At 38.0% G+C, this 143584-nt stretch overlaps 9 protein-coding genes across 12 annotated transcripts in view; 7 read left to right on the top strand and 2 right to left on the bottom strand.

Annotated features, from left to right (window-relative positions):
• Positions 1 to 1138, top strand: part of LOC140938549 (acyl-coenzyme A synthetase ACSM3, mitochondrial-like) — a 29841-nt gene extending 28703 nt beyond the window's left edge. Inside the window, exon 14 of the mRNA XM_073388036.1 lies at positions 64 to 1138. Coding sequence (XP_073244137.1) covers positions 64 to 144 — 81 coding nt within the window. The 3' untranslated portion in view covers positions 145 to 1138. The remainder of the gene's footprint in view (positions 1 to 63) is intronic.
• Positions 1139 to 4415: 3277 nt separating this feature from the next.
• Positions 4416 to 33922, top strand: LOC140938543 (histone-lysine N-methyltransferase EHMT2-like). 4 transcript variants are annotated; one of them, XM_073388027.1, is made up of 26 exons: positions 4416 to 4492; positions 9755 to 10187; positions 12970 to 13563; positions 14128 to 14192; positions 14793 to 14817; positions 14972 to 15005; positions 16228 to 16418; positions 16884 to 16953; positions 17594 to 17679; positions 18251 to 18357; positions 19349 to 19396; positions 20363 to 20437; positions 20831 to 20932; positions 21497 to 21601; positions 22822 to 22937; positions 23833 to 23871; positions 25181 to 25244; positions 26229 to 26323; positions 26476 to 26524; positions 26995 to 27087; positions 27184 to 27270; positions 28554 to 28704; positions 29203 to 29333; positions 29612 to 29734; positions 30174 to 30238; positions 31997 to 33922. In XM_073388027.1, the coding sequence occupies exons 2-26, from the start codon at positions 9767 to 9769 to the stop codon at positions 32091 to 32093; spliced, it is 3033 nt and encodes a 1010-aa protein (XP_073244128.1). In that variant the 5' UTR covers positions 4416 to 4492; positions 9755 to 9766; the 3' UTR covers positions 32094 to 33922. The 4 variants fall into 4 exon arrangements, with proteins under 4 accessions (XP_073244128.1, XP_073244130.1, XP_073244129.1 ...); XM_073388029.1 differs by lacking the exon at positions 4416 to 4492 and adding an exon at positions 6418 to 6544 and having other exon boundaries at positions 9755 to 9926; XM_073388028.1 differs by lacking the exon at positions 4416 to 4492 and adding an exon at positions 6418 to 6544 and having other exon boundaries at positions 9755 to 10028.
• Positions 33923 to 39112: 5190 nt separating this feature from the next.
• Positions 39113 to 40245, top strand: LOC140939018 (galanin receptor type 1-like). The gene has a single exon (XM_073388577.1). It carries the CDS (start codon positions 39307 to 39309, stop codon positions 40222 to 40224), a length of 918 nt encoding a protein of 305 aa, XP_073244678.1. The 5' UTR covers positions 39113 to 39306; the 3' UTR covers positions 40225 to 40245.
• A 10416-nt stretch (positions 40246 to 50661) lies between these two features.
• Positions 50662 to 73195, top strand: LOC140938417 (uncharacterized). The gene is made up of 33 exons (XM_073387903.1): positions 50662 to 50878; positions 51824 to 51898; positions 53246 to 53379; positions 53611 to 53649; positions 53971 to 54480; positions 54894 to 55271; positions 55444 to 55494; positions 56251 to 56664; positions 56836 to 56898; positions 57378 to 57653; positions 58128 to 58296; positions 58527 to 58732; positions 59200 to 59286; positions 59844 to 59938; positions 60336 to 60539; positions 61196 to 61264; positions 61450 to 61561; positions 61897 to 62058; positions 62274 to 62331; positions 63062 to 63179; positions 63688 to 63731; positions 64276 to 64405; positions 65097 to 65206; positions 65302 to 65404; positions 65764 to 65914; positions 66543 to 66612; positions 66789 to 66855; positions 67461 to 67546; positions 68470 to 68596; positions 68679 to 68720; positions 70022 to 70099; positions 70706 to 70804; positions 72895 to 73195. The coding sequence occupies exons 1-33, from the start codon at positions 50694 to 50696 to the stop codon at positions 72976 to 72978; spliced, it is 4596 nt and encodes a 1531-aa protein (XP_073244004.1). The 5' UTR covers positions 50662 to 50693; the 3' UTR covers positions 72979 to 73195.
• Positions 73196 to 75434: 2239 nt separating this feature from the next.
• Positions 75435 to 83699, top strand: LOC140938534 (BLOC-1-related complex subunit 7-like). Its single transcript, XM_073388017.1, has 6 exons — positions 75435 to 75597; positions 78360 to 78422; positions 79364 to 79407; positions 80094 to 80114; positions 80661 to 80708; positions 83613 to 83699. Exons 1-6 carry the CDS (start codon positions 75466 to 75468, stop codon positions 83614 to 83616), a joined length of 312 nt encoding a protein of 103 aa, XP_073244118.1. The 5' UTR covers positions 75435 to 75465; the 3' UTR covers positions 83617 to 83699.
• LOC140938533 (neuronal calcium sensor 1-like) lies at positions 83685 to 90132 on the bottom strand. Its single transcript, XM_073388016.1, has 8 exons — positions 89982 to 90132; positions 89758 to 89782; positions 89619 to 89667; positions 89321 to 89410; positions 87405 to 87483; positions 86474 to 86562; positions 85301 to 85378; positions 83685 to 83823 (listed from the first exon to the last, which is right to left on the bottom strand). The coding sequence occupies exons 1-8, from the start codon at positions 90043 to 90045 to the stop codon at positions 83725 to 83727; spliced, it is 573 nt and encodes a 190-aa protein (XP_073244117.1). The 5' UTR covers positions 90046 to 90132; the 3' UTR covers positions 83685 to 83724.
• Positions 90133 to 94172: 4040 nt separating this feature from the next.
• On the bottom strand, positions 94173 to 103455 carry LOC140938532 (neuronal calcium sensor 1-like). The gene is made up of 8 exons (XM_073388015.1): positions 103298 to 103455; positions 103122 to 103146; positions 102884 to 102932; positions 100840 to 100929; positions 99568 to 99646; positions 99011 to 99099; positions 98515 to 98592; positions 94173 to 96003 (listed from the first exon to the last, which is right to left on the bottom strand). The coding sequence occupies exons 1-8, from the start codon at positions 103359 to 103361 to the stop codon at positions 95884 to 95886; spliced, it is 594 nt and encodes a 197-aa protein (XP_073244116.1). The 5' UTR covers positions 103362 to 103455; the 3' UTR covers positions 94173 to 95883.
• A 23741-nt stretch (positions 103456 to 127196) lies between these two features.
• LOC140939094 (collagen triple helix repeat-containing protein 1-like) lies at positions 127197 to 130812 on the top strand. Its single transcript, XM_073388654.1, has 3 exons — positions 127197 to 127321; positions 127845 to 128159; positions 130402 to 130812. The coding sequence occupies exons 1-3, from the start codon at positions 127238 to 127240 to the stop codon at positions 130753 to 130755; spliced, it is 753 nt and encodes a 250-aa protein (XP_073244755.1). The 5' UTR covers positions 127197 to 127237; the 3' UTR covers positions 130756 to 130812.
• Positions 130813 to 135779: 4967 nt separating this feature from the next.
• LOC140938416 (uncharacterized) lies at positions 135780 to 143408 on the top strand. Its single transcript, XM_073387902.1, has 9 exons — positions 135780 to 135832; positions 137612 to 137750; positions 138533 to 138865; positions 139900 to 140251; positions 140803 to 140822; positions 141549 to 141675; positions 142332 to 142345; positions 142495 to 142827; positions 143055 to 143408. The coding sequence occupies exons 2-9, from the start codon at positions 137667 to 137669 to the stop codon at positions 143406 to 143408; spliced, it is 1617 nt and encodes a 538-aa protein (XP_073244003.1). The 5' UTR covers positions 135780 to 135832; positions 137612 to 137666.
• The last annotated feature ends 176 nt before the right edge of the window (positions 143409 to 143584 follow it).

The raw sequence follows: 143584 nt of genomic DNA, 5'->3' as shown, positions 1-143584 counted from the left end.
TTATTTTCAGTAATATTTTTATTGTTTATCACTCCCATTGAAGTTTTTAAATTGCTTTTGCAGATTGAGTTTGTGGAGACTTTACCCAAGACAGTCAGCGGTAAGATTAGAAGAGTGGAATTAAGAGAAAAGGAGTGGTCTTAGATTGCCTGATGAATACATACACATCTACTTCTGTTAGAATCATTGACATGTCACGCCACGCAAAGCACGGAAAGAGTTTGAATAGTAACCAGACGAACATAGGCGCAGCTTATTACAGGGCAACGTTACCATGGTTACAAGATATGGACAAACCCAAAGATCTATAGTCCTTGCAACAGTGGCACTATATGTTTGCTACAATGGAAACGTTACTAAAATGTACATAACACAGTAAAAACCGCCAAGTAAGAACCTAGTTTTTAAGAATCTGTTAGGCTAACATTTGCCAGTTAGACCCCCTGTTTACCGCAAAAGACTGGAATGTGAAACAGAATTTTATTGTCAAAATTAAGTACTTGTAGGTTACGTTCTGAATGAGACTTAAAATTCACGTGATCAGTGTTTTAATATTTCTTATCTTGGCCATTTTTACATAATTACTAACTTGCCATGAATATTTTAAGTAAGCAATAGGCAAAAAACAACTAATTCTATTGAATACAATAAGAACCTGAAAAAACTTAATTTGTGCAAATTTCCATTTATGTAAAAACCTGTTTAGGGTAACTTGGGAAAATACAGGTTTTTATTCGTGGGTTTTGCTTTCTTACGGGATAGTTAGTATGCCAGGATGCTTTCTACATCTACATCTACATTTATTAAGTTGATAAAATCTTGTAAGACATCACATAAACTAATTATTTATTATTTATCATTGTTAATATTTTAATTTTGTCACATTTTTATGCAACAACAGGATCGTTCAGTCAAGATAATAATATGATAATAATATGATATTACGATAGTTTTCCGACAATTTTTTACTTTGGTTGATATACCACGAGGTTTTGGTTTATACACATGTAAGTATATAATTTTAGTTACTTATTGTATTTATTTAATCGTCAATTTTAAAACGTAGAGCTACTCTGTAGGCTCCGAAGAGACCATTGTTTAAAACATCATTGTTATTCATCATCATAGTCATTTACCATTATTATTATTATTATTATTATTATCATTATATTGTTATTATTATCATTTTGCAATTATTGGATGAGGCCGTGTAAGACTCGAAGAATTGTGCATTGCTGTTATTCAAATTATATCTAGCCACTAACATACTTAGTCTTCACTTACTCCTTGGCCGTTTTCGGCATTAAACGGGTATTTTTACAGCAGATTTTCTTCATATAGCAGATGTCGTGATCCTTCGAGTGGTATTTTACTCTTGCGGTCATGTTTTTGAGGTAGTAGGTCGACTAATTCTTAAATTTACTTACTTGTGTACTTATTGGTGCCACTCTTGCAAGAGAAAAAGTACTTATCATAATCTGACCATTTTATGCCGCAGGAATTCCCTTGCTCTTGTTAGTACACAATTATGTTCAAGCTCATTGATAATACATGAAAAGAAAACCAAAGATCGAAATCACGAATACAATCGAATCTTAATTACGATAAACGATTGAGAACGTCAGCTTTTAATTACGATAACAATTATAGTTCCCTTGAAAAGCCGAAATCTTTCTTATTCCTTTCTGATCATTTATAGGTGATGTTATTTGAATGTATAAACCTTCTAATTAGAATGACATTTTCACTCTTCGATATATAGTATTTTATTAATCTTTATTATATAGACGCGAGTGTTTTACTGGAAAATATACCACTCGTAAAATTCATAAAAACTACATCCGGGACCCGAGTGGTTTATTTTCCATAATCTCACACGTGAGTTTATCGATGACGTAATTTCAGTGATTTCCCTCCGAAATTTGTAGGCGTCTTGCGTCTTTTGAATTTTACTTACACAGTTTTCAAAGTTTTGCGTATAGTTTGTCATTGTAGAGCCCTATTCCGTTCAGTGTTATTACTCAAGATTATTGTAAGCAACGTCTTATACTGCTGTAATGTAAATTTGAGTCATCACAATTACTAATCTATTATTTTATCGATGTCTTTTTGTCTATATAATAAAAAGAACATTACACGGCGGCTTAAAGATATGAATTTTATTTTCTCGTGGCAAAAACAATATTTTACTCACTCGCTGCGCTCGTTCGTAAAATATTGTTTTGCCACTCGAAAATAAAATTCATATCTTCGCGCCACCGTGTAATATCCTCTATATATGTTCATTTCAGTTAGTTTATTAAAAATAAGGAATCTCCGTATTCTTTATAAACTGATCGAGTTACCCAGATATCACCGTTCATGTTTGTACTTATTATTTATAATTTTATTTTGATGACCTGTGTAATTGACTTGAGTAAATGAATAAATTTGCTTCTTATGTTTACATATTTAACTATTGGCTGCCCGACGAAGAAAGGAAATAAAAATTAGTCGTACAAATTAGCAATGGACACTGATTTTGTTTCATTTCGTCGTCGATTTTTACTGCTCTTTATTTGTATTCAGGGTCTGCTATGACGTAGAGAAGTCAGAGAAAATCTTTCTAGCAAGTTATTGTCTCAAGAAAAACTGTAGTGCGCGTGCACACTTAATTACTTTTAGTCTCATACAAACTTATATGGTTCTATGCAGATATTTCGAGTTTCTCATACAATTCTTACATAGGAACAAAACAAAGGAGAAGGTACAGAATACGGAAACAAAAGTTGCAGCCCACGAGAGAATATCTTTTACCTTGTTGTCGCGCGAGCTGGCTTTAAAAACGTCTTCTTACTGTGACGCCATTACCCGTACGTCACTTTTTCCGTTGTGGTTATATGAGTGAATGCGTGAAATGGGGGTTTTGTGAAAGAAGAAGAAAACAACTTGATTCTGAGCGGGAGAATCATCTTCAAAACAATTTCATTAACCCTTCTGGCAGGTTTTGCATGCTCACATGATGGAAACATCTCATAGCTGTTTAAAAGTAAGGTAAGGTTATCGCTGTTCGGGTGTATAAAAATGGTGTTCTCTGTTTATAAATTTTACTATATAAAGACTCGGGCTCTGATATTTCATGCAGTGTTGTTTGCTTGGCTTTGGCTTTGTCTTGTTTGTTTGCTTTGTATATCCAATTACTCACGTTCTTAACTTAAAGGACCTTAAAGTTAAATCATATCTGAAGGCTAGGAACGTTTCATCGTCGTAACTTTAAGCTCATGATTCAATGCGATTGTTCTTTTGGGTCATCTGACTCCCGCTGTCTTTCGCACAAATATTGTTCCGATTTCAAGTCTCTCGTAAGCGACGTCTTTATTTCAGACAAAGGTTTTTTAACTTTCATTCAAAACATATGGGTGAGATTTTTTGAGAATTTTATTTCTTTATGCTTATGTAAACACTTGCGTTGCCATAGCAGTCTCAAAGCAAGCTCTGCACGAAGCGCACTGAGAAATTCCGGATTGTGCACCACTTCTGCTACCGAGGGAAGCGCTAAAAGTACAAATTTGAATCACGTACACAAACTTTCGTTATTTTTATGTTAATGTAACCATGGATAATAGAAAGACTGGATGCCTTTCTATTATCCATGCTGTGACTATTACTCATGTATTACTGGCTTGCGCGTGCAAGGCGCCATGTTAGTTGGCAAGGACAAAAGCGACTCCCTCCCCTCCCTTATAACATTCCGGTGAAAAAGAGAAAACACGTATGGCATGTCACCCAACATGGCCGCCTTGTCACGTGGTTGCAATCAGAATATTGTAGCGTTTTCCGGCCGAGCTAGTCCGCCATTTTGATCCGTTCAACCTGATGACGTATCATTACAAAAACATTTTTTTCATTAAGCGTTTGTTTTATTTGAATTATCTGATTATTTTGATGTCAATAAACGGTTAGTTAGTTTAGTTTGGACTTGATTACTTGGTTATTCCCCTCGTGTTTATCACAGAGAGCAAAATTCGCCAGTCATGAATGATTAGTTGCTCAAAATGTGCTGTCTTAAATAAGTAGTCCTAGGTATAATAATCTCACAAACATTACAGCACACTGAAGCGTCTTCTTTACGAATACATTAGAATCAATTCATAATTTTGTCAGGTGCTGTACTCTGGCGTGACATACCTCTATCACATGACTGACATGTCACACTCCGAACTAGCAGCCATTTGACTCTTTCTCTGTATTTGACTTTAATATAAATGTTATGGAAAATGATACGAAAGCTCAGAGTAAAATTAAAATATTCTTGTGAGGGGGATAGGATCTGAGAAAAAAAAATTCATTACACAAAATTTAAGTCAAAAAAGATTCAGTGAGACTGGGAGTGTGGGAGTGACCGCGGATCAGTTGGGGTTACAGCGGTTGCAGCCCGTGTGTAGCGGGCGCGGCGCCATCTTTTTCGCGCGTTAAACAACCACATGAAGAAATCTTGTCCTCGAACGGAGAGGTAAGCTTAGTTCCGGCCTTTTGTGGCTTTATTGTGTTATGATCAAGGGATTCTATTAACAGAAGAGGTGTTTTTGCCTCGTTATTGACGCTTGATTTTGAAAATCCCTCGCACATTCGCTTAGCTCATTGTGTATTCGTTGACATGTAAACTGCATGCATTCATCGCGCGGATGCACTTTCGTTTTCTTGTCAAGAAACCATTGAGCTATAAACTGGCATAGTAGATCCTTAAATGCTTTAACTGCTGTGAATCAATTCCCTTCTTCTCGTAGAAGATCGCCTGATTATTTTGGTACTTTTTGAAATAATTACAACCTGACTTTGACTGACTTCGATTAATCGGTTTTACGTAAGGTTTCATGATGGAGGCCGATCTCAGCCGGGTTTACAAGTTATTTGTTGGCAAAACTTTACGAAAGTGTCCATTTTAGTGTGACTTAAACATTCCGATTGTTGAATAGTATACAGTAGTATTAGTGACTCCTTTTTTCGAGATGTATCTTTCCAACGAAGATGTCAAACACCAAAGAAACAAGGTTTTGTGGGAGAAGAATTGTTGAGAAAACAATATATTTTTTATCAGGAGAATGATATGTTACCACTGAGTTTGTCCTACATACCCACAGCTGTATCTGTAAACAGTGGCCCATTGTTTTCTGTTACAGTTGCATAAATTAATAAATTAACATAATTGATTACAGCCCTTACGATTTTATATACTTCCATTATACTATCTTTGTTTAACAAGTAGATTCCATGTTGCCATGTGTCTGTTCAGTAATAGATCATAGATGATGTCAAAATGTGGTAAAAACAAAGAAGTGGCACACAAGCTGTAATCGAGTGTGTCACTGATGTTTTTATCACATTTTGACGTCTTCTGTGATCTATTACTGAACAGACCCACAGCAACATGGAATCTTTTGTTTTATACAATGACCAAAAAAGTGTTAAGACCAATACACATAAGCTTACCTGCTTTGTACGCTTGACTGTTCGAGGATTTGTGCTGATTTAGGTTTTTTTAAAGCTCCAACCTCTACTTTTCGTCTTGGCTTCTTCTTTTCTTCTTTATCTTACTTGTATACAGTTTCTTTGAAAAGTTTTTCAACATCTTCACTTTCTCAAAGCAGAATGATGGCAAAAACATTTTGCAAAACAGGGAGTCTCGTATAGTGATGACACATGATGGCAACTGTTGTGAAGATTTCTTGCAGTTAAGGCATTTTCAAGTTGTCAAGAACTCTTTTTGTCTCTGTTTCCTCACTTTGGTCTTTGTTAGTTGCCCCTGCTAAAGCTTTTACTAGTCTTTCCCTTGTTTAATCTGAAATTATCTCACAAACATTTTCAAAATTGAGTGCCATGTTGAACAAAACAAAGAAAACAAGTTTCTCATGACATCATCCTATTTATCTGTACTCTAATAGATCATGGGCAACGACCAATCACAGCATGTGTAGCACTCATATCATACATAAAGTGTTATAGAACATTTAATATTTTACATTTATTGTAAATAATATTATCGGTTTAACTGTTAATTAACAAACTACATTTCCCTTTAAAACTGTGGCCACACTTTGTAGGTCTTCATCACAGTAGAAACACCAATATGACTAATAATAGGGAAATATACAACTTATGCAATTGAAAAAAGAAGGCCTTTTATAAATTTTTGTCATTAATTTCTCCATCTTTGTATCTACCAGTAATATGTCTATACTAGTCTGTTTACATTTATTAGAATTTGTGTAAACTTATGGGTGTACTTACAGCTGAAAATATTTTTTTGACAGTGGCAGGTCATGTTGACCAGCCCAACAAATTTTTACCTCGGTAATGGCTGGTTTTTGACTGGTATATATTATTTTAAAGTAATAGCTTATAGACCCTCCACATTTTTTGTTTTTTAAGGTTTTATGGATTTAATGAGACTGAAAAGAGTGCCTTAACATTTATTCTTGGCAAGTTTGAAAGTACAGGGTTCATACAGCAATTATTTCTAGACCTGGGAAAAGTCTGGAAAATGGAGATAAAGTCTGGAAAAATGGTAAAAAGTCCTGATTTTCTTTTTCAAAGCTACAACAAGTGCTTTATAATGGAAATTTTTTTCATTGTGGTCAAATGTTATTCAATGTCACCCATACATTTGCAGTGGACCAGGAAAAAAGCTTTGTTCCTTTTTTTTTTACGGTCTCTTTTGATCACCTATTTGATAACCTTGAGTCTGAAAAAAAAAATTAAAAAAATCTGAAAAAATTCTTGAATTCTGGATCCAAAAATCTGTACGAAAGCCAAAAGAACTATGTCTTAAGTGAGTGAAGGTGTTGCTCCTAAAATTTTACAGACATTAGGGGTAAGTTTGTACCCCCCAGCATACAAACGTGTGTAAAATGTTGGGATGCTGAGGGGTGATATCTTTGTTCTTTTTCTACAAATCACTCTCAAACTAAGCAGTTTCACTTTTTTAGGCTCTCTTTTCAGCAGCCTCGGCATATTTTCGCCAACTGGTTCATGTCAAGAGTTGGAAAAACCGTGGAGGGGTCTTTTAAGACAAAATATGGCCTTTTATGGTAAAAAGACCTGTTGCATTACAAAATGGTGAAAAAAGAAACACTGTTCACCTAACATTCAGAGCATTTCATGATTATTCTTTCCTCTTTTTCTTTCTTTTTTTTTTATAAACCACGTCTGAGTGTTGTGATTCCTGGCCTGCCTTTGACTATTAATTATTTTTAGCATACTTTGAAAGTTAAAGAATAAATTCCAGTGATCTAAATAATTTTTGAGGACATTTTCTTGGTGAAGAAGTAGTTAAAACTGTGTGGATACACTAATGAAGATTAAGTGGGGAAACAAAAACCCTTGTTTTGTTAGCTGAGTGGTAGTTTGTACAGGAAACTGCAAGCTATGAAAGCAACTGGCAAGTATTATTAGGTCTTGGAAAGAGTGTAAGAGGATAGAACACATAGTTACATGGCTAGCCTGATGTTGTACATATGTACTTGTATGTTTTGTCCGTGCCCAGTGCTCCAGATAAGAGATAGGTCTCCGGTCAATGACCCGAAAAAGAAGGCTTTCTGAACTGACAGATGACACATGTACATGTATAAGTGTTAAGTTAAATATAAGGAAAAAATATCAGCACATGGTTTTGGTGACCCCCTAGATGGTCGACATGACCCCCCACTTGAAAGAATTAACTGGAATGCTGCCTCCCAAGGGACTCATCAGAGGCTTTCTAGCATGCTTAGCTCCTCAAACATAGTGTTTGAATTCCCATTAGCGTCAAAATGATAGCGGTAGTCTGGCCTTATAATCTCATAAGGATTCCCAACATGATTGTGATGTATGCCAATTAATTACTTTGCATATTAAATACATGGGTTCAGAGATGCCAACCTCTGGAGACCTAAAATCGGGAGACTGTCTTTTTTTCACTCCCCCCCGGAATTTCAATGAAACCATCCCCCCCCCCGAAAAATTGACCCAGCCCCCAATGGGAGTGACTTAGGACATTATATGACGTCTTACATGATGTACATACTGTCAAAATTCGAAATCACCGTTTTGATACTAGAGATAATCTTTGCCAATGACTAAATACATGCAAAAATGCCCCAGAAACCGTACTGCAAATAAGGCAAATTCAACTTTTGAGCTAAAAATGGGCTAAATCTCAAACTAAGTCTGTTTTATTTGTTACTAAGTATTCAATTTTTATAGTGGACGTAAAAAGCAGGAGATTTATGCACCAAAGCGGGAGAGCGGGAGACGAGGCAAAAAAGCATAAGTCTCCTGCCAAAAGCGGGAGAGTTGGCATCACTGTGGGTTAGTCTGACATACAAACAATAGTGCTGTAATTTATGCTTGGAGCTTCTTAAACATACAACAGTTGCTTCTAATGATATTAATATTTTTTGCTTACGTGCTGTCAATGAATAACTTGATGGGGAATATTTGTGTTGTTTTGTTTGTTCAACCTTTCTGTATTGTTTTTGTGGGTTATACATACAATGTTCTCAAGCCCAAAAGTGCACTTTTTACAATAACTAAACAGAAATTTTTATGTAATTTATTGTTCAAGAACTTATCTCTATAAGAGTGGCCCAGTGATGGAGAATTTTTTCTTTGTCATGTGCACTGGCAATTTTCTGACAAAAATCTCCAGAAGTAGAAGTTCAGAAAATTGTGGTTGATTTGGTAATTTGTAACTTTGGCTGAGGCCCACAGAGGTGCATACTTACAGTGTTTGCAAAAACGATAAGTGTTAAAAGTCCCTTTTAGTTAATTTTAAAAGCAGACAAGTTTAAAAAATTAATGTACTTTTGCACAAGGCAAATGAGCATTGAATTTTTCAAATTTATATTTCTAGCCTTTTTTTTAATAGCAATTGGAAGTCTTATTTCACAGTAGTTATTAGTAATTCTACATTTTGTGTAATGTGAGGATCTTTTAATAAACAAATGGTTATTATCTTATTTTAGTGCATGACAGAAAATTTTTATCCTCAATTCAGTTGAGGACGGCGCTTTCCACTTGTTAGAACTGACTGGCCAGATCATTCTTGTCGTAATGAGAATCTAAGTTTTAATCATTACTATCCAGCCAGATCAGTCAAATCTTTAATAGCATGCACAAAGGAGATGGTGTTTCAGCAAAAACCCTTTAGAAATTTATAAGCCGATTTCATTTGCTAACTGACTCGTCCGGCAATGGTCCAGCCGGCCAGTTGTGACAAATAGAAAGAGCTGTAGATTTCAGGGTGAAGTAGTGATTAATTTGTGTGGATCACAGAAGGTAGAAAATGAAAGGTTCAATGTCTCAAGCAAGTACTTACCTTGATATAAATCAGATACAGTTATCATGAATTGCATGAGATTGATGTGATATATATTCTGCCTGACTTTTTGTTTTCTGAATTCCAAGGTTTATAGCCTTAGAAAACACCCAACATCTCGAAATAACCACCACTGGTTTGCCAGCGAAATGACATCTTGAGAAACAAGCGTAGAAATTCCATACTGACAATGCGTCACTACCCAGATCTGGGTAGTGCCTCTGTTCGGCTGAAGCAAATTTCCCACAGGGCATGACCAATCAGAAGCACTACCCAAATCACGAGTATGGAGTATCTGTGCTCATTTCTGAGACATCAGTTTGTGGGAAAACCAGTAGTGGCGTCACAAAATGTTGGCTGTTTTCTCAGGCTATGGTTTGAAGCAAGTGGAAAACTGTTAATTATTTATACTTCATGCAGGTTTTGAAAACAATGGATTTTCATGGTCATCGTCGTTACCATCCTTACACCCCTCCCGTAGGTGCACATCGTGGGAGAAACCAACCGTTGCCAAATGGACAAACTGGGGCATGGAATGGTCGGTATTCAAGTGTGCACAGAGGATTAGGATCTCAGCGTTCACTAACCAGAGGCATGTTCCATCACCCACCAGAGCATAGTTCAGTCAGTACTAATAAAACACCCTTTTATCCGAGATACCCGGGGCCACAGCCAAGACTTTCATGGTTCCAAGGTAGATCAATGCATTATGGGGTACCACGCCCACCAACCAACTATTACTCTGAACAAAGAGAGAGAAATTTTAGATGGCCCTCTTATAGAGCAGCAAGATATGGGCCCTACCCCAGGCTGCACCCCAAGCATATGGGAATAGCCAGTTCCTACTCCACAGGTCTTGTATGAACATATAGTGATGGCAGGGCAGAAGGGCACAGATATCTCAATTATTTATCATTTATTTTGTTTCGTTTTGATTTTACCATTCTTATCATTGCGATTAATTTTTAACTGGCTAATTATAGAACTCCACATTCCTCACCTGATTATGTTTCTTTAGTTACATGTATTTGCACCTAATTGGATTTTGATCATTGCGCAAAAAGTGCATGTAAATAATGTGATAACCAGTACTTTGTTTAGATTTTAGTCCTTGTTATTTTTTTGTGTTGAGACTGTGCCTTTTTAGCCCTGTCATTATGTTGAAATTATTATTGCAAGATTGTGTTTATTACACAGTTATGAAGATAGGAGGACAAAATCTCCCACAATTGGAGCACAGGCAGCCCAGTATAAAGTAATGTGTGTTGTAAATAAAACTTGTGGAATTCTTTCAGTGTTGCATCCTTTGTAATGTATGCATAATGTAATAGTGTGTTAACGTTTGTATAAGAAACAGGCAGCATAGTATGTTGGGCTAGTTAATTTTAATTCTGGTGATTTAATTCAGTATAATTATTGCACTGAATACAGTTGTAAAGTGATACAGACAGTAGTAATTTACTAGAGTTAATGTAGTTCATATATAGAACAGAAGTCAAACCAATGATAAATTAATTTTCATTGTCTTGACTTATACCCTTCAAGGCGAGGTGTAGCTATGGAAAATCTCAGGACCATTATAATTTAATGTAATAATCTTAATTTATTAATTAAACTTATTATCGCCATTAAATTGAGAAAACAGAAGCCCTGAAGTAAATTATAACAGCCGCTATTAAAAACAAATAAATATTTAAAAATTAAATTATAAGTAGACTGATGGAACTGGATTAAGTCTTGAACTTTTATTGCTACTCAGAGTTTCATGCTTCTTGTGAAACAATCATCAGGCAGCTGCCCGAAGTAAGGGTTACAATCAAAGATATAGAGAAAACAGAGCAATAAATACCAGGTGTGGTGCACGGCATATGGTGCATGGCACCTCATACCATTAATTAAGTGATGCCTACAAAGGTCATGTCAAATTTGTGACAAAATATAATAATCAAATTAGGGCAGTTTTTAGTAGAAATTTCCTTGTGTGTCTACAACTTTAGATTAGGTCATTTCTATTGTTCAGGGTAGACACTTCTGGTTTACAAATTATAAAGTATTTCTCCCACAAGCACAAATTACATTTCTTGGAGACACTTGAATACGCTTTTGCTTGTGTGGAGTTAAAAAATTTTGACAATCTTTATTGTAAACAGCGAAATTGTCCTTGTCTTCGAAACTATGAATTGTTCAATTGAACTACGAATGAAGAATCATTGTGGAGAGTCGGTAGGTTTTTCATTTAGAGCCGCTTTGTAGTGTTCTCCCTAAATTTTAGCTCAGCAGGTAAGGGACCATTCATGGCCAGTAAGGCAGAAGTTATGCACCAGAGGCACACTTTCCTTGGGGATGGGGGGTAGTGGAGTGAGGGACATGGCCCCACCCTCGCTGGGAAATTAATCTAGGAACTAAGTTCTCTGAAACGTCATTCCCTCATTTAAGACCTATTTTATGCAAATCGGCTGTTGTTATCTAAAGACAACAATTTAAAACGTTTGACTCCAATAATTTTACTCTGTCTTCAATGTTTTCTTTCCTAAATGCATGGCCCATAAAAAGAAAGGCTGTGTATACTTTAGTACTTTTTGATATATCTTTTTCCATTTTCCTTGTGAGAATTGGATCAGATCACAACCCCCTTTTTTTTTGAAAATCTACTTTTTAAGTCTCGCTTGCATAAGCAGTGAGACTCATAATCTGCAACGCTTGAACTTATACCACTGATGACATTCTATATCTTGTAACCATAACAACACACCAAATTTCAAGTGATGGTGTCTGTTGTTTTAAACGCTGTTATTTAAATTGTAAAATGACATTTAAAATTTGAACAATAACAATGTAATGAAGCAAATAACAAGGAAAAAAACCTAAATATTAGTAAATAATATTTTAGTAGGTTTGAATGTTCAGATTTTATTGTCATGAAAATACAATTGCACTTTAGGGGAATATGTGGGAGTTAAAATAAATAATTAAATAAATGAGTAAATAAATAAATAGCAAATTATTCTCCAAAGGAAACAACTGTAAAAGTTGTTTTTTTTTTTGCATAATCATTTGGGATGTCACAAAGGGCTGAATCTGGGGATATATTTTCCGCTGGCTACGGTCAGGGTGACCCTGGCCTCTTACATAGGAAAGAAAACAAAAAGAGAACTAAAAGAACTTACCAGCTTTTCATTTGGTGGTCTACTAATTGCATATACCCAGCTGTTTGAAATCTTAGTAATAGCTCTGAATTATTGCAGCTCTTCTGCATTTCCGTAGACTGTGTACATTAACAATAATAATTATTAGAGAACCCCTCAGTCTGAGCTTAAAATGATAAGCAGATGAACTTCCTTTTCAGTATTGAAATCTAAAATGGCTAATGAATATCCAGTCACCTTTAAATAAGAAAAAGATAAGAATTAAGATTCAAAACATCCAGTTATAATGTATCTTGCTGCTTTATAACAAAATAATATTATTATTATGGCTAACTGCGCATGTAACTCTGGCTAGCATAGTTGGTGTAAAGTAACTAAAGTGCATGTAATGGATATTAAGGAAATACTTGTTTTATTTTCATCTTTAAAAGTTGTTTTTTATCCTTGGAACTTTGTTTGCCTGAAAAATTATTTATTAATATCTTGTAGGTCAGACAAACGAACAAGGAAATACTACTTCAGAAAGTCCACACAAGATAAAGCCAGGAACGCGTTTGATCTCTTCATGTTCTCAACAAACAAATGTTAGTACAGCACAGGAGCAGAAAAACTTGAACTCTTCTGTAACTGGTGAGGCAGTATCTTTGGATAAAAAACGTGCTACTTCAGATGGCAAAACCCCCTCTGTTGCTAAGGTTGTACCATTCAGTCATCAGCCTTCTGTAAGTGCCGTCAAATGTTCAGCAAGTACTTGTTGTTCTTCAGTAACATCCACTGTTTCTGCTGCTACAAATACTCAGATCCAGCAGACAGTTGCACATGAACAGAATAGTATGCTGCCGACTTCTGTTGACATTTCGGAGTCTCAATGCCCTGCTCCAGATGGTGGTATTATGACCGTCTTTGCACATTTTGAAGATGGTCAGGTGCGTCCTATTATGAGAACAATTTGTAGCTGCCAGCTACGTAAACGAGCTTTAAAGTATGCTGATAAAGGAAAAACTAAAACTGACTCCATTGTTCTTGATTCTGATGAGGAAGATGAGAAGAATAGTGTGGCTGCTGGTTCTGTTGGTGATCAAGGTATTTGTAACACAGTATTTACAGCTGTCTTAGTTGGGGCCTGGTCACTACGATAGATTTTGTGCTAGGCCAGGTTTTTTAACAAGGAAGACTGTTACATTCCTCTGCACCAGCAAAATAATAGGATCTCTTGGCAACCTGTAGGTTGACTTTTTGAAAATGAACATCATTACAGAGGCTTGTTCGAAACTGTATGTGCAGAGGCATTTAAGTTAAAAAAATTATTTAATAATGTGGTACAGAACCATTAAGGCATTTTCTAGTTAGCAAGACAATGTGAAGCCGTTTTGGCCTATTAACCATGTGCACTGCACCAAAAGTAGCATTCAGCCCTGTCGTATTAACTTTGCAGTTCTATGCTGTAAACTCTGGAGGGCATCAGAGTTAACTTTTCAACACCCCTGCAGGGTCACATCACAGTAGGCAAAAAAGGGGTAAAATCATCGTCTTGTAGAGGAGTACAGCTGCAGCCATGGGATTAGAAATTTGCCTAAAAACACCCAATTTCCTTGATTTACAGCAAGAGTTCTCATGTAAGCTGAATATTTACTGTTTTATTGGTAGAAGCAGGGAAACCTCTGTCAAGTTCAACTTCTGCTGGTGATAAATTAAGTGGCGGAGGGGAAGGCGTAAGTGATAGACCAAAGAGATTCTCTTTTAGTTACATAATGGACGTTGTGAATGTACATGTACATACAGTAAGAGGGCCCCATAGATGTAGATACTATTCTAGATACTGGTTAAATACCTTGTTTTGGAAATTTACAGGGCATTAAGGAGAATACTAGATTTTAGGAAATCGTAATGTAAATGGTTAACATGCTCTAAATCTGTATTTTTCATTCAAAATGATAACAACCTTTATTCCTTATCTTTTATAGTTTGCTAATTGGTGAATGATATTTTAAATTAATTTTAATATGTACTGCCTAGAAAGTTTTCAAAATTTTTAATTCTTAAAAGTAACTGACTGGGAGTTATTTGTAAGTGACATGATCTGCAGCTTTTTAGTGGCTTCTTGATTTGTTTATTCCTTTTAGTCAGTACTTTGATTCAGCTCACTAAATTCTTTCCTTCTAATGGAGAAATTTGGACTCTAAAAGATTTCTTTTAAGGTGAAACCTTGCCCAATTAGTTTTTCTACCCTCCATTGTTGTTGCAGGTTTACTGATAAATGAACAACTGTACGTTCTTTTTATGTCTTGAAATGTTTTCTTTTTGTATTACAGAATATTCAAGACACACCCAGGAAAAGTATGAATACAATTTTTGAATTTTTGGTTTTGATTTCATCAAGTACTTTTTACTTTTATTTACTTTAATTCTTCATGGACAGCTACATTCCCTCTTGGATGCTGGCTGACTTATTTATTAATTTTTTTACTATGCTTTACTTAATTTTTGTTAGGAGCAAAAATGAGCATAGAAAACCCAGAAAAGAGGTGAGAATTAAAAGACAAGGTACTTAAGGTTAGCAGTATGAATTTGGCATCACCCTTTATTTTATTTATTATTATTTTGCCACATTGCAATTAAATACTTGAACAATTTAATTCAGGTGGACGAGTTAAGGGAGCCCATGGAAGTCAGTAAGGCTTATGAAAAGGACCACCTTGAAAATATATGACTAAATTATGAAATACAATACTGGCATTGGCAAGACAATTTAACTAAAGGCATCAATTTCTTTTTAACATAGAAAATAATCATTTAGTAGGATACAAAATAGATAAGAATTAAAGCGCAAATGCAAAAATGAAAAAGAAAAAGTGGAAAAAAGAATCCAAAGTGCAGAAAAAAAAAGTGAACAAAGTAAAGAAGTACACATGAGCATTAAGAGAAGTAAAGACAGTATACATATACCAGGAAAAAGGACTTTAGTTTAAAAGTGAACACAGCAATACTAGAGGCATTCTGAATTTCACAGCTAAGGAAATTAAATTTATTATCAGATACAAATAAGTTGTATCTTAATCAAAATCCTTTGTGATTAATTTGTGGAGAATGGTAACTCATTAAAAGGAAATACTGAATGAATTATTAGTATAGTACAGTAGTATAGTATAGTTTATCTTTATTGTGCCTTTCCCCCTCCAAAGGGAGGTAGTGGTCCTAGTTACAATGAAGGTTTTATATTCACTACTACAACAAATTATCTTAAAATATGTGAACAGAAACAACAAAATTATACAATATACACTATTACAATAATAATTATACTATTAGTTAATTAATTAATTATTTTTGGTTTAAGATCTGTATTCTTTTTATTTTGAAACATTAGATGGGCATATTTGGCTATAACTTGAGAAATATTGTCATTATCTAATCTTAGTTATATCGTGATCTGTTCATCAAAATAAAGTTTCTAAGATTATCGTATTCTATACAATGCATTAAGAAGTGTTTTTCGTCTTCTGTACAGTGTCTTTGATCCATCAAACAAATTATGATAATTCTGAATTTTTGTTGTTCAAATGGGAATCCAAATAATGATTATAGATTAATAATAGTAACAATAACAATAATAATACAAGTAATAATAATAATTCTAGATTTTTGGGAAACTGTAAAATACTAAATCACTGTTAGGCTCTTGTGCTGGATTACTATTTAAATTTTGTAGTGGTTTTATAAATAGTTTTTTTAATCTGTTTATGAAAGATCCTCTCCTGATGAGAGCAGCTCTCAAACTATGATAGAAATGGATGTTTCAAGTAGTGTTATATGCTCTGAGTCAGTGGCAGACTCAGTAGCAAGGATTGTGGATGGCTTGCGACACAGTGTTGGCGAGGGAAACAGTAGTTGTGCCTCTTCAGATTCCCTGTCTTCATTATCATTTGCAAGTATTACAGGTATGGTAATATGTGGGGAAAAATAATTTTAGTCAGAGGCTGAAAAACAAAAAATTTGCTTTTGCTGATGACAACAGCAATAAACACCAATTTTAATTGATTAAAGCAGGAAAAATTGAAAGATTTCCTCTGTCCACATTAAGTAAAAAACTTATTGAGGAGGGAGAGGAATAAGAAAGGAAATTAGAAGAAGTTGAGAATTACATTACAGTAACAAACTGCAGATGTAAAGCTCTGAAAATGCTGTATTATTGTTCTTGTCTGGTTGAGTACAGTCCAAGCTCTGTTAAGTGGACACCCTCAGGAGAGTTCAAATGAGGCTTTGAAGTCAAGGTGGCGATTAGTAAGGCAGTCAGTGTTTGTCTGTAGTAATAGAGTTTAAATTGCTATATTGCCATTTTTGAGTTATTTTTCATTTGTGGTATAAATGGCCAGGCTAATAATTTAAATTTTTTTAATTTACAGAGGATGCCCCACTCCTTGCTAATCCCCAGATTCTGCGACGAATTTTGGATGAATGTAATGGGATAGATAAGTATGTGTTGGTCACTCTGCATTACAAGTCTGTGACCTTTGATTTTTACAAATTAAGTGACCATCTGGTGTTGATGTTGGTTAAAAAAGTGCTTTTTCCATAAACAATACACATTACAAAATTTGCTCTTAAAGCATAAAGTGTTCATCTAGAGAACCTATTCGTATGGCTTGCAGTTATTTTACAAAGGAATCTTTGATAATGGAACAATACAATAAGTAAACTTAGAATGCAAATAGTCGTACAGCACCAACAATACAAAAAAAAAAACAAAAAAAAAAAACCTCAACATACTGAAATACACTAACGTTAAGTTGAAAATCCGTATATGAGATTCCATTCAAAATCCAAGTCGTTTTTTTTCTTATCACAAGCACAGTATCATTTTACCTAATAGTGTGCAGGGCAGGAAAACTTGAAAAGGACAGCAAATAAAGTTTCTTTAAAACGTGTTTAGAGGGCTTTCTGAGACGCTGCTGAAATAGTCATCATGGCTTTAAATACATGTATGTCAGTCAAAGGCTTTATATAGTAAAAAAGGACTGTCGTGCATGGATTTAGGTACAGAAGTGGTACATATTAGTGTTTTTTGTTTTATTTTCATTTGACATTATAGTGCGATATTCGCTTTTTCTTCCAGACCATTTAAGAAGTTGAAAGTCTCACCGATGAATTTGTACACAGCTGCTAAAGACTGCAATGTTCACAAAGTTCTTGCTTTGTTAGGTTTGTTTTCTCTCGTTTGTTATGTTACTCTGATTTTTCCAATGTAGTTAAAGGTGAACAAAAAGGTAGATCGTAAGTTCAATAAGCCTATATACCTCTCCATCTCGCTATCTCTCGCTATATCGTTACCCTCAAAGTCATTATTCGGGGTGTACGTCTGGAAATTATCTGCCAAGAAACTTATCAGGTTCAACTAATCTACGTTTAAATTTGAGTATTTTTCTTACAGTTGACAGTTGTTAAAGGCACCTGAACTCTCTATGTGATTCAGTTTTTTTTGTATATTTCTACCTTTGGGTTTATGGAGATTTCTTTGTTTGCAAGTATCATTTTGTTCTCAAAAGACAAGGAGGTATTTCTTGCGCTCTCGGTTAGTGAGCAACAGGAATTTATCTTCACCGTTGGCAATAAAAATCTTTCGAATGAACTGTTGAAAGTATCACGACACCCACACTCTCTTCCAATTTTATCGCTCATTTTGTTTTTTCTCGTGCAAGTCAATTCTGGTTATTAATCAGCAGTTTATTTTCCCCAAGCCCTGTGAATATTCTTGTATTGTTTTTCTCTGTAGTTGGAGGATGTGATCCAAACCAACAAGTTGTTAAAGCCAAAGGAAAGACGGCCATGCATGCGGCAGCTGGTGGTGGATATGTTGATATCATGGCTTGTCTGAGACTGGTAAATATCTGATAAACTAAATAACAAACGGCAGAGTTTTTAAAAGGCTCTTAAACTCTCCCCTGCTCTCTGCATTTTGATCATTTTGTAATTTAGCCCTTTGTTTTCCCGTTTTGGTAACTGATATTAATTTACTGATTTGATGACAACACATATGTGATTGAGGTCTTTGCTTCAAGAACCCTGCCGTAAAAACTTGACTACGAAAAATTGTACTGGAAAAGCTTCCGAGAGGTCTTTCCCTTTTGCCAAAAATCGTATTAAACAGGATTTGAGGACGGAGGTGTTTTGAAGATTGTTTGGATCCAAAGCGTGATTGCACATAGAATGCCACGAGAACATTTTCAGTGGTCTTTTAAGTTTCAGTGTAAAACTGTTAAGATTTGTTTTTTGTGAGGAAGTAACTTCTTGTAGAGAAATTGATGGACGTTTTGCTGGTACTTGTATATTAAAGTGGTTATTCGTTTTTAAGCCGGTAGGCTTCTGCTCGCCTGCTTGAAAATCTCACCCGGCTCTGATAATGCCTGATTAAAAAAGTATTCTTTTCATTAGAAAAGGCGCAAACGCAAACTTAAAATAATCATATTGCAACTTTAATTTAATTGTCCCAAGATCTGAATTTTAAAAACAAGTAAAAGGTTATGACAATAAAATGAAACGACCTTTCGGTGTATTCGAGACGTTATTTTCAAGTTCAAAGAGTCCGGTCGAAATTCTCAGACTCTTTGAACCTAAAAAGTGTCACGATGACACGAAACATCGTTCGAGTTTATTGTTACTTTTTACTTTTTTTGTTTTAAGTAGTCTTCGCTGATCAAGATTTGACTGAATATGACGGATTTCATATCAAAGTCGGTTCAGTTTTGATTGACTGGTTCTCTACCGAGTCTGTTCATGATCTGTATTTGACTTAGAACCATTTTGACTGCAGAAGTTATTAGGCTGTATCATGCAGGTATTGAATTTCGACGAAATAATTTTCTGTTTTTAGGCAGGATGTGATTTGAACCTTGTTGATTATGAAAACAGAACACCTTTTGTAAGTATCTGGTTGGAAAGAACATAGAAATCTATAAGTTAATGTGTCTTTTCCGTCCGTCATATTTGCAAGTTGCATTTTGAAGGGTACAACCTGCTAGACTATAGCTAGGACTGCATCTCCTGGTGCCCTCCTTGTTGTCCAATGTCGGCTTGGCCTTGCCTAGTCCTTGCACTGCGTATCCCCAGGCCTTCTCGGTGAGTGCATGTCGGTGACGTATCCGAGACGAAAATCTCGCTCGGACCACTTAACCCGAAACGAAAAGGCCCAGCGGAATATTGAGGCCTAGGGACTAGGCAAGGTTTGACCTGAAACGTCCCAATGGAAAACCTCCAAACGTTGCATAGCTGATAAATCTTATTTAGTGCGGGTCTTTGCTGTGTAAATCTTGTGCCCTGTGAGTGAAAGAGTTAGGTAACCCTTTGATCACGTGATCAACTTTCTGTAACGACACGAAAACAGTTTGCTTTGAAGGAGTTTGTTAGCAGGAACTGAAAGAGCATATTAAAATTAGGTAACCTGTAAATTTTCAGCCGTTTATCTCAAAAGTAGCGATCGCAACGAACAGTGAACTGTTTTCATGTTTACAGAAAGTTGATCACGTGACTAACTATTGTAAAAGCCCTATTCTGCAGACTGACCTCTGTACATTTCCTTATAGTTGAGGAAATAGACCAATTTCGATAAATTGAAAACGAAAGAAATGTATTATTCATTACTAAGCCTCAAGATGATTTCTTTTGTTTTATTCCCCCAAGCCTCACAGCCAAGTATGTATTTTAATATATCTATAACCTTTCTGTTGATTTTTACCCCTCGTGATTATTTTTGTAACCTGTTTTTGATGTGCAGTTGATCTTCTGAGGGATTGTTGGTCGTTTTTGGTTTATGTGTTGGAGCTACGCTATTGGTAGAAGTATGCCGACTGGGGGGTGATAACTTGTTGTTTTTTTTTTATATATTCAGTTTGATGCAGTTAGTAATCACAAGGTGCAAGCAGTAGAATATCTCATTGAATGCGGTGCAAACGTCAGAGTCAGGGTATGAAAAATATGGTATCATTTTTTTCACCACATGTAGTGTCCAGGAAATGTTTCCACACTGCGGTACAGATTTCTCAATTCTTGATTTATTCGCTACTTTAGAACCGAGTAGGAGACTGGGCTAAGAAAGCTTTCGCAAAGACTTCTGGGATCGTTATTAGGGACGCACCGCCTGGTCAGCTATTGGCCCGTTTTTTCCCGTCCGCAGTAGCGGTCCTAGCAAAATTTTTGCGAAAGCAAACTCGCCTCAGTTTCCTGAAAATCATATTGGAAAATCAAGTTTCTATCATTTGTTGACCGGACCATTTTCTCGTTGAGAAAACTTTCGTAAAGTTAGTAATCAAAGCGCTTTCATCAGGCGTAATAATATGAAAATTGTCTCAATTTCCAGGACTCCAAAGGTATGACCTGTTTCCATTTAGCTGTTCGTCAAGGACATACAGATTTAATCAAACTCTTGTTGAAGACAGGACAGTTTGATATCAATGAAAAGGTAAATGCTTTTTGCGAAATTTTTAATCATTTTCACTAAGTTCATTTCGTAAAGATTATATCAATGTCGTACGGCCCTTCTTGGGAAGGGCTGTACGACAGTAGATGTAGACATTAATGTGGAAATCGCTTATTTGCTACGGAACTACTCCAAATGAACTTTATTGCAAAATACACTGTGCCAACCACGACCGCTTCATTTTTAGGAAGAGGCAAATTTTTAAGACTTCACTTTAGGATGAAAACTATGTGCTAAGTCTCTGAAGTTGTCAATAGAACTTTCCCGCATTCCACTCCAGTAAGCACCCAAAATGAAGTGAGATTGAGGTTCAGGTGGACAATTCAATACAAATCTCTATATTTTGGCACCCCAATCCTCGAGTCGGTGCCGGGATAGGTCTGTATGTAAGCAGGTAATACATAATATAAACTGTTACGCGCCGACGCAATAGTCTTTGCAATGTCGCTCGCCACCTAGAACAGTTTCATTATCGAATGTCATGTGACCTCTTGGTAGCCAATGAGAGATTTCAAGACTATGATGTATTATGTATATTACCTGCAGGATGATGGTGGATGGACTCCGATCATGTGGGCAGCGGAGGATAAACAATATGAAGCAACCCAGCTGTTAATGGAGTGTGGAGCTAATGTTCACTCACGTGACCTGGTACAGTAGCACTGTAGCCAAACCACTTCCCCTCAGCTCAGCAAAGGGAACTTTACAAACCATAAGTACAATTACGTTTACCTTGTATGGCGGGTGCTCGGAAAAAAATAGGAAAGAGAAAAAATTGGGGGCATGGTTAATGCCATGCAGGGTTAGGGCGTGGTCCATTGGGATGTACCACACAGGTTTAACTGCTTTGTTTCGTTGTTTATTATTGTTACATCATAAATATAAATTAGTAGAATAAATAATTACAAATAGAATAGTGTGTAATTTGGCAAGGGCACTCTACGTAACTAGGTTATTTCCTTGAAATTCGGGTAGTTTTTCTTTTGTTTTGAATTTCTTGAATAACATTCAAGTCAGGTCAAGCATACGTCTATATAGAATCTAGTAATAGATTGCCTTCTTGACAACTGAATCCACTAGTTGCTGCTGATATACGATTTATTTATGCATTCCAGCATGCGTAACGCACGGAGATTATTAAACAAAATTTGCTTGGTCATTTTTCTTGTTCGTAGGATTTTTCCATTGAAAAGTCGTAAAGATGTTTTAATCTGACCAAGTACTAAGAAGTTGAAGTCTAAAATTTATTGCCTGCGGGAATACAGTTATGAATTTGACGTTAGTAGCGTCGACGTGTAACGGATTCTATGCGAGTACGGTCTTGGCGGTTGAATGTTACATGGTTTATGGGCACTTTAGCTCAGTAAGCGGCCAAAAGCGTACGATGGTATCTAGGTGTAGTTAAAACCCGCGTGTAAGAACCTGGTTTTTAAGAACCTGTTAGGGTAGAAATTTGTCCGTTAGGCTCCCCCTATACAAGAATCTATTTAGCCTAAAATCTCAAACAGGTTCTTATTTATAAAAGAAATTATGTTCGCTTGGGGCGAAATAATAAGGAAAGCCAACATTCAGGATCCTCTTTGGAGACATATGTGCCTTGTCACTTCAACTGCAAGGTTTACAGATTTTGTTTATTAAGGAGTAAGCTGAACACCGCTAAGTACTCTGAGCTAAGATGTAGTGTTTTTTCTTTATCATAATATAATAACCTATTAAAGAACCTAAATAGCTTAAAATTGGGCTAAGTACCATTTATTTACGGACCTGTTAAGGCTAACTTGGCAAAATACAGGTTCTCAATCGTGGGTTTTTACTACATATGACTTTGAATGTCGGAATGATTTGACTATTTGTAATTTTGTATTATTCAGGAGCTTAATGTTCCCCTTCACTGGGCAGCTTTTTCTGGAAGTGCCGAGGTGTGCAAACTGTTGCTTTCGAATCATGTGAATATAAACACTGTGAACGAACATCTTGAGACTTCACTGTAAGTACTTAAAAATTAATACTCCCCACCCCACCTTACCTCCTATTTTACTGTCAATAAACACCTTTAGACAACACTGTAAGTGTTTAAGATTAATACTCCCGCCCCACCCTACCTCCTTCCAGCCTGTCAATACCAGTGTTGTTTGTAACTGCTCCCCACTCCACTCCCTGACTATCAAAAATCTCCCTATCCCATCACCTTGCAGTCAAAACCCCACCCCATTTATGAAGACTTAATATACCGTTTTGTGTTCGAGTTGGAGGATACCTATAGGGTTGAGTCGTCCCTAATCGTATATCCTTGCTTTTATACGGTGTCGAAGCGAAGACTTGTTCTTGGATTTTGGGACAAATATTGTGGCTTATCCTATTTGTAAAACGGACTTCCCAGCTTATACTGTTGCACGTTAAGGATTAGGGCGAGGGATCAAGGACCCTTTTTATTAGGTTTCAAACATATTGATAGATAAACAACAAATGAATAAAATTTAATGACGATTGCGTGCATGCAGTCGGAGGCAATTCCGAAGAAGCGGATTCGAACCTAGCCTAAACTTAACTCTGGTTACGTCCGTCTTTAAAACAGCGCCGATGTCCTTGTTCTGGGCCCGCAGCTGTGTACCAGGATTACGCCATGATTTTCCTGTTGAAGAAGTTATTGTCGATTTGCCAATCAAGATGAAAGGAAATTCGAAACGCACTTCCGGTAATTCGTTGAGTCCGTTGGGGGCACAGAACAAGAAAATCGGCGCTTCTTCGCAGACGTTACTAACCGAGTTTAAATTACGCCTAGAATGCAGGCCAGTTCGAACCTTGTCTGTGGCACATTTTGTTCCTGGGTTTTGAAGTTGTCTCCACTCTTGATTTTGACCTTTTACTGGTTTCATTTTCAGCCATATCGCTGCAAGAGACAACCACTATCAGTGTGTCCAGTAAGTAACATCATGTTGCTGTTTCACGCTATTTTTTGTTTTTGCTTAACAAAAAAGAGCCAAATATTATATTAAAAGCTGGCTATCGGGTTATCGAAGTTTCGGCAGGGTTCGTACGCGTCTTGAAAACCCTTGGAAACCTATGAATTTTTTAGTACTAGGCCTAGAAAATTCTTGAAATTCTGCTTCATTCATTTTGGTCCTTGAAAGTCCTTGAATTTTAATTGAGGAACATTTTCAAACCTCCAAAAAACTTTGGTAAATACCAGTTTTGAAACCAGCATTGAGAAAGCCCATTATTATCGGAATATATTCATAGTTTATTTGGAACGTGTGTTAAAAGTAATAAAATTAGGTCCCTTAAAGTCTAAAAATGCGGTCCTTGAAAGTTCTTGAATAGTCCTTAAATTTTTACGTGGGAAGAAGTGTACGAACCCTGTTTCCGCCGGCGATCGCAATGATTAGAGGCCATTTCGAGTTTGTGACTGGGTCGGTGCTGTGAATTGCATTACGGGATTGTTTTGGGGACGCTATTACAAAGTTGCATAAGAAACGGGTCAAAATGCGTCCATCAAAACAGTCCCACAGTTCCAACCAGGTCAAAAGTCTGAGGCGTTTTTTGTTTTATTTGATGAAATTTCAATAACCGTTTTGTGGCAATATGGGCCACGATTTTTAAAATAATTAGTTTAGGTTTTAGAAAAGGTCTTTTAGCGCACTTTCAAAAAGCTTTGTAAATTTAAGGCTTTTAAAATTTTAAGAGTGAAATTATCAGCCTTTGAAGTTTTGGAGTACATTGCTTAGCTTTTTCAAATTTCTTTCGTCTGACCGCCGTAAATCCAACAGTGCAATTCGACACAACTCTGACCCAGTCTTACGCTCCACCTCCTGGAAATGGCCGACATCGGCCAATATAGAAATAACTCTTCCAACAAAGGTAACGATAACAGCAATCGTTGCGTCATTGATCTTTACGAAACACTTCTGATCAGTTATTTTAAGCCTTCTTTCCATGAAATCTGGCGCTGTGATCGGCTGTAGATTACTGGAATTTTTCAGCGGTAAATTGAATTTTGCATTTCAAGCTTAGTTATTCCTTATTTGCACCTTTTGATAAAATAGTTAATCGGACTGGACAATGACGTACAATTCGATTCATCCCTGAATTGCTTAAATTCAATTTGAAGTGCATCTTATTGGGTAATACTGTAATGAGATACAAGTGGCTAATATTTGCATTTTTTTCAAGATTTGAAGATATTAGTTTATTGAGATTAGAAACTCCTATTGTTTGGTTAAATGTTTACAGGTTGTTTCTAAGTCGAGGTGCAGATATTCATATCAGGAACAAAGACGGCAACACGCCTGCTATGGTACTGAAAGTATTTCCTGTATCTTAGTTATGTAGCTTTGTGGCAAGATGTACTCAGTTTTAATTTCCATTCCTCTAATTTCTAGTTTCCAATTTATGTTTGTCAAATAGGTTATTAAGTAATCGTACGCCATAGAACGATAGCGCTCTGTGGGAACTCATGTGCACAAGCAAACCCGATTTTCCTTATGCAACTAATGAAATCGACTGCTCTGATTGGCTAAAATCTGTTTTTTTTTTCCAATTTCAGCACGAAAATGGTTTTTTAAAGTCCGAATCCTTTGTATTTTTCACGACTATGACGTCAAATCTATTGTTTCTACGAAAACCAAGAGAATTATAAATGGTATCTAAGCCTGTTCTCAGGCGTTTTTCTTTATTTCCGACAATTTTCGCTGGCGGTCAATAAATCCCCCACGGTTTTCATTTTCGTACGCGCGCTAGAAGATCAGATCTCTTGAGAGAAAATACTGAGAGCGTCTTTGAACAGGTTAGACTAGGAATTCTATTTTAAACTTGTACGTTATTCTCTGTTACGTGTGGAAATTTTTAACGCAGGGAAACGGGAAGAAATTGGTTGAATGAATTGTTGAGAGTTCCTTAAACGCTGAAATCATTGCGCTTTTCTTTTTGGGGTAACATTATTCTACTAATTCACATGTCCAGGGATTCTTCCTTTGTTTTATATGTTGAATGTAAGTAGATCTGTTGAAGATCCAAAAGTCTCTAACCTGTTCACAGACCCTCTATTTTCTCTTCAAAGTCCGTCGAGCGCGGGTGATAAAATATAGACCGCAGGGGATTTATTGACCGCCAGCACAAGGGGGTACGAAAAGAAAAATAAAACAACGTCTGTGTACAGGCTAGAAAGTCTCCTTGTTTAGCTGTTGAGTATTTGGTTCAGACTAAACGTCAGATCTCTAGCCTTAACTTTTTTTACGCTAATGACTGATTTTGTAATTTCCTGCTATGAACCGTTTGTCAGGTTGCTGATCCTGATTCTAGAGGTTATAGTTTACTGAAGGCAAAAGAAGATTTAGAGTCTCGTCAACATTACATCCGGCCACGCATTTTACATTGGTACGTAAAATATACCGACGTTACTACACTAGAAAAATTTTGTTTGGCTATTTAAAGAAATTTGTTTGGTTTGCTTGGTCATGTTGTTTAAGATACTTGTGTTTTAAAAAGGGCATCTTTCACATTTTCTGCCTTTGTTTTTAAATTTGCAGCGATATTTCTCGTGGACAGGAAAATGTTTCAATATCTTGCATAAATGAGGTGCGTTAACTGCTTTGTTGAATCTTTCTTTGTACTCAAGATGCACAAAATGAGTTTGGTAAGTCGTCATAGTTGCGGTCATTTAAAGGCGCATCTCTATACTAAAACGTTCTTCGTTATCCTTATTGTGTTTCATCCCTTTCACGGGTCAAGATGGACTCAACATGCTGCCCCCAGTGTTTGGGGACAGGCCAGGTTCATAGCTCTGTTGCTAGAGCGTCGCAGCGCTAACGCAGAGGCCATGGGTTCGAATCCCGTTATACTCCTAATTTTTGTTTTCTGGTTTGTTTGCAATTGCTTACTGCGATGATTATATCTTCTTACACTTTTTGCCAAATCGTGTTTAAATGTCATTACCGACCCACTAAGGCTCTGTCCTGACGAGTCCTATTCTGTTTCTGTAAAGTTTAAATCTCCTCTTCAGCCGTGACATCTCTTGAATAATAGTTTCATGGGTTTTGGTTTTCTAGGTCGATGACGAACCGTTTCCAGAATTTACCTTTATCAAGGAATGCTTCGAGACTAAAAGAGGGATGATAGACTGGAGTATTTCAAGATATGAGGTACCATGAATTTTACTTAATAAACATTTGTATGAGAAGTTGCCTTATAACATTCATGTTAACAGTTCTCTGACTTAACTGGCGATGTTTCAACAGGGCGGCTGTAGCTGTGAAAGAGTATGCCAAAGTGGAATGCTCTGTCTCTGTTCTAAAAGAAGCGAAAGACAGAGACTTTGGTACGAGGTATGTCATCAGCCGCTCACAAATTCAAATTCTCTTTTTGGAAGCTACAATCCAGGACAAAAGTCCTTGGGACAGTACTGCAATATTTATAATTTTCTGTCATTTCTCGGTTCCCTCTTAAAGCAATACATCCTTTTCGAAATTTTCTTGCGGTTTTCCCTCCCCCGACCCTACAAAAAGTTGAAACTCTGAAAAAAATTCTGGATACACGCGTCCAACATTGTTTGTTGGGTGAGGGGAAGGGTTAGACCTGTGTGAATTGGAAAACGCCCCAGAAACGCAAAAGTGTCTCAAGACTTTGGTCCATGATTGTAGGTCCAGAAAGAATTTTTAAGTCACTGACTGTCGTTTGCAGAAGTGCTAGCCTCCCCTCGCCCTCGCTCTCGCTAAGGAAGTTTTTTTCCCGCTTTGTAAAACTTAGTGAAGACAAGTATACAGTTTCCATCCATCGAAGGGTTCATGGTTTTTAAACATGAGATCTTTTGCTCTCTTTGGTCTGGAACTGTGCTAAGAATTTCCTGGTCAGTAGGATTAGCTCAGTTGATAGAGCGCTTGACTACAAAGCGAGAGGTCGCGGGTTCGATTCCCGGGACCGGACCAATACGCAGGGTCTTAAAAATAACCGAGAAATGTACTGCCTTTGCCCCGCAAATGGCTTGACCTTCGCGTGGCTCGGATGACAACGTAAAATGGCGGTCCCGTCTCCAGTAGGAGACGTAAAATAGTGTCCCCAATTATTAATACTTTCGTGCTAAATACATTGACGCTCAAATAAAGTGCATTTTTTAAGGACTTGAGCCCTGGAATCATTTCATAAGTAGATGGAATATGATGATCCGTGTGAGTGTAGTCCTGAATAGGACTCAGGCTGTTGTTTTGACAGTGATAACTTGTGCTGTATTCATATTTAGTGTCTAAGTGAGGTGTATCTCTTTAGCTGATGGTATTAAATAAACTCTGGTCATTAAGCGGATTGGTCAATTAATTCGCAATATTATTGGAAATGGGTCTGCTCAGCCTATTCTTGCAGTATACATTTTTTCTTCAAAGCAATACAGTGGAACCTCAATATAACGAAACCTCGTTATATCTAACAAATTTTGGCAGTCCCTCGGCCTTTCGTTATATGGAGGTTCCTCAGTATTACCTTGAAGAAAAAAAAAATACTGCAAGAATGGGCTTAGTAAGTTTGGGTTCATTGACTGCACACAGTATGGACTGAACTAATCTTTCCTTCTTGTTCATGCCTTAGAAAAACATTAATGGCCTCCCTTTGTTGTTAGGAGGGGCTAGTTAAAACTTCTATCAAGAACATTGACCGGCCGCTGGTTTACGAATGTAACAGAATGTGCAACTGTTGGACGTACTGTAAGAACAGAGTTGTACAGAAGGGAATGCAGTACCCACTGCAGTTGTACAGAACCCGGAGAAAAGGTGAGAAAAATAAGTATAAGCATAACGTAGCTTACAAAAGGCCAAGTTAGGAATCACGGGAAGAAATAATAGCAGAAATGAGATGTTCTTTATTGGGCTAAATTTCCTTTTTTCCTGAGTTGGAGGGAAAACACGTTTACTTGTAACTTGTGTGTCGAGATGTCAGTGTATGGTCCATGTACTAATTCATTGTGCTTCACGTCAGATAATATGACACTTTCCTTGATGGTTGTTAGTGGGTATTTTTATTGCTGTTTCGAGAAAGGTTGTCGGAAAAAATGTGCACGCGACAATCCTGAAAGGTAATATGGCATATGATCAATACACTGTTCCTGACACTGTAGCTGTCAAACCTACTTTTGTTGCTTTCTTTTTGCACTCGCAAACATATGTCCATGGTCGCTCGTGCCACTCTTTCTCAAAACCTCCCTTGATGCCTTTCGGGATTGTCGCGACCGTCTTGTCAGAGTTGATGATACACTTGTCTGTATGTATTAGGTTGGGGAGTGCGCAGTCTTGCTAAAATTCCAAGAGGTTGTTTTGTCTGTGAGTACACTGGTGAACTGATATCGGACAGTGAAGCTGATGCGCGCGATGACGACTCCTACTTATTTGACTTGGATTGTAAGGTGAGAAACTATTGCACCACCACCAAATGTATTCACTTCTATCTGTATTTTTGAAAACGTTGCTGCGGTTAAGACTTTTTTCCACTTTCGTCTGTTTCGTTGAAAATGAAGAGCTCCACCTTTCTATCTTCTCTTCCGGTCTCTTGTTCTCTTCGAGGCGATTTTCTTGCTTCTTGGACTGAACAACATCATAACTTGTCGTGTTTCGGCATTTTACTGATCAAATCGTTCATTGTTTCAGGACGTACCTTTTCTTATCGTCTCTTGTATGATTGCAGGAAAGTTCAAATGAGAATGAGTTGTTCTGCATTGATGCAAAGTACTTTGGAAATATAAGCAGGTTTATAAATCACTCGTGTGAACCAAACATATTTCCGCTGCGGGTATTTGTTAATCACACAGTAAGTTTTTCCTTGTTACCATACCATTTTTTTTTAGTTATTATTTATTATATTTGTCATACTGTCTATTCTAAGCTTTAAGGCGCCTCTTACTAGATTCATTGTGAGGTTTAATGCTTACCTGTCCACTGCAAACTGCGTTTAGCAGATCATAGAATTAAAAGACAGAAAATAATAATACAAGGGTAGCAGCTGTTCCTTTTCATGAAATAGGCAGATGTAGCAAAGGCAACCTGACGATAGTTAAGACTGCGGGCGCATATTTAAACTCCAAAACGCTCTATATGACAACGACGTCCCCTCTCTCTGTCTCTTGGCAGTTTATGTTTCTCACAGTCAAAAACCTTTGAAAGTTTGATCTTTAAGGTGTTAGTCAACAATTCTGACAATAACAAGAGCTCTCGTCGTATGTTAACGAATCTTTTTTCTTTTCTTTCAGGACATAAGATTTCCCAGAATAGCATTCTTTGCTATTGAAGACATCGATGTCCATGAGGAAATTTGGTAAGAAAAAGATTCCAGTTAAGAAATGGTAAACGTGCAGCGTGCAACCATGGAGTTATGGATGCACGCGGGAGGTTGCTAAGCACGAAAGAAGCGTAAGAGTCTAGCCGAGTGCGACTCTAGCTTCTTGAGTGCTTAGCAAACCTCCTAAGTGCATCCATAACTCTATGGTTGCACAGCTGCAACGTTTACCATTTCTTTTATAACATAATCAAAAGAGAAAAACATTATTTTCCATTTGCCTTCGGCTGAGTCATCGGTCCGAGTTCATGTATGCTGCCATCTGCCCGCGCGTAAACAAATCATATTCTATGTTTTTCGAAAACTTGCCTTTGAGTTTTTCGTTCGCCGAATCAACCGTTCTCCGTCTTCAGGTAAATTGCAAAACGATTTTTGTTGTTATTCTGAATGGCATCTGTCTACTTGCTCTAAATATTAGGGTAAAAACTTTGAGGGAAAACTATAGCTGCAACTATGAACACCAACTAAAAAGACTCTAAAAAATGAGCTAAAACTAAATAAATGAAATAATTATCAAGCTTATTTATGAGACAATTTTTGAAATAAACGTAAAGTAGAAATGAGAAAATTTGACTGTAATTCCTTTAGAATAACAAGTAACGCTAATTTTAAAAGAAATTAATTAGCTTTGTATCAAAATCTGTCTGGGGAAATCAAGCTATGAAAGTCAAAGTTACAACTGAAATTCGCCGACACAGAGCCGGCGCTGAAGCTGTTGTTTTTCGACCGTTCTCTTAACGACTGTTATGAATGAACACTGAGGAACAAAATAATACTCACGGAAGTTATTTTTTGAAAAATTTATTTGAAAACCCAAATGTTTCTGTACTCAAATGAAATTCGCTTATTCCAGCGTAATGTGCCCGTTTAAACTCAACTAAAATTTTTAATCGATGCGATGAAAACTTCACAACAAAGCTGTCTCGAATTTGAGCGTGTTTCCTAAAATATTTGCTCGAATTTGGCATCAGCTTGACCAAAAAGTCAATAACACAATGCTAATTGAGAAATTTACATTTTAAACTGACTTTCTCTTCTATAAAAAACACACAAAATGCGCCTAAAATCTTCGCTCGCTCGATTTTCCTTCAGCCGATTCTAGCCGCGAGGAAAACAGTGATTAATTCATCCAGGGCAAATTTGTCGCTTGATCTCTTGTTTTTTTTTCCTTCAAAACGACAGCTTAGTATTTTCTTCAACTTCCACTTTTCATCTGTGCATTTCATCGGTGTATTTTACCGTCAGGAGAGGAGATTTGTTGAATTTGCCTAAATTTTACCGCGCTAGCTCAGTTTCTTGGCGTGCACCCACGGGCAAATGGTAGTGGCTAACTGACCAATCAGAGCGCGCGATTTATTTGTTATGTTATAAAATACTTTTGTTTCGTCATAAAGGAGTGTTTTTCATATAACGATTTTATACCGTGTTTTTTTAACGTCTATTTACAAGACGTAGATCGTAGTTCATCCAAGTTTAACTATCGAAAAGGTTTTTAATTATTACGGCAAGGTGGATTCAACACGGGACAAAGCTTTGGGAGTTGTTCCGTCGTTTGAACTAGTATCATTAACTGTTTCAGTTCTAATGACCAAAGTAAAAAATTTAAATGGTAACACCATAGGGTTTTGTTCACCGATGCATAAATGACCAATATTGTCATCTTGACTTAGTGCAGCAGGAAAAGACATATAAACATAGATAGTGCTTTTAATTTCGCATGTTTTCATTTCTCTACAGTTTCAATTACGGTGATAAATTCTGGTCTGTTAAGAAGAAGGAGTTTTACTGTGAATGTGGCACCACAAGCTGCAAGTACCCCAAACCCAGCAGTTAGCGGAAGTGTCCAGGTGGCTCATCCTTCAAGCAGTCATCTTTTACACATCCTTTTTAAATGTATTCATTAACTACGCAAACACGACTGTACTCAGTCAATATAACAACTTTCATTCAGATCCTATTATTAAAATAATATATAGTATGCTTTATACAACACGTCTTAGGAGTTTTGAGAACTCTGAGTTACTAAGAAGGTATTGTCTTCTCCTTAACAGTAAGTAAAAAATAAACCTATTGTAAAAATTACACAGCCACAGCTCTTATTATATTTTTATACTTCGGCTTTAACTTTGTCGTTAGGAAGCTTACGAAACTACGACGACCATGGCAGTAACAACGTCCCTGATTAAGTGAATTTACTTTGTTCCAAACTTCATCGTGATTATTCCTACTGAACTCAATTTTTCAAGCGTTGTCTAATTATCCTGAAGTTTAATTGTGAAGCTTGGCTTCCATAAAATCTTTCGAATTCTCGATCTCCTCGATTGTTTGTACGATTGCAACGATCGAGGACGACCCCCCACGATTAAATGTAAACGAGAGGAAAGGAAACCCCTCCTTTATGTTTGCCTCCTCAAGAGGCCGTATTAGGACATTTCGCGTGGTAGACAAGGCAACGAAATGTTTCAAAAGTGTAAACTAGTGCAAGGGGTGTTGTTTTGCTCATTTAACCAGTGTTTTTTCCTTTGTTGTGGTATCGCAAGCTCCCTATATATGCCCGTCTGCTTTACAATTTGACATGTCAGTCTATATCTGAGTTGGATGGGATCCTGAAGGCTGGCATTTGTTGCTATAAATAGCACAATTTCAGGTCGTCTTATAGTCTCAAACACACGAGTATTTTTCATTTTTCGAAACTTTCTTGTTGACTCCGACATGCATGTTTGCATTCTCAATCCACTTGCCATACAGTTATATACTGAAATTAAGTTCAATTAGCTATAAGGCTCTATTTCTTTTTAATACTTGAAAAGATTTTTACACGGTTTATCAGTTTTATTTCCTTTAATTGTAAGATATGTTAATCTATATAAATATCTCCTTATTTATATTATAACGTTCTTCAGATATTTATATCACAGTTGTTTGTCTGTGTAAAAGATTGATGTGTGGGTTGATTTATGACTGGACTGCACAACATAACAGCTGCATTTTTGCATTGGTCTGTAGAACCCAGCACTAGTCAAACGAAACGTCTTGAGCAAGTGTGAATACGTCTCATCTCACGTGTCCCCATTATAAGGAAGGATAATCTAACATTTGTTTCGTGAAGCAAAACAGAGCAGGCCCCGGTTGTTCAAATGTTGGACAGCGCTATTTGCCGGATAAATCACTGTGCAGCGGATAAGTATTAGAGAAACTGATTTCGTAATCCGCTGGATAAAAAAACACAATAGAACAGATGGATGGACGTGATACTATTTCTGTTACTGACCCTTTTTTTAGTTTTTCAAGGGGTGACTTCCTATCTTCTCAAAGGTTCAAGTATTTTTTAGGCAATGCCTGCTATAAACATATCTTTTACTTAAATCGTGGATAGTAGTACGAGTGTAACTTTATTTTGTAAAGTGTTTGTTTCGTTACTGTGTAACGCAAATTGGTTTTGTTTTGTAGGACCTTTCGGAAAGCTTTTTACCTTTAACAACATGATATTTCTGCTCATGCGCTTGTTGTTATTCAATGACGCAGAAAGCTGGACTTTCTTTTCGGTGGACTATTCGGTGTGTTTGTTCATTGTGTTAAATGATACTTTTGAAAACTGATAGTGTGTAAAAAAAGCGCCTGGCTGTATTAGGCAATCTGTAAATATAAACATTTTTCATACAACGGTGCTTCATATTTTCTTTCGTTCCGATTACAGTACAACAAACTCAACCGGATTCACCTATGTATTAATCAGCCAATCACAAGCTACGTTCACAACGAAGGCGTGCGACGTCGATAGTTTGTCAGCAGTGGAAAGACGAAAACTCTCTTTAAATTTCAGTTTTGACAACCCCGGCTGAGTTCTTTGCACTGGAACCTGGGTCAATGCCGATGAGGAAATTTTCTGTATTGTCACTGATAAGTTATGAGTAGATTTAGCCCCGGAAAAGTGGTATCCCTGTTGTCCGTACCGTAAATGATCGATTAAGCGACGCGGCGGTTATTTCATTTTCCCTGTTATGGGTGCGGCGCTAATACAAAAGCTGCGCTTATTTCAACTACGAGTAAAACACAGAGGGGAATATAGAGAGAATAAAGTGAAAATATGTACACCTTGTGCTGTTAAAAGAACTCACGAGTTGGTCGAAGTCTAATTTCTCAAGCGATATAGTTTTGATCTCCTTGTATCAAGCGCAAAGATGGGGCAATAATTTGTAAATACCTAAATTAGCGTTGCCGCGCTTATTAAATTACCGGTATTTTTGTTAAAGGTGCGGAGCTTATTCGAGTAGCGGTGCTTGATTGATCATTTACGGTATTCTCATGTTCATAGCTGCTACCAACATCTTGCAGCCCAACTGTATGGACTTCAACATGGCTTCCTCAAGGCCAGATCTGCGACAACTTAGCACGCTGACATATTATTGAACCCCACTGCCAGCAGGTAGACAACAAAGTCGTACTGGAAAGCTGTTTTTCTGACTGTCTGCAGGTAACGTCCGGCGTACCTCAGGGGTCAATTCTTGGCCCACTCATGTACAACGACGCTCTTAATTTCTTACGCTCTTACTCAACCATCGGCCTGTTCGCCGATGACTCTAAACTGTACAGAGCTATTGTTCTTCCACCAAAGAGACCTAGACCTTTATTTCAGTGACTAAAAATTGCTTTATGAGCAGTACATCGAACGAGATAACCCTAAGGGCCATATATTCATATTACGAACTAATCAGCAGATCGAAATGCTTGAATGGAGTAAATCACGTTACTTGTTCATCCACGTGATCCAGCGAATGCCACCTTTTCAAAAAGGAAGAAAAAACATCGTGTGACACTCTAACCTGCATGGTTGATAACACAGCCAATGACTTGGGTAAAACACGTGAAAAGCTAAATTGAAACTTAGACCACTGGAAAGATAAATGGGGACGAGTTGCCTCAAACTCATGAGAAACTCAAGGCCTTGCTAGAAGAAACAGACGATATGAAGAGATTGGCAGATGATAGAAAAAGCTTGCTTTGTGACAAAGCCTCAAACCTTGGTTAGAGTGTAGTAATCAATAATGGTCAAATACGTTGGTGATACTTGGTCCTTTGTTTAAAACTCCTAGTTTAAACAAGGCATAACATGAAACTTGAAATACAATGGAACCTCACGAATATAACTCGAAACTTTAGATAACATAACCTTTATTTAAAGCAATGCGTCGGCTTTTGCGTGAAGATATGCTTAAACTGAGTTGACAGGGAAATGCCAAATTGGCAAGTAAAGAAGAAAAATTTCGGACTTACTGCAAATTTGGTAAAATCGGCCACCGGCTTTAGACTTAAGTGATCATGAACACGAGAAAGGGAACATTAACGTGACAAAGAACTGCGAGGAATCGCAAGTAACGCGAAAAATAGTCAGACTTGCGATTTTTCGCAATTTTCGCAAATTTTGTTAAATCGACAACCATGACAACTGGCTCTGGACTTAAGTGATTGTTAACATGACAAAGAACTACGAAAAAACGCAACTGGCGATTTTTCGCAATTTTCGCAACTAGCTTTCAAAAATCGCCAACCTTTCGATTTTTGCAATTTTTCGCAAACACCGAAAAATCGCAATTTTTGCAGCTACTTGCAAACCTGGACATAAGTGCATCGTCAGGGATCGGTCAGCCTCTTTGTAGATCATCAGCTGAGACTTAGATTTAGATCCCTTTCCACGTGGTTAAATCCCAGTTCCAGTACATGAGTAAATCCCATTTTCCCAGTCCAAAACAAGGCTAATCCCAGTTCTCATTTCACTTCTTTGATGATAAATTTAATCTTGAAGCGCATGATAACAGTGACTTTGAGGAGATTGTAAGAATTTAGCACCAGATCATTATGCAAGTCTAGTATTACACCTGCCGTTGCCTAGTAGTCAAATTTCACTTGGCATAAACTTCGTTCTCTGTAAGACTATATTAATAATAATATTTTGCGTATACATTTTGCTTTGAGAAGCATGTTCCATCGAGGCGTTCTGGCAGTAGCCAAGCGGATTAAAATGGAGTTCGTAGGGAAAAAATCAATCCGGTTTTCTGCTCCGTTCTCTTCGCTTCTCTTTTGAAAAGAATCGTTTCTCTGTATGTTCGAGTTGAACACACGTTGAGAAACCAGTCGCGCGCGAAATTTAAAGACATCAGAGCGCTTGCAACTTGCGTTTGCTACTCCAAAAATTTTTTTTAAAAATATAATCATTCACGCTTATCTATATAGTTAAACAGTTTCGGTTACGTTATGGCCTTATTTAGTTTCAGATTGGTTATTTTCGTTTTCATCCCCGCGAATATCACCATTTTCAAAGTTTACATAGAGCCTCCAATTATATTCATAGAGCGCCGCACAACTTTAATAATACATACAGTTACTTGCGATCGTTGTTTATTACACGTCTTTCTGTTTTGACTTTAATCTCCATTCATTGCACGTCCGACTGGTATGTTCAGGAGACTAATTTCCGTTGCGAAAGGGCAGATTCTAAACTTCGCACTGATCACTCTCAATTATGCGTCAGCGTTATCTTCGGCCACTTGAAATTTATTAAAGGCAAACTGACTTCTATACTCCACTTTCTCTCTACCGCCGTTTTACTCTATAGAGAAATCAGTCAGAGCTTTGCGAGCACAGGTAGCGCAAGCTTACTATGAGAGCCCTGAACAATATTATCCTACTTAGCCAATTAATTATTCATACGACAACAGTTATAAGACATTGTATGAAAATTATCCGATTTCTCCATAATTGAGCGAAACGTACATTAAATTTTTCCTTTTAGTATTTTTTTACATTTATTTGTGTATTGACTGCGTTTCAGGCCTCTTAGGATGCCAAAAACCCGTAAACAACACTCCCCATCAAGCTAATTAATTATTCATATAGGAAGAAAATTATATGACGTTGTATGGAGAAATATTCTTTGCTCACTAAATTAGCAAAATGTACATTGAATATCGCTTTGAAGCTTACCTTTAGCGTCTTCTTGTTTTTCTTTGTATTCTGTCTGCATTTCAGACCTCCTAGGCACTGTTTAATGCCTTTTTTTGAGCGACAGTTTTTCACCCAGGTGACTGTCATCAAGCGATATTCAGTGTACATTTTGCTAATTTAGTGAGTAAAGAATATTTCTCCTTACAACGTCTTATAATTTTCTTGCTGTATGAATAATTAATTAGCTTGATGGGTAGTGTTGTTTTCGGGTTCTTGGCATCCTAAGAGGCCTGAAAAGCAGTCAACACACAAATAAATGTAACAAAATACCAAGAGGAAAAATTTAATGTACGTTTCGCTCAATTTTGGAGAAATGGGATAATTGTCATACAACGTCTTATAACTTTTGTCGTATGAATAATTAATTAGCTAAGTAGGATAATGTTGTTTAGGGCTCTCATAGTAACCTTGGGCTACCTGTGATGCGAGGAATCGAAACTACAATTTTCGACTCATCTTTAAGTCAGTTATCTGTTCGCTGACCCAGACCGGATCCATCTTAAGTGATGTTTGTAGATAACTTGTGACAGTTAGGGACGGACCATTAGAAAAGTTATTGGGGGGTGGGGAATTTTCAAGCTGCAGGAATTTTTTTCGTTATCAAAGTCCTTGTATGAATTTTTTTAGGCCATAGCATGAATATTTTTTAGGGTTAATTGGAGTGCATGAATGTTTTTCATTTAATTTTCCCTTGCGCGAATATTTTTTTTGTACTTCACCCCCCCCCCCCCCCCCCATAAGTTTTCTAATGGTCCGTTCCTTAGGTAAGGATTAATTAAAAAGGGTAAAGGTGTGATCTGGCCTGATCACAAAAGGGAAAACAGTTAGTTTAACCATAGTTATTATAGGAGACTGGTTATGAAAAGCGGCAAACATCAATGATAAAAACAACAGTGCTGCAGTTTATGTTGGAAGCACCCTGAAAGTGCACAATCCTTTGTTTTCTGTTGGCAAATTGTTACGGAATAAATTAATGCAACGTTTTTATCGGTCAATAAAATCAAAATGATAGGAATTCTTTTGAACGTTGTGCACTTTCAGGTCCACAAAAACATATAACAAAGGAGTCTGACGGGTTTCATAACCATTCCACTCAATTAACTATGATTTAACCCGCCTACTCCACGATGAAGAGTACTGATGGGCGTTCATGGTAATCAATGAAAAGTCTCCTTTTCAGCATTTTAGAATAACAATAAGCGATATTATATGACGGATGATCACCGCAGTTCTATACGCAACTTTTGCAGTTGCCAAAAGAAAGCGTAAAAAAGATTCAGGCTTGTACAGGATTCGATCTCCTGGGCTCTGCGATACCGGTGCAACGCTCTACTAATTAAGGTAACAAGACATCTGGGAACAGGTCGTTAAATTAGTACGCTGCAGTTCACATATATGATTGTCATATATTTTTAACTTTCAATAAGCGATATGACAGACTTTGAAGCTTCCACCGACTGTAAGTAAATGTTACGAGAATAATAGCCATTTCTCCCGATGACAATGAAAGCAGTGTTGATCAAAATGATATTTAAAGAAAAAATCGTAACGTTTCCCTACCCCAAAATCGTGCTAAAATTGACTCAAAACGTTTTATCTTATAAGCCGGCCCGGCATTTATTTGGACTTTTTTTAATGACACGGTCATAAAATTGTTTACTCTAGTTTCAGTTTTTAATTTTCAAGTTTGGCAAGAGTTGCAAATAATCTGCTAACCGCTGTGTCCAATTTATTGAACTCTTTCAAGTACTCATCACTTCTCATCAGACAAAGAAAACAGATCTGCCCATATGAGCAAACACTTTTAATGCAAAGTCTTACGTTTATTACTAAAATCTCATTAAGATGATATGAGTTTTAGCGCCAAAGAAAGGAAATCAAAAGCAATTATCTTCACAGCCTTAAGGATATTCAGCTGTTGTGGAAAACAAACATTCAGGCAAAATAATAACGATTGGAACCTTCAACGAGAGCATTAGTTGAAGATTCATTGCCCAGTTCCTATGTACCCTGATTTTCAAGAGACGATATAACCGGTTACAGAGATGATACTATCCACTCTCGATTCTTTGGATTTAGTCTTGTTACCCGGCTACGCAATTGTTGTGGTTGCTGGGCTGATTGGAAATTCCCTTATTTTAACAGTTGTGAAGAATAAGCGTTATATGCACACAACCACGAACTTTCTGCTCGCCAATCTTGCTTTCGCAGACTTGTTAACCTTGTTATGGTGTATCCCTGGAGTCGCATTACAATATTCTAGGCACCCAGACGGTATTCTCGGTGACATCTTTTGCAAATTTATTACCATGAATCATCTGGCTGGAATATCGCTTCTTGTCGCCGGTCTTACGTTAACTTTAGTTTCTGTCGAGCGATATAACGCTCTCTTGAATCCTCTGAATGCCAGCGTAAGACTCAACAAAGAAAACGTGCGATATCCGGTCGTCATCATGTGGATATTTGGCTTCATCTATGTGTTGCCACTCTTTGTAGTTGAACGGTTTGACGAGGTACGCGGTCAATGTGTGTTCCATTGGCAAAAAGCATCTTCTACTGTATACTGGTCGTTACTTGCAATGATCGTAGTTATTGCGTTTTTCGTTGTTTGCTTCTGCTATTTCAATATCATCAGAGGACTATACTTTACAAAGAAAATCTGCGCAGAAACCTCAACACTATCTTCACAAGCCGCTGAAGAAATCCAGGCAAAGAGAAAAATTGCCAAACTTTCCATTACCATAACTATTATCTTTATCGCCTGTTTTTTTCCTTATGTTACGGCAACTGTCTTGGATGCCTCGTTAAGAAGTTCATTTTATAGAATTTCGTTCTTTTTGGTTTACTGTAGTTGCTGTGTAAATCCTATATGTTACGCATTTCAAAGCTCAAACTACAGAACTGCTTTCAAGGAAACCATTAAAAGAAAATCCAGTACACATCAAAATGAGCAAGCAGTGTAGTTGTATTAGCCAAGCGAAAGTCTGCATTAAAGGATGGCTGTTGTTTTTATGAGTGAACTTCCAATTTTCCCCCTTTGTTTTTGGATGAGTAGCTGGGAATGAAGCACAACAATTTAGCCGATTCGTTTGAATAAAAAGCGAGTTCTCGAAACGTCAGGTTAAGATTCTCTTTTGCAGCAAACTCACGTATAAATTAAATTGATCAGACCATTTTTTAAATAGTATTTCACAAGGGCCCAAGGTCTATTTGGAAACCGAACGATTTTCACCACTGAGAAGATGACTTAATTCGTCGAAAACGTTTGGTTTCTATTCCTTTGAAAAACCATTAAGTATTATGAAAGAGTGTTTTCTAATCTCAAGCGAATATTATGGACGTGAGCATTTGGACTAGAAGCAGATGGTCATACGTTGGACTCGGTCTGTTGAGAATACTCTGATATCTTTTGTTCGAGCCGCCTGTGTCAGAAGATTGTGATAAAGCAAAAAACAGAAACAAAAACCATAAAAAAAGCTTCTAACCATTTCTTTTGTTTTTTTTTCCAACACTATTCCCCTGTTTTCTCGATTAAACTTAAAGGGTAATAGTGAATGAGCTCCTCTGACATCTTTTTCGCCGTGTAAAAGCTGAAGATATAATGGCAAGATTCCTGGCCTTAAAACAGCGGTTAAAATACGTTTTATTGAATTAACATGTACAGCGAGTTTGAGTTCCAAGCAAACGCCGAGGTTTCCCATGTAGTATTAGTTTCGAAAAGAGAGGGACAAGTTTGCAATGAATAGAAGTTCTTTAATCTCACCTTACATTCAGGAGCATTAAAGTTGTTCTTCTTGTAGTGCTAACTACTGCCATTCGCCGTAAATTTCTGATTACTTTCTTTCTTGCTTTGGGTTATACCCATTCAGATAGGATATAATTCGCCAGCACTCTTCTTCTATTTGTGCGTCAACTTTCACAAATGTTTAAGCGTAGCATTTTAAGGTTAAATTAGACCAGTATTTTGTGCAGCACGTTATATGGTCACGATTGACTTAGCCTGTGAACAAGCTCTCCATCTGAGGAAGTCGCGAGTGCGAAGGTGGGGAAAGAAATGGAGGTCTCTCCTTTTCCTCCGCCCCTCGCGGCTCTGCGAGTCTTTCCCCCTTTCTCGCGTGGATCGCTTTGCTCGCCCAAATTGGAGAGCTTGCCAACAGGCTACGATTGACTTCAAAATTGCAGCAGATAAACAACAGGAGAGCTCTGAGGCTAACTTACTGACGTGAGGGAAGATATGTTTTAGGATTTCGAAGTTCAGTTTACATTTTTTGGAACAGTATATGCAGATATCTCAAACGTTTTTTTCTTAAAGTTCCACCATTCCATATTAAGGATGCCAAAAATCAACGCGTTTTAAAAACATAACCAACACGCATATAAGCTGGTTCTGGCCACCTTTACCGCGGTTGCGGTTGATGCGGTTTCGGATGGTACTTCGAGCTTCGTTACTTGAATATATTTCTTTAACAAACGTTATTAACAACTGAAAGTATCTGTGTTGGAAGCCTACATTTTTATTCGCAAATTACCAATTCTACTAGAAAGCGTGCAGTTAATATCCGTCTCAAACAAACTAAATTTGACAATTTTTCGGGGAGACAACGTTACCGCCTTTGCCGGGAGGTTGTGCTCTCGCCGCAATCACTTCGGGCCCCGCTATAGTATCATAAAGTGTTAGTTACTTCTTTGGCTACAACCACACCTGTGGTTTATTAAATACGTCAGCATTACATGTTCAATATGAAACCAGGAATTTGCTAAATTTAAGCGTCCTGAATGCACTAGATTACATCTCAGAGAAATTCAATCTCAAAACTTTTTCCGTAGGAGCATGCGCCCAAAACTCCCTAGAAAAGTGCGCCATCCGCAGTCCTGATAGGCGCTATGTCGCGCCCAAGTTGCCACTGTATACTATATCTTTAGGCGCCCTTTATCACAAAATCCTCCGTCCGTTCGTGAAAAATGCAGACTTTATATTTGCTTTTGTCCGTCAATTATTATTATTATTATTATTATTTTTCGAAAATGGATGGCTCCATCCCTTTGATGACTTCTGCGTTGCATATATGTATTACTTTGTTAATACTATACTTTAAAATTGTTGAAGACAAGAAAATTTTTTTAAGATTGTCCATCTTTATGTTTTCATTTCCTTTTGATTGAAATATGAGGTAAACTTAGCAGCAGAACTTGAATCGAAATAACTGACAACTAAAAAGTAAATAATTATAACATACACAAGTGCAAAGTTTAGGCACACCACCAATGAATACCCATGAATCTTGATTGCAATCAAATATCTTGCAGAAATGACAGGTTAATGACGAAGAAGACGACAAAAGTAATTTTTCACAAATTGTAATTCCGCATCAGCAGCAAGGAAAAAATTGCCACCTCTACTACAAAATGACAATATCAGTTAAGAAGCCAGGAGGTTAAATCTTTGCAAGGTAAGATTACAAAATAAATAATTTTCTCTTTTTTCGACTTTCCTCTTGGCATAAGATAAGTTCATCAGGTCTAAAGAAAACGGAATTTATTATATTTTCAAAGACATCACCTGTTCAAGTTTAAAATAAAAGTACTTTATTCTGTAAATTAAATGGCCTCAGGGAAGATCAACAGCACAGTTAATAGTGATATCAAAATCTAGGCATCAAATCTCTTTTTATACCTGAAGGATTTTACCCAATTTATGTTTTGTTTATAACAGTTAAAGCCTAAATTCGTCAAAAAAAGACCATAATTTCTGCAAGTCAAATATCCTCGTATGCGGATTAGGTGGGCAGCGTGATATGCCGAAATTGTCGCAAGTACACAACGAAAACACTCTGTTTAATTCGTAAACGCCAAAACTTGATTGTATTTACGCAATTGAGGCTAAATTTGATAATTTCTGACAGACCAGGAAAGGAAAGACCCTTTTATTCAGACCATTGCAGAGTTAAGCTGATCACGTGAATGTTGAGTCTGGGCAATAAAAGTTTAGACGAGTGAAGTTTAGAGGAAATTATTGCTGGCTTAGCAGGGCTTTTAGCCGTTACAAAGTCCATTGCTTGTGGCTAGAAAGACTTGCCTTATTAGAAATGAGATTTTGTTGTACGTTTGTTGGTCAATAAGATGAAGCTGAAGATGAAATACTTAGGCTGATATGATGGTTCGCTGTTTCTATTTTTTCATCTTGATAACAAACTCCATCAAGAAAGATCCTCTCGAGAACATTGTATAAATCCGGAAGCCAAGCTTTTTGATTGGTATTATTTTATTTTCTTTTATTATTAAAGTCAAAATAATTGCCTGAAAAAGGGACTTTGGCCTTGGTGGATACACACTTCTGGATCTGCATAATTCTTCATATCGTACTCAGCCTCATAGAATAATTATTAAATATGGGCCAGTTTAAAGGTAGTAGAGGCTCTCTGCAGGTCTCTCCGGCTTGTATTAACTCTTCGACGCCCGTCTTTGTTTACACCACAAGTTGCCCTCGAGCAAAAATGAATTTTTTTTATACATCTCGAAGAAATACCAGAATTTCTACTGCTTCTAAAATTTGATCTTTTCACCACCCTCAGTGAACATATCAATTCTGTTTTTGACTTGGGAAGATATTGATGTCGCCATAGTTACCGTCAAATCGGCCAATCATTATATATTTTTCTCTTCATGCCGCCCGCGGAGCCCTCGGTCGCAAGTGGCCAAATGGCCGTTCTATCTGAATTCTACCTCGCTTATATCGTGCTGTGAGATCACATGAGATCGCAAGCTTGCACTGAGTTGGCGCATGATGCGTTAACTCAGTGCAAGCTTTCGCCTCTTGGTCGAAATACGTTTTCGATCTAACGACAAAAACACTGCAATTTTGTGCTGAAAATGGTTGACATTCCACCTTCAACTGCCCTCCTAAAGACGTCAGGGATAAGGAAAAATCCTCTAAGGAGGATTCTAGTACTGATGAGGTGCGTAAATCAACTGGAAAACCAACTTCGTTTAAATGCGGGAAAAGTCTCGCAGCAGCTCAAGCACCGAAGGACAACGTGAACGAAGGAAGTTCTTCTGTTACCTTAAATGCGATCGTTCTTGGTTCCGTTATTGCTGAACCCCTCAAGGGTTCATTTGAAGGCCTAAGGGATTCAATGAACGCGGGATTTGCTGGTTTGGGAAATTTGATTGCATGACATTCTGGCGACGATGGCGGCGAAGACTTGGGTGATGTTTGTGATTTGAGCGTGTCTAAGGACCACATTGAATCACTAGTCGAGGACGAGTCACCCGTTAAGAAACAGAAACCCAATGAATCTGGAAAGAATAGCGATCCCCTGATTACTAAGCTCATAAAAACCCTACAGCTCACCGATCACGTGGGGCCCGCCATCGACGGGGAGCTTGTGTTACTTGTGGATCAAATCATCAGAGAGAAAGCTAATGAAGACAAAATAACAGAATTAAAGAAACAACACGAAACCTCCGAGAATTGTATCACCTTGTCAGAGACAAAGGTCAATCAAGGTGTGCGGAACAACTTAGATGAGCTAGCTAGGTCTACTGACTTAAAGTTCCAAAAGGTACAGAACAGCCTGGTTAAAGGAATAATAGTGGTCGTGTCAGAGGTCAATAAGCTGATGGGCAACTCAGGACTTCAGAAAGAAACTGCTGTAAGTACCCTTATGGATGGGGCCCTTCTGTTGGCAAATGCTTACCGGCAGTTAAATTATCGACGGAGAGAGTTGATGAGACCTCAACTCAATACAAATTAGAGACACCTCTGCAGTCCGTCAAATCCAGTCACCGCCCACCTGTTTGGGGGTGATTTCCCTTAGGCTGTTAAGGATATATCAGACACAAACCGACCAAGCTTCAAGCTTACCAAAGATGGCAGCTCTAATAGTGTTTCAAAAAGTAGCCAATGATCCACCGTTTGGCATTGAAAGAGTAAATATGGAGGCTCTCACAATAGTTCTAACAACAAGCAGTCAAAAGCCTTCCAGAACCTCTTTCACTTCCGACGGATTCGAAGCAGGAGGGAAAGAAGAAAGAAGAGCGATTAATCTCGATCCTTATGCAGGTTAGTCTTGAAACACAAAAATTTGCTGGTAGGCCAAGACATTTTGTATTAGCATGGATTAGTGTCACATCAGACCAAAATGTACTAGACATTGTACAGCATTGCTCGGTCTCAAATTCAGTTTGATCCCAAAGAGAGAGAAACAATTACTTAAGAAATTGCTCTCCTGCTTGAATTGAGCGTTATTGAACCTGCTGTACACACTCAAGGTGAATACCTTTCCACTATTTTTGTAAGGAAAAACTTGCGGAAACAGCGGCCAAAACCGCATATTGAGAAACACTATTTCAAAATGGATACCCTTTTGTCAGCTGAACGATTCATGACTCCAAATTGTCTTATGGCATCAATCGACCTAAAAGAGGCTTATTACTCAGTCCCTATTGCTGAAGAACAGCTACAATATCATAGATTTTACTGGCAGGGTCGTCTCTATCAATACACGTGTACACCAGATGAGCTTTCATCCGCCCCTAGGTGTTTTACTAAACTATTGAAACCAGTGTACTCCACGTTGAGACAGAGAGGTCACCTGAATACCGGTTACATAGACGATTCGTACCTTCAGGGATAAGACACCAATGAATAACCTATAAATATCTTTGACACACAAACATTGTTTACAAGTTTGGGGTATGTGATTACTGCGGAGAAATCATCTGTCATACCAGAACAGCGAATAACAGTTTTTGGCTTTGTCCTTGACTCCGTGTCATTGACGATTACCCTCACTGATGCGAATAAAGCTAAAGTAAAAGCCAGTTGCCAAGCAATGCAACGTAAACATGAAACTACTGTCACAAGCCCCACAAGCTACACCCCTTAAGAAAGAAACTGACTATGGTGGCTTGTCTCCTGTCTGGCGATCAAACCAGGATAGAGGTTTTCAGAGGCAGCTGCCAGACTCATCATGGCTTCCTGGCGGAACGGATCAAAGAAACAGTACAGTACCTTCATCACAAAATGGCAAAACTTTTGTAATCAGAGGCAAGTCAATGTCGTTCAACCATCTTTTGCTTGTCCTTGACTTCCTTACAACACTATACCATCAAGGCCTCACATACACTGCATCAACACTGCCAGAAGTGCATTGTCCAGTTATTACATTAGAGGATGGGAAATGTGTAGGAAAACACGCATTATTGTCCAGGCTGATGAAAGGAATTTACCAGGAAAAACCTCAAATACCGACGTACACGGAAATTTAAGATGTGTCTATTGTTCTTTCATACCTTTAATCCTTATCCCTTGTGGATACATTGTCTTTGAAGGAACCTACGCTGAAACTTGTTGTGTTGATTTTTTTAGTGACCGCATTTCCGAAAATATAGATCACATGGTTTTTGCGAATAATTACATTTTTCAGCTTGTTGGACATTTGAAACAAAGCAGACCAGTGGTCAAGAACCCACTTGTTAAACTTAAAGCATTCGATGATAAAACTCTCTGTGTTGTCACCACGTTGAAGGAATATCCGACAAGGACACACACTTTAAGAGGCTCAGAAGCCAATGGTTTGTTAGCTATCAAAGACCTTTCAGATAGGTTAGTAGAGATACTATAAGCCGTTGGGTTAAGTGTTCTGTCTTATTCTGGAATAAACACTTCAAGATTTAAACCGCACAGCACTCGGGCTGCCAGTACATCTGCACCTAACAGTGCCTCGATGATATCTTGCACAGAGCTGGGTGGTCCTCAGTATTATAACAAGCCTGTTGTTTAAGAGACCATGTTTGCTTAGGCCATCCCCATAAAATGTTTCGTTTCCCATCGCTCTTCCTCTCCTGAAGGTGGGTCGGTCGGTCGGCAAAAAAAAAAAAAGAAAAGAATGAATACATGCATATAAAATCTCACGTTTAGTCTATTAACAGGACTATCAAATGTCTAAAAAGGCTACAAAAAACGAAGTATCGATGATAATTTAAGACAATTGGTGTTAATAAGACAAGATCGTGTGCTTGTAAATTAAAGTACTCGCTTCTTTACAAGTGATTCTTGAATTTTTTTTTTGTTTTACTTTTCCAAAAAAATGGGTCGGTCGGGCGATGGGAAACGAAACATTTTATGCGGATGGCCTTATAGGGTATTCAGCATTGTAAGCAACATACTGCTGTGATTTGAAGTTTCGTTCGACTATGCTTAATAAATGTGTTGCTTCAAAATCTCATGTGACCTCATGGCACGATAACGAGGTAGAAAAGTAAAATTAAACCAGACTTACCTGTAATTTTAAGTTTGATTGAGATTCTACCAAGTTGTGAACTGCTGGGAGATTACATGACCTCCCACACACCCTTGGTTTAGTGAGTGTCTGCTATCACTCATATTAAGCCTTCAAAGCATGGGCTTGCGATCTCATGTAATCTCCCAGCACTTTATAACTCAATAGAATCTCAATCAAACTTTAACTTACAGGTAAGTCTCGTTCAATTTAACTATTAAAATAACAGGATTAGAAGAAGGTTGAAATTTCCGATGAATTGCCGAATTTTGATCTTAATCCCTGAAAGAGAAGATACAGAAGAAAGAAGAAGATTTCGCATTAAAACGCCGCGTTAACTGTTATGACAAGCAATATTGTTAAAACAACACAACCTCTCGGTCGCCTGCCCAAAATGTGGCTTCTAATTCCTCCACTTCACTTGCTGTGAACCTCAATTTCGATCAATTCCTTCAATGAGAGCAGATTACAAACTATGTTTCAGGGAAACTACATCAGCGGAGGAGTTTTTAACATAAATTTGGCTCCTGCAAAAAATACAGTCGAAAATACCGAACACCCAAAGCGCGAGCCTCGACGAATCATCGAAAGTAAGCATAGCAGCCAAGGGATCATTAACTCGATCTTGATCACATGTATGAATCGCTATCTTTATTAAAACTTTTCTTCGTGCTTTGAAAACACATTCAGACTAAATTCGACCTCTTTGTATGGTATTAATATTGTCATGTTTCTTTGATATTTTAAAACTATACATTTGGCTTTAACCTGCTATGCCGTTTTTGGATGTTCGGCTATCCGCTTCTCTAATTACATTTGAACTCAGAGCTAAACACTGTGAATTTGTCCTCTTTCCTGCAATTGTACTTCCTCTGATATTTCATCGAGATGTATATAATAAACAAAACATTACATAGCCGCTTGGAGATACGAAATTTCTCTTCTCGTGCTATAAAATATTTCACGAGTGAGCGCAGGAAACGAGTGAAATATTTTTCAGCACTCGAAGAGAAATCTCTTCTCCAAGAGGCAACGTAATATCCTTTATTTATTCATAAATTTAGTAAACTAAAGAAAAAAGCGTAAAGTTAATTTAACTAAGGTACATAGAATAGTAAAACAAGAAACCCGTGTAACAAAAAAAAGAAAATAAATAACAGTCAAGCGTACAATATATAAATACTATCGTATGATCCTTGGTTCTATTCATTGTGCAATAATGTATGTAATATTATTGATCCACGATGTTGACCAAAAGGATCGCAGCCTCTGGAAACGAAACTGTTATTGTCTTCGAAATCATCCGTCGTCTCCACTGTTTTACCTGATACTACCACGGGAGGGTTTTTTTTTTTAACAAGAAATGAACAATCATTAGTGCATGCAAAGATGACATTTTCGTCCCCAGAGCCCGTCGTTTCTTTTGCTCTCGTGGTCTTTCTTTAAAAATTAGGCCGCGTGTCTCTAAGAAAGGGAAGGGCACAGATGACGGGTTTCAGCGTGTGACTGCGATATTGTCTATGCATCAACACGATCGCCCGGCCACAAATAACCTACTGGTTGCACAGGACACCCAAGATGTCCGCCCTCCTTAAGTCGCACGCAATGACTACTCAGTAAAAGAACAGGCTATTGATTGTACTCCTCGCCCAGATACTTAAAATATCATGAATATTTCAGTAAAGGCTATTACAGTGGACGTGGGGATACAAGCAAACAAAATAAATGTTTATTCATGCGTGCGCTACAAAATAATAATCTCTCCAGAGAAACTTCCATACAGAGGAATAATTTCTATGTTTTCACCCTCTTTTCTATGCCTTTTCCCGGGTATTATAAACTATATATGGCGATGAAATAAAGAGATTTAATATTTAGTTAATCATGAGCGGTAATTACTTAAACATGAATTATTTGCTCTTCCTCCAACTTGCCACTGGAGACAAGTAAAATACACACTAACAATAGTTTTTTTTTATCAGTATATGAACAGACTGCGTGATGTGATACAGTCCACAACAATATAACAGTCAGTCAATCAAACAACTGCGGATGTACGTCAAGAACAACCACTCAAGAAAGGATTCGCGGCTATAACTCCGAGTACAACAAAAAACGACCCCTCTGGGGGTAATCAAAAAGCAATATTTTTTATTGGCACTTCCTACATATCACTGATATATGATATAAACAAGTTTGAGTACTGGGCTGTATCCCAGCTATTTAAAAGTTTTTCTTTGTTACGGTGCCGGTGATCTCATTATTATGCCTAAAGCACACCCTTCTTTATTCACAATATTTTATTATTGTATCAGTTTCAGTAGTGTCTTGCACAGTTTCTGACCGCAACACAGCGTGATTATGTGCCGGCTTACCGAGCGAACCAAGTGTCAGTTTGATTGATGAATTTGGTTTATGTCTGATTTCAGAAACAACGATATTGACGGTTTTCTGTTGATGGACTGGGATATTTTAATAATCCCCAGATCTTAGTTTATTTTACTTAGTAAATTTAACAAAACAGCGTGATACCGATTGATGCTTCTCTTGGCTTTAGTTTTTCACTCACTTCATCGGCACCTGAGTAAACAGCAAACAACTTTTTCAATTTGCGTATATTTGCACCTTTCTCTCCAAGACTTCCACAATTAAAACATGTCATGTTTTATTATGTTTTATTATTTTTTTAGACTGTAATAATATCGCTGACTGTTGCTGTTGACATCTTTTCTATAATACATTTTATAGACCCTGCCTTATCAGTCGTTTTTATAGACAATATACAACTGAATATATTTTTCTATTTGAAGTAAACACAAAAGTTGAACTTAAATTATTGTTTGAAATCTTTAGTTTGCGTTCAATAGTGTGTGATTAGTGTTTCGTCGTTGAATGATGAGGATGAATAATGCCTTTGTGATTCCATGCACTTGCAATTATAAGAATTTCCATGTGAAAAGAAATTTTGGTAGTTATGGAGGAATTATGCAAAACGTCCCGAGTTCGTATTTAAACCCGCTAAACCGTGAACGTGTAAATCGTGCCGGCAATTTTTTTTTCCAGCCAGCATGGTTAATATTAACACCAGTATTTATCTAATGTCATTCTAGAGGCGGACTTCATTTCATTTCACACGAAGCGGTCACAACATGTCACAGATACTGCTATTAGGACTTCAATCACTGCTTGTACAATTTAGCGTTTATGGAAGAGCTCAGGCTTTTCCTTGTGGTGAAATCTGCGAGTGTTCAGATGAACAACCATTTGTAGCAAATTGCAGTAAAAGAAATCTACTTTTTCTGCCAGAAGGACTACCGGAATCAACTGCGTACTTGTGAGTTGATAGTTTAATTTTTGTAATTTAGGTTCATTTAGCTTTAGTCCATCATAGTCAAAGCGATGTATCATTAAGATGAAACAAAAGTTCTGTACAGCAAGCGGCTCACCCCTTTCTCTGTTAAGTAAATCGTCAGCAACTTCGCTGAAATATGCTTCAAATGTAAGAGTAAGGAATTTAAAGATTTTCCTCCTGCAAAGTCAAAGGTTAAAGGAAAACTACATAGTGTAAGATTTTAGCTGGTTTTTAAATGACGGGATTGATTCTTTTTAGAATGAGCAATATCACAATAGATTCCCTCAAACAAAAATAGGAGACATTTTGTTTAACAATTTAGAACTATCATCGATTGAGATTTCAAGAGTGAACGATTGCATTTAAATGTTTTTTGCGTGATATATTTGTTGTTGATTCAGCTGTCTCAGTATCATTCCACACACTTGTCTATTAATCCAAACAAGGCCGGGTTTTCGAGACATGATGATATTCCTAACAACAAGTGATCAGGAAAGCCGGGCAAGGCGAACCACTTGTACTAAAACCCGGAACTGACCGAAATATGCCTGAAACACCCAAAAAGACGTAAAAGGAATTAAACTCATCCACAGATCAATGTTCTGGTTGTTTGTGTTTGTCGTTTCTTGTTCATGTTACGCATTGTATGTCCAGGTTTTAGGCGTTTCAGGGTGTTTTAGTGTTTCGGGTTTAACATGGAATAACAAAGTTCCTACTGACATCGAAAGAAACAATCAAAATCGATCGGATGTTTATGTGTTCTTGCGAGTTAATTCTCGCGACCTTCTAATGTAAACTATGATAAATGAAGAAATAAATTGAAATAAAAACAGTTGAATAAATTATAAAGTAATAAACCTAAATGTTACTATGTTTTCTAATTTCTACAGCTCCATTAACTTTCCGGATTCGTTTTGTTTTTTCTAGAGATCTCTCAGGCAACGCAATTTCAACTTTGATACCCGAACAAGTCAAGCGTCTTCCAAGCAAACTGCTTATTTTGTGAGTTGTACTTGTCTATTGGTGGTTCCCAGTAGATATGATCAAACCTTAAGAACATCAACGGACGGAACTGGCTAGTTTAAAGCATTTCTTTCCTGTATAGGAGATTTAACCTAAAGCATTGCCTTCTTATTATAAGATTTAACCCATTTTTTTAGCCACTCTTCGAGCCCAGGAAAAATCAAGGCAGAGCTCTACTGAGACAGTAAACAGAATGCAAAGTAGATAGACGCTTACTAAAAGTGTTTGCTTATATAGAGGTCAGACAACAATAATGGAAAACTTTCGAATCTTGTTGTTTGGCGATAATTTTACATTAATAATAACATTCCAATTCAACTTTAGGGTGTTTAACTCCAGCTTAACCCGGTAGTCGGAGTCAAATCTCTTTTATCAAAGGTCACCTCTATAAGACGAACACCTCGCTTAAACGGAAAAACATTGTTAGAGTTTGTCCCATCTTTTTGTCGATTGTAGTCTAAAGGCGTTACCGTGATTGTTTTCTTTTAGGGCGCTGTCTAATAAAACCTTGACTGACCTTCTCTGAGTAGACTATGACAACGTCCAATCAGATTTTACATTAGCTGTATATTTAAAACCGCTATTTATATGTGCTAATCAATAGCAAGAGAATAAGTGAAGTAAGTAAGGATCCAGCTTTTGTTTGAACTTGCAGTTTACACGGGTCCGGTTTTCATCAAACCAGTGTTTTCGGTCACCGTTTTTGACAGCCGTGCATTGACCCGTTACACCTAAAGCTCATTAGAGAGTTAAAAAATCGGGCAGAGACGATTGAGCAGTTGCCTCCTTTTCGCCGTTAATAAAGATTGAGTTTGTCGTAAACATAACTCTAAGCTCTCTTCTTTACTTCACCTTTAGACCTTGCGGCTTTTTTTCTCTCGATCCCTCATTGTTTCTTTGTCCTTGTTTTCCCTTAATTGATTATTATCATTATTTTTATACTTATTCACTGCTTATTGTTACTCTGCCTACTTCGCCGCTCAATTAATATTTGGTGTTTTTATTGGTTCTTCAGTGCTAAGATGATCGTTCACCAGAGGTGAAAAAATGACAAAGCACCACCCATAAAAGTTACCTCCGTCGATTATGAGAGATTTGAAAAAAATTTCCTGGACGTCCCCTATAACCTGAGATAGGTCTCTATTTTCATTTAGCTTAATAAATAAAATTCTCACGGGAAAGGCGAAACGACCACGTAAGAGAGAATGTATGGAAGCTGGTAAAATTACGTCCTCTAGTATTTTAAATTGCACCGGTATAGTTTGAGTAGGGTCTGAAAGTTTCAAAATTTGTCTAATATCCTGAAAATTTACTTTTTTATCTTAGAGATTTGTCTGCTAATCCCTTGAAATGTGATGACCATAGCCTCAAGACTCTAAAGAATACAATAACCTTAAAGTCCAGCTGCCAAGACTCTAATTTTGTGGAGACTGATGGTATACATTTTTTACGGACGAGAGGTTAGCCGAGTATTAAATATTGTTAAAGCTCAAAATAAACCATTGAAATTTGACGGCATCCATAAAGTTCACCTACAAATTGAGTGATATATTACTCCCTGAAAAGGGACATCTTCCTTCAGTCTTAATAATATATGTAGACTTAACAGTTTAAATGTAGCTTGCATCACCATTATTTACATTAACTCAAATTAGTTATCACTTGAAAACATGCTTTTCTGACTTTTTCAGAAAAAAGATCATTACATCGTTCAAGAAGAACTGTAACAGGTAGGTCTTATCATGATTATTCTTTTCCGTCCTCGTACTGTGTTTCTCAACTATGCCTCAAGTTTCTAGTAATGCGAAGTTAAAAATATATATGTTTGATAGTCGATGTCTGTCCCCAACTCACCTGTACCTTCCCTAAAAATATTATTGTAAATGGTTGCATTGAAAAAATTGCTAATGGAACGTTGGGTGCCCTTCAAAGCTTGGCCGGAGAATTGCCGGCCCAGGAAAATTTATTTCATGGTCAAGTTATTCGACCACTTAAGTGATAAATGTTGTTGAGGAACTCCTCTTACGTTTCCAACCCATCATTTAACACAGAATGCCAGAAAGGATCACCAAACTGCATGAAGCACATTTGTGGAGGGATCGAATATTGGTTGATATACGCCACCTACTGGGGTTGCTGTAACGGAAGTATCCACGACTTACGCCAGACATACTGCAGTGTAAATCAAGGAGTACAGCCGTGTAAAAGTCCCCATGCCGGGTCATTTGAATGCCAAAATGGTCACTGCATTCCAGAACCATGGCTGTGCAACAATGCTAATGACTGCCAAGACGGAAGTGATGAAGCTGGCTGCAAGGAGTGCAACGGAACGCAATTCTTCCGCTGCTGGAATAAAAAATGTGTTCCACAGTCGGTTGTTTGCGATGCGTACAACGACTGCGGCGACGGTAGCGATGAAACATTTTGCCGCACGTTAGATGGAGGGTGGTGTAAGACGCAGGAATTCCGTTGTGCCACAGATGTTTGTGTTCCTATCAGAAATGTTTGTGATGGTAAAGCTGACTGCGCCGATTACTCAGACGAAATTGGATGCATGGAAGGTATGATAAGCAGGAGAAAATTCTTTGTTTCATTTGTCCAGTGGCTATAGTCTTAGAAATATGTTTCGGAGATAAGAGAACACTTGCGTCTTAAGGGTCCGCGATATGGGTGGACCTCTCTCATCCGCAGATTCCTCTTTGAGTCGAAGGCGTTTGAGGAAGGGGAACAATAATGCCCGCGGAGGATGCCTTTTCCCTCCTCCCATCGTCTACCGCTCGCTTTCTTGTTTTTAATCATACCTATTGTTTTGGAATAACCTGAGGACCCTCTGCGGAGGAGAAGACATGTGGACCGGTTTTGCAAGGGACAGGGTTCCTTTCTAAAGGCAAAGAGTAATTTGATCAATGGGGAATGAGCTTTCTAAGACTTAGCTTTTGATACATTTACTTACCGCAGTCCCTTATATCCGCAGTCTGTGAACCGGGATGGACGAAATACATGTCATCGTGCTATAAGTACTTCAACAGCCAACGAAGATGGACTGATGCAAGAGGCCTTTGTAAGAACCTTACTGCTGATCTTGCTAAGATCACCAGTCGTGATGTACACGATTTTGTCCTCCATCTTGGTAGTCATCAGCCGTTTGACACTTGGATCGGTTTGCGCCAGCAATCAACAATAAGCTTTATTTGGACAGACGGTGCCCCTGTTGGCCAATTCACTTTTTGGTCTGACGGAGAACCTGCGTCAGGAAATGACGTTTGCGCCAAAATGGGTCGTAACGATGCTCTTGGACGATGGAGGACAGGTGAATGTACCATTGCACACAACTCATATGTGTGCGAAAAAGGTTTGTTCTAAATCAAGTCAGCATTTTAGTCGCCCAGCTGGGACGAAAGATCAAACCCTTTGACTTCTAATATACGTTCTTGAGAGAACATAATCCCTATAGAACCTAAGAACATTGTTTTTAAAAGGTTTCTCTTGGTTCATTGAATTTACATATTATAATTGCTTTGCAGCTGGAGTTTGCGATTATTTACTGACGGGAACTAATTGCAGTGGCACCTTTGGTAAGTTTTAACATTTCACTCTGGCTCCATGTAGAACTAAGAGAATGCATAACCATACAGTGACCGTTCCATGACTATCTGAGTGTTGCGAGTTCACATTCATCTTCTATAAACTTCTATTTAGGCAAAGAAGGAGGAAAGAGATTTTAACACCAAATACCAGCGGTAACCTGATTTAATCAAGGTTGCTTGGGGCATTGGGCTTTACGCACTGGAAAGCTATTGTTTCGCGTTCACTTACGGCAAGGCATGACAGGGCCAGTTCCGTATGCCCAATGCTCAATTGCCAATGACCAAGTGCTAAAGCCGCCTTTATTGAATTAGGTATACACAATAGCTACTGAGCTGTTTAGCTGTTGGGCCATCTCTGCAAATATCATGTTGCGTCTTGTCAGAGTCATGGATAGCTTCTTTCCTATATTCCTTTCACAACCAGCCAGAGAATGAATTACTTTGTCTTTGAAAATTTGTCCTTTTTTATCCAAAGAAAAGCCTCTCTCATCCGCAGATTCCTCTTTGAGTCGAAGGGCGTTTGAGGAAGGGAAACAATAATGCGCGCGGAGGATGCCTTTTCCCTCTTCCCATCGTCTACCGCCCGCTTTCTTGTTTTTAATCATACTTATTGTTTTGGAATAACCTGAGGACCCTCTGCGGAGGAGAAGATATGTGGACCGGATTTGCAAGGGACAGGGTTCCTTTCTAAAGGCAAAGAGTAATTTGATCAATGGGGAATGAGCTTTCTAAGACTTAGCTTTTGATACATTTACTTACCGCAGTCCCTTATACCCGCAGTCTGTGAACCTGGATGGGACAAATACATGTCATCGTGCTATAAGTACTTCAACAGCCAACGAAGATGGACTGATGCAAGAGGCCTTTGTAAGAACCTTACTGCTGATCTTGCTAAGATCACCAGTCGTGATGTACACGATTTTGTCTTCCATCTTGGTCGTCATCAGCCGTTTGACACTTGGATCGGTTTGCGCCAGCAATCAACAGTAAGCTTAGTTTGGACAGACGGTGCCTCTGTTGGCCAATTCACTTTTTGGTCTGACGGAGAACCTGCGTCAGGAAATGACGTTTGCGCCAAAATGGGTCGTAACGATACTCATGGACGATGGAGGACTGGCGAATGTACCATTGCACACAACTCATATGTGTGCGAAAAAGGTTTGTTCTAAATCAAGTCAGCATTTTAGTCGCCCAGCTGGGACGAAAGATTAAACCCTTTGACTTCTAATATACGTTCGTTAGAGAGCATGATCCCTATAACACCTAAGAACATTTTTTTCAAAGGTTTCTCTCGGTTCGTTGAATTTACATATTATGATTGCTTTGCAGCTGGAATTTGCGGTTATTTACCGACGGGAAGTAATTCACCTGGTAATTGCAGTGGCACCTTTGGTAAGTTTTAACATTTCACTCTGGTTCCATGTAGAACTAAGAGAAAGCATAACCATAAAGTGACCGTTCCATAACTATCCGAGTGTTGCGAGTTCACATTCATCTTCTATAAACTTCTATTTAGGCAAAGAAGGAGGAAAGAGAATTTAACATCAAATAACAGATAACCTGATTTAATCAGGGTTGCTTGGGGCATTGGGCGCACTGGAAGGCTATTGTTTCGCATTCACTCAAGCAAGGCATGACAGGGCCAGTTCCGTATGCCCAATGCTCAATTGCCAATGACTAAGTGCTAAAGCAGCCTTTATTGAATTAGGTATACCCAATAGCTTCTGAGCTGTTAAACTGTTGGGCCATCTCTGCAAATATCATGTTGCGTCTTGTCAGGGTCATGGATAGCTTCTTTCCTATATTCCTTTCACAACCAGCCAGAGAATGAATTACTTTGACTTTGAAAATTTGTCTTTTTTTATCCAAAGAAAAGCCAAGGATGTTCTTAGTCCCAAACGAAGAGATCTCATCAGTCAGCTACGGTTATGAGGTCAATGTGAGGTGCACAGCGTCTGGGTTTCCTCGCCCCACAATCACGTTGCTTGTCAACCAACTCAGTCCTTATACAGTGGAGGGAACTCATTTATTCATGTCACCTTATGAAGCTAACATGACATTTGTTGTCAAAATGACGTCTGATGTAGAATGTCACGTCACCAATAGGTTGGAAAGCAGCTTTTTACGAATAAGAATCAACTTGAAAGGTTTGTTTTTAACTGCGTGCATTGACTGCATTACATTATCTTTTTTTTTTTTTTGGCGATAAAGTCAAAGTAGGAAAAACAAGAAACACAATAACGTTCCACTCACGCGATGTTTGATTACAAGCTATTTGCGAAGTCTTCTACATTCTAGTCTCAATCGTGTTCTGACGGAAGCTAATAGTTGGCCACTGGCCTATCTGCATAGCCGAATTCCCATTCTTTCTTTCAAAATAAAAAAAGATGACAGATAATGAAACAAATGATTCATATGAGACAAACAAGGTTAAGAATCCCAATAGGAAGGAGAAGAATCAGTTGGTTATTTAATCAGGGTGGTTGAGGATTTGATCTCGGGACTATCCAGCTAACGGTCATGGCAGGACTTCAAGCCCAGAGCTTCAAGTTCGCAGCCACGCTGCTACCCTTACTATTTGAAGAGACAGTTTTATAGCGTTTATTTTTCGTCATTTGCAGACGATGACGTAGCTTACATTAAAGCAGTATTAAGACTTACTGATAAACAGTTTACACCCGAGCTCAATGATCCGTCATCAAAGGCATTTAAGAACCTTTCAGCCTTGTTAGAAGAAGGAATGAAAGCTGTGTACGTTGATGTCAGAGATGTAAATGTTGTGGGTTTCAGGTAAGTTCGTGTTTAGTAGAATGAAGAAAGACTTAGGTGTCCTTCTCGCTTGCTTTTTTGCATGGAAACAAGTCCATTTGTTTGCAAATAACCGCATAAACATAGTAACCCTTTAGGGTACTTCTCAGTTTTTCCCCGGCGTCACGACTCAATTTTAAAGATCCATTGGCCTTTGAGAACTACCTCACTATCTCAGATTGTGTCTAATCTATTCTACCTTTTGACTCCAGGGAAGGAAGTGTCGTTGCAGAATACCTCCTTGCCATTGTGAGGGGAACATCTACTGACTTTGAAGGCATGCTTCAAAGCGCCATAAACAATAAGCAGTTTGGAAATGCTGTGGTTGAGTCATTTAGTGAAGTGAAAGGTTTGCTTTGGAAATCAGAGGAGAAACGTCTTCTCAGTCCTCACCTTTGTTTGCTTGTTTTTTTTTTACGTTTTTAAATTCTTTTTAGTATAAATGCTTACAACTATAAAAACTGCAGAACACCGATGACGCATAAGTAACGACCCCACTTAATGTAACTGCACTTAATTTTTCAAGGGAAATGGAATTAAAGATATCATAAAGGGTTGAGCACTTTCATTTATCCAAGAGTAGCTTAAATAATCAAATCGGACTGTGCATTTCCTAACGCAAAATAATACTCCTAGTTTGGGAAGTCTTGTTCAATTAACTAATGAGACTATAGCCTCCAGTTTTATAGCTGGACGATGGTTAATAAAGGTTCCGACGACGACCGCTAAGCACGAAGTAAGGGTTAATTGCTTTCCCCTCCAAACCGGTTGGCATTTATAGAATTGGCAATTTTCACAAACGAAAGAATGCATTTTCCGCTTTTGGCGCAAAGAGTGATAAGAGTCATAATGATGATGCCAATACTTTGTACCCGGTTTTTCTAGCATGCCCAAAGGAATTCTTCAACGTGACTTGGAGCGCAACTATTGAAGGAAATCATGCTACCTCAGGTTGTCCCAGAGGAGCTTCAGGTACAAAAGTCGGATGTTAAAATTATTAATTGAAAGCTGACAAGAATTATTATATTTCTTTTTAATGATGATCATGTTCACTTTCATATCTTTGTCCACAGTTCTAAGTATGTTTCATTTCATATATTTCAATCGATATGTAATTTTATCGTGAACTTGGAAATATAGGGTAGGTTCCATTGGGATGATCCGGATCAGGATCACGGTGATCCCAGCTAAATCGGATCATAGCTCATCGGAGGAACCGTCGAATCCAACCAGGGATAGAATTCATCGGTTCATTTGCCGTATCATGATCCGAGTGATCTCAGATCTCTGATCCTGATCCGAATCTTCCCAAAGGATCGATCGCATCCTTAGTGAAATAAACTTTAGAGTAATTCAATCGTCCTAGCTAAATTTAGAAATCACATAAAATTTTCTGATGTTGCCTTGAACCAATTTTCGGGAAATGAATGGATTGTACGTTGGGGCCATAATGTGAACGTTAAAGTGCTAGCTAGTGCTGTTTTTTTTTTTTTGGCAGATCTATAATCCCTTTTTTTAATTTACCATAGGAACGTCGAGAAGGAAATGTTTAGATAATGGTGTGTGGGACTATCCTGATTACAGCCAGTGTACTACTATAGAGTTCAACCAGTTGAAGGAAAAGGTTTGTATCTTGACGTATTCCACCGTTTTATTTTGTCATAACTGATATAAACGAGCGCCGTTTTCTAACTGAGCGTTAAATTAACAGTGGCATGCAAAGCAATCGAGCCTTTGTGTGGAAGCAAGGCGGGTGGTAACTTTGCTTTGATACAAATTGCCGTTTGTATGCATAATACCGGTAGCTGATTTGTATTTGATGAGATGTGAGGTTTCTATTATAACATGGTCACATCAGTCTTTCTCCAACTGAAGGCTGGTATTTGTTTTGAGAAGAATCAAATATTGCATTCAAATAGCTGATATGATACTATAATTGAAACCTACGGATACTTTAGCGTTGAGATTTGATTTTCCTCAAGGGAATAACTTCCTACTGTTGCATATTGTTTCTACTATAGTTTGAAAACTTGCTTAACTCGTCCAGACCCTCGAAAAACCAAGTCACCATGATTATCACTGAGCTGTCGACACTAACTAAACCACAGAGATATGACGCCGTGATGGCTGGAAATATTAAAGCATCAACAGAGATACTAAGAGAAGTTGTAGAGTACAACAGGAAGTTTTCTGCCAGTCTTGAAACTGAGGTAGCAAATATAGAGGTCAGTGCTCTTTATAAAATTATCTATTACTATTGTATCCTGTGATGCAGGTAAATGTACAATCAGAACTACATTAGAGATGATAAGCATAGTGCAAGGGGAAAAGACTCAAAACGGTGGCCAAATACGGATGGGATTGCATGGGCGAAAGGGAAGGTGCATCAGAGGACATCAAAATTACTTCATGTGACTGAAGTCTGGACTGAGCAAAGGGTAGTTAAGCGTTGATAGAGTACACTTTTATAATCTTTATTATCTATTTAAAACATGTACTATCAGGCGCTCTGTGGATAATAAAGATCCTCTTTCTTGCTCTATAAATTTAATTGCTGCTCATTCGCCATTTTTGCGTCGCCCATAATCCACTTTGTTTGTCGCCCAAAGTTTTGCATGACCTTTATTTTCAATTACTTTCTCCTGGATGTCAGTTGCCGAAAGATAAATTGAAGACAAAATTTGTGCTTATGCAAGACTTTGCAGATGCTCATCCAAGATGTATTTTGGGCAATGCGGAAGTGGCGAAAGTTACTAAATGAGTAAAACTGTTTTACTACCTTCATGGGCTAAAAAAGGACAACCCTTTGTGACCTTAACTATAAAGATTTCCTCAAACTTTCTTTTTAAAGTTATCAACTTTATTTTTGATTTTTTCCTAGGGATTTCTCCAGACTGCCAGCAACCTTCTCCACTTGAACAATTTAAGAGATTTCAATCAATTACAGAAGGTATGCATGCACATTGTTTACCAAACTACTCTGTGATATTAGACGGTGGTAAAATTAAACTAACAATCTAATTAATCAATTACCGGTTTTTTGTCTTTCTACTTTGACATCAATTTGTTACGTTTTGTATAATGTTCAGTCCTTCAGTGCAAATATTTGTGTTTGTCCTTGTTACCTTTCAACAGAGTGATAGGACAACAACTGATTTAACCAAAATATTAGAGGAGTATGGCCTCCAGGCAGCTGCTGGACAGAATAACGTGAACTTGGTGCAATCTGTGGTAAAGGACAACCTAGGTAACTAGAGTGTTCCCTTCGAGCAATGTCACTTTATCAGATCCTTCCCCTTCCCCCTCCCGCACTCATTCATTCAACCTTTTCATCTCGGCTGGGACGTAAGGCCCCAATCAAACGTCTCCACTTTACCCTGTCCTGATCTTTGGTCTTTGCCTCGCCCGATTTCAGACCAAACTCCTCCAGCTCTTTCGTCACTATTGTCCACCAGGTCATAGTATAATGGGCAGGTTTCAAACGGTTGAAAATAAACTGAACTGAACTCAAGAACCTTCATTAACCTTCATGAACCTTCATTAAGACCACTTTTTCATAACTTTTTATTTTCTGCCATGTAGCAATGGAGACACTACTTGTTACATCTGATGCTCAAGAACCAGTCACCTTTCCTAGTTATTCAGATGGTCCTCTGTCATCACCAAACTGGACAAACTGTGGTAAACAATCCATTACCTTACCAGCCAGTCTTTTCAGCGACGATAGCAGCTTATCAACCGACGGTAAGTACAACACAATTCCAGAAGCGCAACATGGCAACGCAGTCGAACCACAGTCCAGCTCACGAAAGTTGTCAATGTAAACGTTTAACGTCCTTGTTCTACATTGTGTGTTGTATTCTGGCAATCGGGACATTTGGCTTCAAAATTTTGTTATTAGGGGGTTTCCTCTTTTCTTAAAGTGGAAATACAATAGATGTTATAATTTTGTTTTGTAGGAACAAAAGTAGCAAGCTTTCTCTTCAGAACGTTAACTTCTTTCTTGAATCAGGACAGGTACGGTAGATAAAAATAATATTCAAGGCAATTTTTTCATTATATAGTATTTGTGTCAATATTCTTCAATTTCGTTTCAAAGGTCTTCTTAGTGAAGATTCTGGCTCCTTGTCAGTCTTTCATTGTCAGTATCTCAGTTACACAATAACCACTTGCTCCGCTTCTTAACATTTTTCGCTTGCACGGTCTCACTCTTCAGGTTTTGCAGGCCTAATACTCGAAGGTGGAATCCTGGAGAGAAACACTTACAACGCACGGCCGATACAATTTTCCTTTTCGTAAAACGGCTACTATTTCAATTCTAAGACAATTCGAAACTTTTTGTCCTGTCGTTAAAAATGTTTCTAATCTCTCTCTCTTACCACTACACTACTATAGTCAAAACTCTGGATAATAAACTGTCTTTCATAACTGATACCTCTAAAACTGTTAACCCCAGCCCTTTCCATACCCTTTAACGTAAATTCAATTTGGTCTCAGACGTCATTCTCTCTAAGACTATTTAAAATGTATCATTTGTCTTATTGGGACTTTAATCCAGGGAATATATTACATCTATCTTGACTAAAAGTTTGGTTACCAGTTTTGGCATCGATCGTTAAAAATGGCAACGACCGTTTACGAAAGGGAAATAAGCAGCCCCGATCACTTGAAGTTTAGGCAAAAATGTGTGTCCAGGTTTAGCGTATTAACAATGCTTATGTACGAGTAGTGTCTTTTCACGTTTTAGTGCATATGAAAAAGTTGGCCAGCAGTTCCAAGTAGAGTCTCGCATCATAGCCAGTTCAGTAAAGCCACCTCCAGGAAAATTAGTTGATCCTGTGGTGATTGTATTCGGCGGTGTTCAGGTAATTGGTTATAGATCTGTTGCAGAACGTAAGATAAGAAGTTTTTTTCCTTTTTTTAGGTGCGCTGCAGCTATGTATCCCGAACGAAAAGTTAAGCTTATCTTTTCAACTTCTGCTGGAAAAGAAAAAGAGGAAAAAAGAATTCTTGAAGTTTTGCTAGGGCCACTGTACCTGCTCAAGTTCTACTCACGTCTCTACTCACCTTGAGCGATATACATGTGTGTAGTAGAGATCTTTATAAATAAGTCAAAAAGGTTATTATGGTCAGATATTCCTCCCTGTTACTATGACAGTATGTTCTTTATCTGAAGGAGCCTGTTCTCCTCCCCTCCCCCTAGGACGTTTTTTTAAAAATTTACAACTCGGGCTTAAAAGGAAAAAATGGCTGGCTACGTCCCTACAATATTCTGTAACTCTCTGAGCGAAGAAACCATGTAACGATGTGGTAAAGTATACTTGCCCGGAACGTTTTGTACTTTTAAACAAACATTGTGCATTTTACTTGCAGGATTCTGCTAAATCTGTTATCTGTGTATACTGGGATTATGACCTGTAAGTAACTAAAGAGTAGGGCTACAGATGTAGTATCTGATATTTGTGTATAACAGCACTTGATGTATTCTGAAGCATGGACCTAGCTGTTTCGTAGCTTTGATTGGAAAGGATTAGGTTTAATGTTAGCTTATTAGTCTAGTTTTTAGACCTTACGTAAGAAAAGGGAAAAAAGACTCCTAGTGAAAGGGACTGCTTTCCCGAAGGGGAGTCAAGGAATTTGACAATCTCACGAAAGCTTCCCAGCTGGGATGTTAGTAAACTTCAGGCCGGATGGTAGTCATTTTCTGTTGGTTAGGGACACTCGGCAATTCCCCGAAAAAGGGTTGCTTCCATAACAACGAGAAATAATATTAATGCGTAAGCGGCCCTTGCAAGTCGGTAAGCAACAAGTTCACTCTTAGTGGCATCTTAATTTTAGTTCACCTTTTAATACATTTATGTACTGCGATAGAAACTCACTAGCGTAAATCTGGGCCTGATTCAGTAATGACAAATTCCAACTTAAATTATTAGCCCTGAAAAAGTTCTATTTGAATTTCAGTAATGAGGAAGGTGGCGGCTGGTCCACTGACGGTTGTCAGCTTGCGTCACGTGACAACGGTAGTGTCACGTGCGAGTGTGATCATTTGACGAATTTTGCGGTTTTGACGGACACGACCGGCATATCCTCTGTAAGTGAAACTTTTTTGTTGACGTGTTACTTCGTGTCACACAATAAACAACCAGGATAACCGAGTTTCATGCTACAACTATAGTTTATTTTTGCCCAGTCCAATGTATCGTGAACTTTCTGAAAGATATTTGATGCATCCAGTAAACATGTCTGCTACTAGTTTTTTACAACACTTTATTACAGATTTACATACAAAGGAAAAAAGGTATAAAAGTTTCAAAAATTGTCATTACAGAGAAAAACAATAAGAAACAATAAACAAAGCAAAAGGCTTAACAGGAAGGTGGGGCCGGGGGGGACGGTAAATAAATATTGGCCCATAATAATTCAGCCCTTTGCCGTAATGCCAGCTCTGCATTCAGTTTTGTTTTACAGATTAGTTAGTTATCTGCTAGCATGGATAATAGAAAGACCAGTCTTTCTATTATCCATGCTGCTAGCAGACAGTTAGTGACTTATCTGTAGTTTTGCGCGCATTTCATGACTTCCATGGACCTTGATTATTCCGGGTTTTATAAGAACTTCATCCAATAATAATTATTAGGATTTTGTTGAGCCAATGTAATGCGCAGATGAAAATTTCTTTCCCTGGATTGATATTTGCGCAAGAAACATAAATAAATATTATTATATTATCGTTATTATATTATTGATATAAGAAGTTACTAATAGCATATTTGTATTTTAAGGATCATCAGTCAGAACACAGTGAACCGCTGCGTTATATCACGTTAGTTGGATGTTGCCTCTCTCTACTGGGACTTGTCATAACACTCATTCTTCACATTGTTTTGTGGAGGTTTGTTATCCCATGCCATAAAATTTGCATGAGTTCTTAAAGTTGTCAAATTACAATAATTAAATCTAATAATTTGCTTTCTGCTCTTTATTGAGGATTTTGAAGTCACCCAAGACAGTAATTCACGTCAACCTATGTATTGCTCTTCTTATTGCTAATATCCTTTTGCTGGTTGGTTATGTTGCCACAGAATACAAGGTACTGGTGACTAGCTTATCCATTTAATTAATTATAAACTTTTTAATATACAACTATTGCAATGTGAAAAAGGAGAGGCAATGATCGTACGTTCTTTTCTTTTTGTAGATGTCATCTAGACACTGAGTCAGTAGTATTATCGTAGATATTTGTTTTAAATTGCCGAGATATAATAGACTTCAGCGCCGCCTTCTAGCTTTTCCACACGAATCCTTTTTTCTCACAGACAGACAAACATCCAAGAGATTCTTAAATTCTTTTATAACCTGTTTCTTTTAAGATGATGTGGGAACTGACTTGTCACAACAGTTATTTTTTTCTTTTCGTTATATAAATTTTTCGTCCTTTTTTCAATTTAGATCCTTTGCACCATCGTGTCTGTTTTGCTTCACTTCTTCTTCCTGGGCGCCATATTTTGGATGCTGGCTGAAGGATTACAGATTTATTTCTCAATTGTTAAAGTTTTCGCAGGGGGTGGAAAGCTAAAATATTTCTATATCCTGGGATGGGGTAAGTGTCGACTGTTTACTCACCTGATTTGCTTTTATTATTATTCAAAACTGTCTCTGAAGGCTAATGAACTCGTTAACTACTTAATTTCTAATACTTACTTACAAGAATACGAAGTGTCTAGATTTGGGGCGAGACTTGATCAAGTTACTTCGAAATTGAAATCAGTGTCCCTTAGTGCTGTAACTTTGCACTTGTAGAATCCTGGGTTTAAGCTTTGAGGACACAACTCGACTCAACTTACAGTAAATATGTGTAGCTCCGAAAACAAATTTGGCGCCTCCTTTCCGAAAACCATCTGCAGGCGCGGCTGCATATGCATAAGATAGATATCGCGTGAAAATGATGTTCATACATTACAGCACTGTTCAGATTCCTTAGGGATCGTGAGAATCCCATTTAACCAGCCTAAAAGACCTCTTTAGCTTGTTTGTTTTGCTTTTATTGGGAAAACAAAATATACAAGCTAAAAAGTTCTATTCTTTACAGTTACACACAAACATACATACAAACTTTATTTACCTGCAAAATCTTCTAGCATGCCTATGGAGGCCCACTAATTGGTGACACTTAAAAATAGTCATTTTGGTTGCTTTTCGATTGTACATGTTACTCTGTTATCTTGTAGGTTTACCCCTGGGTATTGTAGTTTCTTGTCTGGGAATCACACAAACCGTTGGTTATGGAGCTGATCAAACGTAAGTGATCTGGACTTTAGGCACTTTTGACCCAGAGTTTGGACGGTTAAAGTGTAGATTATTGACGGTATAACCTCTTAAGACCATCACACAGTTTTTCTGTTACCGTTCTCAAATTTTTTCCGGCTATTTTTTAAGTACCGTTATTTTTAAACGTATCCGCCGTTGTGTTTTAGATGTTGGATATCTGTATCATCTGGCCTTATTTGGACATTTATAGGCCCAGCCCTCACAGTTGTGTTGGTAGGTTTGTCCGCTTTGTCTTTGTTGAAATTCTTGAAATAAAATGCAGATATCTGGAAAGGGGTTGGGGGAGGAGTTAAACGGGCTATCTTTTATCATTGATGAGTCTCTGAATTGCTCAGTTAAGTATAAAATATGTCTTCAGTTTTGCAAGGAGATAACCGCAGCAGGATCAGCTCAGTTAGAGCGCTTGACTGAAGAGCGGGAAGGTCACGGGTTCGCTTCCCGGGGTCGGACCAATGCTAAGGGTCTTAAAAGAACTGAGAAATGAAGAGACGTGCTGCCTTTTCCCTCCAAAAGTCTTTACACCTTTGCGTGGCTTGGACGATCACGTTAAATGGGGTCCAGTCTCCATGAGATACCTAAACATGGTGTCCTCAATTAGTACTTTCATGCTAAATTCATTGACTCTCAGATAAAGTGCATTTTTTAAGGTCAGTTAATAACTTATTTCATAAAGTTGTTAAGGTCAACAAATTCGCCTTCAAACTGAACAGGTTCTTCGCCTTGTGTACCCAGTTGAGCGTGGTCAAGAGGGTATCCTCCTTTTCTGGGCTCTACTAATTATCACAAGTGTTGTAACTAACATTTCATATTTATGGCAGATTAATGGTATCATATTTGTTCTGGTTTTACGCGCTATGTTGACAAGTCACAAGATGATGGGAGCTTCGGACAGAAACAAAATTAAGTAAGATGGTCTTTGGATTTTTTTCTCTACCTGAAGCTGGTAGATATGAATTAGCTGTCGACTTTCAGGTGCCATGAATGCGATGTGGAATAACGTGGAGTTCGACCTTTCGAATTGACTCGTCTACGCCCTCAAAACACAAAAAGCTAAAAAAGAACTCTGACACGTGCTTTCTGTCGTGACTTATGATTTGCATGGCACGGGGTGTAACTAAATACCAACGTGCTATTCTTGTCAAATCATAATTTTTTAAACTTTTTTTCTCTTTATTTTCTTGGGAGGCAGACAGATGTATTTGAATAGCTGTTTTTATATGACTCAGATAATTTTTAACAAATACTATTCATTGAACGACCAATTGGAATATTGCATTTAGACTTATAGTTTGTCTATATAAATGTCTCAATTGTGGCTGAGTTTTTATTTTTGTGTGTTAACGGTACGGACACAGGGATACTAACATTCAAGCACTGCTCCTCAACTTCCAAGGGCACCCAACGTCAATTTTCGGAAAATATCTGTTCGGAAGACGATTCTGAGATCTAGAATTTTCGAAACATTTTTTGTAAAATTTCTTGCTTGCCTGCCTCTCCTAGGATTTTCGAACATATAAAAAATGGTATAATTGCCCAGTTTTTAACGGATTTTTACCCTAAAAAGGTCACCTAGAATTTTCCGGAGCCTTTTTTCTGGCTGAAATTTTCGAAAAGGTAGGTTTTGTTCCCTATAATTTTCGGATCACTGAACTTTCAGCTAGGAGATCCGAACAGATGAAAATTTTTAGGGGATAAGAATATGCCTATATCTACCGTATAAATAGTAAAATACGTTTAACAATGCTATGTTTAAATGGTTTTGAACCTTATTCTCGTTTGGTGCCCCTGAACTTCGCCTTATTTGTGTCGCTTTGTTTGTTTATTTAGACTTGGAATCAAGAGTACTGTTGTTCTTCTACCTTTACTTGGTATCACATGGTTGTTTGGAGTTCTGGCATTTGATAAAAACACAGTGGTTTTCCTTTATTTGTTTGCAATTTTCAACTCTCTTCAGGTTTGTACTGTTTAGATTACGTTGAGATCGGATTGCGCGTAATAAACTGCTAAACCTAATATTATTTGCTGTTTCCTTGCAGGGATTCTTTATATTTATTTTCCACTGCGTGTTAGATCAACAGGTTTGTTACATACTTGTTCGCTATTTTTTTACCAAAGCTAGTTCTTATGACAGTCTTCATCAACGATAAATTGAAGTAAGTTTCATGATTTCAAACCCTTAATCCTATCTTACTATTGTTTACTGTTTGTGCTTTTACTACGAAGTCAGGGTTGCAGCCGAGTTTTCAGTAGATTTGAGGTCAATTGAGACTTGGAATTACTGGCATAGCAACTTTTCTTATCCACGTTTATTCGGCAAGAAAGTAATTAAATCTCAGTTACAGCCTCTGTTTTTATGGCGTCCATAATTCAATTGTTTTTAAAGACAGAAATTGTCGCGTAAAGTACAACAACACAACAACGACGACTATACATTTGGGGCTTGATAAAGAGAATGTGTTTAAACAAAATCTAAACGTCAACAAGTCAAGACCATCTGTAACAGCACTCAATCCCTTTCATTCCATTCCCCTCCGACCCCTGATAAATTAGATAGGTACTGCATTTCCCGAAGCTAGTTTACTGGGCCCAAATAAAGAACTTACAAACAACATAGAGTTAGCCGCTTTTATTAAAATGACAATAACATTCTTTTCATTTGTGTTATCTAATATTTAAGAGAGTTTTGTTCGCCTAGTAAAGGTGAGGGCAACCAAAAACGCCAACCCAAGGCGGGGGGAGGGGCGGGTAAAAATTGACCTTTTAGCAGCGAGTAGCCGGAGCGAATGACAGTACGCAATAGGCCATTTGCACGATGGCGTCATTACTACGACTAGAGCCCTTTTCGTTTTTCCTTTCATATTTAAATTTTGTAATCCCAGTGTGGTTTAAAGAACAAAAGACCTAATTTACACAAGAAAGCAAAACCCTGAAGGATTCTTGTCGTAGTGGTAAAATGATGTCATAGTAGAAATGGCCTATTGAAGCATCGACTCCACGTGCGACTAATCTGTAGAGGGGGGAAGCAATTGGTCAAGTCGCACAATACCCCGATCAATTGCACGGATAATGTCTCGCAATAATAATCGAGTTACTATAAGCGGAGGGGAAAAGCATAAAAATCCTATTCGCAAGAAAATATTCCATTTATGTTTATTAACCCTCAATTCTCAGTATCCAACGGCTAGCGATGCTCGAAGGTCAATGAAAAAGAGAAATAGGTGCCTATGGTGATTCAACAAACCATCAGTGCTTCCGGCTTAATATTCAGTAGACAGAAAAAAGTGATGGGCATAACGAAAATGAAAAAAAAAAAAAAAAAAAGGAACAGTTTTTGTGTAGCCAATCATAATATTATCTTCACAATCATATTGTGTTTTAGGTTCGAGTAGCGATAGACACGTGGCGAAATAAACGAGAGCGAACAAGCTATGCTTCAGGAGCCGATTCAACTAACAAGGTTATTCTTATTGATGTTTAATGAGTGTTGGGAAATCAGTTTACAAGACTTTATTTTTGCATCCTTAATTTCTCTAAGTAAAATCATTTTGTTGAAGAGGAAATATCGAACATTCGACACAGTATTTTATCACAAGATTAAACACCCCGAAGTTCATCTTAAATACTCCGCTTTTTTCAACTCTAGTCTCAGTGTTTCATCTTGTGATGAAACGCTTTCTTACATTTGTGAAATTACTTAAAATTGGAAGCAGACCTGTTGTAATTCAAAGAAAGGACTTGCGCCCACATTGTTCACAGGTTTAATTTACTATAGATGGTTGACATTAACGATTGTCATTCTTTTGCTAGAACTAACAAAAAAATTAAGCCTTGGGGTAAAAGCAGTGAGAAAGGGTGATCTTTCATTCGATTGAAGAATTGAACAGCGATAATAACAATGAAAACATGATTTCATGAAATCAGAACTAACTACACCAATTCATCAGATAAATTAAAAAAATTAGTCAAGGAGAACATCTAGCTAACTAGCTTGGGGGTATGTATTTTGGATTAACAAACTGACTCATTTTATTTTTTTTACGCCAAATATGACTGCTTATTCTAGAGCAATCGAATGACAAACGGTCTTCCTACCAAGATATTACCAACAATTGGAGTTAAGATGTCCAACTTGTCAGAGAGTAGACCTTGTGGAAATAGAGAGGTCAGTGTTAGCCTGTGCTATCATAATATGCGGAGTCATTTTAGAACTGTGTATACATGTATCAAGCTAGAATTTGGAGAACGTTATCGCCAAATAGACCTCTTCCATCTGCAACGTTGCCATTATAAAAACAAAGGGTGTAACGTTGCCTTTTTCTCCTCTACTCCTTTCCTTTACTCCTTGCTCTTACTATTTTTCTTTCTTTTTCCTTCGTGAGTGTGATTTTAAGCCTTCAGGAAGCAAAAAAAGGCATTTTGGCTCTTTTCCACTAAAACGGGTGCAAATTTCGTTAGGTTCGTTAGTAGTATAGTAGGTACCGAATTTACCCTTTTTCAAGTAGAATCTCTGTAGTATGGTAGTGGTGGTGGCGGTGGCGGAGGGAAAATAAAAAAAAAATGAGAAAAATGCTTTAAAAGGTATTTTGCCTTTGCCCTCATAAATAAGCCGATTTCCGCGCCAAGAATCAGTAAAATGGCGCAAAATATTAAAAACAAATAAAAACTCTATCTCTTCAAAAACTCATGATCTAATCCAAACTGATTTCAAGTTATGTATTGAAGGGAAAAAAGTCAATTTCCAAAATCTTAAATCAAAGTCATTATATGACAGTTTTGTTTCTAAGATATCCAGTATACCAACAGCGCAAAAGAAATATAACGAAGCTTTCAGCACACACACATTTCAGTTGGACTGGGAAAAGATATATCTACTGCCCTTCAAAACAACATTGGATACTAAATTAAGAGAATTCCAATATAAGATATTAAACAGGATCTTATACACGAACAAGATGCTGTTTAAGTTCAAAAAAGTAGATTCTCCCTGGTGCGATTTTTGTGAAAAGGAGTTGGAGACCATAGAACATCTCTTTTTCCATTGTACAAAAGTAAGCATGTTTTGGAATGATTTAAAGTCTGTACTTGATTCTTTTAATATAACTATTAGGTTTGATATCATGAATGTCCTTTTTGGGATCTTAGATACAGATAATATAAGCATTCTAGTCAATTACATCATTCTTGAAAGCAAATATTTTATTTACCGCTGTAAGTTAAATAAGGGTTGTTTATGTGTAAGTCTGTTAGTCGATAAATTTAAAAAAACGTTTCAAACCGAACGTTTTATCGCGAAAAGAAACAACAAAATCCATTTCCATGATAAAAAATGGAAGCCGTTACTCCCATTAATACAACAGTAGCTGTTATCCAAACTTCGTTTTTCTAATACTCCCTGTATTACTCTGTATTTTAAGTTCAAGTCGAATAAGTTATGTAAGCCTTGTAGTGTAGTGCAGCGTAGCTTTTTATTTATTTATTCTATTCTCTTTTTTTGTTTTTTGTAATTAAGGTAGTTGTTGTAAATTTTGTAGTGTTTGTATGTTTCGATCTGTATGTTGTTTGTACTATACCTGTAAAAAGAAAATAAATAAATAAAATACAAAAAAAAAAAAAAAAAAATCAGTAAAACGGAATCTGGACTGTAAATTGTCTGCAATGGACAATGAAAACGGAAGGAAAAATAACTTGCCCAATTATCTTTAATAAGATTCTTTAGTATTTTATTCATGACGTAAAGAAAAAAGGGCTATTACGACATTAATTTATCGCACTTCGAACTAATCTCTTGATGAATGTAGAGCTCTTTCGGCCAGCTGGGATTCTTAACCTTTTGGGCTACAATGAAAACTACTAACCTCTTTAAAGTCAAAACCGGGTCTGGAATTTAACCATTTGGGTCTAAAATAGGGTACAAGTTCATGATCCCCGCGGAACCGGGAACCCGAAAAGTGCTTTCTTCGGTCTCTTAGCCTTCCTTTTGAAGGTAAATCAGTGAACCTTCCCAAAAGTAGTAATTTGGGCTAATGAACGTCCGAAACATTGAATTTTGAATTTCCCAAAACGTAGGGGTTCTTGTCTTAGATGGAGTAGGAAAGATCAGATATTTCGGTTTAAAATAGGGTAAGGGTTACGGGAATCTTGCTGAGCCGCCTCACCTTAGTTTTTTCATGAGTAACCCGGATACAGTAAAAAGTGGTGATCAGCAAAAACTTTGTTGTTGTAATACTGACATTTGTTAATTGTCTGTTGTAGGTCTCATCTACCTGGATGAAAAACGAGACAAACAGGGCTTATATAATACAATCACGAAAGTTTAAAGAACCCAAAAAGAAGTAGTCAAGTAGCAGAAAATCTACATGTGTTTTATTTAGTATCGACAGTTAAAAACATTTTTTAGGTTGTATTTATTATATTTTGATGGTAATTTTTAATAACTGAAGCAATAGACGCTGATACTTTTCAAGCGTGGTATCAGTCTACTCCTGTAAATTTATAAATTTTATTTATTTGTTGTCGAGTTCGAAGATTAAGACTAAAGAAATAAAAGACTCACACACGCTAGTGGTTTCTTTCTTGTTAAAACTAATGGACAACAAAAAACTATTGACAACATTTCTTGCAAATGAAAAAATCTTATTTATTTGATCGAATGTAATAATAAATGCAAATGCCAGTATATCGGAGAGACTAAACGCCACCTAAATGAAGGATTTAGAGATTTTAAACCACCATCAACTCAGCAATCCCACTCCCGTCTCAGAGAATTTCAAAGCCAGCGAGACAGGCGCAGAAGAGGGGAGGGGAGGGTGGGGGAAAGTGCGGAAGGAAAAGGACCTGAGAAGAGGGAGCCTCTTTCCTTCTCTCCCCAATCCCCTTTCCTTTTCTTTCCTTCCCTCTAGCCTCTGCCCTTTCGACGCCAGCCACTCATGCCACTTTAAAATTAAAAGAACAAAGGCGCACACGACGAGCCAAAGGCCCAAACGGCCGGAGCCTATCCCGATTTCCTCAGCATGGAGCATGCTTAGGAGTATCGCATACCCATTTAAACAACTGGGCGAAGAGAGACAAAGTGGAGTAAAGTTCCTTGGCTAAGGAAACAACGCGACGGGCGAGGCTTGAACCCAGACCTCCAGATCCGGAGTTTGAGGTGTTAACCGTTGGCCGAGCCACACATGCCTTCATCTACACTTTACCCCTTTTAAGCCTAACAAAGCATAATTATATGAGTAATATACTGTACATGCGTCAACAATTTTCTTCTTGTCTTACTTTAGTTACAACCTTTTCGACATTTATTCAAAGTACTAAATCGTAGATTTTGCAGTTATGAAGGCAAAGAAACCAACCGCAACTTCCAATTTTCACTTCATATCCTCGTTCGTTTGGCAGCAAAGTCCAAAAAGCCAATTTTTGGACGAAAATCATCACCAAAAATTGCACCTTTTCGTCCATCATTTATTTTTTAGGCCAAAAATCGATGTCTGCATTTACAGCAATTCTCATGGCCATGCCTTGGTATCTATTTTCGCTGGACATGCTTCAGCAATTTCCTTAGAGCCAGGATCGCCAGGAGCTCATCACATGGGCTCCTGCGACAAACTGACAAACTATTGTACGACCCGGTAAACGATTTTGTCTCTCCAAATTCCCCCACTATCCAGTACACAAATTAGATTTGTCGTGCGCGAGCCAACATGCCCAGAAGGTCATCACCTTGCCGATATTTGCCATTCCCTGTTGATGTGAAATAATTGTTACCTACTTGCCATGTAATACGCATGGAAATACATAACTAGTAATAACCAAAGGTTACGGAGAGCGGGCGACAACCATCGAAGGTCAAAACGCTACATCTACATCTGCATATCATTGCTAGACATTAAAATAAACTAATAAACATAAATATTTACATCGTGTTAAAATTCAAAGAAGAAAGTAAACAAAAATAAATAACAATAAAAATAACTTAAGAGATAATTCAATGGATAACCTTATGAAAAAGTGTGAGACCAGCAATTTTCCTTCGGTCTTGTAGAGGGGGCCAATCCAGATCATTCAGTAAATTTGTGACAGTTCCAGGAGTTCGCTTCCAACAATATTTTTTACGAATCGCGCAGATCGCCGCTGCACAGCTTCGCTTTGCCTTAAATGCTTATCCATCCATGGATCCCATTCTGGGCTTGCATATTCTGTGAGGTTCTCTTGCTCTGAACGATGATCGAAGGTCCAAACGCGAGTGATCAAATTGCTTCAGTGTGCATTCCATTCATTCTTAGTGGAAGTCCAATAAAAAACATGCCACGCATGCGTAATACTAAATGTTACGGAATGCAGGCGATAACGATCGAAGGTCAAAACGCTTTTGCTCCAACGCTGTGCTTTACCTTAGTTTTATGTTACAGATGGTCACGACATGGGTGACCAAATTGCGTTCTATGCATTCCATTTATTCTTAGTGGAAGCCCAAACGAAAGCTGGCTACATACATGCGACGAATGCGTAATAACAATCTGGAGATTATGATTGCGGGCTCCTCTTGTCGCCCGCAATTGTGGTTGTTTTCTCCCAATACTCCCACTCTTTCTCTAAGGGACAGTGAAGCCTGGCCCCAGTTGTCAAAGCTGAATAGCGCTATCCACCCAGCGGATAAGTACTTGGGAAACCAATTGCGTTATCCACTCGATAGAGATTTATCCATCGGATTGCACTATCCATCTTTTGAACAACCGGGGCAAGGCTAGACCGATCGCTATCGCTCCCCCCTCCCCTCCCCGACGATTGCCAGGCAACGCAAGAGGGAGCCCTGGAAACCAACAATCCAAGATGGCGGATCCTTCGAGTCGTGTGCGTTCAAATAGCGAGTTTAGGGAGCGTTTGATGGAAAAGGTTCAAGTGAATGTTACGGAAACAGGAAAGTTAGCTCAGCAGCTGTTAAAAAGCTCGCGTTCCCATGAGGTAAACTATTAAAATATTTCGTCATTCTGTTTGTAATCGTAGAGGGAGCCCGGAAAGCTAAGGGAGGCTGCAGTTTACCAATCCTCGGGTAATAGCTTATTAAATACAGTCAATTCTCTCGTAAGCGACCACCCTTGGTGCGCAGAAAAGTGGTCGCTTACGAGAGGTGGTCGCTTATTGGAAAACGTATTAAAATAAGCTAAAACTGAGTTGATTAACGTAGTTAGATAAAGATAAATGAATGTTGGTCGTTTCGCCTACAGTCAGGTCGATTCACCTACACGATCTAAGTCGTTTCGCCAACACAGTTGCGCTTGAAGTTCGGTAAGTATTAAACTAAAACAAGTTTAATTTTACCTTTTACCTAGTTCAGACGTTCATCAACCGATCTTTCTTCATTGTTTTCCTAAGTGCAATGCATCAAAAGCAGACATGACATAACACTGGTACGGTTATTTTACTTCACATGATAATGATTAGACACCGGTAAGCTTTACTGTCATTTGTACACTGTTATATTATATGTAGTCCTTCATACGAGACTGTAAAACTTGAAACTTCATTGCAGGCAAAACGACTTAGATCGTGTAGGCGAATCGACCTGAGTGTAGGGGAAACGACTTGTAGACGAAATGACCGGTTTCCAGATAAATTACATCTACCACTTCTTGTAAGCGACCATCCCTCAACCACTTTGCAAATAACCGTTTTGTTTCTCACTCAAACACAGTTTAAAAAGCTTTTTCGTAAGCTACTGCGACCACTTTTAAGGCCAGAAATTTGACTCATTCCTTTGTTTAAGTTTCTGGGAAGCGACCACACGGCACGATCATGTATGATAAGAAAACCATGACTAGAATGTCACAAAAGTTCAATTCCTAATAGCGCTCACCCAGAGTGCTGACAAATACATCGTAGTAACAGTGTAAAAAAAAAAAGAGAAGTTAACTGACTATCAGGATTGCAAAGAGTTGTCCTTTGCGGCTGATCTGTACTCTTGTTGACCTGAGGCTCAAAACACAGAAGTAATCAAGCATTCAAGACTTCGTGGAGAAGCTTTTGAATGGAATCGATTGATTGTAAATTGTAAACATTGTACAGTCTGAACTAGAGTGTAAGCACGTATGTGCACCCTATGTTTCGAATTTTTCCCAGGTTTTTTTCCGTTAAAACTGAATATAAGTGATTTGTGATTAAGAAGTGACAATTTTTAAACTGTATTGTACTTGTTGCTCGTAAAAAAAGTAACTTTGTTTCAGGCATAGGAAACATTGTCTAGCTATGAGAGGTTTGACTGTTCTAGGGAGTTACAGCTAGCTCTTCCAAAATGTGTTAACAGCTGTTTTAAAGTAGCATTATCCAGCCTCTTCACTAATCCTTAATAACAACATCATTTGTACGTGACATATCTGTCCTCTCCTCTGGCCTGGTTACACTGTATATTACAGCTGTTTGGTTTATCCTTCTTGCCTCAGCGTGGGCAGATATAAATTAAGCTTGAATAAGATTGTATATAAATTTCAGACAGTTGAGTTAAGCGACATAAGCATTTGTCACCCATAAGTAACCCATCCCAAGCCTCGTGGCCCTTCTGCCTCTACCAGCAAAATAAATGAAACTATCACTCAGGACAAAGTAGTCTTTGGGAGTTGTAAATACACTGTACAGTACCCTGGTACTTTGTAGTGTCTAGAAAACTCTTTCAAGGTCTGAGATTTCCAGATTTGAGGGGGTCTGAGTTGTTAATTTGTACTTTCCCTATAATTTTGTTTTTTTATGTACATGTATAAGTGTAAAACACTTACAACCATTTTGTGACCTAAGATGGACAGGGGCGGATACAGGATTTTTTTTAGGACATATAGTTGTTTTTTGCAGAATACCAGTTGTATTAAAAAACCGCAGGTCAGCTCAGGGGGGGGGGGGGGTGCACACCCCTTGCACCCTCCCCCTAGATCCGCCCCTGATACAGGTGACCAACTTGACATTCCTTTGATGCTATAATAAATGACAAAATGTTGGGTGGCTTAACTCAACAAAGCTTGATTTAAGTCCTGCATGCCATCCAGGACTGGTAGTTTTTCTTGCTGGGCAAGTTACATAAACTTGTAACTTATTCTGACTTGCTGAATGGGTCGGGTTCTATACAGGCCCTCTTAAATGAAGCCATTTAAAAGGATTTTATGATAATGTGTTCATTTATACATTATTGCAAACTGATCAACTTTGTAATTTATCTCAAGCCAAGATTCTGTGATGGATAGACTTTTTAACATTTCCCTGCCAGTGCCTAAAGCTGCTTCATTTACATGTAGTTAATAGATTAAAAATGTTCAAATGAGGCCTAAACTGCTGTCCAAGCTTTTGCCTATCGACAGCATCATCACCTGATCATGCTGTTGATCACCGAAGGCTTGAATTTTATATTTTTTAAAACAGACAGTAGTTTGAGGCCTCATTTGAACATTTTAATGTTTTAATTACATTATGCTGCTGAAGGACAACAGGGCTGTCATTAAGAGGTGGAAGACTGGGGGATTTCCCCCGGCGACTATGAATGTGGCCCCAGCTACTTTCATAGGAAAATACAATCATGTAGAAGAAAAATAGAACCAAATGAAATCCCTAGCTGTTTTATTCCCCACCTACTTGTTGTGTTTACATGGAAACTTGAAATCTACTGTGAGTGACATCTCTGGACAACTTGAACAGATTATTGCTTCATTTAACCTCGACAATGTTTGCTTTAAAATTTACTGTAGATCCTGACTCAGACTATAAAACAGTTTGTAAGTCAAGAAGGAGCACTTATGAATTCACAAGAGGTATTCTTACATAAATTATGTTTTAAACATCTGTGAGAAGATAAATAAATATAAATACCACAATCAACATACATGTACATAATTAAGAGATCGAATGACCAGTTGCTTGTTAAAGCATTTAAGTAAGGGGTTTGGGGGTTAACTTTTGGGGTTAACTTTTGGTCCAGGGATTTTTTCGGTTTTGTTAGAAGCCCTGGGGACTTAATTGACTTTTAACCTTTGCTTTGGTTTTTTATTTATTTATTTTTTTTGCCCCCATTTGCCCCATTCCCAGCATTTGAAATTGGGAGTACCTCTTTTGTGGTTATATGCCAGGAACAGTTACCAACCTACGCTTGAAAGAGTTAAACTGGATACCGCTGAAGGCATGAAGAACAATCTTGTGGTTAACCTTATTCCATAAAGCAATTCATGGTGATTGCGGCCTGGCTTTTCCAGACTATGTTATGGAGTGCAGAAGACATTTTAAGGAACTCTAGTCAGAACAAGTTTATTGAACTGCTGCCAAATACTGAGACTTATAAGAATCTTTATTTTTGTAGAACTGTCAAGGACTGGAATGTGTTACCGAGTGAAATTGTTAACAATAAGTCTGCGATTGATTGAAAGAAGTTTTATTTGAGCATTTTAGTCAATCATGAATTTAAATATTGTACAATAATTAATACTTTGATATTTTTATTCATTTTATCTTTTACGAGATTTTGTCATTGCTATCATTATTGTTAACTTAATTTTATTTTATTTAGCTAGACATCTTGTGTGATGGAATCCCTATTGCAAGACTAGAAATTTTTGAATGAAGGTTGAATGTCAAAAATGTGTTAAATGGATACTTGAGGGACAGTAATTCATTGTCAAGGAGGCTGACATACTGATACAGTCGTTATTATTAAAAGATGCATAGGTAAATGTTGACAGAATAATATTTTCTTTTTTAGCAACTGAAACACTGTGAAAAGGTCATCACAGACATGCAAAAACAGTAAGACAAATACTCTGTTTAATATTAACATTATAACTTATTACTTTCATTGAGCATGTTATTTGAATGTTTTCACTTAAAGAAGGAAACATGTACATGTATGCAAAAAAATTAATGTGATTGTGTATTTTGTTGTATGAAGAGATATACGCACAACTAACTTCAGTTTACCCATGATAATAGACCTATTCGGCTAACTCAATGTTGTACCCAATTCAAACCCTTTGGGAGTAAAACGTTTTGTTTCAGGAATTTCCACATCATTTAAATGTGAATGCCACATTATAATGCAAATACAATACACAAAGAATCTTAACCAGTTAGCCAAATAGGTCTATGACCATTAACAAGGTCTTTTGTTTTACACAATTAAACTGTCCTTTAGTTAACCTGCTCTAGCTCAGTCAGTATTTTTTTTTACCGAGCAAGAAGTTCACTTACAGGGATAATTCATTTGAAAGACGTTTTGTAATCATCTTTTTGTTTGCGTTGTTTATCTTTGTTCTTTGCTGAAAAAAACTTAGAAAATCAGATGTAATATACCATAACTGGTGTTGCTGCTCATTGATTTTCCACTTTTTGAGCTTGATGGTGGCATGATGAATCTACTTTGAGATCTATTGAAAACCATTCTGTGAATGTGCTTGATCATCCAGGTTAATGGAAGTGTTTTTTTTTATTTTAAGGTTTGGGGACATTCAACATAGGTATGACCAATCTGTTCCTACAGAAATTAAATAATTATTATAGAATTAATAAGAATATGGTACAATTATAGTTAATGTAAATTTGTTAAAATCATGATTTTTTTCAACTGAAATATAAATTGGTTAATTTTATTACTATCTTTTTTCTTTGAATAGGCCTCTTTCCCAGTGTCTGTGAATACCCACAGTTGAAAAATATTGCTTACACTTCCTGGCAAACTCAACTTTTGTTAAAAGCTAAGGAAACAAAGACAAGACAAAAATTGGATTTCAATGCATGCTTTAAATCTGATAAAAACATAGCTGTATATTTCGTGGATGTTTTCAAAAAATGTTATGCTACAGTTCTCTGAATTTACTGGATGTCTTGTAAAGTTCTTATATTTTAAAAACCTCAGATTTTTAATTTACATATACATTTTTCAAATACAAAAAATAAATATGTAAAAAGGTTTTTAAAGTACATGTATAAGAATTTTGAACACATCCAGTTAATTTCTTTTACTGTTGTATTATTCTGTTCAACTCCAGCTGCTTTTTCTTCAGTTTACAGACAGTCAACAGAATTAGTGAACAACTTGAGCCACCACACAGGTTAGTTGGTGTTCTTATTTTTCCTGGCATCATTTTTCACATTGTACAGTATCTACTAGCCTGAATAAACACCTGACATTTTTCGTGATGCCACAACTGGTTTCCCTGGTCATAAAAGGAGGTCTGAGAAACAAGCACAAATGGAGAAAAGAAGAGCTGTGGAAACCTTGGTTTTCCATAAGCTCACAATTGAACAATGTACATTCAAGTGCTGCACCAAACTGTCGAAAAAATATGGTTGAAACCAGATCCTCTAACAACATGAAAATGACATAACATACATGTATTGTATGTATTACTTTGGTTTATAGTTTCATAAAGCAATGATGTAATATTATTTTAAATTACATGTACATGTGGCAGTCAGAACACTTTGCGTGCCCCCCTTTCATGCTCTATTAAAACTAACCATACATATTTTTAAAATTCATAGTGCTTATTGTAAGATGTTAATATTGAAGTGATAACAAAAATGCAAGAGAAGGAGGGTGCATGATTACATAAAGCTTGAAGCTGAAAGAGTGTGTATAAAATTAATGTGAGCCAGCGAGTCATGCAGTCCATTGAAGAATCATTGAAAAAACACCATAAAAATCAAAAACAGTAATACGGAAAACATTAACTGAAGGCTAACCGTTGTAAATAAGCGTTTAACCCTAAACAGCGCTTAACCCTAGCCCAAAAATGAGTGCTTAACCCTAATCCGTAAAATGAAAGCTTAACCCTAATCTGTACAATGAGTGCTTAACCCTAATCAGTATAATGAGTGCTCGACTCCTCATCTATAAATTGGCAGTTTTTACTTGTGTTTCCTTTTTTTTTACCGATGCCTTGCGTGACTTGCATGGCTCGCTGGCTCGCAGTTTGTCAAGACCCAAGCTGAAATAAATCTTAACACTTGACTATTTTTGTTGAAGGTACAGAAAACACAGCAGAGGTATTTTTCTTGCTTTTTTATGGTCTGAATTCTGTTTGGTATCTGAGTTTGATTTTATTAATAATTATTACAAAATTTGGGAAGAGAAACGCTTCTTCGCTTGATTTTGATTTGCAAATGTAAACTTTGACCAAAGATTGAAACATAATCCTTAATTGGTATGATATGGCATCTTTTAACATTAAAGTTAAGAACGTGGGTGAAAAAGGTATTACAATAACACTTGAGAAGAAAACAAAATAAAATAAAACAAAACCAAAAAAGCAACAACAACAAAAAACAACAACAACAAAAAAACATAGAAATGAACTGGCAAATTTTTTATTTTTGTATAACCTATTATAATAATAAATTGAAAAAATTCCTCAATGATAGACATTGAAAAACGTTTACCACTGAATTATATTAACAGTTTCAATAATTTTTTCTAATAAAATATATTACAACAATCTGTTGTTGAGTTAAATACTCCTGTGTAGGCTTTCCAGTTAATACTCCTTGATAGTCTAGCTATGCGTACAGGCACCGTACTAACCATTTTAAACAAGAATTGTGACAGTTCTCTCACATTTGTTGGTTAAGAGCCATTGTTTATTTTTCTTGAAGCTTTCTTGATTCAGTGTTAAAATTTTAATAACTGTTGTAAAGAGAAAAAACGAATTGACCACAATTTTCACACTTCTGTTATAATGTTGCTGTGGTATGAACATTTTATGACATCATTGATCCTTAATCTATTAGAGGGTAGGAAATGAGACATTCTGGTAGAGATCTGTGTTACGGTACCTGTACACATTCTAATCAACTCAACTATGCAGGGCTGTTTTATTATTGCATTTATCAGTTACAATAGTAACCTTTAGATGTAAGTAGACTGTGTGATTTTAAGCATCCCAAACAGCTCTCCACTTGTTGCTTACTGCTGGCTGTATACAGACTGTAGTAGGTAAGAGGCTACTGTAGATCATATTATTCAGGAAATAACAGTCACATTGTCAAAGCTAAAGATCCCCAATTAATTATCAGGTTTAAAATTATGTAAACACTGATTTACCATACATGTACTCGGTCAGTATTGGATTGTCCAGGTCAAAACTCAGACCTCTCTGTCGAGATATGCTGTGTGTCCCCAGCAGCAGAGTCTCGAGAGGCTGCTGGGCTTAATCACAGACTACCTTTGACAGAGATGACTGTAGTTATAATCACAAGTGTATTATCCTTGAGGCAACTTTAATTTCGTTATTTACCTGACTGTTGTACTACATTTTGGTGTAAATGGAATTACAGTTATAGGTAAACATAACCCCACCATGCTAATTCGACACCAAAATACAGAAACCTGGGTCTTTCCTTTGTAGATAAATAAGACATGTTTAACAAAATAAATAGAATTAAAACCTTCTTAATGCATGGGGGATTTGATTGTACTTCTTTAAGCAGACAATAATATTAGCCACTGAATGTCTGTGTTGTGGTTTAATATTGTATTTTCATTTGTTTGATAATTAATATCATAAAAAAGCTTTACGCAAAAGAAAGGCAAGGGCATAGTGACTGTATGCCAGTATGAAAGTGTATATTTCAAATAAATAATAATATTGTAGAAGATATTAACAGAAAAGATAGATTATTCCTTCTTGTAATCGTTTTTCACATTAACGAAAAATTAACACGCGTGGTCATTTGCATGTCTCGGGCGTTTTGCTTGACTGACCAAGAAAAAAGAGAGACTGCTCATAGTCTAGGTAACCTACAGTGTACATCTTAATGATGATGATGATGATGATGATTATTAATTAATTAATTAAGCTCTTAAATTTTTGCATTGCTCTATAAGTCCATTTTATGATACTGTTTAAACATACAATGTACATGTATGCAAACAGTTTTCCACAAAAATCATTTTGATCAAGTTGTGCAATTACTTGTGTTTATAATGCATCAACTGGAATTTTGCTTTTGTTCAGATAAGAAGGGAAGAATGTGATGATGAAACCCGCTGGCCCAGCTTTTGAATGCATCATCCCCTGTGTTGCTGATGGCAGGATTGTAGTTCTTCAAGCAGTTCATAATATTACATTATACTAGTCCATCATAAAGTGACAATGCTTGTACAATGGATGGATCTGACTTTGAACCTTCACGGAACTCTTCCTCTGACAACTTGCCATCTTCATTCTAAAATGGAAAAAAGCTGGCCTCTTAAAGAAAAAAACATTGTAAAATTTCTGATACTGGCAGGTCAAACAGGGATAAAACCTTTATCACAGACAGCAGCTGAGCTGGCAACTGTCATCAATGCCTCAGTCCCTTTTTCCACAACAGAAAACTGAGATCACTGTTGGTCACCTCTAGTAACATACTTTTTGGCACTTTCAACTGCTTTTGAAACCAAGCAAGATAAACTTAAGCCATGGAAGCAAATAACCCCGTTGACATCATCCCTCTTCATGGACATAAAAACTATGGACCATTCCTCCGCTGCAGGGATCTACATGTATGAGACCCATTCCCTGCAGGAAAATTAACTCAGTACAAGCTCCAAACAAGTTTTTGAACAGGGAATGTATGGAAGACCAAAAAAAGACCTGCTCAAGTGAATCAACAATGTGTTTTGTGTTGTTTAATAACAGCTGATTTTGTGAATCAATCAGGCATCAAAACTTGAACTTCGCCTTTTTGTCTTGTCATTGAGGACACCAAATTAGGCTGCTATTGAAGACAGAACTTTTATTTCTATGTGGTCGTCTGAGCTATGTGTACTTCAAGCTGTTTGTGAGGCAAAGGAAGTATCTTATTTTTCCTCGATCAGTGATTATAAAAATAATCAATTTGAAGATCCAGTGGTATTATACACTTAATGTCAGATCCCGAGGGAAACAGTTAGTTTTGTTTTCCCGAGAGTCCTGATGTTTCCCGAGACGAGGTCGAGGGAAACATCGAGGGAAAACAATTATACTTCTAGACTTTCACTTCAACAGCATCAAGAGAATAACCGGAGCGAACCAAAACAGTCGACTTGGTACTTATAGCAACACAAATTTAATTCTCAAAACCACTGAATGAATGATTTACAAAGTACCTTCCTTATATTATCTGCATCATTTTCCTCCACTAGCTGCTGTTTCTCTTCTGGTAACTTCTTGGATAACTTTAAAAATCGTTGCTTTTTAGCTTGAGGCTTCGTGTTTGTGTTGTTGTGTTCATTCACGAAAAAGAAAACTGGCAGGACCTGGCAGTATTTTTCCCGCCTTTTGTCACGCCACTTTCCACCATGCTTTGATCACGAGCCGTAATGTAGCCCGAGTGGGGTACATTGCTTAGTGTATCACGATCGGGATACATTTGATTTTAGTCAAGGCCACGTGACCAAGAATCAACCAATGGCAGTCCACGTTTAGTTGAGTGAAAGTCTAGGAATATAATAAGTATAATTGTTGACATCCTACTTCTCAGGCAAGATTTCTGCCAATAAATATTGGGCTAGCTTTGCCATAGATATTTCTGCTTTTTGTTGTTCTTGTTGTTGTTGGTGTCTAATTATTGGATAATAACAAATGTTTGAGTGCCAGTACTGTCTGTTATTGTGTAATTCATTAATAGCCCTCAGTTTGACATCATTAAAGGGAAAGGTGCAGTAAGTATAGTGGCTTACAGTGTCCATTTGACTAAATATTCGGTTGACTCTCTTCTCGGGTGTGTCCTCATCCTCTGGCAATTTAACCATACTGGCCTTTGATGAAAATAATAATATTAAATATTACAGTTAAATACTGGACAACTTTTAAAAACCAGTACTTCCTGTGATATCATTATTCTTAAAATTCATGTTGTTTCACCAGTTATTGTTTTAATTTTATCAGTGGTCTATTCTGAGAAATATCTAGAGTGAACTAAGCTGCCAGTGTTCACAGTTTTAAAAGGCTCTAAAGGTTGATCTCAATCTAGTGGTACATGAGCAAGCAACCTCCAGGCAGGTACATTTACTAACTAATCAGTTCAAAATTTGAAGTCAAGTAGGTTGGTGGCTGCTTACTTGAGATGTTTTGGAGTTAATGTTTCCTTAATTGGCTAGGGCAAAAAACTTTGCCAGCCGGGAGGCAATTAATTAAAAAAACATCTAGTTGTTTTTAAGTATTATATATGTCAGCAGAAAAATACTGTTTGGTGAGTTATCTGATTGGAAAGATTGCATGTAAATGAGGCCTTTAACTTGAGTCGCCAGAGTTTCTTGGCAGGTTGTGCCTTACTGCTCTGGCTTCTACTGATATGTTTCAGTGGCGGATCCAGGGGGAGTGTCCAGGGGGGTCCAGACCCTCCTATTAGACCTAACGCTTGTTTGAGACTGAAAATTTTACATCAACAGGATTGTATATCACTTTTTAACTGGCTGATATTTGCTGATGAAAAGCGCATTGCATTTTGGTACTAAACTTAATTGCAGGGATATTAAAAAATGTAATTGTTTTTGGGTACCCTTCTATGATCTGTTTGCCTCTGCTCTCGCAAAGCAGTATTTCCCACGCCAACGGCAAGTTGGCATTCACAGATTGTGAAACACGTGGTCTTGATCTCTGCTTTCTCAGCTGGTCAACAATTATGGCGACAACTTGGCTTATAACCTCTTTCTATGGTGTGGAGGGTGTGGAGGAGAAGCACTTCGCCACCAACACATTCAACAGTCCTTTCTGAACCAAAGTTTGGACCCCCCCCAATAAAAAATATCCTGGATTTGCCCCTGTGTTTAAGGGTATGATGTATGTGTAGCCAAACTTTCTACTCTCTCTTAGTGGAAGGAACATTAAAAAACAAGTTAAATATAACATACAACCATCTTGTAAATGGAATCAACTATATGAAGCATTTCTGCCTTTGTTATGTAGCCATCATCATCCAGGTCATACAGTTTAAACGCCCCTGCAGGAAATTGATAGATATAGATGTATGTACTGTTACTCAATACTATCAGGTATGTTAATGATTTAGTTAATATAATATTATAATGTTTGTTTCCCGGGTTGTGGGGGGGGGGGGGGGGGTGTATATAAAAGGGTAAGGCGTTGGTCCTTGGGGCGGAACCCGGGAGGGGGGGCAGGTACTTGGGTTAATTTTTGCTGGGTATGTGACGCTGGCCTCTCAGAGCCCCTACCCCATTATAGTCGATTTTGTGGCCAATTATAGATCCCATCTTAGTCACTTGGGCAAATATGTAATTTTCGCGATCCCAACTCGGTCACCTTCAATTTTTATGAGATGACCCATTTTTTAGATTGAATGAAGAACACTTTACTTTTTATTAACACAACAAACCTTCTGGTACGCTTGCTAACTGTAAATATGAAGAACTGTCTTACCCCCAAAAATCCGAAAATGTGTAACCCCATTCTAGTAACTCTAATGAAAATGCGACCCCATTATAGTCAATTCAGTCATGAAAATGTGACCCAATCCAGTGGCACATCTCCACTAGCCTCTTATAAGGAAGTACCCCCCCCCCACCCCCGGGGTGGAGCGTCCCAATTTAAATTTTTTGTGGAGTACCCCTGAGGTACCTTGCTACGTGATGTTGTATTTGTGATTGTCTCTGTCGCAGATTCAATACACCTGTAGTCTTTTTTGTTTCAAGGCCATGATGTCACTTGTTGAGTGACTGATCACCCTGACAGGGATATACTGACTTCCCATCTTGCTCAGGATAAATTATAAATTAAATTTTAGAGTGAAATAAATGACTGATGCCCAGTTTTTGTATTACTTACATTTCAGCTTTTCATCAATACTCCCTCTCGAAGTTACTGATAAAGCACAGATAAACTCTTTGAATTCAATGGTCCCATCCTGTACACAAAGTCACAGAGATCAATAACTTCTTACTGACTGTTGTTTTAAAATGTTAACAGTGAGTTATAAATGGCTGCAATCCTGACCAGGGCAAGCAAAATAATCTAGATGTGTGTACAACATACCCGATGGTCAAGGTTTCTGAAAAGGTTGCTGTGTATAACCCCCCACGGGGGAGGGGTACTCAATGTAATGGCCCATACCTTTTTCATATATGAAGGGGTAGGGAAATCTGTCATTTCAGTCCATAAAAAGGCCGGAAACTGCTAACAGTTGCATTTTATGGCGGTGAAAAAGTTGAGAAAACGTTCTGGTTTTAAGATTTATTCATATTTAGATTAAGGGCAGTACATTTACATCAGTTGAAAAGGATGCAAAATTCTAAACTAGGTATGTGAAAGGGGTACCATTTTTCAAAATAGACAGGTATGTGGAAAGGGTACCTTTTTCTGTCAAAAGCGATATATAACAGGGTAACATGACGGGTTGGACCTTGGGGTGGAGGCTCCATTATAAAACTTTTTTGAGTAACTTCTCCTCAGGATATAACCATTCCTAAAACCATTTTACAAGGGGCATTTCTTTGATCCCACACCACACCCATGTCCATACATGTGTTTTAAGTTCACAATCTGTCAAAAAAAAAAAAAAATTAAATTCCACATAATGTAGTTGGCCAATTCCGTCCTATTTATGTTAGAAATAAAGCTAATATTTTAATATTACCCCTACAAAAAGTCATGTCCAATAATTTATTTCTTAGAGTGATAACTGTTCTTAAAAATGCAGTACCTCATTTTACTTTTTGTTAAAAAGAATGCATTAAATTAAATTTAACTTTAATTTTTTTCATAGTACAGGGCAATAATCATATCATAAAATTTGTTTGGTTGCTTCACACGTTTCATTCTATGTCTGATTCCCGTTTGAAGGTCTATAAATGTCCGGTGATTTTATACTGCCGTCTAAAAGCACGTTCATATTGACACGAAAATCGAAAGGAAATTAGAAATATAAGACTAGTGTTCTTGAAATTTAGACATAACTTAATTAAAAAATATTATTTTGTCACCGCGACATTGTTTCACTGTCGTATTAATTAATTCTGAAGCTGATCAGACCATGTACATGATGTAGATTCTTGGCACACCAGAATAACCATTCCATAATATCTGACGAGAAATTTGTAACGTTTTTTTATATATTAGACTGAGAGTCAATTAATTTAATCTCTCCTTCGAAATTATATTTCCACGAACTCAAATAATCTGGCATTTATAAGTCCATATGCCAGTTATAAACATGTCATTTTCCGCAAGTAAAAATCTTGGATTAGATACCTTTTTAGAGGCAGAAAAACTGTAGTTCGAATAAACTACAACCTTTGTAATATGAGACAAGGTAGGTGCAGACGACGAGAACATCACGGAAAAGAATTTTTAATCGCGTCGGTCTGCGGAGTAAAATTTATACATTCGAACTAACATGTAGCATAATTAATTTACTAGCGATTATCCATTGAAGTCTGCGTGTTGCGGGCTGTTTGAGAAATTTTTCTGCTTAATTTCAGTCACATTTTGATAATAGCGGGCGGTTTTTCCGCGAATTATTTCCTTTAATAAAAGCTGCTTAAGTCTGCCAATCTAGACCATCGCTTGCCAGCGATGATCGTGTCTACTTAATGACAACCATGGCTTTTAACGCTCTTCTTTTGCGACATTTTAACGCTAAATTCTCTCTTTAAAAGTCGCTATTTTGAGCGTAATCAAATACACTGCCACGAATTATATACAGTACACAAGTTATATTTTAGCTTTATACAGTACGTACTTGCCTTATTTTCATCAAACACGTTAAAGACAAAAGAAGCGAACTTTGAAGGGTCACCATAGGGAAAGAACTGTTTGTATATTTTCTGAAACTCCTATTGCGAAAAAAAGGAAAGAAAGAATAACATCCATATATTAGAATAGCCGCAAGGCTTAATTTAATTGTACTCTAGTCGATATAATTGTTAATTGGCAGATTCCGTCTAGATCCATTGACATGTACATGTAGAAAGAAAAACATGTTAATTTCAATACTGAAATATTTTTGCCAAGACATTTAAACGTGCTGTGAATTTTACTTACTAATTCATTAAGGTTTCCTGATGGGCAGTCTTTTAGGAATCCTTTGTACCTGAGGGAGACAATCGAATCACAAATCCGTAAGCACTTTTGCCAGCAGCTCATGAATTTAATTAGAACCATCTGCATGCTTAAAACTCACCATTGCTGGAGTTCCTTCTCATTGACTAAGGAAAAAACGAAATGGGGAGGAATAATCGAGTTAATAAGGACACTTAGTAATATTACAATTCAGCGCACAAGGTCGAAGTAATGCAAATTATTGAGCCTAGAGAAATCTTAAGAAAGCTGTTTGACGATCTGATGTCTGTCAGCGAGGATTCGTTATATCCATTCGCTCAGAGTAGATAAATAAGAAAGACTTACAGTATGTCTTATGAACAAGCTCTCGGACCAGTTCTGGTTTTAGTTTGGAATTTTTCTGCCCCATTTCACTCAAAGGAAGGAATAATCAAAACTTCGTTCCAGCCGATCAAACATTCTCAGCCTTAGCTGAGAAATGTCGAGTTGAGTAATGTCATTTAATTTATGCGTGACCAGATTATCGTTTCCATGGTGAATGCGTTACTAGTCTATACAGTATTGTGTGAAAATTATTTGTTCATTTGAAGTTATTTTTTAAAAAAATTAAATCGTTGATCATAAAAATACGCTGCATCTTTTGAAGCCCTTCTTGTTACTTTTAAAGCTGTGAGAATTTTAACCTGGTTGGCCGCTTTCATGTATCTTTTTCCACAGTTCACAGTTGATTAGCATCAAATGTATCTCATCATGTGTCATACAAATTGAAGGCAATTAAAATCCGATCATTTTTTGTATATTAAATTATTTACTCGTAAAAAAAATCAAAGGAATCGGAGGCACTTTTTGCCTCGGCCTCAGGTTGTTGTGAATTTGAATTATCGTAACCTTACGGGCTAAGCTTATACCGACAATTTTGTACGAAGAAAATAGACGAGACGCGCGATCGGCAACGACTCGAAGTTGTAACACCAGCCTGCAACACTACAAAAATCGTGGTCACAACACTAATGAAATGCGTATTTTATTCTCCTTTTCATATTTTTCATTTATTTGTCAGTCTGCCAGTTATAGTCGTTGCTTTATTACTGTGGTCTTCAGGTTTAAAAAAGTATGAACAATTCTTTAACCGGCCATTCCTTCCAGCAATCATCAAAACTGTGTGAACAAAGTAACATGATACGTTACCATTGGAATGAAACTTCCCGCTGTGATATGTTATCTACAGCATGAAATTTAATGGTAAATACTTGGAAAATTCGAATCCGGTGGCAGATCTAGAAAGCTGCTAACAAATTCTCAATTGGTCAAGCCTTGGTTTACTGTGTTTTTCAACGTTTAGTTGCGGTGTTACCGAAAAAATATAGGACCACAAAATGGAGACTTCTAAGGATCAGATCACTTCCTGGTTGAAGAATAGTATTAAACTTTCAATTTAAATACTTTAGCCAACAGGAAAGTGCTATTTTGCTCTATTATTGTCCAGCTAGTAATTCCTTGAATAGTGGATTGTAAGGAAAAATAATTTCAAACTATATCGTCGAATCCAATGCTTGTCGGACAAGATAACCGTGAATAAATTATGAATGCACGCACCGAATCACGCGGCGGAGCATATCACACGCAATGCAGGGGCGGAGATTTTAGTTCCCGGGGGGTACTTGAGAAAGTTTTATACGGGAAGGCTTTGCCCTGAGGTCCAGCCCCTTAGATATTTTTTAACTGAAAAGGTACCCCTTTCACACGCTCTGGCGGTGGGGCGGGAAAGGTAAGGAGAGCATGGAGAGAGCTTGCAACTACGTCTCTGGAATTTGAATTCCACTTTCAATTCCCCTGTGGCTCTCCGTCGACTGGGCTGTCAGATTTCCGCCAATCAGCGCGAGGGGGAAACGAGCGTTAAGGTAAACAAACATTGAAAAACCACGTTCCAAGGGTAATGACGTCATGACTAATGTCAACAAGTCAAGTCAAGTCAAGTAACTTTATTTACACTCGGTAAAAACATCAGGCATATAACTGTTATAAAATTCTAAAGCTATTCTTATGAAATATATACATATAACCTACGATCTAACCTATATAATAATATGATAATAAATATAATATAAAATAGATATACATATAATATTGATAATAAATAAATAAATAATAAATAGTATATAAATTAAGTTAGCCTGTTTTCCATGGATGCCTAGTGTATACTATTTGAAGAATTCCTTGCAGCCAGATTTAAAAGTGTGTATGGATTCTGCTTGCCGAAGAGTCGAAGGCAAACCGTTCCATAAGACCGCCCCGCTATAACGAAAACCATTTTTAAGATAATTGGTGCGGGGGAGAGGGACATCAAATTTATTAGAGGAATCTCTTAAGAAATAATTCGAAACACGGTTTACAAATCTATCCTGTGAATATTCAGGCGCTAAACCGTGAGTACATTTGTAAACCATGTCTACTGTGTGGAGTTCACAACGACGAGCAAGTTGAGTCCAATTTAACTAGTCAGTGTAATTCAAAATCCTGGCAGCGCGATTTTGGAGCTTCTGCCACTCCAGAAATACGATAACATACCATAATGCTCTTTGTTTGTCACCCCCAAAATTTGCATAAGCATTGTTTTCAGATTTTGGGGTGAGAAACAAAGAGCATTATGGTATATTATGGTATATTCGGTTGCCCAGCAGTTATTCCACACCGTCACAATAACCAAAGTGTGGCTGGATGATCGAATTGTACGCTCAAATTAAGGTTCCGGAGGAATGAAAGGACGACAGCGCTTTAGGGCACCAATGCCCGAAGCTACTTTTTCAGAGATTTTAGTAATGTGTGTATTCCAGGAAAGATGCGCGTCGACGTGGACCCCAAGAGATTTGGTAGAGGCAACTTGAGAGATTGGGAAATTACCAATCGCAAGAGCAGGAGATCGGTGAAGATAGAATCCTTAACCTTTGCCGAGACCCAGTCACCATGAATTCAGTTTTGGATTTATTTAGAGTCAGTTTGTTGGCCACTAACCAATCGCTAATGCTGGAAAGGTCATGGTTTAGACTACACTCTATAACTGAGATCAGGGTCTCTACCGGCAAGTGTCAACTCCGCCAATCAGCATTTCGCATCGACTTTTTCGATGCAGATATTTATTCAAATTGCAGATCGAGACGTAGTTGCAAGCTCTCCTTCTTTTTCCCCACCCCACCGCCCGAGTGCCCCGGAGAGCTTGTTCGCAGGCTAGGAACTTTGGACCCCTTGTCTCTTTTGATGAACTGTCTTTGAAACATGAAAAAATCAAAAACTCGGAACGTTCTCTTGACTCTTCTTGCAGCAAAAAATGCACCTGTTAGCCCGCCTTTTGGCTATTTTACAGACCGAAATGAGAGACTTTCCTACCCTTTTAATACCTGAAGCCCTGAAACTGAAGTTACCCCTTTCGCAAGGAGCCTCCCTGTATAGGCCATCTTAGTGAGTACCCCCCGGGTTTCATTCATCTCAGCTCATTGGTTCGCAGTCTACGCGCATTCCTACCCCTTTTCATGCCGATTACACACCTCAATACAGCAGCTCCTGATCCGACTTTTTATACAGTTCATGCAGAATTAAGGTAAATTCCGACGGTAACGCCAAAAAAAGGGAAATTCACTAGAAGAGAACCCGGAGTCTTCACCGATGTGGTAGAGATGCCAGAAAGCTACGTAGTCTCGAATATTTTAATGCTGGTCTCGGCGTGTCGGTTTTACCAGAAAAGGTTTAGAATCACTTTCACCGTAAACATCAGGTTCAAGTTGGCAATTTCTCAAATTAGGAGATAAGCCGATAAAAACTGCACGTCCAAAATTATCCTCACATCGATGAACATGTCATGAAACTACTTCAGTATGTTTGTGGAGAGTAATGAACAGACAGCAAACGACTAGTATATGTGATGTAAAGGGAAAACGTGCATGTCACGGGGCTCTAATTGACGTTTGTCGTAAACTTGATTTTAAAGTTTTCTACAGTGCCACCCCTGTACGTTGCGAGGGGGTGTCTAACTGTCACACGCAGAACTTTGTCACAACATTCCTTTTGTTTTTGACATGTTAAGGCTCTTTTACGCAAACAGAACCCAACACTTGGCTGAAAATGCTGGTGTCTTTATGTATCCCTCCTCTCACCTAGGCTACAAAACGATCGGTTTTTCATTTGCATACTGCATGCTAGAGAATTAGGAGATAATAACAATTGCTACTGGTTCTCCAACAGTGCCCTACCCCTAATCAAGGTGGGTTCTCTTCTAGTACACTTCTTGAAATGTATCCATTTTTGTTTAAGGAATGTTTTGTCTATTTAACGCAGCATTGTCTCAACATCTCAAACGTTCTTCTCAACAGATGTTGTGACTATTCATTTCAACTACGGCCTTTTTCTACTTTCTTGCCTCGCAAAACAAGAGATACAAAGTCAGTGCGAAACGAAGTCCAACGTGGAAGACAACTGTTTGCCACTAGCATTCTCGGGACACTTCTACACCGGGCGAGTAACCGATACAGTACAATATAGAAATGCGAGAAAATGTGCGTTTTTATTAGCTCAGATAAAACTTGAACATAACTAAACTGAGTTGATCCTGTCAAGCTAATCAGGCACCTATACAGATAGAATAAGCTAGGGGGCGATCACATGATGAATTCCAGTCCCGGTTAGCTGAGCTAAGACTTCAACTCCGTTTTCGGAACAAATCGTCTTAAAAAGCCTATTCAATTATTTCAGGAGAGTTTCAGCCCTAGTTTTGTGAAATTTCTAGCCCGGGTATCATGCACAATCCGGGCTGGAAATTTCACTGAGCCCGGTCAGAAGGGCCGAAATGTGAACTTGGGAGCATGTTCACTGGTTGAGTTTTCAATGTGCAAGCCTTTTCCTGCAAATTTTTCCGCCCAATTTTAACACTGCGCCTTGGCTAAAATTCGCCGTGTAACAGGCCCCTAATAGAACACAAAGAAAAAAAAACATGAAAACTTGACGGACAGGGTTAAAAAGGTAAAAATTTCCTTTTTAAGTGTGGCATCGCAGTTACTGAAAAGTAAACTACATGTAAGCTGATCAATACAACATGCATGACATATTCGCCACGATTACACACCTGTATGGTGATATAAATACTACTACTTATCCACAGATGGAACTACATAAATATCGCACACTCTCACACAACGATGCCTAAAATTTTACAAAAAAAATCGTTATAACACCTGGCGACTCAATATAAGCTAATAAATAATCAAATAACTTAATAGATGGTATATTACATATCAATAACTAAACATACATCAATGGTACATGAAGACAGAGTTCTAGCTCTTAGAACATTACAAGTTTAGATTAAACAATAAACACAGAAACAAAAAGAAAGCCAGAACGAAGAGAAAAGCCCCACTACTGAAAAATAAGTGCACGAGCAGAGCCAAACAGCAGACATTGATAGACGATTAGTGCGTTTATGCGCTGATTAATGTCTAGTTAAGAACATATCGGAGTTAGTCAGCTATATCTAATCATTCTAAAAATTAAATACACTTTCTCCGATTTTGAGTATTATAGAATACGCTACATAAAATAACGCGTCATAAACCTAATTTACGGGTCTCTTTTTCGAGGCCTGGCGTTTAAGGAGAAGCCACATAAATGGCTGACCTTAATAAATCACGTCGTTTCTTACTCACCCGAAATATTTTTACTGAACAGGGGATTTACACAGGAGAAATACAGAAAGGTTTGCACACAAAATAGTGAACTATAGTGTCACTTTCACTTAACGGCCACGCTGCTTTTTCTTGGAGCACAACTGTAACCATGGTTTGTTGTGAGGGTCACTTTAGGTACTTGACTGAGTCACTGCATGCACAGTATTTTTGTTATATTCATTACACCAACTTGTTTGGACATAAACACACTGTACTACGGAAAAGAGAAAGCACAGGTAATCAACGACTCTAGAAACGCAGGGCTACAATTTACTCTTTTGTTATCCACGAAAAAATTTCCCTTAACCAGAAGATTCCACTACTCTCAGCACATCATCCACCTTTCTCTCAAGGTAAAAGTGAAGTTTCTCTTCACAACACATAGAAAACGGCTCAGTCCATTCCATCCACATCCTAAATGTATTATTAGATATCTACTGAACAAATTGACAAAGATTTTTTACAAACTAAGACTATTTTAGATTTTACTTCTCAGGTGGCACACAAGCTAACGTATTAGTGCTGTTTGTAAGTTAATCTTCAGCTTGAGAGAGATCTTCATGAGGTAAATCAATTGCCAAAGCTTGAACTATCCATGGGTCACATTTAGATCCCTCACGAAACTCCTCCATCGTCAACTTCCCATCTCTGTTCTGAATGTTAGAAATAATAATAGTTATAACAATAAATGAACGAAAGAATAGCATGAAAGTGATTGCATGCATGTATGCATGTAATGGTATAGCATTTTACACTGGGCGACGTGTATAGCTTACAAACTCCCCACTATGGACAGAGTAAATAAATTGAAATTAGATTGATATTTACTTTGATTTAAGGCCTACACATTATCACTGATCACTACAGCGCTCAATTCCAAGTCAGAAAATTCTGTAAATGTCACCGTTTTGTATGTAATAGTTTACCGCTGCTGAATAATTAGCATGAAGTTTAAAGATCTACGCAAAGCAACTAAGAAAAGGTTGACTCTGGCACATAATAAGTACTTGTTGGACCTCCTCAAAACCGATGACATGGACCTGGAAACTCGTAAACCTACGATGCCCAAACAAATTTGGACCTACATAAGATCAAAAAGGCAAGACAATGTTGGTGTCGCTCCCTTGGAGATCAACGATGATGTCGTGTCCGACAGTCGGGAGAAAGCCAATTTACTGAGTACAGCAGGGATAAAAAAACTTCTTCAGACGGGGGACTGCAAAAAAGCTAATGGACCGGATAGAATCCCTTGCTACATATTAAAGGAGGCCGCTGCTGAATTAGCTCCTTTTCTACAGTTTCTGTTCACGCAGTCGCTCCATACAGGCTCGGTCCCTCAGGCCTGGCTCAAAGCGACTGTTGTACCCATACACAAGAAAGGCAGCTGAGTCAAGTGGACAATTCTCGACTAATCTCTCTTACGTCAGTGCCCAGTAAAATCATGGAACACATTACAGTGTATCTTCCACGAAACGACGTCCTACCTTGATTCAAATCAAGCGCTAATCAAAGTACCAACAACGCTTTCGAAAAAATAATTGTCATGTGAAACTCAATTAATTTCTACACAGAAGAAATAGCTCGTTCCCTTGACAAAGGTGAGCAAATTGACTATATAAATAATGGACTTTTCGAGAGCTTTCGATTCGGTTCTGCACCAACGTTTCCTAACGAACTGTGCTGCTATGGCATACGTGGTGTTCCTAACACCTGGCTAACACAATGGCTTAAGTGTCGAAGCGAGTCAGTTGTCATTGATGGGTTCAACTCCCCGGAAGTGCCAGTTCTATCAGGGTTCCCCCAAGTGACAGTCCTCGGTCCCCTCTTGTTTATCTTATAATAATGCCGCCAAACTGCTGTCAGATCTAACAGCACTTCAAGAATGGGCCCAGAAATGGCAAATGAAATTTAATCCCAGTAAGTGCCACGTCCTTAGAATATCGAGGAAGCAAAATCCCGTCGAGTCTAACTACGTCCTTATGGGAAAAGTGTTACATTCGGTCACCCACCATCCCTATCTAGGCGTAGAATTGTCCAGAAACCTTGATCGGAGCCAGCATGTAAATAACAAAGTCATGAAGGCCAATCGATCACTCGGACGTCTCCGGCTAAACCTGGGCGGTTGCCCCTATGGAGTGAAAGAGGCAGTCTACAAAGGCCCTTGTGCGGCCTCACGTGGAATACACCAGCTCAGTTTGGGACCCGCAGTTAAAAAAAGAACACGCCAAACAAATAGAGGGAGTACATAGAGGAGCCGCACACTTCGTCAAAAACTGTTATACGCGGAAACCAGGAACAGTTACCAACCTCTTGAACGAGTTAAACTGGATACCGCTGAAGGTACGAAGAACAATCTCACGGTTAACCTTATTCCATAAAGTAATTCATGGTGATGGCGGCCTGGCTTTTCCTGACTACGTTATGAAGTGCAGAAGACATTTAAGGAACTCTAGCCAGAGCAAGTTTATTGTTCAAACTGCTGTCAAATACTGAGACTTATAGGAATAGTTATTTTTGTAGAACTGCCAAGGACTGGAATGCGTTACCAAGAGAAATTGTTAACATTAAGTCCGCAGATAGATTGAAAAAAGTCTTATTTGAGCATTTGAGTCAATAATGAATTTTACAATTGTACAATAATTAATGCTATGATTTTTTTATCCATTTTATCTTTTGTAGGAGCTTTTGTTATTGTTATGAAATCGTTATTTTAAACTTTATTTCATTTTTTTTTAATAGCTAGACATCTTGCGTGATGGCACCCCTATTGCAAGACTAAAAATTTTTGAATAAAGGTTGAATAAAGGATAACTGACAATTATGCTGCCTTAAGACAGCGCAAGGATCAGTGCTACCAAAGCCTTGGGGTGGCTTTGCTACCCCAAGAGTTCGATGGTGATCAGCTCCAAATGTTTATATAGGCCCAACTGAAGCAACTTAATATTAACTGCAAATTTTCTGCAACTGCTCTCTTTGTCCTGGGAGATGTTTTCGCACAGTATTACATATAACTTGCCTGAAGAAGTCTAGTTGATGAGTACAGGAAATACAGAGGGAGCACAAAATATTCCCTTTAGAAGAGAGGAAAAGGTTTCAGAAAATTCACACTTACTTCTTAAGTTGCTGTATGGAATGGAGAACTGGCTCTGTTACTTAATATTTACCTTGTCCATTTGTTTAAAAATCTTGTCAACTCTTTTTTCAGGAGTATCTTCATCCTTTGGTAAATCTATAATACTACCCTAGGAAAGTAAAAACAAAGAAACATAAATTACTGACCAAACCCCCAACCTATCAACTCAGTCAATATAATATTATTATAAGCCATGTTTTCTACAACTAAGAGAAAACGAAATTCCAGGATTTTAAGTTTAAATTTCCTGATTAAATCACCAGCCACTATTTCTTCACTGCATGATTAATTAACCTAGAAAATAATCAACTTAGAGAAACTGTTCAACAAGGGCTAAAAAAAGGAAAATTATCAAGGAGTTTATGACAGACCCAACCCAGAAGATTATTTTTTTAAAACTTCAGGAGTCTTGTGGCATCAACCCTCAGTATGAAAGAACCACAAAGAGTAAAAATGCATAATTTTTTGGTCTAAAATGCCATTTAGCAAGTCATCAAATGCAGCTTAAATCAATAAACAAATCTTACCACCATGCAATAAATTGCTTCCACAATTTTCTGCATTTCTTCTCTTGTGATATAGCCATCTTTGTCAAGATCATAAAGGCTGAAGGCCCCTGAAAGATTGAGTGAATCATATTTCACAGTTTTAAAGAACCATATGCTTTATTGTCTGACTTGTTAACCTGAGAGAATCAACAGTCTATCTGAACAGTCCTATACAAGCCTGAATTTTTTTCAGGCTTTCTTTTCACAACAGAAAAGTTGCATCTATAACTGCAATGATCTTCTTTCATATAAATCTTCTTTCATTCTATTGTTGTAACTATAGTTTCAAAAAGTCAGAGATGCGCATATTTAACACACAGTGTCATAATTGAAGTATAGAGCAACCCATGATAATTGCAAAACAACCAGACATGTACAACTACTTCTCCTGTGGCAGCCCATAATAGTTTACATGTCTAAGAGAAAAAAAAACACAACACAACAAAATGAACGAAAAAGAATAAAAAGTAAAAGAGAAAGGGAGGGAGGGAGAGAAAGAGAGAGAAAATGAAAATAGCTATAAAGGTAATACTTACACTCTAATTTTTCATCCAAACTTCCTCTGGAAGTAACTGATAAAGCAGAGATAAACTCTATGAAGTTAATTGATCCATCCTGAGGAAAACAAAAAAGATGGCATTTTTTAATTAAATGGAGTTCCTAATTAAACAATTAAACTTCCTAACTACACTGTAAGTGTCAATGAAAGGGAAAGACTAAATAGGTTTCTGTTTAATTAAATAAATGTAATTTATTATCATTCAGAGAGTAAACAAACAAATTTGTCAATATTAGGGGGAAATAAATATTATTATTGTGCTGTCTGCTGTACGACCTCCTTGACTTGCAGTTGATCAGAAATACCCGAATACCCTTGCATGATCAGAAATACCACAGATAATTGATAAACAATTATATCTTACTAGCTCTGTTTTCTTGATCCATTCCATATGTAAACATGCACCCTTATTATTCTTTAGAATTTACGACTCATGCACTTTGTTGTGCTCACATGCCTCGCAAGTCACATATATTAATAAGGAAAAAGAAAACATCATGTACAGAAGCTGCCGAATGGCTGCACTCTGCTTTGAAAATGTAATCTATTGCTGGTAAAGAAGTAAACATGAAAATTGACTTTGATTTACTGAGTTGTCCAAATTGAGACACAAAAATGCTCTTGGGGCTAATTCATTGTACATGTAGCTTGCATAGCAGATGTAATTGAACCTCGGTTAGTAACATCCATGAAGCATCGCCAAGATCCTTTTTCTGGGCCTCAACGGATTCAACAAATTACTGGAAGTGCCTTTCAAATTTCCTTTCATCCTGATTGGCAAATCCACAAAGGCTTTTTTAACAAGCCAATCATGGTGCATACTCAAATCCTAGTACCCAGATGGGGGCTCAGAACAAGGATTTCAGTGCAGTTTTGCAAACAGACTTAACCAGAGTTTTAGAGTTTGGTTTGTGGGGCAGGCTATTGTACATCTCTCTGATCTTTTGAGTGGAAATTATCCTGGTTTAGAGTGAGTCCTACTCAGCTCAAGAAAGACATAGTGGTTCTTTTATCCTGGGGTACTTTTTTGTTTTGCCTTTCTTATAACTGCACATAATTATACTACATTACCAAATGGAGGACAAAAAAAAAATGACTAAAAAACTATTCAAAGGATAAAACAAAAACAGAACCATTGAAAAAAAAAAAAGTTAGGCTTCAGCACATGAATTGCTTCAAGACGGCATGAAATCTGGAAGAAAGAACAGTGTTGCCACGAAAAAAGTGAAAGACGTTTAAAATTACTTACAGAGTTCTTGTCAAAAACTTTAAAGACAAAAGCTGCAAACTTTGAAGGATCACCAAAGGGAAAGAACTGCTGATATATCTTTTGAAATTCCTACAAAAGACATACACATAGACAAATAAAATATGAGAAAAATTCTTGGGTTAGAAAGATGTTGTACAGAGCCACTGTATGTGCAAGCTTTGCAGATTTCTCAGAATTCATGGTGTGCATGGGTTGCTTCAGGGCAGTTGAATCTTGGGAACCGTTACCCATATATAGTACATCAGTTGCCTAGCAACAAAAATGCAACAAACAAAACTGCATAAAAAACTTTGGAAACTGCAAAGTACCATTACGAACAAAAGCCAGCCCAGTGCTCCAATTCTAAACAAAGTTTGGGGCATTACTGTTAGGTTCTGGCTTTGAATCCGAGCAAAGTGTTTGTTTTTCCCACACTAGGAATAATAGTGGCAAGGGGTTGCTTGTTTTTTGGATAATTCGACAGGCTGCTATGTTTATTCCCGACCTACAAACAGTGAAAAAATGCCTTGCTGACAGCAACACGATGAGCATTTATCATGCAAAGGGTTTCTCTAGTTAACAAGAGGCAATTAATGATATTAGAAACTAGATTATTTCCAGTTTAAGGTAACTATTTCGGGTGCATTCAGTTGAAAAATCTAGATTTAGATTTTGAAACCTTGATTTCAGACCTGCAATAAAATGCAAAATCCAAAAAAAGATTTTAATGCCTTTTCACATATTTTTTTTTTTTGGGGGGGGGGGGATTCAGAAAAAAGATTTAAAAGCTGTTGTCAAGAGCAGCAGTCTTGCATGTGCACATATTATTATAAGACATTGAAGACGACTGTTCAAGAGAACATTTCTGCAAATCCTTGTTCAGATTTCTCACTGAAATAGTAGAGAATCCAATTTAATTGATTTCTTAATTGCAATTCAACTTGAGGATCGATTTTCTTGTCATCAAAATTGATTTTCAGATCTTGCATTAAATTTAAAAATCTGAAACCTAGATTTCAAAATCTTATATCCAAATTTTCTAATCAAATTATCCTTCCTAGTAGATGAAAATACATAATAAAATTGAGCAACAAGGCTCCATAAAAATGATGGAAAACATTATTGGCCACAAGAATTATGCCAACATGACAATCAGGTGTGACATTTCTATGCTGCAAAATAGCACCTTGCTTTAACCTTAAATAATATTTAAACCTTTGAGAACTGAATAGAAAAAAAAATTCCAACAAAATTTCATTAAAGTTGGCTAAACCATGCACACTAATAAAAATTAGAGTATCTCGAAAATATAAATAAATATAAATAATGAATTTTTCTACTTCTTATGCAAATTGAGTGTAACCAAAATATGGCGAATGTACATAAACAATCTACCTATACGTAGCAGTAGGACTCGCGTAACAAGTTAGAGATATTTTTAATTAATACTCGACATTTTCTATTTTTGTTACTTTCAATTCACAAAGAAACCTTAAACATATTTTCAGTTGTGATTCACTTCATTTGTTTTGGTTTAAACTAAGCCTTTAAGACAAAAATAAAGTCTTGTTTTATTGCCTATTAGGAGGGCCATTAATAAGTTCATAAGTTTTTTAAAGGAAATGGATTATAATATGCAAGTAACAAACCTTGCTTATGAATGGTCATTAAAAGACACACCTCGCTTTCAAAAGCGCTTCTTAAACTTGTATTCGAACATATTTCTGGTCTTTTGTTAGAAAAAATATGGCCTAAATTTAAGCGCTGCAAAGCACCTGTATTTCTGTAGAATTTAGCTTGTACTACGGTCATTTAAGAATTGACATTTTCGGATAATTCAAACGGTATTTAATTTGGCTGAACACTCTTGATCATTGCGAGCGATTTGAAAAAGGCACGAATTTAAGTATTTCTATACAAAATAAAAATAAATGATTAAAAATACGGGAAAAGATGCGAAAACAAACGGCGTGTCAAGTGTTTACGTTCGCCGTATACAAGCAGTAAGTTTATGCAAACGATAACAGTTTACAAGTTTACTGACCTCTTGCTTGAGCTCGCCAGAAGGGCAATCTTTCATAAAATCTCGGTACCTAAATGAGGTACAAAAAGGCAGAGATTGATCACATGAAGGATTTTTAGTTCAGCTTAGTTATTCAAAACAGAAAAGTTCAATAACAATAATGTTGTTGACAAAAGCCTGCGAACTCATAGTCAATTAAAATGACAAAACATCAGCTTTAAAGTTCGTTTTAAAATAATAAAAAAAGTCATATACTGACCATTTCTGTAATTCTTTCTTATCGACTGAAATAAAAAATTACAAGACATTTTAGCACTTGAGTAAACAACTAACAGGGAAAATTGCTGACCGCGGTATCAAAATCTATTTAAGCGGTGAGCTTATCCGATCTAATGACAGTGAGATCGAAGTAAAAAGGAAAGCGCTGTAACTTACAATACGTGCTTTGCTGCAGCTCTCGTATGTTCTCTTGGCTAAGTTTACTCCCCTTGTGTCCCATGATGTTGAAGTTATTAGCTGTTAAGTATTTAAGTTAGCAGCATCTCTTTTATCACCTGAAACCACAACTCCACAAATTGACCGCCATAGTTTTGTTGGATTACCCATGATCCCACACGAGTTTTATCATGTGATAACACATTGCACGGGGCCACGATTTCATGTCCTTTTCAAAGTCTCTGGGTAACACACTGTTTTAAACGCACTATGATAGAATATATAGATTTAGCCAGGGCTAAAAGCGAAGCTCTCCTTAATGTTTATAGTTTACTGAAAGAAAATATAAAATCGTGTAATGCTAAGCGGCGACGACAACGAAAACAGCCAAAAAACAGTAAGGGGCACACTTTTTTTGTTCTTTTTTTTGCCGTTGTTTTGCACGACGACAACGTGAAACTTCCAGAAACTTCCGAGTTACACGTTTTATGGAGGAGGTGTTGTATGTGGTCCTGTTCACTTTTTTTCGCTGCCGCTCATTTTTACCTCGGAGCCCGCTAGCTTTTCTCATTTTCTCACCGCCTCTATAAAATTTTTATGTTATTCTTCAAACGAAATTGGTCTCCGTTGTTTTTTTTATCTCTGGTTCTGGCTCTTTCTCTGTTATCCACGCCAATGTAGACACTAAAATTAAGTCGAGAGAAGGAATCGGCCTTGTCGCTGTCGTTGTTTTTTATCTCTTTTTAAAGTCCGGGTGGCTATACAAAATTTCACCCTGGCTTACATAAATGGGTGGACACACACTCGGACGTACTCCGTACGGACGATTTTCTCAGAGCTAAAATTTCTTGGATGCATAGATTACCATAGCCTGTTCCAGGCGTTCAGATAGTAGAGCGTGGCGGTAAATGGGGGGCGAGTTAAGATGTACACCGGGAAAACGGGGAGGGGGGGGGGGGGCAGAGCGAGTTCTCTTCCCCTTTTCCCTTCTAGTCTCCCCTCGTTTTTTTTTCTTCGTGAATTTTTCTCCCCGCGCTCTACTATCTGAACGCTTGGAACAGGCTAAGATTACCAAATTTTCTTACCCATGGTGCTCCGCTGCGCACGCTTCACGTGCGAAAGAGCGCCGCTCAATCTTTTGTCATGATATTAGAAGCTCTCTTGTTTACAGCTGGATTATGTTGCTGATTTCACAAATTTGCATTGTGTTTTCAGTGTGTATTGTTCAATAGACGGTCTTCCACGGTTGTTTTCAACTTTTAACTGATGAACAAGTTAGGCAAAATTCGTCAACTCTGTTAGAAATCTCCAGAAAGAGCGTCTTAGCTTTAAGTTAGTAAGATTGCCAAGTTTGAAAGTGATTTGTTGAAAACTAACAAAGATATAGCTCCTCAAAGTCGCGAAATTTTACAGACGTTTGTATGGTGGAAGGGTCTTTGTGTGTAATGCTAGAGTAAAGCTATTCTTACAATTTGGTGATGAAATATTGACATATAAGAGGGAATAAAGACGATTTAAGACGTAGCCTCGTTTCCATACTAACATTGTATGTTACATGTTTTAGAGTGGTTTTCGTTTGAGTGTCGTAAAACCAAAACCAAAGTAATTAACTCTGGCCAATCACATAGGACACAGACAATATATTGAACCAATCAAAACTCGACGTAATTACATGTGGCTGACGCAAAGCGCGGGAAAATGCATGCGAGCGCGTCACAATTGGCTTTGGTTTTACTTCTGATTGGATGAAAAGGTGGCGCGAATCTTTTAAGCCAATTGCATCGTGTAGAAAGTGCAAAACCAATTACTTTTCGTCACTCAAATGAAAACCGCTCTAATCCCCCGTGAATCGTGCCGGTGCGGGTCACAAACCTGCCGACAACATTTTTCATATTCACTAAGGTCCCCTCAACATATCTAGACCAGTGGCTTGCTTTAAGCACTAACTTCCCACGGGAGTACATTTGCTCCCTGACTGTCAGGGCATATTGATGCAGAAAACCGTTCAATGCAGAATAATTTCCCTTTGTGTTGACTAAGAACCCTATGGTTCATGGTATTAGAGCGGTTTTCATTTGAGTGTCGAAAAGTAATTGGTTTTGCATTTTCTACACGATGCGATTGGCTTAAAAGATTCGCGCCACCTTTTCATCCAATCAGAAGTAAAACCAAAGCCAATTGTGACGCGCTCGCATGCATTTTCCCGCGCTTTGCGTCAGCCACATGTAATTACTTCGAGTTTTGATTGGTTCAATGTATTGTCTGTGTCCTATGTGATTGGCCAGAGTAATTACTTTGGTTTTGGTTTTACGACACTCAAACGAAAACCACTCTAACTGTTCAGTACTTCCCGCTCACATTTACTGAGTATAGCTTGGAATACCGGGGGGTGGGGGTACTTGGGTGAATGTTTTCTTGGTATGTGCCACTGGCCTCTCAGAGCCCCTACCCCATTATAGTCTATACCGTGGCCAATTATAGACCCCATCTTAGTCACTTCTGGGCAAATATGAAATTTTCGCGATCCCAGCTTAGTCACTTTCTAATTTATAAATTGACCCATTTTTTAGATTCAATGAAGAACACTTTACTTTTCATCTGCAGTACAAACATTCTGGTACGTTTGCTAACCGCAGGAGCCGTAAATATGAAGAACTGTCTTCCGAAAATGTGCGACCACATTCTAGTAACTCTATTAAAAATGCGACCCCGTTATAGTCAATCCAGTCGTGAAAATGCGACCCCTTTCAGCTGCACATCCCCATTAGCCTCTTATAAGGAAGTACACCCCCGGGGCTTCGAATTCAAATACATGTTCAATTGCAAGTACGGGTCGTGTATTTCGTGGGACGTGTCCAGTTCAATCGATTATAAGTTTTTTCAGAGTTCTCATTTTCAATGGCTTAAATTCACACGCACCTCCACTAAAAGGTATGTTTCCTTAAAGGAGAAGGGAACGTTTGTGCGAGCTGTGAACATAAACGTTTATCGAAACACCCATGACAGCAACAATGACAACAATCGCGCTTGCTGAATTGGTGAACACACAAATTAAAAAGGAGCATGGCACGATCAAACACAAATATACTGACAATAGCTTAACAAGACACAAATTCGAACAAAAGCAAAACCTGTAGGTCATTTTTAAAACAGCTGTATAGCAGACTCTAGCCTTGTAAGACAGTGAAACTTGGGGAGGGACCCGGGGGGCGCTTCTCGTTATTTTTAGACCAAAATAAAGCCTCCGGGGCTGAGAAAAAATATATATGGTGAAAAGTCCATTTTGTCGCCGACAAAATCCCAGAAGTGAAGGTTTGGGAGTTATTTTGCTTCACTAATTGCTACGTTGCAAAACGTGTCTTTTTGGAAGAAGAGAGTTATCGACTGTCTGGGTCTGGCAAAGTTAAAATCATTATTTCAGAGCTAGTACGAAGGCAGCTGACAGTTAGGAGAGAGAAGATTCCGTTCCCTCGAAAAGAAAAAGATTTGATATTAGGAATTATTAAGTATTAGTTACAAAAAACTATTGATAAAAATTAACTGTAAACTGCGGCAGCTTTTCCGGTCTTTTTCGTGGTGGGTGTCTTGAAATCTCAACAGGATTTAATCTTTATAACAAACAAACGCGATGTACAAAGTCCGCCATTTGGCAAGAACACATGGTAAGAGCCTACAAGTCCTAATGCGCATGTCGCTAGCGTTACTAAGCAACCATGCAATATCGAGACAGTGGGTGTCCTGTATGCTGATGCGAATACTGTAATGATCACAGATCTGATTTTTGTCATGTGCAGTGGATTTCTTTTTATGTTCATTAGTGTTTGTATTCATCCCTCAGAGTGTTAAACGCACTCCACATTAACGTCCTTGCTATGAGTACAGGTGTGCTTTCCCCAGCCGTCATGTGGGCAATCCAATAATGAGTGTTCATCTCCGTGACACTTCACTTCAGCCATCCATACTCGACTTGACCCTACACCATACTCAGACCCACTAGAGAAGGAAGTTGCATTAGAGAATCCCAGCTGACGACACACAACGTTAGTATCTGCTATATCCCAGCCATTATCGCAGACTGTTCCCCATTGTCCTCCATAGTAAACTTCCAAACGTCCGAATCTTTCACCACCATCAACCAGGCGAACCACTGAACAACTGACCCCTGCCATTCTGTTGTGGGAGCAGTCGCTAGTTCTCCACCCACTGTGCTTGCAATTGTAAAGAAGCGACTCTCTACCGGAACAGTTTACCTTGTTTATCCACACATGGCCTGCTTGTAAACTTTCATAATTGCTGCTGACAGAGTGATATGCTCCGGAGAAACCAAGCTGTCTGCACACTACGTTAGCGTCAGTGTTATCCCAGGATTCGTCACAGACCGTGCCCCACTTTTCATCATAAAATATTTGAACTATTCCAGAGGAGTGAGTTCCATTTACAAGACGTGCAGCACCAGGACCAACGGCTAAGGGCATGAAAAGAACAAAAAGGATCAAATTTCGCCATTTATTAGTTACCGCATTTGAAAACAAAAAAAAATTATGGCAATGATGATCACAAAACCAACCCCTGGAAATAGTCAGTACGTTTCGCATTCCCACCGCAATGTCACTCCAGCGTGGGCAGACTTGAATAACTGTTTTGTCCTTGTCAGGACGTACCCGTACGGTATAAGGATTCTTAAAGGTGCTTAAAGGTGCTCAGTCTTCTCAGCATCTCAGCAGTAAACAGTGCCCCTGAAACTTTGCCATGTTGATGAACTTCCTAACAATGAGAAAACAACCCTCTATGGCTGCCACTGACTTGTAATGTGACAGTGGGAGTGCGTAAAGATTCGAATAGTAGGGTTCGGTGTAGTGTGACGATTTCTCTCAGATGCTCTACAAGAACATTAAAGTTTTGTTAGCCCAAAGGCCATAACGATTTTGATCGACTAGTTTTAGCGCGGAAGGCCTTCAAGTTTGTTTTTTTCTATATCACTCTAATTCCGAATCCCACCCCCTAATGTAACAAAGTACGTATAAGTATTACGTTTTCTGGCGTGTTTTATGCGGAGAAACATAATATAGCGTTAGCCTTAGTAAGACTTTGAATGCTGGGATAACCCAGTCACGCCTCATAGCTTCCCCAAAGCCACAAGGCATCAGTACCTTGATATTTGGCCACAAATCCTGGGTGTTCATTATGTGTGTCGGATATAAATGTGACCAGAAGCTGGTTTGAAGAGCTCTTGATAGCTGCAGGCACAGAGTGTCCGCTGTAGTTGGCAATCAGAGGGGAAGAAGTCGATCCGCCATCATACACGAGAACAATGTCACGTGACTTTTCTGTGGCGAACTTCAGGAAGGTTAACTCAATGGTGGGATTAGAGGAAAGTTTCCATTGACACGACAAATTTGAATTGTACAGCCATCGGAAATTTGAGCGAATCACCCCACTAGTGGCAGTTGTCTTCTCTAAAAGATTCGAACAGTTGGTAGCTGTTTTCACTGATGCCGGCGCTAAAAAAATAACAAATAACAACAACAACAACAATCAAGCTTTATTTACGGTATCACTTCATTAAAAATGCTCTTCCAGTGAGCCGTTTACATAACAAAATTTTCAGAGAAACTACGTTAATGCTAAAATATATCTATATATTAAGAAAATCTATCCTATAATATTATTATATATATATTATTAATTACACAAAAATCGATCAGTCTTAAAGGTACATTATATAACTAAAATAAATTTTATCTCAACTCCCTCAAGGCAATCCCTGGTTCAAGACAAAGACAGGGCAGACTTGAAAGAGTTGAGATTTATCTCGTCTTCTCGTCTCATTTTCTAGGCCATTTCACATGACTGCCCCCCTATAGCTAAAAGCCCGCTTAGCGGCTTCAGTACGGGGCCTTGGTACAAAAATGTTCTTCGAGGCACCTCGCACGTTGTAGGAATGAACCCCAGAGGTTGGTTTAAATATGTTCTTTAAACTCTCAGGGTAAATTTAGAGATTTAAAAACACTTATTGCGAGCTGTTTAGAGCGTCTTTGCTCAAGCGTATCACATCTCAAGTCTTGGAGGATATCCGCAGATCTTCAGTGTATTATATCACTAAATGTTATAATTATCCCAGCCCTATTTTTCAATCTCTGGAGTCTGTCACATAGGCGTTATCCCATACATCCCCAGACTTCGCAGCAATAATCAAAATAAGAAGCGACTAAAGCATCATGCATTTTCAGTAGGGTTTAGCGAGGCACCAGGGAACGAATACGTTTTAAGGCCCCTATACCTGCACATACCTTTTTACAGATGGTATCTACATGGGATTGCCACCCCAATGCCTCGTCAACCTCTATTCCCAGTCACCCGAGTCAATTGTTGACTATTAACAGTAACGTTTAAGTCACCATTTAAATGCTTTAGTCGGTAGTGGCTTCCAATTATCATATATTTTGTCTTTTTGACATTTAATGTGAGTTTATTGGATTTCAGCCACTTTTGAACCTCATCCAAGTCTTTGTTTAACTTTTCTTCAATCACACTTTAGCCAGTCACACATCAATCACACATTAGCCAGTCCTAGTTTATAGACCAGGCCCCATTTGTTCAAGGTCGATAGCGCTATCCACTGGGTAAATTTCTATCCAGTGGATAACACACTTGGTTTCCCTAATACCTATCCACGGGACAGTGGTTTACCCGCGAGTATGGATCAACCCTAAGGGTCTATCGAGGTCAACCTCCTCTTCCCACGACTTCTCCTGCAATTTTTCTCATGAAGGGATTTTATTCATAATGAATCCAAAATACCACGATCCAGACTAGCTGCCTCTGGGTTCAAGGATGTTCTCGCATCTGAGATGAATAGTAAATTAACTGCAGTCGCTTCCTAGCAAGCAAATCAGAGTGCGCGTTTCGAACTTTTCTGTTTGGTCTGACGATTGAAAAGCATAGCAAACAACACCATAATCACTGTAAAGAAAACAAGCTCACCTTGATAATAACAGTAGTAGATCAAATTAGAACTTGCATACGGATGTACTCCACCTGATGAGTCTTGGTTATTTTTGTCTTCGTTATCAAAGATTATGTACTCTGTAGTAGTAATGGCTCCTTTAACGAGTTGACAGTCAGACGAACCATACGCTAGCAGGTAAAAGGGCTTACTGAGAGGGAGGGGCACTGGATCTGACTTATCACCATCCGTTCTACAGCAGAAAAAAATCCTGGTGTCCGAACCGTATACACCTTCAGGAAGTGATCCACCGTCTTTGTTAACGTTATTTCTATCTTCATCGTCCCAATGTACAAACCCTTCGCTGAGTCCCAATGGATAAACGCCTTTCTTGTAGACGCAATACTTCCCTGAAATGAGCATCAAAATACAATGTTCTTCATTGAATGATAGGAAACTAGAAGCAGTCGATAGGGAGTTTAAGCAATGAAGTTTCTGAGCGACGTGAAGCCGGAAGTGGACTTTCTTTACTTTTCGGGCGTGATTTTGAACAAATTATTGCGCAAATCGTCTCTTTAAAGGTAAAGACACTTAGCAATACAAATTTGGTAGCGTCAAGGCCTATTAAAAGAGGAAAAGGCTCACTTCCGGTTGATGTGTGTCGATGGCAGTCAAAAACGTCGCTGCCTAACTGATAAGCAAGGTGATGGTGACGATATTTATCGATTATTCAATGAGGCTGAGTATGATATGAAGAATTATACAGCCAGGAGAACGAGAAGAGTGTTACTCTAACAAGGATAACAGCCTCCCAGATCTGAATAGTTCATTTTATTACTCATTCAAAATTTTCTAGACACCAATACCTCCTAGTCGACACTTTTCAAAACATTTGGCCGGTCTCTCGGCACAGTTCATATGCAGTCAAACCCCGCTAACAAGGATACTGAGGGGGCCGTAGAAGTGTCCGTATTAACGGGGTATCCGTATAAAGTGGGTTCAATTTAGAGAAAAGGTTAGGGCTTTCTTTGCACAGGGACAAGCAAACTGTCCGTTTTCTTGAGATGCCTGGATTAAGTGGGTGTCTGTAAAGAGGGATTTGACTGTATAAAATGTATGTTTTTCTTACAAATTTCAATTGACCTTCATCATAACGGAAAAACTAGCTTTTACTCTAATCTCATGAAAATAGTTGACTACTATGATCTAAACTATGACTTTTCCTGTAATCCATTGAGTGACTCAATAGTCAATAGTTAATAGGTATATCGGCATAATGAAAAATAAATACGTCTCTTAATTACTGGAATCAGACCCTTCAACAATCACAAAAACTCAGTTTTTATTGTACAATCAAAGACGACTATAGCCCCTCGCCGTACCTAGTTTTAACAAGAAACAACCCTTCGAGAAAAGCATTAGTTAGATTTAGAATAAGTAGTCATCAACTTAGAATTGAAACAGGTAGATACGAAAACATTCCTCGCAATGAAAGGATATGTCACTTTTGTACAAGTAACAAAATCGAAGATGAAAATCATTTCTTACTAGATTGTAAGGCTTATTCTTAGATCAGAGACATATTTTTCTCCAAACTAGAAACTAAAATACCTGACTTCAAATCACTTTCACACGATACTTTAATATCTCTTCTTATGAATTCCTCTGATTATTTAATTAACTGTCAATTAGTTTCATTTATCTCGCAATGCTTTGAATTAAGAACCAAATTAATATCAATGAATGAATGAATGAGAACTGTAACGTTTTGTAATGTTTTGCACGTACTAATTAGTTGAATTAGTACTTAAATTTAGACTAATAGCTTTTGCAATACTGTAATTCCTTTATGGTCATGCAAATAAAGCTTTTGGTGTTACAGATACTCTTTAAAAAGTAGATATTGTCCATCGAGGTCATCGAGCAACTTCTTTTAACGTTCTTGGGTTGTTCCACTCTTTTCAGTTTTGTCCGTAATTCAATAGTTTTGTCATACGATAGCCGTGAACTTTCCGTCATTTTTTGAGTTCACTCATGCCAAATAGCTTGGCTGCCGTGCCACCGCCTGGAAACGAGGTTGAGATTTATATTGGGGGTAATTTACCGTAGTAACGATGGTATGTATATTGCCTGGTTACCGGGGGGCTTGAGCCAATCAGAGACGGGAAAATGTTTTGAATGAATGATACCGAACACGGTACGCTCTCCGGCTCTGACGACAAATCTCACTGTTGAGCATCGTTTTTAAAATAAGTATCCCCAAACCCCTCCCCCTCACCACCACCCTTTCTATTAACCCGGCCCTCCGAAACGCAACAAAGGAAAAAAAAAACAGCGACTTCGGTGGGGTATAAATAGAATGCGATTTCTTTTAGTTTAACCCTTCCGTGCTTAAAGGCCTAGGAAGAAACTATTTTCATCGGTTATCATTACCATTATCGTTATCATTCTAGTTTTTTTCTTGAGTGTTGCCTAAAACCAAATGAATAAGAGGACCAAAAAAGCGTACAGGGTAATAAGCAAAAGTAATTGTTGTCACCTTGGGGCCATGCCTTTTCTCTTTTCAACAAAGAGTCTTTTTCTTTATTGCAGAAACTTCTGTTTACATAACTTCCCCTAGATAACTCTACATCAGCGTCTAAGTGAAAACTCTCCGAACGCCCGCTTTTAGGGTTTGTGTCTTCGGTGTCCTGGAATCTCCAACCAAATTTCCAGTCAAAATCATTTGACTCGGGACAACCAAGCTTGGGTCGAGGAAGTGCAAAGGTGCCTGATGGCCACATGTTAGTGTCAGAAACTTTGCGGCCGTTAGATACAAAATAAGATGAACATTTTCTTAGTGACATTGATAAACAGGACGTTAGTAGTCATGCCTCAGCATTTTATGCCTGTTTGGTGGATAGCTAAGGATAGTTTAGGGATAGCCGCTTTAGGGATATTCAGTAACGTCATCTCATTAGTAAAACCTCGACCTAAAGTACAGGTGCGTTCCTCCATATGGATTTGGAAGTCCGGGGTTCAAGCCTGGCACGTCGCGTTGGTTTCCTTAGACATTGAACTTTACTCCACTTTGTCTCTCTTCATCCAGGTGTATAAAAGGGTGAGGAAATACTGTTTGGGGAAACCCTGCGATCGCTAGCATCCCGTCGAGGAGGGAGCAGCAATACACCTAGGCTTGCTTCATGCTACGGAAATGGAGATTACTTCACGGGCAGGGGACGCGTACGGGATTTTCGCACGAGTTGGTGATGTATCAGATATCAGAAATCTCACTCGCTCGCTGCGCTCGCTCGTTCGATTTCTGATACAAACAACGAGTCTGAAAATTCCGTACAAGCCCCCTGCCCATGAAGTAATTTATTTATTTCATACATACTGAGTGAAAATTTCTTCTTTTTATTTAGGAAAACTTCTTTTTATTTAGAAAAAATGACCAGCGAATTTAAGACACAAGGGCCAGCTCAAACCAAATGTCATAAAAAGTACACCATTCGTTGGGCTCTACAAATGTTGTGAGTTAAAATATTGACAAAAAATTGATCAAAAATGAAATACAATTTACTTAATCAAGACTGTCTACGATGATTACATCATTAAATGACCCCTAAAACACCGAAAAGTACTATCAATAAAAACGCTTTGACAAAAAATTGTCACTGAAATGGTACAGCAGGCGGGCTATCCTCATCGGATGAGTCGAGAACTCGCTGATGCGTTTCTATCACTATAAACAGTAACAGTAACTATAAACTCGCCCAGAAAATCATTGAGTTCCTGTGATTGAATCTCTTCTATTTTTCTGCTTTCTTGCTTGGATTTCAGAAATTTGGAGAGCGAGCCGACATCTCGTCTAGCTTTCGACAACGCTTGTTTCTTTTTCTGTTCCTCGATAACTTAGGTTAACGAATTTCTGCAAAGCGGGAAAGCGAAGGATTTCTCCTTCAGCCATTATTTAGTTTCTTCTGGCAATTTTCTTGAGATATTATCCAAACCAAAAATCTAAACGCTTTAACTCTTTGACAAAGCTGCCAGAATAAAACCAGTAATGAAAACACAAAGCCACCGAAAACACGGTTGCTTTTGGTGGGTGCGCTGTGATTGGTCGAAACGTTCTACTCACACGTGAAAAAGCCGTTTCGTTTTTCTCATTGGTTGTATAAAGGCGCGAACCATGTTTTCACTCAGGTTGACTCAAATTCAGTATGTATGAAATAAACCAGTATAAGCTCCGGCCGTGTGGGCCTTTGGCTTGTGTGTCCCTTTACCTTTTTAACTCATTGTAAAGCGCATTTGATCATGCCCGATGGAAAAGTGCACTGCATAAGTTTTTGCTACTTTAAAAAAAATTGAAATTATGATCTAACCTAATGCTTTGTGCTACTTATGGCTAACTTTGTGTCAAAAAGTTACAACTATGTTGGAAATAAATAATTCAAAGCCAATTAATTAAAACCGAACAAATGGTCTACACTCGAGCTGATTACTGACATTTATATCTCCCTACCCTCCAACAAAGCCTTCCAGACCCTTTAATACCCTGAAACGACCTGTGCAGCCTTTAAGAACGCAACTTTTGGGGAAGAGAACATAAAGCCTCTTGACTTGGGATCATACCTTCAGGTTCACGCATGTCACAGTAAGCCAAGATCGCTTCTCCAGAGCCATTGTCAAGCCACCAATTACCGCTGACCGCGTCTCCTCCTTCACTGATTTTGATTTCCTCGCACGATTCAGCTGGTAACGCGGGAGTGGAACCGAGGCTCACTGCAGAGAATATCGGTTAATGAAATTATAACAGCAATGCAATTGCCTTAGACCCCGTCCACACTAATGCGTTTAAGCCTTCCGTCCACACTAATACGCTGAGCACCTTCATCGAAAACGAATCGATTTGGAAAAGCTGCTAAAAGTGGATGAAAACGAAAACGCATACGTATCGTATCAGTGGCGGTCGAAACGCATCAAAGTGAGAGTAATGACCGACAATATCGCAGGCGCGTGTGTTTTAATCATGCGCGTAGAGAGTTCAACTTACATCACCGCTATGCAATCCTATCGTTTTCGGACGTTTTAACGTGGACAGTCGAAAACGTAACAAAGCGGTAGTGTGGACGTGAATCGATCGATGCGTTTTCGATGACAAGGAAAAAGCATACTTTTGAAAATGCATTAGTGTGGAAAGGGCCTTAAATTATTTATCAGCTTTATTTTACCTCTATGTGCCCCACGTTTGTCGTAGAGGCGGTCTGGATCTGAAACAAACTGGTCTGGTTTTGCTTCCTTTATTCTGTTGTTCATCTCGCAAATATTTTCTTTTAAAACGTAGTTATAACTCTGGCATCTGATTTCATCATGACAGTAATACAAACATTCAAATGAACTCAAGTTTAGTAGAGTCTTGAAAGTGTATCCTTTCAACGCCTTGCCATGAATTGGTTCTCTCGTTGGGCATTGTTCAGCAGTTACGCCTTGACACATCCGGGATAGCATGAACAGAAACGAAATAACATACAACGGACAATTCTGATCCAAGTATCTAGAGAAAACGATTTGAAGAGAAATTGAAAGAAATAGTTTAGCATTGTAATATCTATATCATTACTAGAAGCTATCAGAGATTTCAGAAATGCGGTCAGCCAGCCTATAATTTTACCGTAGATGAGAACGCTGCAAATCTTGTCTCGGCTTAGCACAGTATACCCAAGACAAAAATTAGGCATGTGGTTGTCACTCGTCGACCGCAACTAGTATAGTAAAATCGTTGTCATTGGTGTAAATCCTAATTATCTCGTTTCCTTTAATACTATAGACCATAGAAATGACGTCATAAAGTGTTTAAACTCAAGTGGAACCACGAGCCGCGTGGGAGTGGTTTCACAATGTTGGGAGTGGTTGCGTCCGTTTGCACGTAGCTTAAGGCGACGAAAACCAGTTGTGATGTCATTACATCTGCATTGTTCGTTTTGACAAAAAAAAATGGTTTCTCTTTCACGACAGGAAAAAGTTGTGAGGCGAATTCTTGGATTAGTGAGTGTAAGACTTAAAGATATGCCTGCCGGGAGTGAAACTCATGGACTACTGTTCAGTTCTCACGCTCCTTTAGAATTTGATATGCACAGTGTTGAAAGATGTGAATGTAAAGTCCTTGGCCCAAAACTTTCTCAAACTACAGTGAATTAAACTGACGTCAAAAAAATTTTCGAAACTTCAACTCTTGAAGGAGTTAAGTTAACTGTACCAAGGGAGTTACCATAACTCTCTGAAAATTACTTTTTATTTAATTCAACCATATACTGAGACACTAACAAAAATAATATTCAATATAATGATAACGAAAGACTTAATTAATGGAAGAGAACCGCTACAGAAGAATAGGTGTCCCGCGATTTTAAGAGAAGCACTTGTTATACAGTTGATAATGCGGGGTAGGTTATTAGCAACTTGGAACTCCATGTGACAGAAATAACAAGTTTATTTACTTGTGAACTAAAAGATTTAAACAGCTGTTAAACAGACTTTTATTGGCCGGAGTTCCCAGTACATCAGTGTTTTAATAAGTATTTTTCTTTCTTTCTGTTCTTGTCTGTTCGTTTTTAAAAGTAATAGTTAGTGCAGAAACGACATTATTCAAAAACAGAATGGAAGGCTTTTCAAACAACGTGATGTAGCAGGGTTTTTGATTTATTTTTACTTTCAGTTTGTTCAATTCGTTTTCTTCCGTTCTTCAAGCCGGTCAGGTCGCTCATCTGGCTCGATTCATATGCAAAGCCTTTAAATAGATATTATGTAACTTTTTGCTGTACGTTAAAACAACATAAAAATTAAAATCAGTTTTCAACAAATGATGTTTACGTTTAGAAAGCGACACAAGACGCTTCTGTTTCAAACCTTTTAATGACAATCCTAGTGTTTGTGTTGCCAAGACTCTTTTGTAACCTGTTAAAAAGTCGCTCTAAAAATATCTTTATCTTAAGGTGGCTCCGTAATTAATACAATAGCATTTAGCTGTGACAAATTTTCCGTCATAACTTTTTGGTTTTTAACGCGATGGCTGCGAAACTTTGCAAAGAACAACAGATATCATTCGGCAATAAATAACAATTATTCACCGAAGTGGAGGTGGCTAGTCCTGGATATTTACCGAACTGCGAAGCAGTGAGGTAAATATCCACGACTAGCCACCGACACTGAGGTGAATAATTGTTTTAGTATATACTAAAACAGTGAGATCATTGAGCACAAAAATGATGATTTTTAACTCAAATACTGTTGCCAACGATTACAATTTTGGCGCGTAATGACCGGGCGGCTGCGGCCGTCGCTTTATTCTTGCCGACAATTAAAACTTTTCAAGGCATTTGTTTAGCTCTTGCGGGGAAATTTCTTCAAAAGGAGTTGTGAATTCTTTCTGTATTTAAAATCATTCTATAAAAAAAGATTATTAAATTTAGTTTGAAGCTTATTTATGAACAACTCAACTAAATAAAGTAAGCAAGACTTAAACTTAATTTGCATTTGTAAACAAAAACTTTTTCACCAGTTTTATCGATAAATTAGTGTCAAAAAGACAAAGCTTTACCTGTTAAAACTTCCAATCCGAACTTCGTCACCTTCTTCGTGTATTTCAGGAACAGCTTGCTTGATTAGTTGTGAAATTTGTTTGTTTGTTTACGGCAGAAAACCGGGAAGGCATTTTGCTCGCAACTTACGCGAGTTTGGCGTTGCTTGCTCGGAGGAACTGGAGGTGAATCAGTGAATAGTGCAGGATATTCACTGATTGGGTAGCCAATCAGAGCGCTCGAAAAACACTATCCACTGTTTTAGTATATACTAATACGAAATATTCCGATTTCATTGATGGTAAATATTTCTTGAGAAATTAGCGCTTAAAAGGACCCTACTTTCAAAGAAAATCGCGTCTAGTAAAAAATTTTGCTGATATTTTTTACCGAAATTTCTGGTATCGGCTTTAATTGATATAATAATGCTATTCTTTAAATTCCTCGCAGAACCGCCGCCCGTGCTCATTTTATAGTCATAAACAAAGGTGCTGGACAGTTCTTTCTGAGCTCTGATACGAGGTAGCGTCCAATCTCAATACTTTTTTCCTGAGTTGGAAGCAACGAACAACAGTAAAAGTCGTCGAAAATGCATTGCAATACATCAAAATGTATGCAGCAGGAGTTTGAGCCAAAACTGCCAAGGGATATTTTAAAAATGTCGAAGAACAAGTCATTCTACTTCAGAGCAAGGTTTGGAGCAATTTATAGTGCTTCTAAAACTAAAAAGTACCTTTTAAAGAATAGCACGATAGGCAATCGGCTCTTGTTTTAAGAATTAGCAAACGTTGAATTTACTTGTCCCGAAAATTCAAACTGGTGGCTCCTTCTTCCTGATGGTAATTTATTTTTGAAATTCCAAAACAATTTCACAGCTGAATTTTCGCCCCATGTAAGGGAATCCGGATTCCGGAATCCAGGAATTTTTTGCTTGTGGAATCCGGAATCCAGCACTAGGAATCCGGAATCCTACTAAAGAGTTGGAATCCAGAATCCAACTTACTAAAGATCCACTCCAGATTGGATTGAGCTAAAACCATCTATGGAAAGCCTCCTCAGGGTATATGCCTCAACGTGATGACATACAGTGTAATATCGGTATATCTGGTGTCAAAACCAGTACTTCACGAGCTCCATATGAAAGGTCAAGCTCACGGTCAGCGAGGGAACCCTTACTTATGAGCGGCTGGCAGGATCACAAAATTCGGGGGTTTTCGAGGGAATACAGCGCAGCCTTTTTAAGGTATAAATTGGATTGTTGTGAATAGCTTCAACTCTGGCTATGTTTGATTCTCTGTTGTTCACTCGCTTCGCTGAACTTAAAAATCAAAAGTGATTTGACCTGGCATAGGACCTGAAAAGGTGCACCTGGGGTGAAACGTTTCTTGAACCTTTTTGGTCCTCCTGGTTCACAATTGAAAATAAACGTCCACTTTCAACATTTTACCAAAAAAGAAAAAAATTCACAATCTCCTAGTCCCTAATTTGGTCCTAGTAGTTTCGGTGAGAACAGTTTCATGGTTTCGATAATCTTTATTTGAGAAATAAGCTAGGTACTGTCAGAACCGTACCAATCACCTGTCACTAACGTAATCACGTGCAAGGACGCGGTGGGTGTCTTTTTCATTCATCCCGGCATTCGAGTGAAATCTCGCCACCTCATCGATGAGACGAGTTTGAAGTTTGTTGTCTGTTGGATTTTTCTTTTCTACGTTATTTAAAAAAAAGGGTTATGGGGAAGCACAAGCAAAACGAAAGGCTGAGAGAGAGAAAGGCACGTGTAATACTGCATTTTGAAATTTTATACCAATTTTTAGCTGAGTGATAGATCTAAACGTGCCAAAGGCAAAGCTGCATGATTTTTCGTTTGTGTCGATCTGTGGACTGTAACGTGGCGGTAAGCAAGCCACAAACATGAACGAAAGATTGATTTTTTTCTCATGTGATATGAAGTTTACGTCGTCCGTGGAGAAAATATCGTATAAATGAGCGCTATATGGTTGTAAAACACTAAAAACGAGCCAACGCGTCAGAAACGCTCAAGTCTCTCTTGATCTCTCAGTCATCTCAGACTCGGTCGAGCCAGTAACTTTTTTTTGTTTGAAATGGATTCTAGAGAACCCAGACCATCTCAGAGACCCAGATCTCTTATTGACGAAGCCGAAGGCGAGATCTGGTCAAATCTGATTATTGCCTGTCAGGAATGTGATAGACGATGAAAGAGCGCATGCTCGAAATAAATCCTCAATTTTCGACGTCTTAAACAACGAATTTGATAGAGCCGTGACGTTTTTTTCTAACAAAACGTGGTTATACGCACGGTTGTATGAACCAACTAATTTTTTGTTGTTTTTGTTCTTTTTAATATCAAATTTAACGTGACAGTTAGTTTGAATTTCATTATCATTGTGCTCGCTAAAACCTCAAAGCAGTACGCGTCAACTTCTACGCGAGAATTTTTTACCCTCTTCAAAAGTCTTTATTGACACGGAAAGAGAGTTTCAAAAAGTCTTAAAAGATAAGATAAAAATGGTTTTCCAAGTTTTATTGAGACGGAAAACTACTCTTTAGTGAACAGAACCAAAGACTTTGCAAAGAATGAGTTGCACACACCACAGCGTATGTTTATTTGGCCAGTTACTAATAAAACGAGAAACCAGGCAAACTGAGCCAAAACGACCTAAATGATCCACAACCATCAAAACTAATAGACAAAAGATCAACAACGACCCTGTCGACCCAAAACAAGTTCCACCCTCCTAGGAACGTCGGTTAAAATTGATTAAATAATAAATATTTCACTGCTTTTTACATATCCGGAGCGAAGGATGATCTGTATGGTCTTTTTATTCAAAAAGACTTCAAAACAAAAGGATAACGGGCGAAATCTGGGCGTTGCATGTATTTTTCTATCAGCATGGCTGAAAATAGAGTTCACAAAAGTAGATTAAGTGATAAATAGAGTCCTGAGGTCAGTCTCACTCTCTACTAATCACTAACCAGCTCCGAGATCCTCCATCCCCAATTACATGGAGATTTGGATTAGATTAATCGTAGGACAAAACTTTAAATTGCGATGTCGGTGTTTCGCTACGTTTTTTTGCGGTGATGCGGTGCTTGTTATTTTTTTCTGCGGTGTTTCGGTGTAAAGAGTCCCTCAATGTCTCCCTCATTATTATACCATAAACCCTTACGGAACTGTAATACATTTCTTCCCGTAATTTTGTAAATCGATAAAGAAAACAAACTTGTTATGCCCTCTAACAACGTCTTTCAATATAGCAAGATTCGAACAAGAAAACGAAGTGCGAAGAAAAGCATTAAAACCGGAAAAAAAATGGAATCCAACTCTTTTTGGAATCCAGAATCCACTGTGCTGGAATCCGGAATCCATTACCTGGAATCCGGAATCCACAGCATGGAATCCAGAATCCAAGACTGTCCTGGATTCCCTTACACGGGGTGAGAATTTTGAGCGACTTTTAGTTACGGACTTCTGCTCCAACGATTTTTCTGAAATTCCTCTGGCATATTTATTATATCAATTAAAGCCGATACCAGAAATTTCAGTAAAAAATATCAGCAAAATTTTTTACTAGACGCGATTTTCTTTGAAAGTAGGGTCCTTTTAAGCGCTAATTTCTCAAGAAATATTTACCATCAATGAAATCGGAATATTTCGTATTATTGCCGAATGATATCTGTTGTTCTTTGCAAAGTTTCGCAGCCATCGCGTTAAAAACCAAAAAGTTATGACGGAAAATTTGTCACAGCTAAATGCTCTTGTATTAATTACGGAGCCACCTTAACTGTCCACATTTTTTATTTTTTCGCTCATATTTTAATTCAAGAGGCTATACGATTCAATTGAGCCTTTCCGGAGTAGTTTTAGTGATTCCATTGAACTTGATGACTTCGTAATAAAAGTCAACTTTCATATGTTACTGAAACGGTACGTCTTTAACCTGAGATCAGGCTCAATTTTCGTTTCGCTTTGTAAATAAAATTCCGGCGCTGGCCGTTAGAGAGAATGTATGAGAACCGCTAAAATTGGGCCTGATCTCAGGTTAGTACGTCTTCAAATGTCGCCTTTTTCGGCGGAATTATCGTACATTGTGAGCCCTAATACAACTTAGTTGTAACTTTTTCTTTAAGAAAAATAAGGAATGAAGTAACAAGCTCTATAATTCAAACAATTTTCACGACACACGCCGATAGGACCTCGTTTTCATCAGGTAGATTTACTCAGAGGTTTTGAAGCCGAACAAACATAGATTTGATTTGATTTGATTTCAATAACCTGTGTCACTCTCAAAAGAAGCTTCAGATGCCAGTGATGAAGGCCGAAATCTGAATCTGAATTCGGAACTAAGGGGACGTAAGATACCTTCCTAAAAACTACTAATTAAATATACTCAAGGATCATAAAAAAAACTGGTCTTTGAATGAATGCCAAGTGAGGCCAAAACCGGCGTGTTACAGCCGAAAAAAAAGCAAAACAAAACAACAACAATAATGACAGCAATAAGACTAGCGGGACTATATAGCAGAGAGTGATAGTTAAGAACTTTTAAGAAGTTTTTCTTTATCATTACGCAACTACAGGAAAACCAGCATTCCTCTTACCTGGAAACCAACTGAAGCATGACTCTTTGGGTATTTATTCTTTCGTGAAATGTTAGTGGAGACCTAATAGGGGAAACAGATCAAACACTGACACGCAACTCGATTCTGTCTTGTCATAAAATATTTATGGTTTTAAAGATTTTAACCAGTGAAAAAGTACTAGCCATGACGTCTTTAAGATCGTCAAATGACATTTGTGTCAACAGACTATCTTTGCTTTGCTCGTTTGTCCTGACAGGGTTTATCCAATTATTACTTTTGGGACTTTTGAGGGTTTTCAAGACCAAACCCAAAGTTTCCCGCCGTCAGTTTATTTCAAAGAATGATTACCACTGTCATTTCTGATGTGATGAAATCTGGGATTAATTTTTCGCATAGAAAACTTCGGCTACGTTGACACTGTACCGTATTGACTTTGCATCGGTACCTGCCTCGTACCCAGACGTCTATCTCGCGCGCGGAAAGGAGGAAACGGGCTTCGCCTGTTTCGCCTGCCGTCTGTACCCTTCCCATGGTCCCTTGCAGCTCATCACCAGTCGCTCGCCTCTACCTTGCGAAAAACGAAGCGCCTGAGGAGGAGGCTGCATCGGTACCATACCGGACAGGGCCTTCTTTTCACATATGAGAAGAATGTTATCGGCGCGATTTCTGTAACGGAGACTGGCTCTCAAGTGACGAATCACATATTGGATATGTGTTCACACTAACTGGCCGAATTTATACTAGAGACGAGTTATCCGTCTAGACGGATTATCCGTCAGACGGATAATTCGTCTAAGTATAAGTCCGAAGACGAACTTGACTCCATAATTTGACTAGATATTTTAAGCTTGAAACGACCGCGAGAAACAGGAAACATTGCGAAAATATAGAAACCAGTCCCTCTCATGTAGAAACTTCGTAAAAAATCGTTTACGTTCCGTCTAGATATAAATGTAGAGGCGGATAATCCGTCTAAGACGAATTATCCGTCTGTTAGCACGTCTTCTAGAAGTACTAACAGACGAATGAGCCTCAGACAAATTTTGCTCCATAATTCGTCTTAGCACCGAATTTATACTAGAGACGGATTATCCGTCTGAGACGGCGGATAGTTCGTCTCTAGTATAAATTCGGCCACTGGACAGCTTTTTGTGTAGGCACGAAAAGCTATCCGGACAATTCGCAGCCTGAATTTTAGCTGTCTCCCCCATTCGTCCACTCCCGAGAGAGACTTTCGGTAGAGTGCGACTCCAGGGGACGGCTGATATTCCTGCTAAACAATTCGCTTTATGGTCCTGACTTCTCTTAGACTTTGATCTTGGCGGCTCCTGTAAAAAGAATGTATTAAATTGCATTTTGCATAGAGTGTATAGGCTTCTAAATAAAGCGTTGTAAAATGTCAATTTGCTCGATTGATAAGTCTAGACCATTTTTAGATATATGTCATTTTTAAATCTCAACTTCGATGTCCGAATCCTTACTTTGAACGTGATATTGAACAAAATGCTATGCGCAAACGCTTCTTAATCAAGCAAGAAACGGAATAAATGAAATGACTTTGCCATTTGGCAATTTACTAGTATTTGGAGCAAATGTCATGCAGAGCCGCCTATTGGTCACCCCAGGGCCCAACTTAATAGCTTGGAGGGAGGGGCTAATTAGAAAAAAGGCGTTTATTTAAGGGAAGGATGCTATTAGAACATTTTATGTGTATCTGTAGGTTGTTGAATCGCTGCATGCTCATCCACGTTTTAAGAGCAAATCTCATCAGGATCCAAAAACTTTACATGGAATAGCGTCCAAATATAGTGAGGGGGGTCTGGATGAGGGGGTTGGTTCGGGGGGGTGGGGGGCGTAGTACAGATGTCAGTTTTCAGTTAAAATTTTGGCCATTTGATTATTAAATATTAACTATAAAACTTATTTGTTCATTTTTAATCCAAAATTTAACTGAAAAGGCACATATAACGTGAATTAAACATTACTGAAATTCGAAAACTGATGCAATAGTACCTTACTTGTTTTGCTTTGCAATATGACACTAGTTTAAGCGTCCTGCTGCTATGATTACCCATATAAACACACATTTGATCACATTGTCTGACGAAAAGAGTGGCCGAACAATGCTAAAACAATGCTGAAACCTCAAAAACGGGTTTTGAAGAAAATAAAGGACTGCTAGGTCCTTTGTCAGTTATCAGTTAAAATTTTGGCCATTTGTTAGTTGCCTCTTAGTGGCATCCACATCCTCTTTAGAGACTTTCATCGTTACCTGAGAATAAAGGCCACACAGTTGTTAAGACTTTATTCTATTTAAAATAGTCAGACTGTGATGGGGCAATGCATTCGCCTCGAAAGGATGAAATAAAACCGGAGTAATAACAGATTAGATCTGATTGGGTCACCCGTTTTGTTATTATGTATAGTTCCAGAAAATATCCATACCCCCCACGGAGGGCAACGGAAATTCCGAGGAGAGGGGGATCCATAAGAACGCAATTTCTGAGGGGGTGGAGGGTAGCTTCTCGGGGTCTTTTTTCCGGTGGCTCCGAGTAAGACTGGTCAGTTATCAAACCATCAGTTATTTTACTGTTAACGGCCTTTAAAAATAAACAAAGATATCGATAGGGAGCTTAAGCAATAACGACGGTGCCAGTTAGGAAAGCGTCACTTAAAACGTGTCCTCTCCAGTTCAAGCCAGAAAAAGAAAGTCGTTGTCTTGTGTTCATGTCCTTCACAAAACGTGAAATTAGGCATTTTCACATCGCAGTCATGCAACGTGCAACGACGGCAAAGAAATGTACAAAAAAGCGTGATGCACGTGCAAAGCTGTTATTTTGCCAATCTAAACCAGCCTTTTGCTTTTTGACCCTTAGCTACATTTTCGTTGCTGTTGCCGTCGTTGCTTAAGCCCACCTACCCCTTTTGCTAAAACTGAAAGAATGCATGTCTCCGCTTTTGTTTTGCTAAATAAGGAATTTTTGCTTATATCTCGCTCCAAAAGCTAAATTCCAACAAGAACGAGAAACAAAATGAATTCTGGTTGTTAGAATTAGGAAATCCATTGTAAAAATGGCTAGTTAACAGGAGCTTAGAGACATTCATTCAGTCACGTAGCCTCTCCTGGAAGCTTCCTGTTTGTTTCTGAATCACCAATTTAAAAGACAATCAACAGCTTTAGCTTTCACTTCTGCATGCTTTAACTCCCTCGCGCAATCAGCGTATGAGTCAGTTTAGCCTGAGTCCAGTGCGTGCTGAGAGAACTGAGCGCTATTCTTGAGGAAACTTTCACACAAATGTAAGTAGTATATTTTGTCCGGCTAAGGTTTGCACTAGAACGCCGAACGGCCCCGAATACCGAATGACTCTCAAGCTCGGAAATGTAGCGAGGAGTGTTAGCTTAGAAAGTTACCTGAAGCAGGTTAAATTAACTGCAAAAACCGTGGACGAAGATCCTGCTAGTTGTAAACGTTGGATCTCTAGAAAAGAGATCAAATCAGCCAAAATATAAAGAAACAAGAACGAGAAGTCCGAAGACTACAGCAAAGCTGATTTAGGTTCCATTTTGGGTTGTTATGCATTCTATATAGGGAGAACTCAGAAAGGGAACTTGATTCAATCAGTTTCCTAAAACTAATTAGTACTGACTAATACTGGAGAAGCAAACCAAACGTTAGAGTCATTCAACCCCGGGCATTCAACGTTCGGTAGCGGTTCTGTCTTTGTTGTCCCAAAAAGTGAGCAATTTTATATCTTCATCGGAACGCGTAGTTCATCCAGTTTGAAATTTTAGTTAAATGTTAAATGTTAGCTCAGACATAGTGTACCGAGGATCTTTGTTATCTTGTTTAATCATAATTATCGCGGTTGTAATTATCTAGAGCACTTCATGGTCATGAAATTTAAGCCGATACAAATGACTTTTTTATGTGGATGCTTGGGGGAATTACTTTATAGGGAAGATATATATACATCAAGCAACAAATACTACAGTGAGCTTTAACTTTTTTGATAGGCGGAACAGTGAAGATAATACGATGGATGTGATCGTATAACGTGACCTCGATAAAGCGTATTTTCCGGGGGGACGAGAAATTCACAACCCATCAAATTCTTGATGTCCAGTCACTTTTAAGTGACCAAAAAAATACCAACAAAATTTAGAGCGGATGAGAATTGTACCCTTTTTTGAACAATTTCTTTAAAAAGAAAGAAAATGAAAGTGGAAATGGGAAAAACTTATAAAGAATATCATAAGAACAGACCTCAGGCTCCAGTTTAAGAGTAGGCCCTTGTATTTCCTCAGAGATAGATCGAGCAAAGCACGCGAGGGCGCGTGAAAATCGTTACACGCGAGAAGAGGCATCGCGCCGAGAGATGCCTTTCCTTTCTGGTGGCGATTTAAAGGCCTGGGGAAAATACAAGAATACTCAGTTGCTTTGAGAGATCTCGCGAAACGAAAGACTGGAAACAAGCCAAGCGCCCCAATATATAAGCGAGGCGTACGGGTAAGAGAGCGATACATATAGACCAATAACATAGAAATAAAATCATTGCTCGCTGGATGTGTGGCGCACATATTAAAAACGAAAACATCAAGGCACTTACCTCTGTTGCAAGTACAGAAGTAAGTGTCTGTAGTAGGAGAGCCTCTATTATATGTGACACCAGTTCCCTAGAGGTTTTATCATGTTCGATGGGGACTGATACATCTCCATCTCTAAATCACTAAAAAGTAGTTACAGTGCAATCAAAACTGTGATAATTTTCTATTCTACAGAGAGCTGCCAAGTAATTAGGAAGAGCTCTGGTCCACTAGCCGCCATCATGCTTAGCGTATTGATGTTACTGCTGACCATAATGTGTGCTGCATCAGCAAATAGTGACAGCAAACAGACCACGCCAAATACGGTATAACAATTTATTATTTAGAAGAGAAAAGAGAAACTATATGCTACTTATTTTTTTGTAATATGTAGTTTAGCAACGATGACGTGAGACCTCAAGTTTAGAAGGTCTCAGTTCAGAACGAAAAAAGGCATATTTAGCATTCCTTGCCAATTTTTCAGATCTTTTTGCGCTTTTGTGAGATGACTTTTCTTTTTTGCAAAAGGACACTAGGGAGGTAACGCATAACCATCGCATTTGAAGAAAAAAAATTGTATTGTAAGACCCGGTTTCAGACGCCGATATTTTCCGACACCAATTCCAATAAAGGCCAACCCAAATTATTTAGACCAGCTGAATTGATTCAGGGGCAGATGTTAATTCCAGCCGAACTAAATTCATAAGGAGAGAAATAGTCAGCTGTTTGCAAAATACATTCTTATAATTTATGCATTTGGTTCGGCACATGAAAAGTTTGGCGTTTGAATCAAAGATGCAATCACTCGAAGAATATTTACTTCATTCGTTTTTCTTACTCTAAAATTAGCAATCTCCATCGTTTTGTTATGGCGCGTGTGGCATTCCCGGCATGCACGGCAAGCATGGTTCTCCTGGGGCACCAGGCCGCGACGGACGTGATGGCCGTGATGGAGCTAAAGGGGACCAGGGATTACAGGGTAAGACTGGACCTCAGGGACCTCCTGGTGATATGGGACCTGCTGGTGTAAAGGGACAGAAAGGAGAACCTGGAACCCAGGGTCCTGCGCTTCAAAATGGGGTCTTGGGTCTGATGCCGTTTAAGAACTGGAAAGAATGCGTCTGGAAAGATTTAAATGAAGGAAAGGACAATGGTCTGATTCAGGTAACTTTTACAAAATTGATACAAGATGCTCGGTTAAATCGATTTCACAAGTACCATTTGCTCATTATGACAAAAAGCTGTTTGCTAAGAGACATGTTCTACAAGCGAAACTTTTCTGGTTGACTTTAATTCACCAAAAGAATTCTTACATATTCATTTTCAAGCCGCCCTAAGGGAGGACAGATGAGACAAAACATCATTTGGGAAGATGTTTTTCTAAGTCATAGAAAAACTTGATATATCAACTCAGAAACACATTGGGTTCAGCCAAGAGAGAATAATAGGGCAGAGAGGAAATTGCCCAGTTTATCCCTTGGGACTGATGTGAATTTCACTAACTCATCGGAATTTGGTTTCTGGAAAGGTTCGAAAAACTTAATTCAGTGTTTTCAAAAGAGAATTCAACAGCCGCCATAAAGAAATATTCTACGTTATTACTTTTAGGTAGTCGCGCGTGGACTTGATGACGTTTCAAACAATCGATTAAAAATGTGCGGAGGTATCAGGAATCTAAAAATAACTTTGGAGAAATTCACATGTCCCGACCAACATTCTAAGATTTTTTTTCTGCGGTTATTCTCTCTTGGCACATAGAAATTTTTCCGTCTCAATGAAAGCCGTTCCACACTGAGTTTATACAAAATTTCCCTTACAAGTCAGGCTGAAAAACGAGGCTGAACCTTTCTGAATCGAATAATCTGTTCTTATATTTGATTTATGCAGCAAACTCTTTGTGTACTTCTGTCGTTTCTTTTAGGTTCTGTTCATGTAAATTGTAGCAGCCAATTCCAAAACCGCCTCCCCCCCCCCCCCCCATTGGGCATAACCCCGGCATTTGACTGGCGTCTCCATGCAGTGGGGAATTTGACCCAAAATTATGCCCGGTCGGGCATTTGACTTTCGTGTCAAAACGCTGGTAAGCGTCGAAAGCAGAAGGATTTTGTAATTCTTTCATTCAAAATGTGCACCTTGTCATTGCTCTTATACTCACTGTGTCGTTGGAGCATTTTAGAGCCTTTGAAAAAGCTCGTTAAATGTGGGCTTTCTGGAATGATCAATTTTATTGAAATGAACCAACCTCCGTAAGGTCTAGGCCAAACGTCGAGCTTTTCATGAGACGAACCAAACTCTAATCTGGGTCGACCTAAATTAAGTTAAGATCGTCTGTTGGGTCAGACGTCGAACTTGGGACGCGTCGAACCAAACAACTAAACTGATCAGATTGATTAAAAAGCAACTTTAATAAATTTTCTCCCGAGCGAGGCTAAATATACATTATCATACAAAGTTTTAATCTAAATATTAGTTTACAGTTTGTCGCATGTGAAGATCGACGTTTGTCTCAGGGACGATCTTCAGATGTTCTATCCGTCTGAAGCAGACTGACAGAACGTGTTGGACGATCCAAACGCATTCAGACCAACTTAACTGAACCAGACCTGGAACTATTCATTAATTTAACTCAGTAAGTTTGGTTCCTCTAATGAAAAGATCGACGTTTGGCCTTGGTCTAGGCCTAAGACAGCTTTCCGAGACTTAGGATATTTCGGTTATGGTGGTAGGATATTTACATTTGAATAAACGGTTTGACGCATGGAATGCATGAGGCTGTTCATTCGAAATGCCCCGCCGGTCAATCAGATCTTTTTAGTCATGATTTGGGAATGAAAGCGGCCTCGAAACCGACCGACTAATTCTTACCCATGGTCAGGGAAAGTTTTAACGTGACTCACGGAACAATTTTTATGCAAGACTACTAACAACCAAAAAACGTGTCCTTTTAAATTAATACTGACCACGAACGACAAAGAAAGTAAAACTAGCAACGGTCAGCTTACGGTAAGATATCTTAATACGAATGAAAGGAGAAACGTGTCCTACCAGGAGCCTACCGATCGATCAGACCCCTAAATCTGGGAATAAAAGCGGTTTCCAAATCGTTTGATTAATTCATTCCCATGGTTAGGGAACGTTTTGATGTGAGTCACGAGAACAATTTATATTCAAGATTCTGTAACCAAAACGTGTCCTTTTAAATCAAACGTTGACCTACGGAGAGAAATGAAAGCAGTTAACGCTCGGCTTACGGTAAGATATACACGGGTGAAAGGAGAAACATACTTGCCATTGACTCTTATTCTAACCTTATCAGTAATGTTCAGAAGAGTTACACATTTACTATTAAAAAATAAGACTTACGTAATCTTTGTGTAATTTTTTCTTGTGTTTCTATATTTGATAGGAATGTGTCTTTACCAAAAACTTTTCCGACACTGCTCTTCATATTTACTGGACTGGTGCATTAAGAATTTACAACTGCAATAACTGCTGCAAACGTTGGTACTTTACTTTCAATGGGGCTGAGTGTTCTGGACCACTGCCCATTGACGGAATTGTCTTCATGCAGACAGGCGGCAATAAAAATCTCCATCGCGTCCGTCATATTGAGGGGCACTGTAATAACATTCATAAAGGAAAAGTGCGCGTGGGATTCTGGATAGGAAATTGCAGTGCATACAAGGGCGCTGATGGGTACACAGGATTTATTTCAGTCTCCCGGATCTTTGTTGAAGAAGTTCCTAAAGCTCAAGCTTAAAAAGGCTCTATATCGAAGGCAAATTTGTTCAGAGTTTCTTTACCGCGGAAAGTTGATTTTATTAATTTTAGTGCAGTTTGTTGGGTAGGAGGCGGCAAAAATAGTAAGAAGAAAAGTATTAGCTTTTGAAATGGCCACGAGTTAAAGATTTTGAACGCTAGTGTTCTGTAGGCAGCTGCTGTACTATATAGTATAAAGTGCGTAATGTTTTAAAATGGTTCTTTTTGTAGACAGGTTCAAGATTTTTGCAGCAAGATCTTTGTTCATTTAATCGACTTTAATTAAAACTTGTAATAAAGCATTAATTGCCCTGAACAGACAAGTTGAAGTTTTGATTGGTGTAGAGATAAACTGCTGTGAGTTCATCTGAAGGAATCATGTATTTGTTAGTTTCTGAGGGTTTCTCATTAAATTTACTTGTTTAATTTTATTTTTTAAAAAACCTCTTTCCTTGTGCAACTTTCAAAGCCCCACCTACGTACGTACATAAGACAGGATACCATAAAACTAACATTCCCGGGCAGCTTACAAATTTTTTACGATTTTAAGAGACCGTTTATTAGGTAAGGAGCGTTTCAGTAGAGAACTGCAACAATAACTAACTGTATGCCGCTAGTATGTAGGTTGTTGTTCAGTGTGGATTTATACACTGCTTTGGGCTCATAGTTCTAATGCTCAATGCCAAGAAAGAATATCCTCTATTGTCAGTGCCGACAATGGTACTGCCGGAATACTTAGTTCTCATCATTCTCATTGTCGGCTAATAATCCTCTTTTTGAGGGGCCAATGCTGTATTGATGAATAAATACCTGCCCAGCTTCTCGCATAGCTTTTCACGTGCACCACCCTGTCCTGCCTCCTATCTTTGCCCGAAGTGGCATTGCCAATTATAGCAAAGATATGACCTTCCTCACTTGCACGATGCATAGCGACTGTTACCAAGCAAGAGAATTAACGGACGTGACGGACGTGATGGCCGTGATGGAGCTAAAGGTGACCGAGGACTGCAAGGGAAGACTGGACCTCAGGGACCTCCTGGTGATAAGCGACCTACTGGTGTAAAGGGAGAGGAAGGGGCTAAAGTAGAACCTGGGACCCAAGGTACTGCGAAACAAAACTGGGAACCTGGCCCGATGCCGTTTAATAATTGGAAAGAATGCGCCTGGAAAGACTTGTTCGATCGAACAAGGCAATTAATACAGGACACACACACGTTTTTAAACGCCGAACTGTTCGAGTTAACTTGACAAACCAAACTTGATTATGCACATCAAAAGAGAACAGATCTTTTCCACACTCGTTACAGTTTGAGGCAAAAAAAATCTTAATTAAAATTTATCAAGCATAGTACGGTTCGGCATATGAAAAGCTATGCTTCTCATATAAAAGCCGTTTCAAAGTCGTTTAAAAGTTCCCGCCAAGCCAAGCAAAAGAAATTGCTTAACCATTCCCGGACGGATTAAGACATCCGTTCCTTTAATTGATTTATGCGCTAAACTATTCGTGTACTTCATTTGCTGTGTTAGGTTCGAGTCATATAAATTTTGCCGTCTGAACTAGGATTGCAGACGTTTTCAAACATGGTTGCCTGTTTAATCGACAAGTCAAATGAATTGATTAGATCTTTTTAGTCATGGTTTGGGAATGAAAGTTGCGATGTAACTCACGAATGCAACTCCAAAAACGTCTTCTTTTGTGATAACATTGACCACGACGCAAGAAGATATTCATTTAATAGCAAGACTTATGTCATACAGTCAACTCCCGATAACTCGAACCTTCAAGGGAAATCGAAAAAAGGTTCCAGTTATAGGGAATTCGAAGAAAATAGCCGAGAGTAAGGTAAAAAACAGCTTTTACTGCACAGCGAACATTTTAATCACATTTACTTGCAGAAATGTCAAGTGAAAATCAAAAGATACTTCTAGATTATAAATCAGAACGTAACTTAACAAAACATAGCCTAAATAGAGCATGCGTTTTACTGTTTTGGGAAATAAATGAGAAAAGCTGCTTCGCGTTAGCCTGTGACAATCAACATCAGCCTCCACTAGTAAACTATACTCTTACAACACGTCAATGGGAAATCCAAAATTCAACGTTTCGGACGCCCGTAGACGGCGTTTTTCCCGACTTTTTAAGTGTTCAAAACATGGTTCGAGTTATCGAGGGTAAAATTATATAGAAAATGACTTGAGGGGAACGAAAATTGGTTCGAGTTAGCGGGAGTTCGAGTTATCGAAGGTTCGAGTTACCGAGGGTAAAATTACAGTGAATGTATGACGGAAATCCAGGGGAAATCGATTTCGGTTCAAGTTAGCGAGGGTTCGAGTTGGCGAGAGTTCGACTTATCGGGAGTCGACTGTATTTGTGTATTTTTTATTGTTTTGCGGCGTTCGACAGGGCTGCGTCTTCACCAAAAACGTTTCTGATACTGCTCTTCATGTTTACTGGACGGGTGCACTAAGGATTACCAACTGCAATAACTGCTGCAAACGTTGGTACTTTACTTTCAATGGCGCTGAGTGTTTTGCTACTCTGTCGATTGACGGAGTTGTCTCTATGGCGACGGGGGGTAATAAAGATCTTCATCGTGTCCGCCATATTGAGGGACACTGTAATAAAGGTGCTCGTGGGATTCTGGATCGGCAATTGCCCTGGATATGGAAACGCTGATGGGTACACAGGATGGAATTCAGTGTCCCGTATGTTTGTTGAAGAAGTCCCTAAAGCTCAAGCTTTAAAGGGACTGTAGATTAAAGTGATTCCCTATCTCAGGTATTTTTTCATTGCAGCAAGTAAACATACAAATAGATAGATAGTCAAATTCTACAGTTAATTTCATTTAGTGTAGTGTTTGTTAGGGTGGAGGCTGCAAAGATTTTGAAAAAGATTTTGACCGGGCTGCTGTCTGTAGGCATTTGTTAACTTTTACAATAATTTATGTAAAGATATTTTTTTTCAAGACAGATTCAGCTTCTTTTACAGCAAGATCTTTGCTCATTTAATAAACTTATAAGTAAGGCTGCGTCCACACGAATCCGGATATTTTTGAAACAGTATACTTTTTTACACGAATCGGGCTCAGTTCCGCGTTCACACGAAACCAGTGAATCAGAGCGGTTTTAGGCCCCGTTCAGATTCGTGTGGAAATGTTCTAAGAATTGTAATCTAATTTGCTGCACAGACTGGTTGATTCGGTTTAGTTGTCGTTTATCATTCAAATTTAGAGATAAACACGTCACTTGAAGGAAACCATGGTTAGTTTCGGAGGGTTTCACTAAAACTTTTTTTTCTTTATTTTTAAAAACAAACCTTTCCTTGTATGCCTTTCAAAACCCCATCGTAGTGCATAGACAGAATAACTTTTAAAAACGAAAAGATGATAACACTCCCATGAGCTTATCAAATATTTACGATTTTAAGAGAGCGTTTATTACTTAATACGTCGTGGGTCGTTCAGTCACACGACCCATGACGTATATATACGTCAATGGCATGGAAGGGGTTAAGAAGCGTTTAGTTACCTAAGGTATTTATTTTCCATATGTGACTTCTTGCACTAATTGCACTACGGTATGATGTTCAAGAAAATTTTAAATGAAGTTTTTTTGAGGTCTCGTCCACACGTATCCGTTTTTGTTTGAAAACGGAGATTTTTCCTCCGGTTTGGCTTACTGTGCACGCGTATTAGGGGAAAACTGTCACTGAAAACGTATCTTTTCAAAAGCGCTCTCCATAGTGAAGATTTTTGAAATTGCCGGCTTCTTGTTTACGAGTGGACGGATGAAAACGGAGGTTTTCGAATACCCTGATGTCATTCATCTTTAACTACTATAATAACGCATGCTCTGTGAGGGATGTTATCGTATTTCCATTGTTTACCGTTTCCGTATGGTCGGGCGAAAAAGATTCGAATACGGTACGCGTGGATGCTTTTTTTTTTCTGAAAAGGGAGGGAAAAATCTCCGCTTTCAAAAGTATCTGGATACGTGTGGACGGGGCCTAAGAGTGGCCAGTTTGTGTATCAGTTTTCATGGACAATATCCAATTGTCCTCAAACAGAAATCAATCCCTTAGACCCTTTTAAAGTGAAAATTGGGTGCCAAAAATCCGTCGTTATGGGAAAGTCAATGTTGGCGTACACGTCAATCTCAGTAACTTAAAAATTTATTTTTCCCAGATCAGTTGTAGGAAAACCTGCTAAATTTTGCTGTTGTGGTCTGAACGTTTCTGCCAGTAGTTTTTCAACTTTAATTATGGGGAAGGCCTCACAGGCCCCCGCTCTTAGGCTTTTCAATGAACTTCATTAGCCAAAAAAATAGACAAAATAACCAAAGAAGACTCAGCAAACTGAATTTGAACGCCTTCGCTAAGTTTTGTAATTATTTACAAAGCTGTCACAATTAAAAAACCTCAATAACAGAAGCCTTCATTGATTAGCACAAAAATTATACGCCGTTATTTTGCTTGTAATTTTTTGTAAAAAACCAAAAAGTCTTATTTTTTTCAGATTTATAAATAACGTTCTTTGGGACTTATTACTGTGTATCTTTTACCTGCCATAGCGACGTGAGCGTCACGAAAGTTCAGGAACTCAGGCCGGCTATTTCTCTCTCTCTTGCTCTCTCTTAATTGCCGACATCTTTCCGAACTATCAATTTGAAGTCCGTCTGTCTCTATCTGTGTTGGGTAAAAGCTCATTTTCATTTGCCACCAACCTGCTCTGCTTCAAAAAATGGTCTGTTTTTTTCCAATATTATTGCAGATTTTGTCAGGATAACCGGTTGTTAAAGCAATACTCATGCTCAATATTCATTGTTTAACTAAGATTCAACACCATTAGTGAAAATTTCTCACAAATTATCTCTCTGGATAAAGCTGTACTAACATAAAAGTGGGAAGATCTCAATAATAATTGGTTTCTACACTTTGAAAATACGTCAACAACGTCAATCATGCTTGAAGCTGAATAACAACAACAACTTGGAGTGTTTTTTCCAGAGTAGTCTTGTTGCCTTTGAGGCCTCTTCTTTTCCGAGCGTTGAGAAGGAAGATTTGGAACTAAAATTAAAAGGTAAGCAATTCAAGCACAGTTAGATTTTCCATCTAGTTCAACGTTATACGATGTCAGTGATTTTTTCGTGACCAAGTTTCACATCTAATGCAGTTTACGAATCATTATGTAAGTCATCAATTTTTTGCGACAAAAAATCGGTCAACGTAAACACTTAAAATCACAATGGCAACGTTTCCCGGTATTTTCCGTGTTCCACACATTCTGAAAGAACGACACGTAGGTGAAGAATATGTTGAAGAATGACCAAGCTCGTTACAAACGCAAAAGATCATTCTGAGGGACTACGTAATAAAGCGGAGATACGGTTATATAATACCTGTAGGTTTAACCCTTTGGTGACTGCCAGCGAGTTTCGAAAAAAACAGCTTTTTAATAAATCCTCCTTTTTGGAGCTGTTTTCCGCCAGTTTGCATAGAAATTGCTAAAAATAGGATTTGAAGCACTAAGGCATGTTTTCCTACTCTCAAAACGCTTTCATGGTGACAATCTAAGGAGGGTAAGTATGAGGTGTGTGTAAATCACTACCGCGTTTGGTTAAAACGTCTTCAGAACGCATGAACCGTCCCGTGCAAAAGCCACGACAATTATTACATTTCTTACAACCCATGGTAGCGTTGTATCTGCATCCGGCACGGGTAACTAGAAGCAGGAACTGCACACTGAGTCCGCCAGCGTACCTCTGTACCTTTTCCACTCTGGCAAATGGGATAACTGAAGTCCGTTTCATAACAAGATTAAAGCATATGAAGATATTTTCCTTCCGTTCTTTTCCTTTTGTTTTTTCACCTTAAGTGGGTCGCGTAAGAATCAAATTTCTTCGACGGAAGGTTGCACAGGTCTGTCTTCCGACTCTTCAGCTCTTTCTTTACCGATTTTGTACTCTAAGAAATACCAGCAAATCAGTGTTCGCTCTTGTTTCACTTCTGTTACTCGCTGATCATTTTCAAACCTGTATCTCTTGATTAAATATAAACCGAGTAAAATTCATTTCAGTCTGTTCAACTAAACCTGCACTGGAGCTTCTATGTTTTCTTGCAATCTTTTGCGGGATAGTATTCCTGCTTCATGTTTCCGCGGCAGTTCCTCACAAAGTGAAAAAATACAAACAGTTTGGCGGAAGCAAGGCCATCTACCAGATTATTGAAACAACTCGAAGAACTGATTTTTGTTGAAATGCCATTCTGTCTATCGAAATTCTACCTCAGTTGAATGAGTGGGACCCTCATCCACAAACTCTAATGCAATGAGTCGTCATCTTCCCTTGAAAACACACACTCTGACGGAGCTATTATTTATAATCAAATGCTGCAGTGTAGAAAAAGATTTGGTGTGTTCATGTAGCTGTGGTAGAAAGAGCCCAGAAACGGTATTTTTAGGCCTTCTACTTTTTAAGCACTTGTTTCCATTTTTCCCTAGAAATAAAAGAAATTTTTAACAACTAGATATAAAAAGGCCTGTATTCATGAAACAGAACCAAAAATATCAGTTCTTAATGAAAAGTTACGAATAATGTTGTCAGATGCTTTAGGAAAGTTGGTACATAACGACCAGTCAGGTAAGTACAACTTATGTAACTTACCAGGAGCCCCAAAGAGGTTCAACAGTACCGGCTGAATGACCGAAATGTTCATATAATAAAACAGAACCAAAAATCAGATCCAATTAATCTTTTTACTACTTTCTGTTGTAATGCTTTATCATCACGCAAAGAATATTCCCAATATCTTCCAATATGGGCGGCCAAAGGATAAAGTGTATGATATTATAATTTCATAGGCAGCTGACAAGCTATTGACAGACCTGGTCACGTGAGCTGGTCGTGATATTCACCATGCTGAGTGTATTAATGTTCCTGCTGTCCATAATGTGTGCTGCAACGGCCATCAAAGAGGACAATCAGACCATGCAAACTATGGTAGATTTGTAAAGAAAAGTTATAATTGTAAATTTGTAGTGGCAACAACTAGTTGGGCTGGGGGTAGGGAGATTTAGAATCTGCCACGTTTAACGAAAAGCTGAAAATGTTTCAAAAGTCGGCTTTTGAAATTTGAGGAAACACGAAAAAAGAAAAGTTAAGTCACAATGCAACTTTTGCTCTCCGTCGCATAGCCACGCTCTCATGGAGCTCGTTGAGTGAGAATCTGATGAGAGATAACATAAGGTATTTTGCTGTCCAACTTTTGGCAAAGTTGAGTCAGGGAGCTGGGGCAAAATCATCACACCTTTGGACAGAGAAACTACAAAACAACTGTTTGAAAAAATTTTCTTCTTTTGCAATAACAAGGTAACATTGTTGAGAGACGTGAGAGCAGAGTGAGTACCCTGTGAGCACAAGTTTTGTCTCTTGCATGGCTTTTAACGTTTACGAAGTCGTTCGCGTCTATTGTTAGTCGCGTTGTTAGTGTTTGTTAACTACGCGGCAGACAAGCGACGCGAACGACAGCGCAAACGTTAAAAGTCATGTAAGTGAGAGAAACCTCTAGTGGTAGGGTATAAGAACGAGTGTTAACAAGAAATTGGGGTGGTGATAATCCATTCGGTGCAAATTTCCATTGGATTTTCCTTCTACTTTGAAGGCATTTCAAGAAAGGAAGTTGCCCGCTTGGCTTCATTTGATTTATCTGCAAAATAAAACTGCTTAAAGTTAGTTAAAAGAGAACCGCCTCATCTTTTATATATTTTCTTGTTTCAAACTAGCAATGTCCATCGTCTTCTAATTTTGCGTGCGGTATTCCCGGCGTGCCTGGTAAGCATGGTTCCAATGGAGCACCCGGTCGTGACGGACGTGACGGACGTGATGGCCGTGATGGAACTAAAGGTGATCAAGGATTAAAGGGAAAGACGGGACCTCAGGGACCTCCTGGTGATAAGGGACTTTCTGGTGCCGAGGGACCTGCTGGTGCTAAAGGAGATCGTGGACCCCAGGGTCCGCCGGGACCTAAAGGGTCATCTGAACTAATGCCTTCTAAGAACTGGAAAGAATGCGTCTGGAGAAACTTGAATGATGGAAAGGACAATGGTCTGATCCAGGTGATTTGTGTATTAAGGACTTTTAATAAAAGGACGATATTCATATTCAGACAGATTTAAGACATCCACTATAGCTGATCTTATTCACATTATGACTAATTTGAGGATGCTGTTAGGTGAGTTGAAGACGCCAAAATTGACACGACGAGCCTAGCCTCGTTCAAAATGAATTCAAACCTTCCTGGATTTATAAAAGAGGGTCTGTTAAATTGAAAACACATTTAAGAAAAATTCTTAAAACTGCGCAAAATATGACATAACTGTGTAATCCATAAGAGATTCAGGACCTGAAAAGTTTACTACAGCAATAAAAGCTGTTTTAAAGTTTCCAAATTAAAGGTTGAGTTAGGCGGAGAAAGCCTGTCAACCGTTCTTCTTTTAGAAGGAATGTCGATCAGGTTACCTACCATCTACAAGTACGTACGTAGTAGGGCTACTCATCTGACACTTCCTAAATCGAAGAGAGATTTGCTAAAAAGAAGTTTTAAATGAGGCGGAGCTATGCCACAGAGCTAACTCTCGAACAGAGCAAAACTGGTCGAGTCATGCCCTTCATTTAAGAAGTTCATCAGAATGTAGGTGGCTCTTCCTAAGCTGTAGCTGTATGTCTTTATGGTAACACGTTTATCTGTCTTTCCTTAGTAGAAGTAGTAGTCGTTGTAGTAGTAGTAGTAGTAATTGTAGAATTAATCGAGTGATTTAATATAACGATTTTATTTGTAGCCACGCCTTTATGGATTCAGCCGAGTGTTAGTGGGGCAAGCGTGTTTCTGCTTTGACCCAATTTTTTTAAATTAAGTTTTACCTACCTCCCTAATTAGCTACTTTCCTGAATTTAATAAGCATCACGATAAACAAAAGTTGGTAAAAACGAGTCACGATCTGTAACATGGGACGGAAGGTCAAGGACAGAAGATCCACATAGAAATCAAAGCAGTAGTATTAATCAAAGTGAGCCTATTATTACCAGGTAAAAAGGTCTTTTGACTAATAAAAGCTTTGTATTAAATTTCCTATGTTTTAATGTTTGACAGGAATGTATCTTCAAGAAAAAACTTTCTGATACTGCCCTACATGTTTACTGGACGGGTGCGTTGAGGATTCACGCCTGTAATGGCTGCTGCAAACGTTGGTACTTCACTTTCGATGGCGCTGAGTGTTCTGGACCTCTGCCCATTGACGGAGTGGCTTACATGCAAACAGGCGCTAGTCAAGATCTCCATCGCGTCCGCCATATTGAGGGACATTGTAACAACATTGACAAAGGACAAGTGCGTGTGGGATTCTGGATCGGCAATTGCGCCTCATATGGAAACGCTGATGGGTACACAGGATGGAATTCAGTATCCCGGATCTTTGTTGAAGAAGTTCCTAAAGCGCAAGCTTAAAAGCGGCTCTATAAGGGGTGAATAAAACAGAATCCTTATTCAGATTTCTTGCACTATGCAAAATAAAAATTGATAAACAAACAAAATCCAAAGTTTCTTTCATTTACTATTGGGGTCTGTTGACTCTGTTGGGTGCAAGTGGTGGACTGATAATTTAAGTAATACTGTGATAAGAGCACTCCAGTTTTTCAAATTCTATAATTTTTGTATTCTTTCAAAGAAAACTACTTTATGAAGACAAGTTCAAGATATCAGCAGAATCTTTTTATTTTGGGAGGGGAATGAGCGAGACGGAGAGAATCTGAAATTTTAGCACAAAAAACAAGGGGTCTCAATTTTTTCTAACGGATAAAGTGCCTTTCAGTTTGGCTTTTTAAAAACGTCAATACCTTGATTTTCCATGAAATCTTCTGTTGAATTCATGTAACACTGAGGCAGGTTCTTTCCCGCCGATGGATCGAATAATTGTCTCAGTTCCGAATATCAACCGCCCCTGTGAAAACGAATGGAATTTGCATTAAAACTTGACTTTTTCCTTTTTTACATCAGGCGATCGGAATAATCCTAAGGTAGGAAGTAATATGGATTTAAAAATCAAATAGGACCATGAATACGGACGGTGAGGGGGCCATAGAAAGTTTCCGTATTAATAATAATAATAATAATAATAATAATAATAATAATAATAATAATAAACTAATCTTTTATGATCTTTTATTGATAACAAAGCTAACTATAAATTTCTATTTACAATTAATTTCACGTTCAGAAAACTATTAAGTCAAAGCACTATTTACTATTTCTTTCGATTGAAAAAAGCCTTTAGTTTCGATGTAAAAAATTCCATTGAATTTAAAATTTTGCATTTCGATTAAAAAAAAACGATTTTCTGGACTTTCACCTGAAAATCTCGTTAGCCTAAAAAAACTTTATAGAGAAAATGACCGTTGAAAGAAGACTGAACTAACGTTATTACTTTGAATGCCTTTGACAGGCTTTGCGATTATTTACAAAGTTTTCACAACTGAAAAGATTCAATAAGAGATTAAGTTTCCTTAATTAGTACCACAATTTGTTTATGTTCTCACTCATTACCGGATAGCTTTTTCATGCCAACACGAAAAACTATTCAGTGTAGTTTGAATACAAATAGCACAGAAAGCAAGCTGAGTGGATTGCATTTTTCAAGCCAACTAAAGCTAATGTATATTAAAGGATTTCTAGCAATTTTGCTGGCGGTATCTCTTTAAAGTCAGCCGCCGAAAGATAAAGTGTATTATCTTTTGATTTCACAGGCAGCTGACAAGCTATTAGCAGATTCGGTCACTTGCCATTATCATGATGAGCATATTGATCTTACTGCTGACCATAACGTGTGCTGCAACGGCAATCAGCAATGGCAATCAAACCACGCAAACAATGGTAGGTTTATAAAAACAGTTATTGTAAATCTGACTAGTTCATGGGCTGGGGATAGGAATAATTTAAACTCTTCTAAGTAAAACTTAAAACTGAGACAAATTTCCTCTTTTAAAATTTGAGGAAACGAAACAAAAAAAAGAAAAAAAAAAAGTCAAAGTGAGAAATGGTAAAACTAAATGTAGGGCTTTCCCAAGTTGCTCGGCAATAATTTGGTAGCTTCTCGTTTTTCGAGCCATTTTTTTCGTTTCGAGCAACTTTTTGCATTCTGAGCAATTTCTTTAGTTATCTTTAGTATATCGGAGCAGCTTCTAGTGCTTACATTAGCCTTTCTTCCATATTTCACAATGCAGAAGACAATTTAGGAATTTCCTTTAAGAAAAGGAGCCAAATCCTGCCCTCGGGTGCAGATCATGGGCTCAAGATAAAAGTAGCAGGCTGCTAGGTAAGAAGTTTTTCGAGAAAATTCAAAATGGTGGACAAAGATTTACACTCAACTGACTTGAGTGTCTCGGGTGATGAAGAAGGTCATTCAACAATTTTATTGGCTCATGACATTTTAATTGGAATCAAAGTTATTTAGCAACGTTGGTTCGCCACAAAATTGCACATAAATGGTTGGAAATCTTACTTTTGTTGTTTGATTTGCATTATTTTAGCATCTGACCAAAAAGTGAGTGTTACTAGTAAGAAATTGGAGTGGTGATACTCCGTTCGGTTCAAATTTCTGTACGATTTATCCAGTGGTTTGAAGGCGATGCAAGAGAAGAAGTGGTCTCTTTCGCTCGTTCTTATGTTTTATATTTTCTTGTTTCAAATTAGCAATGTCCATCGTCTTCTAATTTTGCGTGCGGTATTCCCGGCGTGCCTGGTAAGCATGGTTCCAATGGAGCACCCGGTCGTGACGGACGTGACGGAAGTGATGGCCGTGATGGAGCTAAAGGTGATCAAGGATTAAAGGGGAAGACTGGACCTCAGGGACCTCCTGGTGATAAGGGACTTTCTGGTGCCGAGGGACCTGCTGGTGCTAAAGGAGATCGTGGACCCCAGGGTCCGCCGGGACCTAAAGGGTCATCTGAACTAATGCCTTCTAAGAACTGGAAAGAATGCGTCTGGAGAAACTTGAATGATGGAAAGGACAATGGTCTGGTCCAGGTGATTTGTGTATTAAGGGCTTTTAACTTTAACTAAAGGACGATATTCATATTCAAACACATTTCAGACATTCACTATAGCTGATGACAAAAGTGTGGATGCTTTGAGGTCCGTTTTTGACGACAAAATTTTCAGATGAGCCAAGCTTTACGTACAACTTGTGAGAAAAAAAATACCCATGCATTGAAGCCTTTTTATAGCAATACCTTTGTGTTCATGTTTAACAGGAATGTGTCTTTACCAAAAAACTTTCTGATACTGCCCTACATGTTTACTGGACGGGTGCGTTGAGGATTCACGCCTGTAATGGCTGCTGCAAACGTTGGTACTTCACTTTCGATGGCGCTGAGTGTTCTGGACCTCTGCCCATTGACGGAGTGGCTTACATGCAAACAGGCGCTAGTCAAGACCTCCATCGTGTCCGCCATATTGAGGGACATTGTAACAACATTGACAAAGGACAAGTGCGTGTTGGATTCTGGATCGGAAATTGCAACGGATATGGGAACGCTGATGGGTACACAGGATGGAATTCAGTATCCCGGATCTTTGTTGAAGAAGTTCCTAAAGCGCAAGCTTAAAAGCGGCTCTATAAGGGGTGAATAAAACTGAATCCTTATTCAGAGTTCTTGCCCTTCGCAAAATAAAGTAGATTAGAAGCAAAGTCAAGAGTTTCTTTTATTTACTATTGGGCTCTGTAGGGTTTGAAAAAGTTGAATAAAGCAAAAGAAAGGCACTATGATATTGGCCTCTTTAT

The sequence above is a fragment of the Porites lutea genome, chromosome 5 (assembly GCF_958299795.1).
Source record: "Porites lutea chromosome 5, jaPorLute2.1, whole genome shotgun sequence".
Taxonomy (NCBI): Eukaryota; Metazoa; Cnidaria; class Anthozoa; order Scleractinia; family Poritidae; genus Porites; species Porites lutea.
This window is presented reverse-complemented; position numbering and strand designations above follow the sequence as displayed.

Bases quoted from the DNA above. Each gene is read 5' to 3' on its own strand.
- LOC140939018 (XM_073388577.1), top strand. From the start codon at position 39,307: ATGATACTATCCACTCTCGATTCTTTGGATTTAGTCTTGTTACCCGGC.
- LOC140938533 (XM_073388016.1), bottom strand. From the start codon at position 90,045: ATGGGGCAGAAAAATTCCAAACTAAAACCAGAACTGGTCCGAGAGCTT. The intron at 89,783-89,981 runs GTAAGTCTTTCT...TTTTTTCCTTAG, and splicing joins GCTTGTTCATAAGACATACT to TCAATGAGAAGGAACTCCAG. The intron at 85,379-86,473 runs GTATGTTATATT...TTTTCATCAAAG, and splicing joins ATTCCATTTACAAGATGGTT to GCCAGTATGGTTAAATTGCC.
- LOC140938534 (XM_073388017.1), top strand. From the start codon at position 75,466: ATGGCGGATCCTTCGAGTCGTGTGCGTTCAAATAGCGAGTTTAGGGAG. The intron at 78,423-79,363 runs GTATTCTTACAT...TTTCTTTTTTAG, and splicing joins CACTTATGAATTCACAAGAG to CAACTGAAACACTGTGAAAA. The intron at 79,408-80,093 runs GTAAGACAAATA...TTTTATTTTAAG, and splicing joins ATCACAGACATGCAAAAACA to GTTTGGGGACATTCAACATA.
- LOC140938543 (XM_073388026.1), top strand. From the start codon at position 6,521: ATGGAGATAAAGTCTGGAAAAATG. The intron at 21,602-22,821 runs GTACAGTAGCAC...TGTATTATTCAG, and splicing joins ATGTTCACTCACGTGACCTG to GAGCTTAATGTTCCCCTTCA. The intron at 26,525-26,994 runs GTGCGTTAACTG...TTGGTTTTCTAG, and splicing joins CAATATCTTGCATAAATGAG to GTCGATGACGAACCGTTTCC.
- LOC140939094 (XM_073388654.1), top strand. From the start codon at position 127,238: ATGCTTAGCGTATTGATGTTACTGCTGACCATAATGTGTGCTGCATCA. The intron at 127,322-127,844 runs GTATAACAATTT...CTCTAAAATTAG, and splicing joins AACAGACCACGCCAAATACG to CAATCTCCATCGTTTTGTTA. The intron at 128,160-130,401 runs GTAACTTTTACA...TATATTTGATAG, and splicing joins AGGACAATGGTCTGATTCAG to GAATGTGTCTTTACCAAAAA.
- LOC140938532 (XM_073388015.1), bottom strand. From the start codon at position 103,361: ATGGGACACAAGGGGAGTAAACTTAGCCAAGAGAACATACGAGAGCTG. The intron at 100,930-102,883 runs GTCAGTAAACTT...TGTCTTTTGTAG, and splicing joins CTGGCGAGCTCAAGCAAGAG to GAATTTCAAAAGATATATCA. The intron at 96,004-98,514 runs GTAAATATTAAG...TCTAACATTCAG, and splicing joins TTTTTAAACAAATGGACAAG to AACAGAGATGGGAAGTTGAC.
- LOC140938417 (XM_073387903.1), top strand. From the start codon at position 50,694: ATGTCACAGATACTGCTATTAGGACTTCAATCACTGCTTGTACAATTT. The intron at 59,287-59,843 runs GTACAAAAGTCG...AATTTACCATAG, and splicing joins TTGTCCCAGAGGAGCTTCAG to GAACGTCGAGAAGGAAATGT. The intron at 63,732-64,275 runs GTAAGTAACTAA...TTTGAATTTCAG, and splicing joins GTATACTGGGATTATGACCT to TAATGAGGAAGGTGGCGGCT.
- LOC140938416 (XM_073387902.1), top strand. From the start codon at position 137,667: ATGCTGAGTGTATTAATGTTCCTGCTGTCCATAATGTGTGCTGCAACG. The intron at 137,751-138,532 runs GTAGATTTGTAA...GTTTCAAACTAG, and splicing joins ATCAGACCATGCAAACTATG to CAATGTCCATCGTCTTCTAA. The intron at 138,866-139,899 runs GTGATTTGTGTA...AATGTTTGACAG, and splicing joins AGGACAATGGTCTGATCCAG to GAATGTATCTTCAAGAAAAA.